Raw genomic sequence first — 136,711 nt, 5'->3', positions numbered from 1 at the left:
ATAGATTTAAGGAATTAGATCTGATAGACAGAGTGCCTGAAGAACTATGGATGGAAGTTCGCAACATTGTACAAGAGGTAGCAACTAAAACCATCCCAAAGAAAAAGAAATGCAAGAAAGCAAAATGGCTGTCTGAGGAAGCTTTGCAAATAGCTGAGGAAAGAAGGGAAGCGAAAGGCAAAGGAGAAAGAGAAAGATACACCCAATTGAATGCAGAATTCCAGAGAGTAGCTAGAAGAGATAAGAATGCCTTCTTAAATGAACAGTGCAAAGAAATAGAAGAAAACAACAGAATAGGGAGGACCAGAGATCTCTTCAAGAAAATTGGAGATATGAAGGGAACGTTTCATGCAAAGATGGGCATGATAAAGGATCAAAATGGCAGGGACCTAACAGAGGCAGAAGAGATTAAGAAAAGATGGCAAAACTACACAGAAGAACTATACAAGAATGAGCTTAATGTCCCAGTAACCACAATGAGATGGTCACTGACCTCGAACCAGACATCCTAGAATGTGAAGTGAAATGGGCCTTAGAAAATCTGAGCAACAACAAAGCTAGTGGAGGTGACAGTATTCCAGCTGAGCTATTCAAAATCTTAAGAGACAATGCAGTAAAAGTGCTACACTCAATTTGCCAACAAATTTGGAAAACTCAACAGTGGCCACAGGATTGGAAAAGGTTAACATACGCTGGATCATGGAGAAAGCTAGGGAGTTCCAGAAAAACATCTACTTCTGCTTCATTGGCTATGCAAAAGCCTTTGACTGTGTGGATCACAACAAATTGTGGCAAGTTCTTAAAGAGATGGGAGTACCAGACCATCTCATTTGTCTCTTGAGAAACCTATATGCGGGTCAAGAAGCAACAGTGAGAACTGGACACGGAACCACTGATTGGTTCAAAATTGGAAAAGGAGTCCGACAAGGCTGTATACTGTCGCCCTGCCTATTTAACTTATATGCAGAGCACATCATGAGAAAGGCAGGGCTAGATGAATCAAAAGTTGGAATTAAGATTGCCGGGAGAAATATCAAAAACCTAAGATATGCAGATGATACCACTCTAATGGCAGAAAGTGAAGAGGAACTAAAGAGCCTCTTGATGCGGGTGAAGAAGGAGAGTGCAAAAGTTGGCTTGAAACTCAGCATTAAGAAAACCAAAATCATGGCATCCGGCCCTCTCAATTCCTGGCAAATAAATGGGGAAGAAATGGAGGTAGTGACAGATTTTATTTTTCTGGGCTCCAAGATCATCTCAGATGGGGACTGCAGCCAAGAAATTAAAAGACGCTTGCTCCTGGGGAGGAAAGCTATGGCAAATCTAGACAGCATACTAAAAAGCAGAGACATCACCCTGCCAACAAAAGTGTGTATAGTCCAGGCCATGGTTTTCCCAGTTGCTATGTATGGCTGTGAAAGTTGGACCATAAGAAAGGCTTAGCGCCAAAGAATTGAGGCCTTTGAACTATGGTGCTGAAGAAGACTCCTGCGAGTCCCTTGGACTGCAAGGCGTTCAAACCGGTCAGTCCTAGAAGAGATCAACCCCGACTGCTCTTTAGAAGGCCAGATCCTGAAGTTGAAACTCAAGTACTTTGGCCACCTAATGAGAAGGAAGGACTCCTGGAGAAGGGCCTAATGCTGGGAAAGATTGAGGGCAATAGAAGAAGGGGACGACAGAGAATGAGATGGCTGGATGGAGTCACTGAAGCAGTAGGTGTGAACTTAAATGGACTCCAGAAGATGGTAGAGGACAGGAAGACCTGGAGGAACATTGTCCATGGGGTCGCGATGGGTCGGACATGACTTCGCAATTAACAACAACAACAACAACAACGTATAGTATACACTCTGTAATGCCCATCACAGAAAAAATATTTGTGATATCCCTTTAGATGCTTAGTTGCTTTGTGGCCCAGTTAAGGCTATATTTGCTAGCTGAGCAGAAATTAGATATTCTATGTCTTTATCAGCATCTTGATACCTTCCCACCCATCCACCCACCCCCCCAAAAAGCCAAACTTTCCCCACTGTTTAGTCTTTTCCAAACAAAGATTACCATTACCTAATAGTGATTACAATACACATGACACTGCTAAAGGCATAGTTGTTACTGACAGTGAAATATTTGTCAACAATAATCAAATACCGTACAACCCATCACCTTGAGTTATCATTTAAGAATTATTTACTTAACAAATTCCTCAATGTTTTCAACAATGACAGAGCTTTCAATGTACTGCCTTTACTGCAAAAGTTCTTAAAAATTCAGGGAGATATTCAGAGATGTATCTACCTTGGAAACAGCCTACCTTGAACTATAAATCACAATCAAACACCAAGAATTGATCACAGGAAATGTTTTATGCTATTTTGTATTCTGTCAGAAAATGTTTTATGATAATTTTTATCGTAAAATATTTTATAATGTTTGGCAAATTTCAATTCCACAGGGGTCATGGGTCCCAGATTTTGGACACATCTGTAAGTTAACCCATTTGGGGTATCTTGATTCAAAAACTGTTGTCCTGTGAGACATTTTCACCAATTAAAGGTTACAGGAACAAGAACTTTAGTACTATATGGATGAGTTTAGCCAGAGAGCCATTATATTGGAAAATACTTGATTGTTCTGATCTGCCATCTCCTGGTAAGATTAAAATACTACATTATTTTCACACAGGAGAAAAATTATCTACTTATTGTATATCATAAAGTAATGGCCTGATTTTTCTATATTCAAAAAATCTGGCATTTTAACAAAGGTGCATAGACTTTTTATATCCACTCTAAAATGATCTGCCCCTCACTGCTTCTAAGATATTTTGTTAACTTTCCAATTTAGCCACTACACTTGGGATTTCCTGATAAACTCTCATGGAACTACTAACTAATCTTTTTCAAGATTATCCAAATCAAGAGCCATTTTAAATAATCTATAAAAATGATTAAAACTGAAACATTAATAGGAGAGAGACTTCACTTTCTTTTCAGATAGACATCAATCTTTTTCAAGAATTGACTTTTTTTTTATCACAACTGACTTATATTTTAGGGTAAAGAATGTTAAAATTTTTCCTAGGACACTGACGGATCATAGTCCAGTTTGGATGGAGTTGGTTGATGAAAAAGAGGAGAGTAGATCGTGGAGGATGAATGAAAACTTATTTAGACAAGAAAAGAATGTCCAAAAATTAAAGGAGCATTTAAAGGATTATTTTGTTTTAAATATGCATAAGGGAACTTCAATGTCTATGGTATGGGATGCAGGTAAAGCCTTCATGCGAGGGATTTTGATACAAATGAATAATGCTCACAGACAGAAGCAGATTCAGAAACGCAAGGAATTGGAAAATGAGATTAAATTAAAAGAAAAAACTTTGATTTTAAATCCTACAGATGAGAAGGTTAAAGAATCTATAAAATTGCTTAAATCACAATTTAATATGTTGATGGCTGATCAAACTGCAACTAATTTATTGTATATGAAACAAAATACATTTTGTAATGCTAACAAACCAGGGAGATGGTTGGCATATCAATTGAGAAAGAAACAGAGACAGAGAATTATAGATAAAATAAATTATAGTGGTAAATTGGTATATCAGAAGGAGTTGATTAAGAAATCTTTTTTAGATTATTACCAAAAATTATATGAGTACTAAAGTACAGGTTTTAGATATAGATAATTATTTAAATGAAGCCAACTTCCCTAAATTAACAGAAGATCAGAAACAAGAAATTAATGGTTTGATTACTAATGAGGAAATTGAGATGGTGATTAAAGAATTAAAATTAGGTAAAGCACCGGGTACAGATGGCCTGACATCTATTTATTATAAAACTTTGATACAAGAGATGGTTCAACCTTTAAGAGAACTTTTTAATAATATATTACAGGGCTCAGAGATTCCCCCATCATGGGGTAAAGCCTTTATATCTTTAATTCCAAAAGAAGATCAAGACCTTACTTTACCAAAGAATTATAGACCTATATCTCTTTTAAATGTAGATTATAAGATTTTTGCGAAAATTTTAGCCAATAGGCTCATGAGGGTTTTGCATTATGTCATACACACAGACCAAACAGGTTTTATAACTGGAAGGTATATGAAGAATAATGTCAGACAAATCATTAATTTATTAGAATATTTAGATAAAAATAATCAAATTTCCACAGGATTGATATTTTTAGATGCTGAAAAAGCTTTTGATCAATTGAACTGGCAATTTATGTTAAGATTAATTGAGAAAATGAATTTGGAGGAAAAATTTTACAAGCTCTTGGTGTTATTTATCAAAAACAAACGGCACAACTTATAGTTAATGGGGGTTTGTCAGAGGTTTTTACAATAGAAAAAGGGACTAGACAGGGATGTCCATTGTCACCACTGCTGTTTGTTTTAACTTTGGAAATATTGCTGATTAAAATTCGAGAATCACAGCAAATAAAAGGAATAGAAGTCAATAAAAAGAATATAAATTAAGAGCCTTTGCAGATGACTTGGTGGTTACCTTATCACAACCTATTCATTCTGTAGTAGAGTTACTACAATTGATACATCAATATGGACGGGTTTCGGGTTTTAAAATTAACAATAATAAGACTAAAATATTACCCAAAAATATGACCAATCTTGATAAGCAGACTTTGGTTAACTTGACAGATTTCGAGGTCGTTGATAAGGTAAAATATTTGGGGGTTATTTTATCTGTCTCTAATGCAAAACTGTATAAAAACAATTATGAAAAGCTGTGGGTCAAGATACAAAAAGAGTTGAAAAATTGGGAGAAGTTGCAATTATCTCTTCTGGGAAGAATTGTGGCGATTAAAATGAATGTTCTGCCAAAGTTTCTTTTTTTATTTCAAATGATACCTATTTTAAAGAATGAGGTTAATTTAAATGAATGGCAGAAAGGCATCAACAAATTTATCTGGGCAGGGAAAAAACCAAGAGTAAAACTTAAAATTATACAAGATACTCGTGAGAGAGGTGGACTCAAGGTACCGAACTTGAAATTGTATTATGATGCTGTGGTTTTAACATTAATTAGTGATTGGATTAACTTAACAAATGTAGAAATACTCCTCTTGGAGGGTTGGGATTTACTTTTGGGATGGCATGCTTATTTAATTTTTAATAAAAAGGTTGACAGGGTTTTTAAATCTCATATTATAAGGATTTCTTTACTTCGGGTCTGGAGGAAATATTATAGAACTGATTCTAAAATTCCATTATGGGCCATACCATGGCAGGCGATAGAGGGGATAAGGAGAGGAGTTAAGATGGATAGTATTTCTTATGCACAATTACTCAGATGGGATGGTAAAAATTGGCAGTTAAAATCTTTGGAAGATTTAGCACAAGAAAATATTATATATTCATGGTTTCAGTACAGACAAATGGTGGATAGATGGAAGGTAGATTGTAATGTGGGTTTGCTTAGAGAAGATGAGAATTTTTTTAAACAAGTAAAAGATCAAAGACGAACTCACATTAAGAGAATTTATGGGGTGGTAGTAGAATTGGATTCAGAAGCAGAATTAGTTAAAGAATGTATGATTAAATGGGCACAAAATTTTGGTGAACCAGTTTTATTAGATACTTGGGAAACTATCTGGGTGAGAAATGTTAAATTTACACAAGCCCAGAATTTAAGGGAGAATTTTTATAAAATGTTTTATAGATGGCACCTTGATCCACAAAAAATGTCTCGTATGTATCCTGACTTACAGCCTAAATGTTGGAGATGTGGATGTTTGGATGCTACTTACTATCATATCTGGTGTTCGTGTAAAAATATAAAAGCCTTTTGGATTAAGATATGGTGGAATATTCAAAGAATTTTTAGAAGGAGGGTAAAATTTACCGCACAATTGTTTTTGTTAGGTATCGTTATTGATTGTGATACTAAGGAGATTACATTGATGTTAAATTTAATTACAGCCGCAAGGTTGTTAGTAGGGCAATGTTGGAAGAAGGAATCTTTGCCTACTTTGCAAGAGTGGTTTCTCAAAGTTTCTTATTTGGCGAAAATGGCAAAGATTTCGGCTTTCTTGAAGGATCAATCGCAAGAGAAGTATGTTGCGGTATGGAAAAAATGGATAGATTTTATACAACATAAGTTGGATATAAAAAAATATTATTTAGTTTTTTAACAATTTATATTTAAAATGGAATATTTTGTTGTTGTTTTTCTCTTCTTTTTTTGTTCTTTTTTCCTTTTTTTCTTTTTTTTCTTTCTTTATTCTTTTCCTTTTTAAACATTTATTTTTTGTATTCATGTTTTATATATATATATATTATTGTTAATTATTTTATAATTTTTCTAATTAATGTATTTAGATTTTTAACTAATGTTAGATTCATTTATGGTTTATATCTTTTTTAAGACTTTTTGGTGAAATTTTAATTAAGCCTATATTCAGCTCTGGGAAGGCCGGGGGAGGGAATGGGAGGCTTGGGGAGGTTGGGGGGAAGATTGTTTTGATTTTGTAAAATTTTAAAAATTTAATAAAAATTATCTTTGAAAAAAAAAACTGAAACATTAATATGCCAAATTTGAAGACAAAGTTTATCATAAAATAACAGTATTTTAATCCTAACAGTATAAAAGAATTTCAGTGAATCAATGCAGAGGCTTTTTATGACATTAAAAAATTAAAATATTAATAATATTTAAGGTAACCAACCGTCCTCCTTTAAGGAGGACAGTCCTCCTTTTGTGAGTTCTGTCCTCCCTCGAAAAGTGTCCTCCTACATGTCCTCCTTCTCGATATTTAACGACTAATCTGCAGGGCCTTTTTTTCTCATAGAATGCTCAGAATGGCGTTCCGGCACCTTTTTTGATGGGTTTTTTTTTTTCAACTTTTGCATGAGCTGTGCTACTCCCCCTATTGGCTTTCAAAAGCCAATAAGAATTGCTGCTGAGCACGCCAAAACACCCAACCGGCAAACTTTGCACATGTAAGTTGTCTGCAGCGAAGGCGAATTGGCAGGAACTTTGCACTCCTCCCTGCTACCCAACAACACCATCTCCTAGTTAGTCCCGAAGATACCTAGACGAGACTGGAGTGGCGATGCCATGGTAACTTTCTCTTGATCTTTGGCCCTGCTAGGGCAATAATGGCTACAGGCGCAAGAGGCAGGGGCGGCAGAGCTGCTGCGGGTGGGGGTGTGAGGAGTGACGGTGGCTGGCTGCCCCCTGTGCTATGGGAGCCATGGGGCCTCCTCTACATGGGGCTGTGCGGGGTGGGTGGTGGTGCTGGCGAGGCGGCTGCAGGCGGGGCGACTGCAGGCGGGGTGTGTTGACGGCAGGCTGCCCCCCGGGGCCAGAGCTGGCGCAGCTGGTGCTTTAGGTGCTGCGGAGCCCGCTCTACACGGTGGGGCAGCAATGCTGGTGGGGCAGCTGTGGGTGGAGGTGCGGCATGTAAGCATAATTACAATATAAAATGTTATTGTTACAAATGTTTTTTATTATGCGTTTATCATATTATAGTGTATTCTGTATTATTGTTGCAATGAATAAAATGTTTCTTTTATTTACAATATTTTTTTCTTCAATTTATTTGTGTCCTTCTAATTGTAAAAAAGTTGGTCACCTTAATAATATATTACATGGAGGAAAATATATTTTGAAATCTAATGAAAACAAGTATTGAAGGAGCCAATTATATTTTCTTTATCAGAGAGTTCTTTAAATCTGGCCCATTCCTAAAAAGGCTCTGCCACTTTTAACCAAATTTGATGAAGTTGCTTCAAGGTAATTATAACTTTGAGATCAATCCTAGAGATAAAAATGGTCTTTATGTAACTTAATCCTCAATACATCCACTTTCAATTGATCCCAGAAACAAATCAGGAACCAATTCTTCTGATATAAAATTGGAATAATATTATGTGAATATATCCATGCCTTTACATGCTGTACCAATTGAGATTTACAACCTGCCTTCAAAAACTGTAGATGGAATACTGCAATACAATAGTTGAATCCGCATGTAACCAAAGCCTAACCAAAGCAAGGCTGTTGCCTAAACTGATAAAAACATTCACTCCTCCGCCATTTTGTTTGGATTAACTTTTAAGTCTACCCTCATTCATTAAAAATTGTCTCCAAGTTCCCATTCAATAACTACACATTATATTTAAGATTTACATAGAGAAATGAGTGGGAGATTATTATACTATCTTCATATTGGGGATATGATCATTTAAGCCACATGAAATCTTTCATGATCATAATCATTACTATGAGCCACCAAACATCTCTGGAGTTTTATGTACAGGTTAAACTACATGAAAAACCAACACACAAACAATACCACTAACTGGATTCATCAGTTTAGGACAAACTAGTTAACCTTCCTCAACTTGGTAGATACCAGAAATACTATGCTGCAAGTCCCAGAATTCCCAAACTATTATAGCCAAGTTCTGGAACATTAATACTGAGTATCCTTCCTGTTGGTGTCATGATGGCACGGACAAAAGAAACCGGAGTTCTGGTTGCCTATTCCAATTTCGCTACGTCCAGATACCCCAAAGGGTTGGAAGGTTGCCCTGGAGAGGTGACGAGGAGGAAGGGAAGCCTTGGGAGCTTGGAGCCGACAGCGGTCAGCCCGATCGAACCGAGGAAACTCTTCAAAGAGACAGGAAAAAAGCTGCTGGTAAACGTACAGACAGCCCAAGTCATAGACCAGGGCTTTTCAACCTTTTCACCAATTGTACCACTTTTAGGATATGGCATATTCAAGTACCACCTAGTAAGGTGTCAAAAACTTGATGACCAAAAAAAAAAAAAAAAAAAACCCTGTTCAAAGTTACAATTGCACTGAAATGACTTATGACCATTTTTCACACTTATGACCATTGCAGCATGCCCAGGGTCATATGATTTATATTTGGATGCTTGGCAAATGATTCATATTTATGATGGTCACAGTGTCCCAGGGTCATGTGATCCCCTTTTGCAACCTTTTGACAAACAAAATCAATGGCAGGGCTGCTGGTGGCCAAGTTCCCTCCCTCCTTCTTTCCTGCCTCCCTCTTTCTCATGCCCACCTCCTTCTGAAGGAAGAATTTGACCCCCCCCCCATATTTTCTCTCTTCCATATATTCTTCAAACAAGAAAAAGTCTCCAGAGACAGAAAAGATAAACTGCTGAATGAACTAGCTTAAAAAGGCACATTCCCCTTTAAGAATTAGCTACTGATTAGAAAGGAAAATTAAAGAGCTCAGCCGGCATTTAAAGAAGAAAAAAAATGTAGTAAGTATTGGCTGCTGGCTAAGGCAGCCTCCCCAAATGGCTCCATTCATAAGTAAAGGAATGCTACAGGCAAAATCCATTCAGCAGAAAAATACTTCAAAATCCCTTGCAGCAAAACTTACAGCTAACAATAGCAGAACAATAGAAGCTAACAGGAGACATCAGCCATTAGCCAAATAGAAATTGCCAAACACTCCTTAAGAACACAAAGCCCACGTTGCACAAATCCCAGAACTTCAAAGTCACAAAAGCACATAAGAATCCTTCCACTCTCCATCTCTCCCTCCCTCCGTGTCTTACCTCCAGCTGATGCTATCTTTCTTCATTCCTCATGGAGGGCAACCCCTCCCCTGCTGCATTTCTTGCCTGTTTGTTGCTGCCAGCACAGGTGACTGCCACAGAAGTTGTAGATCGGCTCATGGCCGGCCTGCTTGATCTCCTCTCCTCCCCACCCTCCTCCTCCTTCCCCTTCGGTGCAGCTAGAGCTGACTCCACCTCCTCCCAAGGCTGCTGCTTTTTTTCTCTCTCCCTCTCCCACCCAAACTGACTCCTTTTATAGCCTCTCCTGTCTCCGCCCCCCTCCTCCTCCTTTCTCATGGGGGAGGGTGAGCCAGAAGTGAGCCTGGACCCTTTGTCTCGCCCCAGCCACTCTGTAGCTCCAGAGGACTCTCACAGTAAGTCCTTTCCTATGATGGCTCTTTCCATCCCCTATTATACTTGGCTAGGCAGGGCTGTGTACCACCTGCCACTCGTTAATGTACCACAAGTGGTATACACGTACCACTGGTTGAAAAGCCCTGTCATAGACAACTGGGAAAGAAAGCAAAGAATGTGGCAAGCTGCGACATGCCACTGAACAGCTGATTGTTAACAACATGTTGAGATCTGGGTGAGACTATTTTTTATTTCCTTTTCCCTATGGATTTAGAAATATAAATCCCTGGATTGGACAATTTCCAAAAATAAAGACCCCAGGAAGACTTGGGAAGAAGGGAGTTAAAAGCGGCAAAAAAAATCTTAAATGGGGGAATGAAATTAAGGAATACAAAAGAATATACAGAAAATGAAATTGGGACTGATTTAAAGAAAACTTTGCTAACTTTATGATGTAGGAAAATTTCTGTTTATTTTTTGTGAGAAAGTATTTTTAAAAAACTTTTAAACCTGGATACAGACATTAGCTAAATGAGGACATCTAGTGGTGAGAAGAAGACACTACAATAATACAAAAAGAATCAGAGAAATTGCTGACCTTGGATTAATACCTGTTGTAAATAAAAAGAACTTTATGTGACTCTAAGCCAGAAAAGGCTTTCTACAATTATATCTTCTGACCCTGGACATAACTATTCTAGAAACTGTTTGGAGATAGAGGGCTTTTTATATTTTTGAACTGACTGGAACATCTGTGTTAGCCTAAAGCAGTTGACCTTTTTCAAAATTGGATTGTAGCCTAAAGCAGTTGGCCTTTTTTCTTTTTTTCTTTTCTTCCTGTGGATTTATAAAACTTACTTAATTGAAAAAAATGAGTGTTCCAAACCATATTAAAATTATGGGGGAGGGGACTTCTTCTGTACCCTCTTCTGGAACATCTAGCCCAGCAAGCCAGGGATCCATTGAAACAATGTTACAATGAGAAAAGACAAAAAACTTTCAAAAAGAAATGCAAGCTATGAACTTCTGAACTCTGTAAAAATAAATCAATAAAACTTTATAAAAAAGAAAAAAATGCAAGCTATATTACAATTAATTCAAGAAACAATTCAGAGACAAAAAACAACCTATAGAAGCTAAATGAGCAAATGCTTGACATAAAGACACAATTTGATGCCCATCAACAAATGGTTGTTAAAAATGAACAAAGAATTCAGAAAATAGAAGATAAATCAGAAGAAACTGATAAAAATGGAGGCAATAATGGAAGAAAATGAAAGGCTAGAACCGTGGTGGCGAACCAATGGCACGTGTGCCACAGGTGGCATGCAGAGCTCTCTCTGTGGGCACATGCGCCATCGCCCCAGTCCTAGGGCTTCAGCTCGGTTTTATAAATCCTTTTCGCTTTAGGCCTCCACCACCATGTGCAAAAAAAAAAGGTTCAATCAATCAATCAATTTCAACTTCTCGCGGGGGAAAAAAGATCTTGCAAAGTTGGAATTGATTGATTGAACTTTTTAGTCCTACCCAGTCTGCTGTTACCACTACAGCCACGCCCACCCAATGGGCCACACCCACCCAATGGGCCACGCCCACGGGGCACCCAACGATACATAAGTGGGTTTTGGATTGCAGTTTGGGCACTCGGTCTCTAAAGAGTTCGCCATCACTGGTCTATAGTTTCCTGGGTCTGTTTTTTTCTCTTTCTTGAAGATGGGAACCACATCAGCCCTTTTCCAATCCTCAGCTACTTCTCCAGTGCTCCAGGGTTTTTGAAAGATATGGTGCAATGGTTCTGAGATAACATCTTCCAGTTCCTTCAGAACTCTGGGATATAATCTGTCAAATCCCAGTGATTTATATTTGTCAAGGTCGGATAGATGTTCTCTTACCATTTTCTTATTTATTTTAATTTTTGTTTCTAGTTTGTCTTTTGCAGTAGGTTTTTTTGGTATGTTGGGCTATAATTTCATTTTGTGTGAAGACTGATGCAAAGAATGAGGTAAGCAGCTTTGCTTTCTCCCTACTGTCTGTTATTTCCTTGCCATCTTCTCTCTTCATTGGACTTTTTTCTTGTTATTACATTTCAAAAAGTTGAAATAAACTTTTTTATTGTCCTTGATTTCTGTTGCAAGTCTTTGTTCATTCTGAGCCTTTGCTTTCCTGACCTCATCTTTGCATGTTCTGGCTCTTTGCTGATAATCAGCCTTAGTTATGTGTCCCAATTTCCATTTTTTGTACTTGTCCTTTTTGTCATTCAGTTTGTCAGAGAGATCTTTGTGCAGCCATGCTGGTTTCTTTTTGAATTTCTTGTTTTTCTTTTTCAGTGGTATTGTGCTAGACTGGGCTTTTTCAGAGTTTCCTATGCTTCTTGAGTTATTTTCCCCTTTAGGATTTTCATCCATGGAATCTTTCCTAGGTTCTCTCTGAGTTTGTTAAAATCAGCTCTTTTGAAGTTTAAGACACTGGTTGGATTATTTTCTTTTACCTGTATTTGCATTACATTGAATTCCAGTATGACATGGTCACTTTCACCCAGGTTCCGGCAACTTCAACTCTATCATTTCTTCTCTATTACTAAGAATTAGGTTCAGTATAGCTGTACTTCTAGTTCCCTTCTCCACCTTTTGGATGACAAAGTTGTCGGCTAGGATGGTTAGGAATCTGTTTGATCTCCCACTCACTGCAGTTTGTCTCCCAGTTGATACCTGGATAGTTGAAGTCTCCCATTACTACTGTGGTATGGTCTCTATGCACATTTGTTAACTGGTTGGCAAAGAGTTCATCTATTTCTTCTGATTACTTGGGTGGCCTTTAATACACACCTATGGCCTTTTTATTATAAATTAAATACGCATGCCATCCAAATAATAAATCCCATCCCTCCAAAAAAAGTGTATTTGAATTTGTTAAGTTAACCCAATCTCTAATCAACGTTAAGACCACCGCATCATAATACAATTTCAGGTTCGGCACCTTGAGTCCTCCTCTCTCTCGAACATCTTGTATAATTTTAAGCTTAACTCTTGGTTTTTTCCCAGCCCAAATGAATCTATTAATACCCTTCTGCCATTCTTCTAAATTTACCTCTTTCTTTAAGATAGGTATCATTTGAAACAAAAAAAGAAATTTTGGTAGAACATTCATTTTAACTGCAGCAATTCTCCCTAACAAAGATAATTGCAATTTTTTCCAGTCATTCAAATCCTTCTGCATTTTAAGCCATAACATTTCATAATTGTTTTTATACAGTTTTACATTAGAAGCAGTTATAAACCCCCAAGTATTTTACCTTTTTTACAATTTCAAAACCTGTCAAATTAACTAAAATCTCCATATCCGAATTAGACATATTTTTAGATAATATTTTAGTCTTATTATTATTAACTTTAAAACCAGAAACTTGCCCATACTGATTTATAATCTGTAACAACTCCAATACTGAATAGGTTGGTTGAGACAAAGTAACAACCAAATCATCAGCAAAAGCTTTTAATTTGTAATCTTTCTTATTAATCATTATTCCCTTTATTTTAGCTGATTCACGAATTTTAATCAACAAAATTTCTAATGTTAAAACAAACAACAAAGGGGACAATGGACATCCCTGTCTTGTACCCTTTCCGATTTGAAAAACCTCAGCTAAACCTCCATTAATTATAAGTTGTGCCAATTGTTTTTGATAAATACCTCTAAGAGCTTGCAAAATTTTATCCCCAAAATTCATCTCTTCAACCAACCTTAACATAAATTGCCAATTTAACTGATCAAAGGCTTTCTCAGCATCTAAACAAATCAAACCTGCAGGAATCTGATTATTTTTATCCAAATATTCTATTAAATTAATGATTTGTCTAACATTATTCTTCATATATCTCCCGGTTATAAAACCTGTTTGATCAGTATGTATCACTTGATTCAATACAATCATAAGTCTATTCGCTAAAATTTTTGAAAAATTTTTATAATCTATATTCAAAAGAGATATAGGTCTATAATTTTTAGGTAGAGTAAGATCTTGATCCTCTTTTGGAATCAAGGATATAAAAGCCCTTCTCCAAGATGGAGGTATCTCTAAACCCAATAATATACCACTAAAAAGTTCCTTTAAAGGTTCTATCATCTCCTCACTTAAAGTTTTATAATAAATTGATGTCAATCCATCAGTACCAGGTGATTTACCAACTTTTAATTGTTTAATTGCCATAATAATTTCCTGTGAAGTAATCAATCCATTGATCTCATCTCTTCGATCATTTGTTAATTTAGGAAAATGAGCATCTTGTAAATATTTATCTATATCCAAACTCTGTACCTTCTGACCCATATATAATTTTGTGTAAAAATCTAAAAAAGATTTTTTAATCAATTCTTTCTGAAAAACCACTTTACCATTATAATTTATTTTATCTATAATTCTCAACCTCTGTTTCTTCCTTAATTGATAAGCCAACCACCTGCCCGGTTTATTTGCATTACAAAATGTATTATGTTTCATATAACGTAAATTAGTTGCAACCTGATCAGCCATTAACATATTAAATTGTGTTTTAAGCAAATTTATGGAAGCCTTTACATTCTTATCCAAAGGGTTCATAATTAATGCTTTTTCTTTTATTTTAATCTCATCCTCCAATTCTTTACGTTTTTGCATTTGTTTTCGCCTATAAACATTATTCATTTGAATCAAAACCCCACGCATATAAGCCTTACTGGCATCCCAAACCATTGCCATTGAAGTTCCCTTAGACATATTTAAAATAAAAAATTCCTTTAAATATTCTCTAAGTTTCTGTACATTCACCTCATATCTAAATAAATTCTCATTCAACCTCCAAGATCTTCTCTCCTCCTTCTCAGCAATTCCAACCATACAGGACTATGATCAGTCAATGTCCTTGGGAAAATTTTTACATTTTTAACACTAAAATATAAATCCATAGTAATAAAAAAAATCAATTCTTGAAAACGATTGGTGCCTGTCAGAAAAAAATGTAAAATCAAACTCTTCCGTATTACGTTCCCGCCAAATATCTCTCAGTTCCAAGTCATCTTTCAAATCAAAAAAGGCCTTAGGTAGTTTAGCTTGATTGAAGAAAGTAGAGAGTCCTTTCTTATCTTTATGTATATCCAAAACTCCATTCCAATCCCCCATCAAAATAATAGATTTATAATCCAATAAAGTCAATTTTTGATGTAAAAACTTATAATGGATGTATATACAGTTGATTGATGTTCATTTAATTTGTATGTTTTTTTTGTTTTTGTTTTTTTTAACCCTGTATTCAGCTCTGGGAAGGAGGGGGGAGGGTTAAGGGGTGGGAGGGGGGAGGTATTTTATTGTAAAAAGTTTATAAAATTTTCAATAAAAAAAAATACACACCTATGGCAATGTCATTTTTTCCCCTGTTATATTGACCCATATATATTCTAGAGGGATTTTATCTTAGATTATGTGCATTTCTGTAGATATGTGGTGTTCTCTTACATAGAATACAACTCTCTCTCCTCTTTTTGTAGACCTGTTTCTTTTGAACAGTTTTGTATCCATCCATCAGTACAGTCATAGGTTTTGTCCCACCAGGTTTCTATAATGCCAACTATGTCATACCTCCCCTCATGTACTATTGCTTCTAGTTCACCCTGTTTGTTCCCCAAGCTTTGAGCATTTATATATAAGCATTTAAGACATTTATGCCTGTCCATGGATATATTTCCTGCATCTCCTGATTGTTGTTTGAGTTTTTCTTTTTTCTCATCACTCCCTACTTCATTGTTTGATTTGTTTTCTTGGGATTTATGATTGGTTTTGTGTTCTAGAGATTTTAAAGATTGGTCACTCTTCCCCCTCAATTTTAATTTAAAGCCCTCCTGATGAGTTGGGCCAGTCTTTTTCCAAGTACATTTTTCTCTGTTTTCGTGAGGTGCAGCCCATCCCTTGCCAAGAGTCTTTTGCATAGGAAATGTAGACCATGGTCCAAGAAACCAACCTTTTCTTGGTGACACCAACTCTTTAGTCAGTGGTTTATTTCTAGAATTCTTTTTCCCCCTCAATGGGTATTGGCCTTTTGTTGGAAGTACTGATAACACTACTTGTGCTCCTAACTCCTTAACTTTATTGCCTATAATCTCTCAATATTGTACTCAGGTTTTTTGTTGTGTCATTTGTCCCAATGTGAAGGAGGAGGAAAGGGTAGTAATCTGTGGGCCTAATTATTTTGGTTAGGTTCCTGGCCACATCTTTGATTTTTGCTCCAGCGATTGTTTGTCCGGTCTGCTGATGGCTGATTCTGTTTCTTTGAGAATAGAATCTCCTATTACCAACATTCACCTTCCTTTTTTGGGAGGTGTAGTCTGGGGTGCTTTTCTGTTTATCTCAAGTGTGTTTATTGATGTGACTTTTTTAGGGATATTTGGTGTTGTTTCTTTGCTAGGTGTTTGCATGTTTTCTTTAAAGGGGAGATTGTGGGTCTGTGTATTTTCATCTAGGGGGAGAAATCAGTTGCTCAGTTTTAATGGGGCTGCTTCTGGTTGGATTAGATTGGGCAACAGGGGTTTGTTAGATGTATGCTGCTTCTTTCTTTGATTATTTTGTTTCATTCTATGTGTGACATACCTCTATTTTAACCCCAAGGGTTTACCTCTGAGAGTTATTTGTTCTTTATTTGGTTCAATATGGATATAGCTTTCTTGCGTAGGATGGAGTTTGTCTAGAGTTGCCTTTAAATCCCTTACTTTTTCCTCTAATAGTTCGTACAGTTTACATTTAATGCATGTATAATTTGGGTGTTCTTTGGGTATAAGCACATACATGGAACATGTATTGCATACCACAATAGTATCAGTCATTTGTTCCATGAGTTTGTTGTTTGAAAATCCCTCTTTTTTGGGTTGGTGGATGTGCTTTGCTGTTAGTCTTGTTTCTACCTTCTCTGTTTAGGTAATTACACCTATTTTTGTTATCTTTTTTTCTTTTTCAATTTTTTAATTAATTTTCTATTATTAAATTTGATTAGTGCTTAATAAACATTGTGTTGTCTAGGTTAATTTGTTTGCTTAATAATAAAAGTTACATTCTTAGTCTCTACCCCTTTTTTCCAACCATTGATAAAATAAATTCCATTTTTGAAAATATTCTGTATCTTCTTTCTCTTTGATCCTCAATGTAAGTCTGTCCATTTCAGCCCAGTCCAATATCTTTTAACCCTTTTTTCTGCCTGTGTGTGCTTGTTTTTTTACCTTGTTATTTATTTAATTTTCTTACTATTATGTTAGTTTTATTTATCCTTTTCTTCCCTGTTTTTTTTAAGTTTTTGAGCTCCAATTCTTCCCTACCTTATTAAGATTTGCCTTGTTAAGATTTGCCTCTTTATTAATCCTATTCTTCCTTGATTTCTAATGTTCCACTCTTGTCCTTATTATTTGCCTATTTATTAGCTTTTATTTTCTGTCCTGTGTTTATTTTTATTCTCTACTGGGATCTAATAAATATCTTTCATGTAATGCATTTCATTTGAATAAAATTATTATTGTTACAAAGTAATAATACATTTCCTACAATATAAAGAGAAAATACGATGTGGAACGCCTGGATAATTTTCATTAAATCCTAGAATACTGTTTGAATACCACTGATATAAGCCAACACACATATCAGGAGTAAATAATACAGAACAGGTCCTATTGTTTCCCCAGACATCATTGTCCTTGCCTAATTTAAAAAAAAAATATTAAAAAGTTAAATTGGAAGATAGCATGCTGTAAAGCAAAACACTTGTGCCTAGAAGAGCTTTTTCTAATCTGATGCATTCCAAATGGTTTCGATTGTGAGAATTAAATTTTTTAGCCAAACGTTTGGTGATGAATTCTGGGAATTAAAAATCCTAAACTACAGTATTTGAAATGGTATAAACAGTTTCTAAATATCTAAAGATAGCATTGTTTATGAAAATAACTACCATATTTAAGGTGACCAACTGTCCTCCTTTAGGGAGGACAGTCCTTCTTTTGTGAGTTCTGTCCTCCCTCGAAAAGTGTCCTCCTACATGTCCTCCTTTTCGATATTTGAAGACTAATCTGCAGGGCTTTTTTTTTCTCATAGAATGCTCAGAATGGCGTTCCGGCATCTTTTTTGATTTTTTTTTTTCAACTTTTGCATGAGCTGTGCTACTCCCCCTATTGGCTTTTGAAAGCCAATAGGAATTGCTACTGAGTGCGCCAAAACACCGAACCGGCAAACTTTGCATCTGTAAGTTGTCTGCAGCGAAGGCGAATTGGCAGGAACTTTGCACCCCCCCCCTGCTACCCAACTACCCCATCTCCTAGTTAGTCCCGAAGATACCTGGATGAGACTGGAGTGGCGACGCCATGGTAACTTTCTCTTGATCTTCGGCCCTGCTAGGGCAATAATGACTGCGGGCACAAGAGGCAGGGGTGGCAGAGCTGCTGCGGGCGGGGGTGTGAGGGGCGACGGTGGCTGGCTGCCCCCTGTGCTATGGGAGCCACGGGGCCTGCTCTACATGGGGCTGTGCAAGGTGGGTGGTGGTGCTGGCGGGGCGGCTGCTGGCGGGGCGACTGCAGGCGGGGTGTGTTGATGGCAGGCTGCCCCCCCGGGGCCAGAGCTGGTGCAGCTGGTGCTTTAGGAGCCACGGAGCCCGCTCTACACGGCGGAGCAGCAGTGCTGGCAGGGCGGCTGCAGGTGGGGGTGCAGCATGTAAGCATAATCACAATATAAAATGTTATTTTTACAAATGTTTTTTATTATGCATTTATCATATTGTTGTGTATTCTGTATTATTGTTGCAATGAATAAAATGTTTCTTTTATTTACAATATTTTTTTCTTCAATTTATTTGTGTCCTCTTTTTCATTGTAAAAAAGTTGGTCACCTTACCATACTGCATCTGGGAAAAGTGATTAATGATTGTTTCACTAAGAAACCCAGTTTAATGAGTTTGAGTTCACAAAACACATTGAACCACAAAATAACAATATAAACTAAATTTATACAATATCATAGAGTAAATGTATTGGGTATTTTGTGGTTCTGCTTCCCATGAAGCTTAAAGTGGTTAATATAGGCACTTATTCTGACCTGCAAATATCCAGATGAATACTAAATGGCAACAAAGAGACATAGTAAGATATATTTTGCCATCTAATGGTTCAGACTTTTGCAGCTCAGATCTGATAACAGTACAGTACTTAAATACTTCTAGATCAGCGGTTCTCAACCTATGGGTCGCGACCCCATTTGGGGTCAATCGACCATTTTTCGGGGGTCGCCAAAGAAGGCGATCTGCCATTTTCTCCCCTCAGGGGGCAGCGCCGCGCATGTGCACCGCGCATGGGGGCGGCGGCGCCCCCATGCGCGCAGCACCGCGCATGCGCAGAACGTTTGTGTGATGGGGGTCGCCGTCACACAAACGTTGAGAACCACTGTTCTAGATGGACTACATCTGGATCTCACATTTTGGGAAAAGACCTTTAACCAGATTCCTTTCTAGTTTAAATTCTGAAGTGAACTACATACTGTTGAAAAATCTTCATCAGGGTCCAGTCCAAGCAGGGAATAAACAAAATGGAGGCTGCTTTAGAAAGAAGGTTGTAATTTATTGAAGAGCAAAGCATGGCTCTGAGAAAGCTGACCACATGTAATAAAGAGTGGTGGGTTTTTATACCTTCTTGAGCTTTTGTTTGGAGTTGTTCCTGTGGCATGAAGTTTGACCTGAGTCTGAGTGGTCTTTCTGGTATTCTGATGGTCAGTTAATCCCATTATGTCCCAAAGGTCATATACTGCTTCCTTGGGGCTGTGGCTGATGACTATATCCTATGTTGGGTTTTTTGGGGTGTGTGTGTGTGAAGGATTGTTGATTCTAGGGATCTTTTGTCTTTCTACTCCCAGCTTCCTGGCTCCAATCTTTCTGACAAAATTATCACATCTGCATTTCTGCAGACCTGGTTTCTGTTTGGTGCAGAAAGACTTGGGGGGGGGGTCTGCCTTTAAGATCCTTTGGGGAGATATAATATTCTGCCTTTTAATATTCCCCAAAATATTTCTTTCTCAGGGAGGTGGGGGCTGACTTCGCACAATATCTTATATTCCTTTGATTTGAATGAGCCTGTAATTCTATTGTTTTTTTCAATATGTATGTACTCTAGATTCCCATTAGGTGCCAATTCCTATTCAGTCTCAAAAATCTAAGCAATCTAATTTGTTTAATACTTGCTAGTATTGTATTTGTACAGGACACACCAGTTATAAGAAGCATCAAGTTTAAACTCTTTAGAAAATATAAAAGCTCCGGACATCTTTATATTGGGGAGGATAAAACTAATGTGTATAACTTCATATGTTTTTTGGATCCTGATAAGCTGAGGATCAAAAGGATCTTGACAGACTTGAAAAAAGGACCCTATCCAACAAAATTTAATGTAGAGAAAAGGTTTTACACTTAGGCAGGAAAAACCCAAGGTACAACTACAGATTAGATGAAACCTGGCTCAAAAACAGGAAGGGACTTTGGAGTCCTAATGGACGATCACTTAAATATGAGTCACCAATGTGCGGCAGCAACCCAAAAAGCTAATGCAATCAAACAATGGATGGAAACTAATCAAGGAGAGATGCAACCTAGAACTAAGAAGAAATTTCCTAACCGTGAGAACAATTAACCAGTGGAACAGCTTGCCTTCAGAAATTGTGGGTACTTCATTACTAGAGATTTTTAAGAGACTGGACAGCCACTGTCTGAAATGGTATAGGGCCTTCTGCTTGAGCAAGGGGTTGGACTAGAAGACCTCTAAGGTCCCTTCGAACTCTATTCTGTATGTATATGTATGTACATGCAATATAGCTGAACACTGGTGACTATGTTTGCAAGTCAAGCTAAACACTTGAGCTACGATTCGTGATTTATTTTTAAGTCCAAGTGTAAAGCCTGACAGTAGGTTAAATTGAAATTTTAAAAAAAAAAATCCCTAAGAATGCAACAGTAAAACACTCCCAAGTTAGAAAAAAACAGTAAATCCTACTGCTTGTTGCTCCTTCCTTTGAAAACAAGACTTTTTCAGACCCAATTACCGCTAAATTAAAAGCTTGCACTCATACTATTTTCTGTCGAGTTACCAAACGACAAATCTTATTTTTTCCGAAGCGTACTCTCCAATCCGAACACTTTGTTCGAACTTCCGCCGCCGGAGCACTGCGCATGTGTATTAATTCGCGGCTGCTACTTCGGGCAGGTTATGACCCAATATGGCGGCGCCCTGCGCTTTTGAGCATTGGCTTGAGAGTCGTCTCGAGGCCCTGGGATTAGATGGAGATGTGTATTGTGGATATATACGAGGCGTACTGCGGGAAGCGGAGTGCGATGCAGAGCGGCTAGAAGGGCTAGCAGGGGCCTTGGCTGCGGGGGAACAGGTGAGAATGACGGCTAATTGGTCCTGACCGGCTTCCGTAGCTATTTTTTTTCCTTCCTCCCTCCCTCCCACCTTTTCTTCCTTCCCTCTCCTATGACACTATCAAAATGGATTTCGTATCTCTCCTGTCTTTTGGGATACATTTTATCCGTATGTGTAAAATATATCCAAAGTGCGCATGATGAATTCCAGGAACAACTATTATTTAGGTGGATTGCACCGAGTGTAGTTTTAATTTTTATCTCTACTTATTATTCACGTGACAAGTTATATTTTCAAATTTAGGTTCAAATTTTGTTTATTCCTAATGTTTACTGAATGGGTTTAGGCAAGAGTCTGGGTTTCTTATCAAACATCCTCATTCCTTACATTACAAATAGGAGGTTCTATTCTTCTGTCCTTGATTTCGTCAAGATTGTATTAAGTGTTTTGAAAAGTCTTAATGTAAGTAAGTTTATCGTTGCAACCACAGATCAAACCATATAGTGTGCCATAAACTACAGTAGCAGTAAAATACTAAGATTGTAACAATAATAAAAGAAGTATTAGATGTAAAAAGGGTACAGAAATAAAGCCAAGCCTACAGCTAAGAATGTATGCATTTCTTTTTGAGTTCTAAGGGATAAGAGAACAAAAATAGCAACTTGGTTGCTGGTAGTTGGAAACATATCTGCAAGAAAATAGTTCAATTTTTTGAGATTGGAACTGTGTGAAAGTTACTTATTTATCAATCAAATTTAGAAACCACCCATCTTACTTTCAAAATCTTTTTGATTGCCTCAAACATTTTGAGTCTCTTCTGTCTCAGGACTACAGTTCAAGAATGTTTTCTTTTGATTTCCATTTTTTTTAAAAAGCCTAATAACATACCAGTCTGTTTGTGGCAATGCTGCAATCCTGTATCAAAGTACCATTGAATAAGTGGTACTTGCATTCATAGCCTATCATCTGCTTTTATGTAACTGTTTCAAAATACTTTCTTATGAGTCACAAAATTCTAAGTTACCTCTCTCTTATTCTGTAATCATATATTTATTTGTTCTATTTTTCTCTTGCTACAATTCAAGCGATCCAGTTTTTATTAGGAAGCAGTCCATAAATTAGTCCATAGTCTAAAATATAATTCTGTTTATGAGCTGTTCCTTCACTAAATGATTAGGCTCTGTGATAAATTTGGCATCAACTAGCATTAAGGCCTTCCCTATTAAGACACACTTGCAACCATTGATAACATAATAATTACACACATAATTATAAAAAGGTATAGATTTGCATCTTTAATGGATTTCAGATTACAGAACATATAGAATTATATTTTTGTTTTAGATAAGATTTTGATTCAACAGTAATTTCTCTGATCTTGATCAGGATGAAGATGTATTACAAGAAGTTTGTAAAGAAATAATCGAAAAGTGGTCAGAGGCCCAAGATGTTGAAATCAGTGAGAAGAAAGAAGGTATTAAATGGCACTCTATGGTATTCAAGGTGTTGCTTGGATGTAGATTCTTTTGCATGATTTTCATTGCGAAAATTACTTTTTATCACCTTTGTAATTTTTTTACTATTTTGATTTCATGACACTGGCTCCTGTACTCAACTGTGCAGTCTCTTATTTTATTTTTATTCTATTTCATTTCATTTTTCATTGTTTTTATTTTTCTGAATAGTATTATCTTTCTGGAATTACTGTATTTCACCTCAGGCTGTAAATAAATTTATTGTTATAATTCTGACTTTTTAAACATTACATTCAAATTGGAGGAAATAACTGACTTCTGGAAAGCATCATGTTCACATGTAAGGAAAACAAAGACTTCTTGGATGGACTTGATAATTACTTATTCTTGCTTTCCTCCCCAGATGAGATCCAAGCCATTACGAACATAATTGAAAAGCAGGCACAGATTGTCGTGAAACCTAAAGAGGTCTTGAAGGAGGATACACTTCAGAAAGCTGCTCTCCTGGCACAATATGCTGAAGTGACAGATGATGAGGAATATCTTTTCTGTGCTTCAAGTTCTGAAAGTGTCTATTCTTTAGCTGGCTGATTCAGTGACTCAGGGCTGGGGTGAATTGTATTCTTTGATTAGCTAGGTTTTTGTCATAACCTATAAATTTAGAGTAGAATGTATGCAAGAATTTTAAATGTGGGTCAGAGCAAAGATACTCCATAATGATTGGACAAGGATAACTAATAACCAACTGTGGTTTAATCAGAAAAGAATGGAATCTCATTATTCTATCTATCATCTATTTAACAGATGTTATCTTTATGATTATGTCAAAAATAATAAGGGTTGTATACCCATATGATAAGTACTATTGAAGGTACACCATTAAGTAGTAAGCTACTTCAAAATAATTTAAATGACTTTAGCATGGACTAAACACACTCGTGTTGATAAGTTCTTTATTTTAGCCATGGTAGTTTGGGATAGAATTTCCTGTATTCCTAAGAAATCTGTAGTTAATAGATACCAAGAACAAGTGGAGGTTGAAGATATCTATAGTGCCATCCTTGATGGAGGAAAAACTACAGGCAACTATTTCTGAATATGTCAGTAGGAGGATGAAATATTATTTCTGGTCTCTTCATTATTCTTCATAAGCATTTAGCCCATTTTTCCATATTCCAAATATTTTATTATCCTTAACTCAGTACACTGAAGTAAATGTACATGAAGATTTGGGAGCAGCAGCAATGCCTATTGCTTCTAACAAATGTATCCTTTGTAGGATAGTTCTTGAAGTTAAATTTAGTCATTCTTGGAATAATAATGGGGAAGCATATTGGGATAAAATTTTAAAGAGTGTTCGGTTCCTAGCGGAGAATCTTGGGTAAAGAAGAATGGAATTTCCTTTTATTTCAATTATTATAGGAAATATTTTCTTGTAAGATATTCCAGTTTTCCTCAATGTCTTCCTGATGGGTTAATTGATTAGGTGCAGATCATGCTGCAGCAGCAGCAATTTTCTTGATAATTTCTGTTGCATCTTCTACTTTGTTAAATGCTCTTATTTTTCTTTATTTCTCTTCAGAATAAGCTTAGTAGATTGAGGGATAGTTATATTTTTCTCACTGAGAAATGCAAGTCTGAATTGAGATTTGAATGCTAAATTTAGTTTTCCAAAGAACCACGTGAAATTGGTTTTCCAAGTTATACTCTGTTTCTATGGCTTAAGTAGAAGTTGCATGTTGCAAGTATGTTTAGTCAAAGTCTTTATATGCTCAGAAACTTTGTTCTCCTCAACTCTGTGCTTGTTAGCTTTGTTCAAAAATACAAACCTGGAAGATGTTATGAATGCTCGTAAGCTGGAAAGAGAACATCTACGTGATGAATCCCAGCGAAAGAAAGAGCGGGACAAACTCCAGCGGGAGAAAGACAAGTTGACCAAGCAAGAACGCAAGGAGAAAGAGAAGAAGAGGACACAAAAAGGCGAGAGGAAGCGGTAGCCAAGAACAGCTGCTGGACTTTCTTCCCCTCCATTATGTAAAAGATGGCACAGCATGCATGTTCAGCCAGAGTGATCAGCAGACAGAAGCTTTTTGAACATTTTGTTTTTGTTTTTCCAAAGCAGCAGCATGCACTTGGCAAGATTTGCAGGGAGAGGGGATGGTTTCTCTCTCATGATAAAAACTTTGATTTAAAATTTTGTGTATGCAATTTTGCTGTCCAAGCATTTGGCTGAATTGTCATAGCCAAGATGTATAACCAAAGAACTGGTGACTTTTTGTTTTTACTCCTTGTCATTTTCTGTTCTTATAAGTATTTTCATGTAAACTGTAAAGTTAAGGAACTTCTATAATATTCAGTTTACCCAAAGATTACTTATAGGTGGTGGAATTGTTGAGGAAAAATCTGGTTTTGCTACATGTATTTGTCAAGAAGAGATAATACACCATGATGAGCATATAAGATTGGATTTAGATCAATGTAGTAAACATCTGACATCAAATGTGAGACAACGTATTTCATTTGTTGAGGATTGGCCTAATGAATTTTTGTGTGACTTCAGCAAAGCTGTATTGTTCCTACCTTAGGTAAAGTTCTGTGAATTTAACTAGTATGCTTATTTGCCTGCTCCATGCATTCTTTGTAATCTACCATATTTATCCCAAACAAAGACTACTAAATTCAATATGATTTCTATCTCTCTGCAAAGATCCTTAATGTTTATAAATAATAATTTTAACAAATCTCAGATGACTTCCATTTTAGAGGGAAAGTATTTTGGAACAAGAAGAATTTTTCTTTCATAGAAATACAATGTTTTGTATTTGTATGTGTACACATTGTGTTTGTAGCAGTGAAGTCTCTGCTTAAGTTTTGCTATAATGCAGAAGCATGGTCATCTTAATTACATGGGGCCTAAAGTTATTGCTTTGCTTTCCTCTTTATTATAATAGGTGCTCCCAAAGCATCTTTTTTTTTATCCTGCTACTTACCCTATTATTGTTTTATAGTGCTAGTACAGCATCAACATTTCAGCATCCAGGATTCTGGCTACTTGATTCCAGACTTGATACAATTAATACTACCCTTGTTTGATGCAGTCACTCTCTTAAATGTTTTAGAGTAATTGCTGTACCTTCCTGTTTATCATCTCGCTGATACATTAACTGATGATTTATTGAAAGTTAAAGGCCAAGAACAGGAGAACATCAAGTAAAGGGAGGCTATATTAATTTGCCCCATTTTTTATTTATTACAATAGATTTTAGTATTAATTGCAACATTTAATCATTTTGAGATATTAGCAAAGACATACTTAAAGTGACAATAAAGTTATTCTAATAACTTTGAGCCGAGGTGGCGCAGCAGTTAGAGTGCAGTACTGCAGGCCACTTTAGCTGACCGTGTTCAGCAGGTCAGCGGTTCAAATCTCACCGGCTCAAGGTTGACTCAGCCTTCCATCCTTCCGGGGTAGGTAAAATGAGGACCCAGATTGTTGGGGGCAATGTAAATATATATATACATTGCTTACTGGTGTACACCGCTTAGAGAGTGCTTGCACTTAAAGCGGTATATAAGTCTCATAAATAAGTCTCATAAATAAAAACTATCTGATCACAGTAAGAAAATATTTCTAACATTTTGTTGAAAGAACTCATTACTTGATCTCTTACTTGATTAATACTGTGTTTCAATAACTTCATGTCTTGAGATTTTTTAAGGATACCGCTGTTGTGATATATACTGTTGGCATTGCTATCAAATCATGTTTTCTTCACATTTGCAGTACTAAATAATTTATTTTAAAAATAAATTCCTTGTCAATGCTCATAGGGCACTATTACTTATTCTTTATACGTATATTCTCTCCAACTTGTTAACTGTGCCATTACTGTACTAAATGTAGCTATATTAACTTTCACATAACTTTTCCAAATGTCAACTTGGAGTTTTATGTAGTATGTTTCATTCATGGACAAAGAAGGAATTTGTCTCCAGTGCAAAAGCTCTCGGTGTACATACAAACAAAGTAATATAATCTTAAGATACCATTAGGAGAAGGTCATTGATATGGAGAGGGGGCGCCTGTGCTAATTGAATGGGTATTCAATGTGATTTTATGGCTTTACCTGCCAGAAAGCTTATAATTCACATATAAGTGGACAGGTATAGCTAGCTGAGTCAGTCAGAAGTTCTGGGATGATGATATTAAATGCCCTGCTAAAGTCTTCAAAAAGGACCCTTGCATAGGTCCTTGGGGATTCAAGATGTGTGTGTGTGTGTGTGTGTGTGTGAGAGAGAGAGAGAGAGAGAGAGAGAGAGAGAGAGAGAGAGAGAGAGAGATGAAAAATATATCCTCAGGAAGTCAGTAAAAATAGGAACTCTGTCAGAATGTAAATAGAACACTGGAAATCACAAGACACACCACTCAGGAGGGGTATCCCATTGATGAGAAAATTCAAGCTCCGAGCCACTTCCCAGCTGATGTCACACTGATTTTATCCAGGAGGCAAGCTTGGAACTAATTGGTCCCACTGACAAGTATCCAAGAATTCCATAGAAATAATTTTTACTAAAGAAAATTAGGAGAAATAATTTTTATTGAAGAAAATTAAACTATAATGAAATAATTAAAGTAACTACTGTATTTCAAGAGCAAGCCATCTATATAGAAATGATACTCAAACCTGTTTGTGCCTCTCTCTTTCCCATTCTTTGCAATGGACTATCCTGCCTTCCCTTTGGCGTGGGAAGGCTGGTTTTTATTTGTCCCTTGTTTTAGCAATTGCTAGATTTCCTGTTACAATATTTTTTTTTTTTACTGACAGAACTAATTCTAACAGTTTAGGTAGTGGAGAGCAGGTGGCTAAAAAGGAGAGTCACATTGCTATCTTACCTATCATTTTCACAGCAGCAGGATTGAGTTAGAGCCGTCCCTTTATTTCAATCACTACAATGTCTCTTCCCCAACCAAGGAGAGGTACCAAGGAAAAAAGTTGCCTTTTGGAAAAAAGCACCTGAGAGGCTGGCAATGGTGCTGGCAATGCTGTTGAATGGGGTAAGGAGCTGCAGCATCAAAGGTAATGTAATAATGATGGTGGCCCCTCCCTCCTACACCTCTCCACTACTGTTTCTATTGAAAGGGGAATTTCCAGGACAAAATGACAAACAAACACACTTTGAATCTGTGATTATGGTCTTTATGGTATGTGACACAGCATACAGGTTTGAAATAAGGAAGCTTAGATATTTGACATAAGAGAATTTGGTTGATGTACTCCAAGGAAATGTGGTATGATTAATAGCCAGCTTGTTGGCTTGGATGCATCAAAGCAATTGGTATACCAGTTGTTTAAAAAGTGTCCCCTGGTAATTAGCCAAGGCCCAAAATCCTAGAAATAGGAACAGGTTGGATTATATTTGATCTATTCTTATGCAGCAGGTTGTGGTCTTTAATTTTTGAATTCCAAGTTCAGAGTTGAGAGTTGTACAGCTACATAGTTCATTGCCATCAAAAAGATTTCTAATCTTTGTCGAAATCTTTTATATAAATTCACTAACCTCGGTCATGAACAATGCTGCTAGATGATCGCCACCAGTTGTATGGGACTGAAATAAAAATCATATTTAAGAATGGCTTTTTGGTATTTAGCATTGTAAAGACCTCAGAAATGTATTGGATGATTTTTCTTGACTAAAAGCAAGTAATGAGAAATGCTATCCTTAAGAAATGTTAGTATATCATACTGTATATAGCTAATGCAACAGCTGAATAAGTTTGGCAATTTGCTGAGTTTAATTTTCTGTTCTCTTTAATTACCAGAACAATGTGTATTTTGCTCCTGGTTATGTTTTGCTGTTATGGAATGTTGATAGTGATGCTGGAAGAAGAAATTGCATTTATCTTTTAGTCTATGTGCACTTCAATTTCCTGGAGTAGGAAATAAGTGGACAGACAATTCCAAGCATCATTAGCTCCTTTGAGCAAAACTGAATATAGGCAACTAGAGTTTAATTAGAATGAAAAGCAGAAGCTAAAGTGTCAGGATAATGATTTAAAGGCTAAATAGCTTATGTAATGATGTAATGTAATGTAAGGTGGATGATGCAATGATAAGAATGACTCAGCAGGTGTGTGTATCCCTTTAAGAGTCTGGATATAAAAGGGAAGGCTCTGCCGGAGTCTTTCTTATTCGTTTATTGCTGTGTGTTGGAGTTTGCTGTATTACCACGTGTATGTATTTTATTCCTAGTGTATATTGTAGATAGTATAATATAAACAACCATTTAATACAAACCACTGTTTACTGTATTTACTCCTGGATTACCTCAGCACAATAAGACTGGGTTGCTCTGACATAAGGAATTAAGTACTGTTAAGTTGGCTTTGTTGAACATCAAATCTAGAGTTCTGGCAATGTAGATCTAGTGATTACGAAGTTCAGACATTAGATGCAAACAAAAATCAGAATTAGAATCCTCCCTATCAGAAATGAAAAAATGCATAACACTGATGTTAATATGAGAAGTACACATGAGACTGATGGCAAGACTTCCAGGAGATTCAATAATACAATATAGGAGAAATCAATAACATGGACAGTGAAGCATCCTCAGGAAACAATTGAAGGATTTTTACTGGAAATTTAGAGGAAGAGTCTTTTTTTGGCAGCTAGAATTTCATTGTAGAATCTGACCACAAGATGATCAGGGAGACAGTTTTCCGAGGGTATAATAGGAGGATACCAGGCATAATAATATTATTATGAGGAACCAGAATTCTTCCATTTAAGGTTTGTTGAAAACTAGAATCTGTTCCATGATGACAACTGAGAGTACAGCTGTATTGATTAATATATTAATCATGGCTTCATCACTAATTACTGATCCTCTGATCTTCCACTCTAATGCAGAGTTCTGTGAATTGAAAACTGGCTTTCTGGCTGGACTCAGCTGAACTGTTTAGGCTTGATACCAATTGATAGACAGATAAGAACATGACCAATGTAGGAAACAAAAGTCCATACCCAAGGAAAAAAAAGTTGCAAGATAGCAACTGAGATGACTAGTTTGGTATCTTTTTTCAAAGTTCTTAGATGATTCTAGCTTTTTTCTTAATGCTTGGAAGCTAACAAAAATTTGTAGAGTGAGATGTTTGTTTGTTGGATGGAAATTGTTTTAAACTAATTGTAATGAATTCAAAAGGCGCTAGAGAATGTTGATAATTTAATCTTCAGGGGTCTTTTTCAAAGAAGGATCTGAAACTAAGCATTCTTTTATAAACTATTGGCATTTTTTACAACTGCCAATGATACAAGATTCATTCAGGAATATTAGACACTGAGTGGCTCTCAGAGGCAGAAGTTTGTTGCAACAACCCAAACATTGGAAACTAATCAAGGAGAGAAGCAACCTAGAACTAAGAAGAAACTTTCTGACAGTTAGAACAATTAACTAGTGGAACAACCTGCCTCCAGAAGTGATGAATGCTCCAACACTGGAAGTTTTTAAGAAAAGACTGGACAACCATTTGTCTGAAATGGGGGTTGGACTAGATGACCTCCAAGGTCCCTTCCAACTTTATTATTATTATTATTATCATCATCATCATTTCAGAAATAGGATCTAAATAGCATAAATACATGTGCTCTACAGGATAGCAAGCAAAGGCCAATGGAAGCATCAAACCAAAAAAAAGTCCTGTTTACAATTATTTGAAAAAGCAAGCTTAAAAGACAAAAAAGGTAGCACTGCATCTTAATGTAGAAAAAAACCCTTTTCGTTGCTGCAGTGATCAAGAGACTGAGGAAAAAGATGGGAACCATGCTGAAGTGGGTGTAGCAAGGATTAGTTCTTTAAAATTATGATATTGGAAAGATTCAACTATGTGTTTATTTCCAAGCAACATCAAGCAAGAACAACAGTAGTTCCATTACAGAGGTGATTTTGAAGTGATCACAGCATCTAAAAATACTGTTAACATTTGCTAATCATTCTCTCAGCACAACTCACTTCACAGTTTTTGATATGGGAAAAATAGGAGAATTGAATATTGGGTGTGTTCATTACCTTGAGATAATAATAATAATAATAATAATAATAATAATAATAATAATAATAATAATAATAATAATAATTAATAATTAATAATAATAATAATAATAATAAAGTTGGAAGGGATCTTGGAGGTCATCTAGTCCAACCCCCTGCTCAGGCAGGAAACCCTATACCATTTCAGACAAATGGCTGTCCAGTCTCTTCGTAAAAACTTCCAGTGTTGGAGCATTCACCACTTCTGGAGGCAGGTTGTTCCACTGGTTAATTGTTCTAACTGTCAGGAAGTTTCTCCTTAGTTCTAGGTTGCTTCTCTCCTTAGTTTCCATCCGTTGCTTCTTGTCCTGCCTTCAGGCGCCTTGGAAAATAGCTTGACTCCCTCTTCTTTCTTCATTAAACTAGACATACCTAATTCCAGCAGCCTTTCCTTATATGCTTTGGCCTCCAGTCCCCTAATCATTTTTGTTGCTCTTCTCTGTACTCTTTCTAGAGTCTCAACATCTTTTTTACATTGTGGTGACCAAAACTGGATGCAGTATTCCAAGTGTGGCCTTACCAAGGCATTGTAAAGTGGTATTAATACTTCACATGATCTTGATTCTATCCCTCTGTTAATGCAGCCCAGCACTGTTGGCCTTTTTGGCAGCTGCAGCACACTGCTGGCTCATATTTAAGTGATTGTCCACTAGGACTCTGAGGTTCCTCTCACAGTTACTACTATTGAGCAAGGTACCCCCTATACTATACCTGTACATTTGGTTTTTCTTGCCTAAATGTAGAACCTTACTTTTTTCACCATTGAATTTCATTTTGTTAGATGAAGTGTTCAAGTTTATCCAGATCCTCCTGTATCCTAAGTCTGTCTTCTGGAGTGTTGGCTATTCCTGCCAGCTTGGTGTCATCTGCAAATTTGATGATTTCCCCATCTATCCCCTCGTCCAAACCATTGATGAAGGTGGGGTATAAACAAAACATCTATTTTCAAGGAAAGGTAGATTACCCAATTCATTAAATAGGAAATAATCTCTCTTAAATGTTGTATTGACCTATCCAATAAGAACTGGAAGTTTACATTTTGTGTTAAGCTATTTCCAAATATTGGCCAGATCAAATTTTGTCATTTTTACTGAACAAGTAGTACTATAGTTCGCCATACGAATGTGCAAAGTGGGAAAAGTGCATTGGATCTGATATTTATATGCTCAAGCTACCTTTTCCTGGGCTTGCAGTTCCAGGACATTCATGGTTTGTTGAAGGAACCAATCATAGATACAGGAAACACATTATGCTGGGTCCAAAACGCCTCTCCCACCTATACTGAATAGAAGGCATCTCTAGTTTTCAGACCTGTTTAGAAAGTACAGCTAAAAGCTTGTAAAAATCTGGAAAAGTGAAACATGGGAGCCTAACATTTTTAATTTATAAAAGTCTATTTGCCACTATCTTGTCTCTGAAAGACAAGGCAAAGACATAAGAAAAATTTATTGCAACAAAATCCAGTTTATTAATTGAGAGACAGAAATCAGTACAATATTTGTTTTCGTAACATGAAACATTTCAATGTCAAAACTCAACCCATCTTTTGCAGTGGCTACTATAGCATAGTGGTATGAATTTGCTGCCATCTGCAGTTTATTTTGGCAGCATGGAATGTCATATCAATGATCAAAATTGTTCCCTATATTTTCTCTTGCAATCTCAATCAATTCCTCTCATCATCTAAAAGGCAATTTATGTGGTTTGATTATACTTTTTAGCACACCAAGATTTCTAAACGCTGGAAGAACACAAATATTTAAAATATCTGTGTGCCTAGCGAAGGGCAGATTAATAAATTTTATCCAGACATTATACAGTTTATGTTCATGCTATATTGTTAAAACCCAAGATCTCCTGAGCCACATAATAACATGCTAATTTAATAAGTTACTCACATTCAATAAAAAGATATTAAAAGATATTAAGACAAAAGCAATTGTTCAACAGTGCTAAAGTATGCAGAAGCAAACGAAGGAAACAAAATATACATTAAACAATTTCAAACCAAACTGGCTAAAGTGTAACTGTAAAGAAAGTGCATTTCAGAACTTCTTGATACCCTTCTTAAAATAAACCAAGGGTATTAAAAATAATACTCATTATTTTAGTTGCAGCACAACTGTAAGGATACAGATTACATAAATGTAATTTTTGCTTATATTTAAATACTTTAAAACAGGCAATGTTTTATTGGTATTATTAAAATAATAGGTACAAATGATTTCAGAACTTATTTTTATGTTCCCTAACATGCATGGTTGGATAATAACTTTATGATAGTATCACTAATTTGAGAAAATCAGGTTAATTTTGGTACTTAAGCTTAGAATAAGATTTCAAATTCATAAATATGTCTTCCTTTAAATATTTTCATTTTTTAATTTTCATACTGGGTATGTTTAGCTTTGTTTTCTTTCTGTTTCCAAGTACTCATTGTCTAAATGAAATTTTTTCTTTTCACAATCAAAGCTTGTCTTACTAGACTGCGCACACGATAATATGTGACAGTAATTCAGTTCATTATTTGAAAGTAATATTGTAATCTAAAAGAATTTTTATTATACAACCAAACTCTCACTGTGTGTACTTACACTGTAAAATGGATTTAGTTTAAAATGTACTGATTTATTGAACCTAATACAGTAGTTCAGCCTCATTAATATACTGATTCCTACAGCTCTTAACATAGACATCATGGCTTATGTTAACTGATACTTATCAGCTGCTGGATTCACATAAGCCAACATTAGTTCTTGTATTTATTTTTAATTTGGACAGAATGTTTAAACATATATTTACCATTTTTAGTATACTGATATATATATATATATATATATATATATATATATATATATATATATATATATATATATATTTGTGTTTTGCCTTTGCTTTTCAGTGCTTTTTTGTATCTCCCCTTTGAATCATAGGATTGCCACTATTTATCTGATCATACAATTTATCTTGAGACGTTACAAGCTCTTGTAGAACCTTTTCCATTTCAGCCGGTACAGATGTATAGGTTGTTTTAGGCAATGTCATCTGAAGAGCACACCACAGTGTAGTACGAGCTTTACGTGTTGCTATGCACATCTCTTTAATAGCCAATGCAAGAGCAAAGACATCTACAAAATGAGAAAAAATAGAAAATATAAATTCTTATGAACTACTCAAAATCATTATTAAGACACAAACCCATACCAATATCTGCTATTCATTTCAGCAATACTGCATTATTTTTACATCACCGTGGGAGAAAAATATTATATCTGAATAAGATCTTGTAAATATAAATAGGTAAATATAATATTACCTATTCCTATCAAAAAGGAACATGAAAGAAATTCCCATTTAAGAAATCCTGATATTGCTTTGACTTAATGTAATAAACAAGAGTAAAAATTATCTATATAGTTTTCCCATTTTAATGGAGTATATTTCTAACTAAAGTGTACAATAATTAATCTGAAGTGGGCAAGAGTGCTTTGAATTTGAGGCGGCCAGTCTCTTTATATCTGTTGGCACCAACAGGTACAGAGCGCATCCATGCCAGATATGAAGTATTCTGTCCTGCTTTCAATCCAGTGCTGCACACATTCATTTCTAAGTTTAATAATTATGCAGGCTAGAGAGAAGCCCCCTGAGAGGATAGGGGCTCCAGCACGAGTCGGAAAGCTCGGAAGAAAAAAACATCTAGTCCCGGCGATCAACCTGGATTGGATCCTGCAACATTATCCTGAAACATATATATTTGCTTTCATTCATTTAATAACTATCTTCCATTTTATTAACCAATACAGAATCTGCCAATAACCATAGTTTCAAAGGAAGAGTAAGAAAATACAAAAATTGTAATTCTATCTTTAAAAAGATACATAATGTAATATCTCACCCTTTTTTATTATTACGGCAAGTGTACGCACTCTAATTTTGATCTTTTTAAATATTTTTATAAATCTTATAAAATGAACTTAGTTTCATGTAATGATGCATCAATCAACAGCAACTGTCAATACATGGTTTTGGAAATATTAAATAAATAGTTTATTTTGTGCTAAGTTGGAAAGTTGCAAATTATTATTAAATAAACTTTTTCCTTTGAGTAACAAATATTAAGAGCTAATATGTTTTCGTTAAAAAAGATGCAAAGATAGAATACTTTAATAAGGGTAACTTTTTTGCTCAGTCAGTTAATAATATTGGGCGATTTTTCTCCTAATATCAATTGGAAGGCAAACTGTCCCTAGTTAGAGATCAAATAGATTCTAGACAAAACTTTGTCTCCCAAAATGTAGAGAAAGGAATTAGAGCAGGGGTCCCCAATCTGTGGGCTGTGGGACGATAGTGGGCCGTGGCCTCCTGGACACCGGGCCACGGGGCAGGCTGGCCAGTATGTGCGCATGTGCACGCAAACCCTTAGGCTAGCGTCATGGCTGTGTAGCGCAAAAACAGGACGCCATGCTATGGGACACAAAAATGGGTCGCCGCTGCACCACGGGGTGCGAAAATAGGGCGCTGCCACACCGTGGGGTACAAAAACAGTCTGACATGCACTTCAAGGTGCAAAAATGGACGACGCACCATGGGGTGTGGAAACAAGGCGCTGTTTCCCGCAAGAACGGGGCATGGCTAGTGAGTATCATACAAGCGTTAGCCCCGCCCCATTTGTGGCACGCGTGTGCTTACGGCCCCATCCGCATGCACACATATAAAATGCTTCCCCCTCCCTTTTCATCTGATCCGCCAAATGACAAAGGTTGGTGACCTCTGAACTAGAAAATCAGCTACACTGGACTTAATTCTTACCAACAGTTGAAAAGATAGAAGAGATTGAAGTTGTGGGAACTTTGGAGGAAAGTACCATGTCATTTTGGAATTCAGTATAATATAATAGGGGTGACATGATAGCAGTGTTCCAATATTTCAGGGGTTGCCACAAAGAAGAGGGAGTCAAGCTATTCTCCAAAGCACCTGAAGGCAGGACAAGAAGGAACAGATGGAAACTAATCAAAGAGAGAAGCAACCTAGAACCAAGGAGAAGTTTCCTGACAGTTAGAACAATTAATCAGTGGAACAGCCTGCCTCCAGAAGTTTTTAAGAAGAGACTGGACAGCCATTTGTCTGAAATGGTATAGGGTTTCCTGTCTGAGTAGGGGGTTGGACTATATGACCTCCAAGGTCCCTTCCAATTTTATTATTATTATTATAAACTCAAGCAATAGAACAAAATCAAACTAGTATCTTAGACTTTAAGAGAGCAGATTTCAAGCAACTTAGAATTTGGGAAGAATTCCATGGATGAAAATCTTAAAGGAAAAAAACAACTCAAGAAGCTTGAGAAATTCAGAAAAAAATGAGATTATAAAACCCAGTCCAGCATAAACAGCACTGAAAAAAAAAATAAGAAATCCAAGAAGAAATTAACATAGTTGCATAAAGAACTCTCTGTTAAACTGGAAGGCAAAAAGGACAAGTATAAAAAAATGGAAAGAGGGACCCATAACTAAGACAGAATATCAGGATATGGCCTGAATCTGCAAAAGTAAAATCAGAAAAGCTGAGGCTCAGAATGAGCTAAGACTTGCAACAAATGTCAAAAATAATTTTTAAAAATTCTTTCAACAGGCAAGGAAACAGCGGTCCACTAATAGAACATTGGAGAAGTATCAGAGGACTAGAAAAGAACTTAGGAAAGATATCAAACAACAAATCTAGAAGCAAACAAAACTATTACTAGAAACCAATAGGTTTTGTCAAAACAGATCATGCCCAGATTTTATTGCATTCTTAGAAAAAATGACTAAATTAGTGGACCAGTGAAATGTTATGGACATAATACTTGGACTTCAGTAAGGTATCTGACAAAGTAGACCACAACCTACATCTTGGGAAGATAGAAAAATGTGGAGTGGACAGCATCGCTACCAGATGGTTATGTAACTGGCTGACAAACTGTATTCAACATGTAGCACTTAATGGAACTAGATCTATATGGAGAAAAATATGCAGTGAGGTACCCCAAGGTTCTGTCCTAGGCCTAATACTCTTCAACATCTTCACAGTTGATTTAAATGAGGGAATAGAAGAACTCATAAAATTTGCAGACAACACCAAACAAGGGGGAATAGAAAAACATTTTAGAAGATAAGCTCAAGATCCAGGAAGATCTTGAACAGTGGGCGCTATCCAACAAAATGCAATTTGGTGATAAGAAAACTAAGGTTTTAGACTTAGGTAAGAAAACTCAAATACAGAGGTGCAGAATAAGTGGTACCTGACTCAACAACAGTAATTATGAGATGGGGCGTCGTCTTACCTGAACGCCTTTTCTCAGCACGGAGATGGAGAATCCACCAATGGGTTTAAGCTGTGTTCCTGCCCAATCAGATCAAGTCAGCCAAAGTTGCCACGCCTCTCCTGGATCAGAAGGTCCCAGTCTTGACGAAGGCGAAGCCATGACTGACAGCAAGATGTGTTGGTTCATAAATGTAAAGCTAGGCCCAATAACCTGCTAGGGTGGGAGTGGATTCTCCATCTCCGTGCTGAGAAAAGGCGTTCAGGTAAGACAACGCCCCTTCTCCAGCACTGGAGATGGAGAATCCACCAATGGACATACCAAAGCTAAATTGTCCCTAAGGGAGGGAATCAGACCTGCCCAGCAAGGCACTTTGGGATAGTACCTGTTGCAGAACCCTCTTGCCAAAGGACGCCTCCGCTGAGGCGAACCTATTGATTTTGTAATGCCTAATGAAGGGTGATGGAGAGGACCATGTGGCCACTCTGCAAACGTCTTCAGTGGACGCTTGAGTAGCCCAGGCTGCAGAAGTTGCCGCACTATGGGTGGAATGGGCCGTGATGCACCCTGGAACTGGCACTGAATCCACCCTATACGCCTCTGCAATACAAGCCCTGATCCACCTGCCAACCGTGGAGGACGACACTTTCCTACCCTTGGAAGGAGGATGATATGAAATCAAAAGGGCTTCAGCAGAGCGGAAGACAGCTGTCCGTGAGATATAATAACGAAGTGCTCTGCGGATGTCCAGCAGATGCCACTGCCATTCCAGATCATGTGAGGGATTAGGACAGAAATCTGGTAACACAATTTCTTCAGTCCTGTGAAATAAGGAATTTACCTTTGGAACAAAGGTTGGATCAAGATGAAGGACCACTCGGTCACAGTGAAAGATACACAAATCATCTCTAGTGGAGAGAGCGGCTAGTTCGGAAATCCGCCGTGCGGAGGTGATAGCCACCAAAAAGGCTACCTTGAGTGATAAGAATCTCAACTCACATGTTTTGAGGGGTTCAAAGGGCGGATTGGTAAGAGCCCGCAATGCCCTCATTAATTCCCAGGAGGGATATCTGTGGACTACAGGAGGCTTGGTGTTGGTAGCACCCTTGATGAATGATCGGATCAAGGGATGGTGACCCAGGGAAGTTGCAGATTCACATGTAAGGATGGTGAACAAAGCAGCAATCTGTCTGCGTAGTGTGTTTGGAGCCAGATCCCTCTCCAGACCCTCCAGGAGGTAGTCCAATATGTGAGGAATTGTCAGATCTGACAATGTCAGGTGGTGCTTTGAGCACCATGAACAGAAATTTCTCCACGTGGCCTCATAAATCTGATTGGTAGAGGCCCAACGGGAGGTCTGGATTATAGAAATGACTCCAGACGAGCAGTGCTCCTGAGCTAAAACTGAGTGCTCAAGTGCCATATGGCTAACTGTAGCCATTGTGGGTCTGAATGAAGTAGTGTCCCTTGACTGAGCGAGACCCTGTCCGGAGGAATCCTCCATGGATCCGCTAATGAGAGGTTCACTAAGTCGGCGAACCACGGTCTCCGAGGCCAGTACGGTGCCACTAGGAGAACTTCCGCCCTTTCCCTGAGGATCTTGTGTATGACCGCCGGGAGAAGGGGGAGAGGAGGGAAGGCGTAAAGTAAACCCTCCGGCCATGGATTCCGTAGAGCGTCCTTGCACTCTGCCCGCGGGCATGGGAAACGGGAGAAGAACCTTGGTACCTGAGTGTTTGACGGGGAGGCGAAGAGGTCTAGAATCGGAAGTCTGAATCTGTGGGATATTTCCCTGAAAATCCTCGGGTGCAGGCGCCACTCTGAGTGGTTCACCGTCGTTCTGCTGAGGAGATCCGCTTGCGTGTTTGCCTCCCCTGAAATGTGATCTGCCTTGATGGATGCCAGATGTGCCTCCGCCCAAGAACCCAGAAGGAGAGCCTCGGTAAGGAGGGCACGGGATCGAGTGCCCCCTTGTCGATTCACATGGGCCTTGGCCGCAACGGTGTCCGTGAGGACCAGTACGTGACGTTTTGCTACCGAGTTGCGAAAGTGTCAAAGGGCCAGATGTATGACCCTGAGCTCCAACCAGTTTATATTGTGTCGAAGGTCAGACCAGGACGAACGGCCTTGGGCCCACTGTGATTGTAGGTGCGCACCCCAACCGAATAGACTGGCATCAGTTGTCAGAGTAATTCGGTCCGGTTCCTTGAATGAGGACCCTCTGAGTATGGCCGACGAGAGCCACCACCTGAGGGAGTGCAACACTCTAAGTGGAATTCGCACTTTCCAAATTGATGAGCTGAGGTTCCATCTCTGGAAAGGGAGCAGAAACCACGGAAGTGTCCTGGAATGAAGCCTGGCCCAAGGAACGATGGCAATGGCTGATATCAATTTCCCCAATAATTGGGAGAGACTTGCTATTGTTGCCATGCCACTCCCGCAAAGTTGTAGGACCAACTGACGTATGCTGTCCCGACGTTCTTGGGATAGAAAGACACGGCAGTCCACCATGTCTATGATGTAATAGCCTTGTGGTAGCGAACAAGTGACTCTTTGAAAAATTCACTGAAAACCCATGGTTTTGGAGAAGGTTGATCACCCTTTCTAGATCCGTCAGAGCGGCTTGTCTTGATGACTGAATCAGAATGTTGTCCAGGTAACACTGGATCCTGACAGGCACCATCTGGAGGTGAGCTGCTAATACAGCGAGGACTTTGGTAAAAACTCTCGGGGCCGAGGATAGACCGAAAGGTAATGTCCTGTATTGGTAGTGTCTGCCCCGTAAGCAAACCATAGAAACCGGCGGTGGCTGAGAGAGATGGGGATGTGAAAATAAGCTTCCATGAGGTCTACGGACGTCAGGAAGTCTCCTCTTCTTATGCTTCCGAGAATTGACTGGAGCGTTTGCATCTTGCATTTTCTGTAAACAAGATGCCGGTTCAGTCTTTTTAGATCTAGGATTGCTCTCCATCCTCCTGAGGCCTTGGGAACGACAAAGAGGATGGAGTAGAATCCCCGACCTCTCTGATCCAACGGTACCGGTTCTATGGCCCTTATGTTTACGAGATGCTGAATGGCCTGTTGCATCAACCTTTTCTTTGTGGGATTCCTTGATAGGGGACAAGAGAGGAAGTGATTTGGAGGGTAGGTGAGGAATTCTAGGGAGAGCCCATGACGAACCGTGTTAAACACCCATGCATCTGTGGTGGTGACCTCCCACTGGCTGGCAAAGAGAGAAAGTCTGCCATCTATGGGAGGGACCATCGGAGAGTCATCTGGAACGATGGAAGGGCCGACCGCTCCCACGAAAGGGTCGTTTGCCCTGAAATTGTTGTCTGGGCTTAGAGCCCGTTCTGTCTGATTGTCTGTCCTGTCTGTCCTGTCTAACAGGAAAGGAGCGGGGCAGATAGGAATAAGTGGACCTAGTCCCTGAACGAAAGGACTGCCTCCGTGAGTATGTGTTGGATCTTTTGTCCGGACATTTAATAAGGTGATTGAGGACCTTACGCTTATCCTTATTCTCTGTAAGGTAAGAATCTAAAGCTTCCCCAAACAGCTTCCCCCCCCCCCCGGTAAGGGGCTGCTGACAGGCGCCATTTGGACCTGGCGTCTGCATGCCAGTGTTTCAGCCAAAGCATACAATGATCAGTAACGTTGAAAGCCATAGCCCTGACTGAAAATCTGGCCGCCTGCAGTGTTGCATCGGAAGCATATTCCGTTGCTGCCACCATCTTGCTCAAATCCTGGTGGGTTCGGATATCTTCCACCATAATTCTGGCCTGGAGCTGTCTCAGCCAGCGGAGAGCAGACCTATTGAAGAAAGAGGCCGATGTAGCTGCCCTAATAGCCCAAGCTGTAGCTTGGTATGTCTTGCGAAAGGTGAGCTCCTTTTTACGGTCTTCTGCCTTTAGGGCATCAGATACGTCCCCAGGAGTGGCAGTGGGAGATACCAGGGGTCCCAAGGGTTCATCCACCTTGGGGACCTCTAGGGCATCTGCCAAGTCCTGGGCTACGTTATAGAGTCTTTTATCACTGTCATTCGGGATGGGAAGGATACCCAGGGATTCCCACTATTTCCTGATCGCATTCAGAAACATAGAAAGACATGGTATGCGGTGTTGTGTGGTTACCGGTTCAATGAAGTTCGAATCCGCCTCCGAGTCCCGAGCCGCAGTTGAAGTTGATGTAGAAGGCTCGGGACCAAGATGGGCCATGGAAGTGGCCTTTCGGAGCATGGGAACAAAATGAGATGGATTAAAGAGACCCATAAAGGATGGCATTTCAGGAGGGTCTTCCTCCTGGTCCGACATCGGAATCCCCACGTCCGCATCATACTCACGAAAGGATGAACCCTCAGAGTAAGAAGATTGTGAAGGTAAAGTAGGTGCACCATATGCTTCCGTCGTTGGCTGGTGAATTGGTAGGGGAGAAACCGAGGTAGCCCTGGGTACCTGAGATCTAGCCTGAAAGACGCGCTCTACCGCCTGAGCAATCAACTCATTTAGACGGTCCTCTGTGGGCAGAGGAACCGGCTCTGGTAGTCTGAGTCCAGCCGCTGTGGGGGTAAAAGTGGCTTCTGGGGCGGACTTCAGAGCCCACTGAGCCACTGGCTGCAAGATGTGTTCTCGATGAGATGAATCACCCGGTAGAGTGGTAGAGACTATGTCTCCTATGGACCAGATTCCCAGAGGGGAAGTGGAGGAGCCCAGTGGTAAATCAAATGAAGGAACTTCAGCCTGAGTTGCTTCAGTCCTAGTCTGTTCTTGGGCTTTAGACAATACTCCCTCTAATGCCCGGTGTCTCCTACTGGCCTGTTTTTCCTCCTTTTTAGATGTTTTTCCTGCAGATCTAGCCTTGGCTTTAGCCTTGGCCGAAATCTTACCTGCCACCTCTTGGTTGGAAGATTTCTGTCGTTTTGAGGCTGATGAGAAAGGTGAAAGTCCCTTCTTGGAAGAGCCAATTCTTCCATCCTCGTGAATTATCACAGAAGCACGACTGGGTACTCCTGGTATCCAGAGGCAGCTGTTTGTCTACTCTGGATAAGCACAGGAGCACGATAAGGTACCGCTGGAATCCAGAGACAGCTGTTATTGTCTACTTGGATAATCACAAATGCACAATAGGGTACACCTGGTATCCAAGGACAATTTATTTGTGGATAGTACAGGTGCACGATAGGGTACACCTGGTATCCAAAGATTGCCAATTAGTGCATAACACAGGTGCACGATGGGGTACACCTGGTATCCAGAGACTACTAACTTATGGATAACACAGGTACACGATAGGGTACACCTGGTATCCAAGGACTGCTGATATATGGTTAACACAGGTGCACGATAGGGTACACCTGGTAACCAATGACTATTAATTTGTAGATAACACAGGTGCACGATGGGGTACACCTGGTATCCAAGGACTGCTGATTTATGGCTAACACAAGTGCACGATAGGGTACACCTGGAATCCAGAAACTGCTATTTTGTGGGTAAACCCAGATGCACGAAAAGGTACACCTGGAATTCAATGCTGCTATACAGGGAGAATCAAGGACTTACTGTGTATCTAAATAATATTTTAAGTGTATATGAGGAGAAACCAGTACAAATTCTGCTAGAAGAAGAGTGTTACTAAGAATAACTGTTTTGAAAAAGGATTCAGTGCAGGCTCCAAACAAAAAAACCAGATAATCATGAAAAAGAACTGTTAGTTCTCAAAATGGCAGATTCAAGATGGCGGCCGATGCGAAAATGAAACTCACTGAGACTGTTCAACAACAGAGAATGGTGTTCAGATCCACAAAATGGCGGACACAATTCTTAACAATTATTTGGCCACCACCACTAGGCGTCCCAACTCTTGCGATCTTTGGATGAAACTAATTATCTGGACCCTTTTCAATCTGGTTTCAGGCCCGGCTACAGCACTGAGACTGCTTTGGTCGCACTGACCGATGACCTCTGGCGAGCCCGGGATAGGGGTCATTCCTCTATCTTGGTGCTTCTTGACCTCTCAGCGGCTTTCGATATCATCGACCATGGTATCCTTCTGCGTCGTCTCGGAGAGGTGGGGGTGGGCGGCACCGTATTGCGGTGGTTCTCCTTCTACCTCTCTGACAGGTCGCAGTCGGTGTTGGCGGGCGGACAGAGATCGACCCCTAGGCGCCTCGATCATGGGATGCCTCAGGGCTCGGTCCTGTCCCCCCCTCCTTTTTAACATCTACATGAAACCGCTGGGTGAGATCATTCGGCAACACGGGGTGAGGTATCATCAGTACGCGGATGATACCCAATTGTATATCTCCACCCCGTGTCCTTTCAGTGAAGCAGTCGACGTGATGTGCCGGTGCCTGGAAGATGTGAGGGTCTGGATGGGGGTGAACAGGCTTAGATTCAACCTTGACAAGACCGAGTGGCTCTGGGTCTTGCCTCTCAAAGGTCAACTGGATGGTCCATCATTAGTCCGGGGGGGGGCAAATTTACCTCCCTCAGTGCAGGCACGCAACTTGGGTGTCCTCCTGGACTCACAGCTAAATTTGGAACAACATCTATCGGCTGTGGCCAGGGGGACCTTTGCCCAGGTTCGCCTGGTGCACCAGTTGCGGCCTTATTTGGATCGGGAGGCTTTACTCACGGTCACTCATGCCCTTGTCACCTCAAGACTGGATTACTGTAATGCGCTCTACATGGGGCTGCAGTTGGTTCAGAATGCAGCCGCGAGAGTGATTGTGGGCGCGCCAAGGTACGCCCATGTGTCACCTATCCTCCGTGAGCTGCACTGGCTTCCTATGGGTCTCCGGACGCAATTCAAGGTGTTGGTTATCACCTTTAAAGCCCTTCATGGCATAGGCTCAGGTTACTTACAGGACCGCATACTGCCGCACAGTTCCCAGAGACTGGTGAGGTCCCATAGATTGGGCCTCCTTCAGGTCCCGTCGGCCAGACAATGTCGGCTGGCGGGCCCTCGGGGAAGGGCCTTTTCTGTGGTGGTTCCGACCTGGTGGAATCAACTTCCCCCCGAGGTTCGAACTACTCCCACCCTGCCAGCCTTTAAGAAAGCCATTAAAACTCTCCTGTTCCGGCAGGCCTGGGGTTGATGTCCCCGGGGAGGGGCAGGATATGATCGGACACGCTGTATGAATGTATTTATTTTATTGTTTTATTGTCAGATTATTGTTTTAATTTTGTACGCCACCCTGAGTCCCTTGGGATTGGGCGGCATATAAATTTTAGAAATAAATAAAATAAATAAATAAATCTCTGAGCCTCCCTATAGGATCCAGAGAACTCCCCCAATGAGGAAATCACTAAAGAGCTTCAACGGAGCAGTCGAAGCCTCCAAAAAGCAAAAGCAGCTCGCCTGCCTCTGCTGCCCTGCTTAGCTGCTTAATTGAACCGCCAGCCAGCTGATTCGACAAAAAAAAAAAACCGTTCGGAGCAGCATGTGCTTAGTCGGCAACAGGGGCTGCAATAGGGAAGCAGCGATCCCTCAGCCCCCCAGAACAGCAAGGACAGCCCATAAATAACAAGAAAAGGCAAAAAAACCAGTGTTTTAAACTGCTGATAAGCCTGCCTGCTGATTAGCACTTCCACCCCCCCCCCCTTGAATCGTAACTCTTGGAGCTGCATTCCAGACCCCAATCAGGGAAGGAAACTAAAGCAAAATAGAAAAGACAACTATAGTTGTTCCTGGAGAATTATTAAATGGAATTGAACTTAATAGGAATCCAACAGAGAAGGTTAGGGAAGATAGAAGAAAACGAAACTGAAAGACAACAAAACGCAGAAAGAGAAGCTGATCCCAGCCTCACTTTAAGGTTAAGAGGGGAAGGAAGAGGTTGAAATAAACAGCAATCTGACTCCAGTGCTGAGCCCAGCACTGATCAGAAAACTATTTAAAGTCAAGGAAAGATGGAAAATCCACCAATGGAGACTATACCTGCCTAAGAGCCAAACTTGCACGTCTGTTCATGGGCAAGATCAAGTCAAGACTGGGACCTTCTGGCCCAGGAGAGGCGTGGCAACTTTGGCTGACTTGATCTGATTGGACAGGAACACAGTCTAAACCCATTGGTGGATTCTCCATCTCCAGTGCTGGAGAAGTATCTAGGAGTCCTAGTGGACAACCATTTAAGTATGAGCTAGCAGTATGCTGCTGCCAAAAAACCAATGTAGTCCTAGATTGCATCAACAAAGAATACTTCAAGTTCACAGGAAGTATTAGTATCGCCATATACTGCCTTAGTAAGATCACAGTTGGAATACTATGCCCAGTTCTAGTCACCACAATACAAAAAAGATATTGAGACTGTAGAAAAAGTGCAGAGAAAAGCAACCAAGATGATTAGGGATCTGAAGACTAAAACATATGATGAACAGATAGGATTGACATCATAGCAGTCTTCCAATATTTGAGGGACTGTTACAAAGAGGGGGACATGCTATTCTCCGAAGCACCCGAGAGCAAGACAAGAAATAATATACTGGAACTTGTCAAAGAGAGATTCAACCAGAAAATAATTTCCGGACAGTTAGAAAAATTATCCAGTGGAATAGCTTGCCTTCAAAAGTTATAGGTGTTTCATCACTGGATGTTTTTAAGAAGGGATTGGAAGCTACTTCTCCAAAATGATATAGGGTCTCCTATTTCAGCAGAGATTGAACTAGAAAGTATTCAAGATCCCTTCCAACTCTATTATTTTGTATTACCTCTGTCATCTTGACACCGGGGGCCTCCTTGTCTTTGCCGATGTGAAGCATTGACAATTTCATCCTTTCTGCGGGACTGTACAACATGTATTGCTTCCAAGTGCTTATCAAGAGCAGTACAGATATTAGCATGAAGGGGAGAACTTCGAAGACGTTCCATCTTTCCCAGCAGAGTCACAACCTATGAATATTAATAGAGAAAAGTTTAAACTCCATCCTAATTGACTTCTGTCAAGAGAAATTTAGCCCTTTTCTCAAAAGTATTGAAAAGAAAAATTATTACTGAAGGCCTCACTATAAAACCATGAGATTTCTTTTTAAATATTTCAAAGAATTACATTTCTGTGAATCCAAGGCAACTGTCCTATTTGTGTTTGTTAAAGTATCCCCATGCCATTTCAAAATATTATGAATTTAAGCGTTTCAAAACATTTTGTTTTTGAAAATTATATTTATGGAATAATATTTCAGGGTTTTTTTAATTGATAACTACAATAATTGGATCATGATAAAGTTACCTGTACCTGCGGAACCATTTACTCCAGCCAGTATCAGCCCAACCAGTTAGATTTATTAAGAATAATTGTTACAAATTCTTCACTTCTGGGAGGTTGGGGGAGGAACAAGCTGAAGCAAGATGTCACTGCTCTATAGCAGCATAGAAATTGTGGAATAGCTTTCACAAAATAATTACCTACCCTTTTGATTTTTAAAAATAAAAACAGTGAAAATCAAACTGATTCAGAAGCCTTTGCTCAATTTGATGTTGCCATTTTTTATTTTTATTGTCTATTTTTATGGTATTGCTGTGGTTATTGCTTAATGTATTTATTGCTATTGTTTTTACTTATCACTGTCAGGTTTTTAGATTTTTTTCGTGAATGTTCTAAAAGTATTTTTTATTCTATGTCCTTTGCCAAGACAAGTCATATTTTAGAGTATTGGAAATATATTAAATAAATAACTAGTATAACTTGTTTCACTTATTTATCTCCTTGAACTGTTCTAATCTTAATAAACTTCAGATTCATGATATGAAGATAACTGTAGAATTAAAATATGTAAGCAAATACTTTTTCTCAGTGTTTGAAGGTACTTACTCCTTTTTTTACATGGTGATGTTCCCTTCCCAACACATGCCTGCTTCTACTTTCATCACTAACCCAAGAGCACAAGCAGGAGAAAAACCAGTAAGAGGGAGCAGGAATGCCAGCTTATAGCAAGAAAAGTTGATGGAAACTGCATTCAGTCCTCCTTCCTTAGAACTGACAGGACTGAAGATGGAGCAAACTGTGTCCAACATCAAATGATTTATATAAAATTGTTTTGTGCAGCCATGTCTATTAGGAGTGAGGTGGAAGAGCAAGGCATAAAAAGTTAAAGAAACATTTCACTGCATGTAAAAGGTCAATCTTTCTGTTTGGCAGAATGTTTGCGCTTATTTGGGGAAAGTAACAAAGCTGATAAAATATGAGATTTGAAATTTAAATAACTCACTCTGGCTTGCTCTCGTAACTGATCCACAATTAAACGGTCAACTCTGGATGGATTTGATGTCAGTCTTGGGATAGGAGTGTTATTGGTGCTAGATACCTTCTTTCCAGGGTAATTCTTAGCAAGAGCAGATTCAGTCTAAAAAGCAGAATAACTAATGTCACATTAAGACTATAAAATAGTTATTTGCATCCACTTCAGGAATGCATATAGTGTTATCAGTTCCAAACATAGCTGATGGATTCCAACTGTTAAATCTCGTGTTCTCTCTCTCTCTCTCTCTCTCTCTCTCTCTCTGTGTGTGTGTGTGTGTGTGTGTGTGTCTAATACATATTCCCTAAAAGAAGTTTACAGTTCAAAATTTCAGTCATACAATCTTAGAAGACAATAACTTGTTAAATTTAATAATACAATAGAAAACACTGAAATTTTGATATTGGTCAGACATAAAGTTTCTTTCTGGTTGGCATGGAGGAAGTACAAAATTATGTAACTTGTAATTATATAACCATGTATGTTGACTCAGCCTTCCTTCCTTTCGAGATATAAAATGAGAACCCAGATTGTTGGGGGCAATATGCTGACTCTGTAAAACCACTTAAGAGAGGATTGTAAAGCACTGTGGAGTGGTATATAAGTCTAAGTGCTGTAGCTGTTGCTCTATCTTCTACTTTTCTACAGCCAAACCTAAGTTAAAAATTTATATGAGGATAGCATTAGGAAGAGAAAAAGTTATTATTTTATCATTAGTAGCTGATAAACCTAGTTGAAGCTGAAATAGTGCTTAACCTTAGATAGCTCCTTTACATCAAATTAGAAGGAACCTTCAGAATAAATGTGATATCAGACTGACATGTAAGAATAGATCTATGGCAAACTGTATCTACTAAAAGTTGTTTTTAAATAAATTACTATGAAATAATAACTTATAATATTTAATGAAAGTATATCCAGAAAGTTGCCCTGCATATTTCCAATAAGGAGACATAAGAAGAAAATATAGTTAAGGTGACAGTCTTGTCAAAGTGCATGGGCAACAAGTGAAAGTTTAGAAAATTTGCTATCATAGGACTTGCAATTTAAATTATTTTTAAACTACTTAGCCAGAAAAGGGCTAGCAGCTTTCTTGCCTAGACAACTGGAATTAAATGGCACAAAAATGGAATCAGTAAGACAAAATAAGGATATATATTTAATATTCATTTTAATGTTTTGCTAAAATGTGTAAGAATTTATAAACAGAAAGGGAATCAGTTTGGAGATTCTTTTGGTCAAATTAATGACTATTTACCTGTACTAAAGACATGGGCCTGGAAGATATCAGAGGTTCAGTGGGAGGTCTTGAGAATAATATTTACTTGTTTGTTTGTTAAATTTATTTGCTGCTTATCTTGCCATTAGGATACTCTAGCAATCTGTAAAATTCCTGATCAAAATACCGTCTGTGCATCACAAGAGGATAAGAAGTACATTTCCCTTCAGGAAGCACTTGTGGATGGTATGGATCTGACACCTTATCAATATTTTTTCTAGAGATTAAAAAAAACCTAATGTATTCTAGATATTTTTTTATGATAGACATAGTGGAGATCACATACAGCATACATTGGAATATTTAACCTTAGTTCAAACCTGGACTCGAACTAAGAAGGATGATTAATGGATTCTCCAGATATGAGTAAAGTCTTTTAGAGACTTAGTTACAATGGGTTATCCAGATCTCAATCTGGTATCTCCCGTGAGAGATCCAGATGGCCCAGATGCTGTTAAGATTTTGTAAGGATCTGAAGACTTTTTTTTTTTCCAGGCTTTGAAACAAAATAGCTAGATGAGCAACATTGGTGTAGTGATGTGCTTTCGTTTTGGGGATTATTGTTTAATTGGGACATCATGAGTTTGCACTTTTGTGATATTTTTAAAATTTTGTATAACATTCATTGTTTGAGATGGACAGCTATACAAATTGTTTAAACAAACAGGTATATAAATAAAATATAGAAAACACCTTTTGGGCCTACAGCAAATAAAAAAATAACTTATAATGATTGTTTTGATAAGAAAATCGAGAAATACTTCTGCTACTACTATGGGAAAGTATCTTAAATTTCTGACAGATCAAAGGAAGATACGAAGTCCCCAGTTGAAGTCCTTATTTGATTGTAAACTCATTTCATCCAGAATGGACTCCTCCCTTTGGAGGATAACAAAGAAAAGAGGCTCTAGAAATATTAAGTATCTTAAAATTCAATTGACAAATTATTCAATTTCTTGAAAACAAGAAAAGGATTGGAGTCCACACCTCGACTTACGACCACAATTGAGCCCATAATTTCTGTCGCTAAGTGAGACATTTGTTGAGTCAATTATGCTTCATTTTATGACTTTTCTTGCCACATTTGTTAAGCGAATCGTGGCAGTTGTTAAGTTAGTCACAAAGTTGTTAAGTGAATCTGGCTTCCTCATTGACTTTGCTTGTCAAAGACATGACCCCAAGACACTGCCATAAATATAAGTCAATTACTAAGCATCTGAATTTTGTCCATATGACCATAGGGATGCTGTTATGGTCTTAAGTGTAAAAAATGGTCATAAATCACTTTTTTCAGTGCCATTGTAACTTTGAACGGTCACTAAACAAACTGTTGTAAGACGAGGACTATCTCTATATATGTATTCTGATATCAAATACCATGGGTATCATGACATACTCAGCAACAGAACATGTTTACATAGAAATAAGCATATTATGGAGATTAGTTCTATCTTGATCTTTACAAGAAAGAAATCTAGAAGAGGATGTTATTGAAGCCAAAACTGCTGTTTTATGGATTGTCTTAGAATTTAATATATTTGAAAAGGTGCACTTATGTAATATAATATTCAGATAGTGTTTGACTTATGACAACAATTGGGACCAGAATTTCAGCCATTAGGCAATACAGTCATTAAGCAATTCAATCATCATGTAACTGGACTCAATTTTACAACCATTTTTACCATGGTTGTTAATCAAATCACCATGATTGGATCAAAGCTATGTCATTATGTCAATCAAATGGTCATTATATGAATCTGGCTTCACCCACTGATTTTACTTGTTAGATGGTGGCTGGGAAGATCGTAAATCATTACCATAAAACTGCAGGGTGCTGCAACTATTGTATAGTCCTCATGACCAGTCACTTAGAAATTGTTCATAGTTACACTGACCTCCCAAAAGATATTTATGACCTGATTCCAAAGTTCCAATAACTGTCCTCCCCCAATCATGTGACCACGTTTCAGATGCTCAGCAACTGGTCCACATTTACCACTATTTGCAGCATCCAAATGTCACATGATTGTGATTTATGTTTTTGCCAGGATATACTTCTGGTTTTCAGCAAAATCACAACAAAGTGAACAAGTGCCATTGTAATTTCAGTCACTAAATGAATTGTTATAAGTCAAAGACTACCTGTAGAAGGAGGGTAAATTGATAGTGCATCTTTGCCATCTGTAGGTAATCCTCAACTGACAACAATTTGTTTAGTAAGCATTCAAAGTTACAACCGCACTGAAAAACTGACTTAAAACCATTTTTCACACTTACGACCATTGCAGCATTCCCGTGATTCCTTGATTTGGACGCTTGGCAATTGGCATGTATTTATGACTGTTGCAGTATCACGTAGTCATGTGATCACTTTTTGTGACTTTCTAACAAGCAAAGTCAACGGGGAAGCCAGATTTACTTAATAATCGTGTTAACTTAACAAATGCAGTGATTCACTTAACAACTGTAACAAGAAAGGTCATAAAATGGGGGAAAACTCACTTAACAACTATTTCACTTAGCAACAGAAATTTTAGGCTCAATTGTTGTTGTAAGTCAAAAACTACCTGTATTGTATTTTTGTTCTCCTCTATGGGATTCCTTTAGTGATGGCCTGATGGCTTACAGGTAGTCCTCAGTTTACAACAGTTCATTTAGTGACCACTCAGTTACAACCACACTGAAAAAACTGACTTACAACAGTTTTTGACACTTATGACCATTGCAGAATCCCCATGGTGACATCATCAAAATTCAGATACTTGGCAACTGACTTACTCTTATAACAGTTGCAGTGACCTAGGATCATATGATCACCTTTTGTGACCTTCTAACAAGCAAAGTCAATGGAGAAGCCAGATTCACTTAGCAACCATGTTACTAACTTAACAACTACAGTATACACTTAAGAACTGTGGCAAGAAAGGTTTAAAATCGGGCAAAATTCACTTAACAAATGTCTCGTTTAGCAACATCATGAGTCAAGAACTATCTGTATTCAATTTTTGGATGAAGGCAGTATTTGTGTTCTCAAGAGTAATACTTTATTCTTCCATATAAAAATAAGAAGCTACTTTCATTTTATGAGGAAGAGAGATAAATTTTAGAGTACCACTGTTGGGAAATCTAACACATGACCAAAAATAAGCCTACTGAATTTAATTGGATTAATACTAGAGAAAACGTATACATGACTGCTGCTCCTTTTCTTCTTTTAAGGTAGCTATTAACAATTAAATTTTTCCATTGTTTTATATCTTGGGATCTGGTTTTTTTTAGTACAGTAGAATATGGATATTTGGAACTTCTATTTCTTGTAGAAGAAGTAGTTCTTCTACAAGATAATAACTTTTATTTCTTGTAGAAGAAGTAGTTCTTCTACAAGATAATAACTATCTTGTAGAAGAATAACTATTCTACTTTGCTAAGTTTCTTACCTTTTTCCTTTCTTTCTCTAGAGCTCTCCACTGTTCATAACATTCTTCCAATCTAATATGAAGCTCACTGGCTGATCCACTTCGAGTTTTCACTGGTCTTTGAAATCCAAATGTTGGCATGAAGCCAGTGAAAGAATTGTCTCCATACATCATATCATTAAAATATGGGTAAAAATGGCTTAAATCCTCATAGGAAAACAAATCATAGGAATCCATCAAAGGAATAACTGACGGTCCAAAAGCATGGTTGGATTTCAAAGGAAATCTATTTGAATTTAGCTGTTGGGCATTTGGGCTATGTCTCAAATCACCCATCATAAAATTATTTGAGAAACAAGAAACCTGGTTGCGATTTATACGGTTACTAACAATATTACTATCTCCACTTCCTTGTCTATGACTGTTTAAGTGGCCTTGAGACTCCAATATATCTTGATAAGAATTTTGAGACAATCCATCTAAATGTTTTTGGCCTTCCTCAACCTCATAATGTCCAGTCTGTGGTTTAACTTGAAAATTGTGCTTGTTCACATTTTCAATGATCCCATATTGCTGTGAATAGTTATCACAAAAACCATTTGGTGGCTTAATTTTTTTGTCAATAATGCATTCAAAAAGGCTTTCTTCTACTTTACTTAATCCTTCTGTATGACTGGAAGAAGAAACTCTGTCTGCAGCGCCACCATCTTTGAAATCAAAATTGGAAAATGCTGTAGGTGCTTCTTGGCGGTATTTCTGAAGCAACAAATTATTATTTAAAGTTACATTGGTCGATGATAGCTGAGAAAAATCATAAGAATGATTGGAACCTTTTGAACCTGTAGATAAATTACTCAATTTTATCAAGGTGCTTTGATTCCGAATAGGGAGAGATGAATTGTTTTTAGCTTGTATATTTATCCATGTTGGCCTCAGATTTGTGCTTGGTGAAGTAGTTACTGGGTTTGTTGCTAAAATATTCAGTGATTTGAAATAATCTGAATTTTCTGTAACGTTTGCAAAATCACCACTACCTGGAACAGCTATATGAGATTTCAGGGTAAAATCCGACTTTAAACCAAAATCAGGGGTAAATGAATTTTCATTCACAAACTGTTTTTCTGATATGGGTCCTGTAGTCTTTTGAAATGAAAAACTTTGCTGTTCTGAAGATACATCTTCCATTTTCTTTTGAACAATTTGTTTGTTTTGAAAAATTTTACTATAATTATCTGTATCTAACATTGGTAGCTCAGGTGTTCCACTTGGTAATTTTTTACTTTCTTGAACACCATAATTTATGTTTTTATTTTGTTTTACTTTATTAAGATGAGAATAATCCAGGTATCTATAATAATCAGCACTTTCTCCATACCTATTAAATTGTGAAAGAAACATTTCAGCTTTCTTTTGATGTTGTGAATCATGTCCCTTAGGACCCATTTTATCTCTTCCATAAGTGTAGGTATCAGCTCCTGATTCTTTTATAGTTTCTAAAAGATTAGTTTGTGGGGTAAAACACGTTTTCACATATGAATAGTCTTGAAATTGTGATGGCTTTGCATTTTCATTGGACTGAACATTGTAACAGCTGAGATTATCATTCCTGGAAGGAAACAGCCATTGCTCATCAAGATCTATATTAGTAAGTTCATGGTAAAGGTCATCTACCTTCTGCTGCAAAATTACATTACCAGTGTGCAGATACTGTTTTTCAGAAACTGGTAAAGATTCTCCACCATAAAAGGCCTGTTGAGGAATGACTCCATCTATTGCTCTTTTTGTTTCAGACAACAAATTAGGGTGGTCTGTAAATCGAGTAGTGCTCACAGGCCATACAGATTTTAAACTGGAGGCACATGCTCTAGAAGAATGAAACATAAATAGTTGTGGCAATTTCTTACTAGGTTTTAAACTTTATGCTTTTAGTTTTGATGTGTTCTATAATTAATGTATCCAGAGAGCTATTAAAGGCTATTACAATTATAGTCTTAGAACAACATATATATTAAAGTAAAAATAAATATTAAAAAGGTAGGTATGCTGCTAATATGAGGAGGTTGCAAGTAACCTGCATATATCTTATTTAATGAATAAATTCAAGAACATAGATTTTTGAAATAGATCCAATATACTGTTTAAGACACTTACTAAAAGCTGAAAAAATACTTAACAATTTTAATTTTCAAGTATGTATGCATCAAAGCTTTGCTAAAATAGGAACAGAAATTGCAACCTTTTACTATTAGAAGTAGGTTAACTACTGAAAAAGTGGCTATATATGATGAATGCTGATTACATCTATGTTATAGTGAGCATCTATGTCAAATACAGTACTAACCCTTCAGTAAAATATGGCTGTGATTTATCTTGTTCTTCCAAGATGTTAGACACAAGTCCATATAGGTCTGTTTCACTGCCATAGTCATTTCTTTCTGTTTGAATCCTGAGGACAAATAAAGTATGGTGAATTGTTGCTTATCATCTAAATTCTATTATGTTTAGGCTTTTTAATTGTATAGTCTATACCTGTGGTGGCGAACCTATGGCACGCATGCCACAGGTGGCACACAGAGCCCTCTCTGTGGGTACATGTGCCGTTGCCCCAGTCCTAAGCTATCAACTGGGTTTTATAAAACCTTTTCACTTTAGGCCTCCGCCGCCGTGTGCAAAAAAAAAAAAAAAAAAAGAATCAATCAATCAGTTTCAACTTCTCAGGGAAAAAAAAGATCTTACAAAGTTGGAATTGATTAATTGAACTTTTTAGTCCCATCCAGTCTGCCATTACCACTGCAGCCACACCCACCCAATGGGCCATGCCCACCCAATGGGCCACGCCCACACGGTACCCGACGATACATAAGTGGGTTTTGGTTGAAGTTTGTGCACTCGGTCTCTAAAAGGTTCGCCATCACTGGTCTATACCTATGATATAATGAATAATCCAGAACTACAACTTATTTCTCCAAGTTCCTTCTTACATAGCATAACTTAATTTTTTATATATTTTATTCTGCTAGCTTCCTATCAGGCAACAGCTGATAAAAATGAATTTCACAACCAAACATAATCTAAATGACACATAATTGTACATTAATTCACATTTTAATACCGTACAAGAACTTCTATAATTCAAATATATACAAACTGTTATTGGAGGAAATCTCAAATGATTTAACAATTTGTCAGCCTTGCATTCATCTGATAATATGTAAGCTTTGTATTGATTTGTATTGTAAAAGCCTGCTAAGATGACAGTTGCTCAGCAGTGCAACTTGTGAAATAACAGAGTACTGTATAGTATCTCCATGTTTTATTTCTGCACTTACTTTAATACAGTGGTTCTCAACCTTTTTAATGCCGCAACCCCCAACCGGTCGTAAGTCGAGGACTACTCAACTGGTGCAGCACCATTTGCAGAATGGGACTTTTGGTGGGCTCAGCAGGGCAGAGACAGCCTGGATAATTCCTATTGGCTTTTGAAAGCCAATAGAATTAGACTCTATTCAAGAGAGTCTATTCTATTGGCTTTCAAAACCCAATAGAATAAAAGGGAGTAGCACAGCTAAGGAAAAGGGGAAAAAAATGGTGGACTGCGTTGTTTGGCGACCCCCGTGAAATGGTCGTTCGACCCCAAATGGGGTCCCGACCCACAGGTTGAGAACCACTGCTTTAATAGTTATTCAGAGCAAATACATCCACATTAAAAATATAAAACTGATGTAATTTTCAAAGGCAAAAACAAGTGTCAGAGTTAAATAAAAAAAGCTCCAAGATTCCATGGGTTGGAAAGGCCAAAACCACACCTTTTTATTAATCCCTTTTTATAAGTACAAATAGTAATGCCAGGAAATTTTCCCAAATTCCAAAATTCAGGCCCAGATGATTTTATACACCTCAGACCATCAAAATCATTCCTTAAAGATTTTGCTGCCCTCATTCCCTAAACATTCTCACTAACATCTTTTATAAGTATAAAATGCAAGAGGAGACTTTTTTTTCATCTTCAGCTGACTTCTCAGACTCTGTCATTTAGACTAACAAAATGGTCAGCCACAGTAGAATACAATACAACATAAGGGGATATGGTGAAATATACAGTTCTAATTGTTAAATTTTTCTCTTGCTATTAGAAGAGGAGAGACATTTGGTTTTTATATCTATCACTGTATTTCTGTAAAAGAAAGGGTAGATCAAAGGCAAATATGTTTACAGAATGGAAGAGGATGACATAACATTATTCGGAGCCTTTTAGTTTCTTTTTTGCCGGGTTTCTTTTTTCCTTATCATTCTTTAAAAAACAAAAAACAAAACCCAGAGTTAGTAACAGGAGAGTATTTGAAATTTCATCCATTCTATAAAAGTTAAATATGTGCTATAAATTAGGGGCAAAAATTAAAGTGCTCTGTGTAGATTGTTGCACATTAGAAAAAAATTAGAAAATCCCCAACATAATTCTTTCTTATGCCAGAAAGCAAAACAAATTTCAAAGTTCATTTAATTCTTAAATCATATACCTGCTCTTTACACTAATTTGAGAATTTGAAGGTTGTTTATTATCATCTGCATAAGTGGACCATGGGACATAGAAAAGAGAAGAGTCATTATGGTTTGAATATTCAGAGGTTGTAGAAAATGAAGTACTGTAAGTCTGTCGTAAGTCTACATTCTCTTCATTCTGTATTTTAAAGAAGAAAAAAATATACAAAGCAATATACAAAGCAGTACTTTTCTTCACTTACAATATAAATTTTATAGTTACTTTCCATTATTGAGGTTAAACAGGTTGTAAAAGGGAAAAGAACCATACGGATTGTTTGCCTAATGCTAGGAAGTAATAGATAGATTTCTATAAATGAATGAAGCTATACATTGTTATTCAATTCAATTAACTAATTTCAAGGCAAAATTATTTCATGATCTTACCACGCTATAACTATTCATATTTCAATAGATATTCAATATTTTTTAATTTTATGTTTTTAACAAATGATGTAAAATTAAATTAGTTTTCAAATTAAGCATTGGTAGAAAAAAATTCTCAGAATTGTTCTTATAGTAATTAATATAAGCAAGAAAGAGAAAGTGAAGTACAACTTCCAGAAAATCCAGAGCATATAAAAAATTAAAAAGGCAGTTTATTTGGATTTCACTTGTCAATAAAGCACCAAAAATATAATTAATTCTTTATAATTTATTCTCACAACTAAAAATGAGTTTTATATCATCATATAATGTAAATCCATCCTCAAGCAAAAGTAGTAAACTGGATGTCCAAAGTCTCTTAATATAGGAGTAATAAATATACCAAACATTGGAATAATATATAAGGCACTGCTGCCAGTTAAAAAGGAACACTAACTGCCAGTTAAAAAGGAACACTGCGGTACAGCTACCTATTACTTTTGTGATTAAATCATATGTAACACTGTAGGACTATTTTTTGAAAGTCTAAGCATTTATGTAATTTATTGTATTTTCCAAGATCAGTAAAAAACCAAGGTACCAGCCTTCCTTCAATTGCTGCCTTCAGTGGTAACCAGCCCATTAGACTACTTGATTTCCATCCCAATCATCCCCTCCAGTTTCTCCCAGGTTCTTTCCCTGAAGTCTCATGTCATTTAAATTAGCATACTAAAACTACTATTTTCAAGCACAGTATGTATTTTCTCCTATGTCTGTAGGGTCAGCAGATTCTATAATAAAATAGATAAACAAAAGTAAAACAAATTAAGTCAAGGTGATAGAGAACATCTGTATCTGTATATTTTCCTCTTATTTATTCAGCCTCTATGTTGAGTATATACTGAGGAATGCTGGATTTGAAGGTGAGCATGGTTTTAAAGCTGGAAGAAGAAACATCATTTATTTGCTATGGTGATGACACTATTCTGACAATTAAAAAATGCAAATAATCTGCAGCATCTAATCATGAAAGTCAATGAATATGGTAAAAAAAATCAGATTAAGATTATATGTAAAGAAAATAAAAATTGTAACAACAAATATAGCTACCAGCCTTAGAATTGGCAAGATTCTAAAGTATTGAATATTTTTTTCCTGTTATAAGGAATAGCCCCATAGTGACAGGTGGCAAATAAATTAAACAAACAAACAAATTCTGCATCTTAGGGTGAACCATCAATAGTAACCAAATTAGTAATCAAGAAATATTCTGCAGACAAGCACTTGGTAAAGTAATAATAAAGTTCTTGGCAAAGCTATTTGGATGCCATTTCTGACTATATTCACAAAAATCAAAATGGTGCAGGCAATGGTTTTCCATATGACATTCTATGGAAATGAAAACTGGTATTTGGAGAGGCAAGATAGAAAGGGTACTGGTGTTATTGAATTTAAATGTCAAACAAGTCTGTCCAGTTTTCATTTGAGGAACAAATAAGGCTCAAATTATTATATAAAATGAAGTCCTAGCTTTCTGGAGAATGCTGGAAAAAGTAGAGTAAAAGAGAAGAGGGTGACCAAAAACAAGGTGAGTGGATTCAATTAAACAGTGACAGGTGCACCACAAGAAGGTCAAAGGACCAGGTTGAGAACAGATCAGAAAGAAAATTGTTAAAAATAAAGAGCTAGTCATTAATAGTCAGCATTGACTTAACAAGACATAATGATCATAGTCAGTAGTGAGGGCTGGAAATATTTGGTTTACTCCTGGTAAATAAATACTTGATTACATGCACAATTGTGTTCATTCTGTGAGTGTGTCTAAAGCATGCTCTCAAAATTTCAAAAGTATATAGGTTTAATGATTTAAGCCAGAAGTCCCCAACCTACTGGGCACCAGGGACCAGTTCCGTGGAGAGAGGTTTTTACGCAACCAGAGGGTGCGTGGTTTTGTGTGCTGCCTGCATCATGTGGATGGGGCTTTGCTTGTTTGTGCAGACCTGTTGCTGTCATGCCGCAGCCAGGTACTGGTCCATGGACCAGAGGTTGGGGACCCCTGATTTAAGCTATATTCAGTTTTGGTCAAAAAGCAGAAAAAAACATTAAACTTCCTTAATTTTAAATTTATGTTATACAAGTAAGAAGGCCCAAGAATGATACACCAAAATCAAATAGCTAAATAAAAGCATGAGTATTAGGAATGTACTTGTCCTGAACTTTATTTTTAAAGGGCTTAATTAACTGTAATATCTAACATTTAATAGAAAATGACCATAAAACTTACAAAATTCTTCAATCTCATATTGCTTGGCAAGGCTATTATTGTGAGGGCAATTCAGAAAAAAAACTGTTTATCAATGACAGATACTCGCAGATACAGAACTTTTATTACACAGATTAGAAAACTACAACATTCCGTTACTTTTTGACATAATTGCCATTCAAATTGAGGCTCTTGTCATAACATCTTACAAGTTTTGAAATTCCTTAGTAGTAGTTGCTTGGCACCAAATCTGGACTATGGGGGTATGATCAAAAGCATCCCAACGGAACTGCTTCAAAGGTTCTTGGGTGTGTCTAGCGGTGTGCAGGCAAGAATTATTGTGAAGCAACACATCGGAAATGGTGCCATAGAAAATCCCACCAAATGTAAAGATGCCAAAGGATTATTGCTAGTGAAGTTCATGGAGCGTGGCTCGACTATCAATTCAGAAGTCTATTGTGAAACTTTATGAAAACTCAGATGAGCCATCCATAACAAGCACCAGAGCATGCTGACTTCAGGTGTGGTGTTGGTTCACGATAATGCTCGCCCGCATACCACTAGACACACTCAAGAACTTTTGAAGCAATTCTGTTGGGATGTTTTTGATCACCCCTCCCCATAGCCCAGATTTGGCACCAAGCGACTATTAGGGAATTTCAAACCTTGTAAGACATTATGGCAAGTGCCTCAATTTGAATGGCGATGTCAAAAAGTAATGTAATGTTGTAGTTTTCTAATGTGTATAATAAAAGTTCTGTATCTGCGAGTGTCTGTCATTGATAACCAAACGGAGGTTTATTTCCGAATTGCCCTTGTATATGCAACTATCCCATAGCTATGGTTTTTATAATTGCCCAATGCATAATGCAGCCTTTGACAATGTTGCAGCGTTTTAAAAATCCCCTTTTAGATCTAAATGAATCTCTAGCCCAGTGGTTCTCAACCTTTTTAATGCCACGATCCCCAACCGGTTGTAAGTCGAGCACTACTCAACCGGTCGTAAGTCGAGGACTACTCAATTGGTGCAGCACCGTTTGCAGAATGGGACTTTTGGCGTGCTCAGCAGGGCAGAGACAGCCTGGACAATTCCTATTGGCTTTTGAAGAGAGTCTATTCTATTGGCTTTCAATAGAATAAAAGGGAGTAGCACAGCTAAGGAAAAGGGGGAAAAAATGGCGGACTGCGTTGTTTGGCGACCCCCGTGAAATGGTTGTTCCATCCCAAATGGGGTCCCGACCCACAGGTTGAGAACCCCTGCTCTAGCCAGTTGCTTTAAGAAAATTTAAATCTTGACATGAAATCAATGGACATAAATGGCCCTCCAGATGTAGCTGAATTAGAATTTTCAACAACCTTAATTTGCATGACACTTCATACATTATAATCAGATTTGAAGTTCAGAAATATCTGGCTTCACAGTAGCCAGTTTGCAATTGACTTCCCCTTGATCAACTGATACTCATTCACAGATATATCACTGTAAACAGTCCTCGACCGGAATGGGCCTACTTACCATGGCCAACCCTCTAGGAACAATTCAACAATTCAATTATTTAAAATAATTTAAAAAATTATTTTATTTTTTGTCATTCACATTTTCATTTCCCCTCTTTGACATCCTTTCTTTAATGATTCTATTCCACCATTTCTTTGATATTAGTGTAACTCTTGCAGCAAGTTGTCCCATGGTGAGTTGGCTATGATGAACTGTCCCACAGTGAGTTGCTTAGACCCATCCTCAACTTTGAACAATCACTAAATGAATTGTATAAGTCACAACATACTATTTTTCACAGTTAGAACTGTTGCAGCAGCCTCATGGTCCCATGTTCAAAATTGGGATACCTGGAAACTCGTATGTATTTATGACAGTTGCTGTATCCTAGGGTCATGTGATCACTGTTTACAACCTTCTGACAAGTAAAATCAATGGGAAAGCCAGATTTACTTAACAGCCCTGTTACTAACTTAACAACTGTGGCAAGAAAGGTCATAAAGTGGGGCAAAACTCAATTAACAACTGTCTTGCTTAGCAATGGAAATGCTGGGCTTAATTGTGGTCCTAAATTGAGGACTACCTGTAATACAGTAAATTAATTGTATTATTATGGCCAAAGATCAGAAACATAAAATACAACCAAAAACTGCAATTTCAAACACATCTGAGCTTGAAGTATCAGCTTTCATGGGTCCACTGGATCCTGTGATCTCTTCATCATGCTAAAATATAACAGAACACAATGTGTCCTTAATACATTTTTACTGTTATAACAATGTATTGGAAAGCAGCATATCTATGAATTATGAAGATGAAAGAATAAAAAATTATTCATTGAAAATATTAATTTTGATATAAATACCATACTGGTTTGAAACCAATTTAATCAGGGCTTCAACAAGACTAGATGAGCAATCATTTTGCAAGTCCCAACACTTCACTCTGAGTTCCTGGAACACGTAGTGCAGTGGTATTTTCCATTCAAATGCAGAAACCAATATACTGGGACATACTTGTTCAAGTAGTAAAAATTTGGAGGCTTTTGTTACATTTGTTTTTATTCATAACTATCAAATATATTGCACTGAATTCTCATTTAGTTTTTTTAGAATAACCACACAGAACAAAATATAGAATTAAAAAAGCAAATTAAAATATGTCCTTTGATCCATTCTTCCCTTTATCTCCTGAATCTCACAAGAGACTATATAAATAGACAATCCTTTTTTCTGATACAGAAGTATTGCAAGGATAGCCGGGTAAAAAGAAGTATAACCATATTAAAATATTAACTTATTTGGGGGTATGGGCTGTACATCTATTTTCACTGACCAAGAATCACAGGATGTTGAAATGAATCTTTAGAAACAGTATAGTAGAATATTCAAACCATTACCTTTGCTTAAAGTTTTGAGATAAGATTTTTTAAAGGCATTTGTGTATTAAGCTTAAGAAAATCTTGCTTTTTATTTCTCCCTGAAAATAATAGGAAGTCTATATTTACACTTTACTGCAAAAAATGGCATTGTTTTGCTAAAAAACCCCTGTAAAAACAAGGTATCGGTGTCATGTATGACTGATGAGCTACCCATACATTTTATGAGATTATTCTGATATTACTCCAATACTGAACTCACTCATGAACTATTTCATAATGTATTTTAAATACAAAGTTTATTTTGAAGTCAATATAGTAGAACTATCATACAATGCTTCAATGTGATTACTTCCTAAAATGTTTTTGAAGTAAAATTATCTATTAAAAAAAACTGATTGAACCTGCAATTTGTAGCAATCATAGAAGGAGCTGCAACCTGTCATGATAACGTTATTGAACACATCCGTCAGTCTTCCACTGGATTCTGTACTATTCAAATAACGGCTGGTGCCTCTGAAAGCTAATTTAGGCTGGGATAAAACAATGAAAATAAAAAGACAAACAATTAACTCACATCTAAATTGTTTGCTTTACACTTAAAAAAATGGTCAGTACATTTTTATGTGCTGACTTTCTGAGAATCAGCCTATTAAAAATATTGCTCTCCATTTTTTTTACATTAAAGAATTATGTACACAAAACATTTGGAAAGAATTGCACAAGAGTATCTGCATTTCCAATATGGATGAATTCTGAGTCAAAATTTTTCTGAGTTTTAAAACCCACAGATTTGATTAGTTAGCAAAATGAATAGCTAAAGTCCAGATTTTTATTCAGATACCCACATATAACTGTAAATATAAATGAGCCAAACCAAAGGAACATTTTAGATTCCTCCATTGAGAACAGTTGGCCCATGTGGAAAAATGTGACTGGAAAACACTTCATTCCATTTGCTAAATGCAGGATTATATTGATGTGTAATTAAGGATCACACCCTTGCTTCATAGTGATGGTTGGTTTTACAACTTCTGACTGTCAATTTCCAAGTTCCTATGTTTCCCCTTGCACATCCCGTTTATTTTCCTTAGCTACATTTCCAATCCTTAAAAATCTGCTAGCCTCCACTTTAAAACTCTTCTAAATCCTCTAGTTTGTATTTTTCCTCTTGCCCTTCATCAATTCCTCTTCATTATACTGCCTTTCAATTCCACAGACGTCCCTTCTCCCGCCTGCCCTTTACCTGACCCCTCCGCTTCTGCTTCATACCTCAGCGTACCATTCTATTGTTCACCATTCTTCCCCTGCTGCTCACCCCCATTCCCCCCACCCCCTCACCTCCATCCCTTTCCCTACACAGCTTTAAGAATGCCTCTCACTCCCTTCCTTCAGGGAAACCTGGGGACAAAGAGAGACGTCGTGGAATCCCCGCCATGCCCAAGGAAGCCGAGAGCGTCTCTCACAGCAGCCGGGGGAATGAAAACAACCGTTACCACACCTGACAGACTGGGGGCAGGGAGGGGGCGGGGAAGAGAAGGAAGCGACTTCCCAAGGGATCACCCCCCCACACACACACACATACACACACACCTCGCTCAGGCCTCCCCACAATTGGATGCCGCAGAGAAAAAGACGACCAATAAGAAGCGGCAATTCCCCCTCCCCCTCTCATATCCTTCCTTCCCTAGCAGCTTCCTCGGCGGACAGCCACAGGGATAGGAAGCTCAGGGATGTCACTGGAGGGCCCCTCTAAGTTTTATCTTCTCTTCTGTTGAGCTCATGCCTGTAAGAGGGGGCTATTATCGTCAGTGCTCCTCCAGAGAACCAATCAGATAGCTGGACACCACATCAACTTTGCCCAAATTTGGCCCCCTGGAACATTGCGCTTCTTTTATTATCGGTAGTGGTATTCCCGTTCTTTCTCCCCGCCCACTAATCTTAGTGGGCAGGAACTTCTGGCATGCAGTTGGATGAACTTCCTCCTACCCAATGAGAAGCCGGTAAATGATATTAATTACCCGGAGATAAGCCAAGGCAGTTGAAATAAATTTTAACTTTTTTTTCTTCTCACACAAATTCAACTTAAAGCAAAACAAAACGCGAGGGCTAGAAAGGAATAAAAATCAGATGTTAATATGTTGCATTTAAAACTGGAGGGGGGGGAAGGCATTCCTCTCGCTCAGGCATGCTTAATTTCTCTATTTCCCCTGAGGGGGAAAAGAACTTGGAAAAGGGGAAGAGGGAATAGACCAGTGGTGGGATTCAGCTAGTTCGCATCAGATCGGCAGAACCGGTTTCTAAGTGGCATTCACACAGAGAAGCGGTTGTTCACATATTTGAATCCCACCACTGGAATAAACCATGATTTATAGTGGGAAATGTAGTATTCTGGTCTCAACTGATACTAATTATCAGTCATGGAAAGCAAATCATAATTAAGGGTATAGTGGGGTCCCAGTGAGACCCAAAATGTTACAATTTAAATAGAAAGATTGGATTCCAACATTCCATTAAGTTATGGTTTGCTTAACCAAAACTTACTAACATTTGGCTATGTTCACACGTACTTAGCCATGATTTGTACATTCAATAACTGGGTTCCTAAAACAGACTAAGCGTAAACCAAACACTCAGAAGCTATATTTGCAATATAGAAAGTAGTAATAATGGAAAGTATTTGATGAAAATTTAAAATACAGAATTTTTCATTTTGCTTTATTCTGAAATAATATTACTTAAATATTCATATATCATATTCATATATCATATTTCTAGCCATATTTCAGTCAAAATATTTTTTTAAAAAAAGTTTGGACATAAAAATGGCTATTATTCTGATTCTGCTTAGCATTTGAAATCATCCCAAAGTTATCTAGGTGCTCCCTTATGATTTGTGGAACCCAGTTTTAAAACTTGGGGAAATTCACATTATGAATCCAGATGGATCAAAATGGTCCTAGAAGCAAAAACATATCCTTAGGCTTTTCTTTTAATTTTTTGTCCATTTTTTCTCAAGTAGTTCTAGCCTTCATTAGGAGCTGGCTAATTGTATCTATTTTTGTTATATAAAAAAACCTTGTGCAGTTCTAAAGTTGGATTTTAAATGAGACTCAATGTTAGGGTTAGCTAACTGCCCCAAATCCTTTCTTCTTCACAGAATTTTGCAGAATATTTTGCATAAGATTAAACATTACACTAACCTGAACTGCACACTCGTGTGACAACAAAATGATTTTACAACAAAAAAATAGTTAAAATCTGAATTCAAAAATTAAACATACATTAAATATTTTAAAAATAGGAATCTTGATCAGCAATAATTCCTAAGAATACAGTTGAACTTTCCAGAGAAGTATTTTCCTTAGGGCCACAAAAGAATAGATTGTATCTTTTCCCAATTTTATCTCATTCCCCCCAAGTCTGCTACATGGAATGATTTTCTAATTTTTATTTTCCCAGCAATTTTATCCAGAGTATCAACTTGCTCTGCAAAGTAAGGCATTGCATAGCAAGCAACAGATTTAAAACCTAGGATGTGGAGGAATATACTTTATGCAGGGCTTTTCAACCTTTTCACCCACTGTACCACTTTTAGGATATGGCAACATCCAAGTACCACCAGTCACCTAGCAAGGTGTCAAAAACTTGATGATACCCCCCCCAAAAGGAAAAAAGTGATAAAGTACAGGTAGTCCTCGACTTATAACAGTTCGCTTAGTGACTGTTCGAAGTTACAATGGCACTGAAAAAAGTACCCCCCCAAGCCACAACCGAGCAAGACGCCTGCCCGCCTGATGGCGCTCTTCTTCCTGTCCGAGGTTTTCATTGTTGTGAGCATTTCTGTTGAGGATTGGCAGCGGGGATGGGGTAGGGGGGTGTTTGGTTTTTATTCCCCCTGTCTGCTGGGTGATTGCAGCAGGTTTTGGTCACTTCACATGACCCTGGAAGACTGACCGTCATAAATATGAATCAGTTGCCAAGTATCTGAATGTAAATCACAAGACCCTGGAGATGCTGCAACATTCCAGCTGATTGGCACTTCTTCTGGGCTCAGCAGATGCGCCAGGAGCAGTGCCGAGCTCAGCTGGAGCCTGGCGCTGATCTTGGCATATCCACTGAGCCCTGACAGCCCCAAAGAAGTGCTGATCCAGGTGCTTCCACTGAGCCCTGACAGTCCCGAAGAAGCGCTGATCCTGGCACTTCCGCTGAGCCCTGACAGCCCTGCAGCTCCAGCCGTCTCTCGCTCAGGCTTGTGCGGTGCTGCCATCAGTTTAGCTCATTCCCCTTCCCCGCTACCACTTTTCTAGGATGGTCACGTACCACCTGCCAGGTGCCAATGCACCACAGGTGGTACCCGTACCACTGGTTGAAAAGCCCTGCTTTACTGGATCAACTGGGATTGCTTAGGATCAGTTGTATATAAGCATGAGTTTGGAAGTAAATTACCATATGTTGAAAACATGTATAATAGCAATGATTCATCATTACAAAAGGAAATGGGTGTCATAATATGAGTGAAGTGGGATGGGATGGTAGGTCAAAAGCTCTGTGAAGAGTTCATTATGCCACTGTAATTTCTGTCTTGGCATTTTACTGTCAGTAGATCAAGAGAGCCAGTTTGGTGTAGTGGTTAAAGCAGCTGCTAGAAACCAGGTGACTGTGAAGTCTAATCCCACTTTGAGCACAAAGCCAGCTGAGAGACCTGGGGTGAGTTACTGAGCTCTAGGAAGGAGGCAGTGGCAAACCACTTCTGAAAAACCTTGTCAAGTAAACAGCAGGGACTTGTTTAGGCAATCTTGGAGAATTGCATATAATTCAACAGAAAGGAAAAAAGGTTGACTGATCCAATTGATCTTGAAAAAATTAAGCAAGGTCTGTTGATCCTGAGATGGGAAACTAAAAAAAAAAGAGATGCTCTGAATCTCAAACATAATCCCTTTTCTCTCAATTCCAGTAATAGCAGATGGTTTAATTCTCTTTCTCCTTACTCTTACTCTCCAGAATTTTTGCTTTGCTGTGAATTTGTTTTATAGCTCCAGATACTTGTTTTACAGAGTTTTCCATCTTCTTAATCTCTTCTTTCATCCGGTGTTTCATCTTTACAAGTTTTTCATCCATTCAGCTGTTCCAGTTTTAAAGTAGCTTTTTTTTTTTTTTGCCTTCTCCCAACACAATTGCTATATGAATGAACTCCAATGCTTCACTGATGATATTGGTGCTAATAAGATCCACCCAATTCCAAATGACTATTTGATGCTGTTATAGTCTGCTTCTCGTCCTGTACTCTCCCCTTCTGGACCTTATAGCCTTGATTGCCAGAAAGACCAGTCTCTGGCTTCTGCAGAGGCATCTGCCTGCATATTGCCTATTTGCTGCTTAGAAAAACCACCATGTTGGTATCTTATATAGTACTGGACTCTAAAACAAAAAAACATGTTTAGTGTTCTTTTGAAAGAGTACCAAATCTGGGGGGTGGGAATATTGGCAGCTTCATCAATTTAAACCTGATAAGGGAGGTGGGTTCTGCTAGTTGTATGTTGCTGATTCAATCCCAAATGAATGCGTTACAACTTTCCATTGGTTCTGGGAACTGATTTCTTACAGCTGCCAATTTTACTGTTTTGGAAAATACCACTTTGCCCACTTTATCAGGTATTTCTTATTATGCCATTCATTCATTCATTCATTCATTCATTCATTCATTCGGATAATTTAGATAACTGCCTATCTACAGAACACCATGTGATGAACAAAATATAAACCCAATATAGTAAAAATAATAATACTAATGTTGACGCCCCAATAAAACTCATATTCACTGACCAACTACCCCATTTAACTGTATCAACATCCTGACCCGTGCCATAGGAAAAAGCCAGGTCTATGATGCTTTCTTGAAGACCAACCATATGTCTGTTCTATAAAGCAGGTACCATGGCAGAAAAGTCACATTTCTAAACCCTACTAGAGACATTCCTTCACTGAAGAAACAGAGAAAATGCTCACCTTTCTGGATCTAATAGGATGAGCAGAAACTATCTAAGTAAGTGGTCTCACAAGTAACCTAACTCCATGCCATTTAAGGATAACTAACATTTTGAACTGCACCTGAAAACATACTTGGACTTTATTTAGCAGTGGTGTTACGTTAGTGGGTACATCCTTGTGTACCGACTAATGCCCATGCTATTGTACTCTAGACCTGCTGCAGCTTCTGAATGCTCTTCAAGAGCAGCCCCATGTAGAATGCATTGCAATACTCCAACTAGGAAGTACTAAAGTATAAGCAATATCCCCCAGTCCAGGAAAGGATACATCTTCTTGTGCTCCATCGGCTGCCAGCAGAGCTAGCAGCAGAATCAGATAAGGGGGAGGGGGAGGGGAAGCCTGGGTCAACTTGGGAGCCTTTGGAAGGCTCTGATGAGAAATCAGAGGCATATGCAGAGCCGGGGCCATCTGTCTGCGCCAGGCAGAGAGGCAGCTGTCTTCGGGGCCTGAGATGAGTGAGGAGGAGGAACAGATGGGGCCTGTCCCAGATGCATGTATGCGCAGAGTGGAGAGGAAAGCAATGGTAGGCAATAAGCCAGCACTCAGGGAAAAGAAGACGTAGACAGTAGCCAGCCCCTCCATGGCTGGGAAGTAAATAGTAGTGAATTTGCCTTAGCCGGTGTGAACAGAGACTGTTTCTGCTTGGCTTAATTCTTGAAAGATTTTCTATCTGGAGGGCTCAAGTGAACAGAGACTGTTCTTTCCCTGTGTCAGACTTTCCTTTGTGACTCTTTATTTTTGATTTCATCTAACCAACGTGAACCAAGATTGTTCCTGCCCTGTTTTAATAAAAGGGGTTTGTTTTACTCATGAGTAAGTGGTTTCTCATTACTTGTGAAGGCTGGGTCAGAACAATTTTTCTGTGACCCTCTACTAATATGGAGTAGCTACATGTAGAGAATGCCCAGCTCACCCAACAGGTGGCATTACTGTCAGCGTAGGTTGCTAAGCTTCAAGCTAATGCTGCTCCACAACCCCATCAGAAATGCCCAGTAGTGGTGCCAGATAAATTGGATGGTAATCAATCCCTTCCCTACTGACCTGGATAAAATGGGGTTTATGATCAGCCTTCTCTCAGGTGCGGCAGCTTGGTGGGCCACACCCCTGCTTGTCCGGCCTAGTCTGTTGTTGGATGATTTGTGACCTTCTTCAGCTCATGTATAAGGACCCAATCAAAATGCAGACTGCTACTTGACAGCTGAAAGCTCTGATGCAGGCTGACACCCCTTACAGGAATACATCAGCAAGTTTAGCTGCTGAGTCAAGATTTGGCCTGGAATGAAGCTGCTATCATGGATGCTTTCCAGGATGGCTTGTTGAAAGAAATGTTGAATGAGTTGGTCCACGTCAATGTCGCCCTGACCCTCAATGCATTGGTCCATCTCTGCTTATGGATTGATGCTTGACTGCAGTGGTGGAGTCACTGTGCCTGCCCAGAGTCCCAGGTAGTTCCAGCCATACACGAGAACCAGGCTACGCAGGAAAAGCCAATGGAAATAGGTGCTGCCAGACCCCACCTTTCAGTGGTGGAGAAGAATAGATGATGTTCAGGAGGGTTGTGTCTATAATGTGGGGAACCTGGGCATACGGCTGCCTCTTGCGCCAAGAAGTGACGAGGAGTATTGTCTAATGGTTCTGCCCCACTAAAACTAAATAATCTGTCAGGGAATGCCCCGAGCCCGACCTGGGTCAGGTCTCCACCAACAGAGATCGATACCCATCAGACACTTCACTCGGACCCCCATGGCACTTGATTCTGGCAGCATATTTGATTCTACCTGGTAGGCCAGAGAGGATCCTGGTATACAGTTTGGTCGATTCCGGGGCAACCACTAACTTTATGGATGCTGTATGGGTGGCCAAATGAGCTGTTCCTCAGTGCCCAGTGGCCCCACCTGTGCTAGTGGACACCACTGGTGGCTGGTTGCTTGTCAGGGCTGATAAGGCTGCCACACAACCATTGCGTATGGCCATCAGCTCTCATAAAGAAGCCATTCAATTTTATATCACCTCTGACCTGCATTTCCCAGTGGTCTTGGCTTAGCTCCAGACACATAATCCTCAGATTTGCTGGTCCCAGAACTTTGTCATCGTCCCGAGTTTACAATGTGTGAACCACGCCTTACAAGTCTGTTCAGGACAGTTCTGAGTCCCCCGGGGTTTCTCTGCCATCTGAACTGGCAGATTTCGCAGATGTCTTCAGTGAGAAAGAGGCAGATCAATTGCTCCCACACAGGCCATACAACTGCCCCATAGGACTTGATCCCTGACATGCCTCTCCCAGTGGGGTGTTTGTACTCCATGTCTGACCCCAAGTAGGCCATGTTATGGGACTTCCTGGAAAAAAATCTGGCTCAGGGCTTTATCTGGCCCTCATCTTCGCCATTGGCCATGCCGGTGCTGTTCGTGAAAAAGAAATTAGGGAAACTGAAGCTCTGTTGTGACTATCGCAAACTGAATGCCATTACCATGTGCAACAGATATCCTCTGTCCCTCATTTCCGAACTTCTGGAACTGCTCCAGGAGGCCAAAGTCTTTACCAAATTGGACTTGAGGAGAGCCTACAATCTAGTCAGAATCCGGCCCGGTGATGTGGATGGAAGACAGTGTTTGGTATCTGGTATGGCCACTTCGAGTACATTGTCATGCCATTTGGACTGACCAATGCCCCCACTATCTTACAGCATTTCATGAACAATATATTCCGAGACCTGTTGGATCAGTTTGTCATGATCTATCTGATTGACATTCTAATCTACTCCCCTTCATGGAAGAGTCATCATCAGCATCTATGCCTGGTCTTGCAATGGCTCTGGGAGTATCAATTGTATGCCAAACTAGAGAAATGCCAATTTTATCAATCAACCATTGACTTCCTGGGACATCACATTTCTCCTGTGGGCATTGCTATGAAACCAAGCAAGGTCAAATCCCTGCATAGTTTGCAACCCCCACATTGAGCGACTCCTTGGGTTTGCCAACTACTATAGGACTTTCATCCCCGGCTTTGCTTCCCTGACTGCGCCCCTCACTCAGCTTCTTCAGAAGAAGACCCCATTTCAATGGAGCACCCCAGAGCAACAAGGCCTTGAAGCAAGCCTTTATACAGGAATTACTTTGAATAAATGATTGAGGTCTTGATCTAAGTCCTTTTCAGAATCTGGATTCCTGACTGCATAATATTTGGAAATCAGCCATGTAGCCCTACCACAGACAGTAGATGTGTCTAATATCCATTACTTTACTTTAAACCTAGAAATAGAGTTCTTCTACTGAAGATTACTAGAAATTTTGCTTCCTTCCTTTAAAGCCTTTATTTGCCACTCCAGATGTACATATACAAGTTAGTTACAATTGCACAATATACCATATTTCTCCATGTATAAGATGCTATTTTTTCCTGCAAACACCCTGTTCAAAAATCAGGTGAGTCTTATACAAGTTCAGTGTCTTATACACAAAAAAATAATGGTAACTTCCGCAGCCCAGGACATGCCTGTGTGGTTCTTTACATGCTGCTGCCATGCCACCTGGTGCAGGAGGATATCGCTGGCCCAAGATGCCGCCTGGATGGGGAGAAAGCCGGCCCAAGATGCCGCCTGGTGCTGCAGTGTCGCGTTGCCCCAAGGATGCCACTGGTCCTACTAAAGCCACCTTCTATGACCCATTTTTCATCGGCACAGCTTGGGCTGAAGCCACAAGAGGCCCCAGGAAGCCGCCTCAGTACAGTGATTGATGGCCGAGGGGGTGGGTGAGACTAAGCCAGCAGAGCGCCATCTGATTGGAGGAAGTCGCCTCCCTTATGTGATGACATGCCATTTGTTTTACTGCCACTAAAGATGTGGTTTGTTTAATTAAAATGTTGATTTCTGAATTTTTGTTTAGAAAATTGGGGGCCGTCTTATACAAGAATGCATCTTATAGACAGAAAAAAACACTATATTAATTTTTGTCTTCCAGGCCTCTCTTTCCCAAGATACAGATGTCTTGGGAGCAACAAAGATGATTAGGGGACTGGAAACTAAAACATATGAAGAATGATTGCAGGAATTGGGTATGTCTGTCTAATGAAAAGAAGGCCTAGTGGTGACATGATAGCAAGTCTTTCAATAACTAAGGGGCTGTTACAAAGAAGCACTTCTCCAAAGCACTTGAAGGCAGGACAAGAAGCAATGGATGGAAATTAATCAAGGAGATATCCAACCCAGAAATAAAGGAAAATTTCCTGACAGTTTGAAAAATTAATTAGTGGAATGGCTTGCCTTCAAAAGTTATCAGTGTTCCATTATTGGAGACTTAAGAAGAGACTGGACAGCCATTGGGTTGGACTAAAAGACCTCAAAGTTTCCTTCCAATTCATTTATCCTATTTTTCTATTAAGATTGAGCATTGGGTTTAAAAATGTATCCCAGTAGCGAGTTCTAATTCATATAACCACTATCTGAAATATGGACATCTGCAATAAATATTCTCCTTCTTTTCTGTCACAGAATTGCACTTTAATGAAAGGTTATTTCACAACTTTGTCTGACCACTTTTCTGATCCAGGTGTCAAAAAGTCTGCAACATATTGCTTTCTGTCCTTTTTTTTCCATTACAAATGTTCTTCACATCATTTTCTGCTCCTTCCAGTGGCTATTAGTGTCCCAAACCCAGACACCACATATGTAATAAATTATAATTTTCATGCACCATTGAAAATAACACTGTTAACGCATGTGAACAAGTATTATAACAAAACTGGGAGTTCAGGTCAGAAGAAGCAATGCTTGGTTACATGTAAAATAAGAAATGATATCTCATAGTTCTAGTATAGTGTTTTTCTCAACTTCAGCAATTTTACGATGCTGGCTGGGGACTTTTGGGAGTTAAAATCCATATATTTAACATTGCTGAGGTTGAAAAACACTGCATTTGAAAATCACCATTTTTGTGGTAGGCCTATGAAGATTGAACAGAATGTACTCCACATATAGAGAAGCAATGCACCTGCAGAAGCTGGAACTGGATATGTTAAGCTATATTGTGCTAGGCCAGTGGCCCCCAACCTTTTGGAAACCAAGGACTGGTTCCATAGAGAGAGATGTCTCTATGGACTGGAGGGGTGTGGTTTCATATGCTGCTTGCATCCCGCAAATGGAGCTTTGCTTCTTTGCGCAGCCCAGTTTCTGGCATGCCATGGACCGGTGCTAGTCCACAGACCGGGGGTTAGGGACCCCTGTGTTAAGCCACTTAATCACTAGCTCCTGGCAATCCAGAATTACAGAAGCACATAAATCAGAATGAATAACAAATTCAAACTAATTTATCTGATTATTCAATCATTAAATAATTGTGTTTTAAATGACATCTTATCTATCTGTATGGGCTTCCTTCACATTTGTGTGATATTTTAATTAATAAGACTTTCTTGATGAAGATTTATCATGCTTCCACAACATTTTTAGTTGTTGTTCTTTTAGCAATTCTGTAATTCCTTGCATCAGGGTGGATTCGGGGTAACTGAATGGAGCTCAAGAGGTTATTGGCTGGATATCCTTCCTGATACCTATTGATGATGATGATGATGATGATGATGATGATGATGATGACGATAATAGTAGTAATAGTAGTAAAGTTGGAAGGTCATCTTCCACAACATACTACCTTTCATAAATATGTTCTCGCTATCTAGGAATCATGAAAGCTGAAACTGCTTAATTTTTTCTTAGTAGCAGGAATTAATCCTAGCATAGAAGAGTTGTTCTGTTTGCGGCTAAGCTCTAAGAATTCTAGTTCAGACTTTATATTCAGAAGTAGTTTCATTCTCCCTAGTGGAAAGACTGATCTTGAAAGCACAACATAAACAGCTTTCCACAAGGCAGAATAAATCTGCTCCTGCCACGAACATTTAAATGCCTTAGGCTAGCCTGAGTAGTATGTATATTCAGGACCACAGGATAGGGGAGAGTTTATATGTTTGTTTTTATTAATGGGCTACTGGACTTCATTCCAATTCTGGGCAGTGTACATCATGAGACAAATTAAAATAGAATATTGCAGAAATTATACAAAACAAACGTTCATAAGAAAACCACTTAATCCACCAAAGTAAGAAGTTTGCCAATTACTCTAGCCCAGTGATGGCGAACCTATGGCATGAGTGCCAAAGGCGGCACTCAGAGCGCTCTCTGTGGGTACGCGTGCCGTTGTCCCAGTCCTAGGTCTTCATCTGGGTTTTATAAAATCTTTTCGCTTTAGGCCTCAGCCGCCGGTTGCGAAAAAAAAAAGGTTCAATCAGTCAATTTCAACTTCTCACGGGGAAAAAAAAGATCTTGCAAAGTTGGAATTGATTGATTGCACTTTTTAGTCCCACCCAGCCTGCTGTTACCACCACAGCTACACCCACCCAATGAGCCACGCCCATCTGGCACCCAACAATACATAAATGGGTTTTGGATTGCAGTTTGGGCACTCGGTCTCTAAAAGGTTCGCCATCACTGCTCTAGTCCAAGGACTGGACAAAAAAGTCAGATTTTAAGGACACATTTAAACAGGGTCAGGATGGACACCATAGGAATCTTTGGGAAAACATCATTCTGGCATAACTAAGTGTTGTAGCAGAAAAGTCTTGCTTCCGGGTCCCATTAGGTGACACTATTTAATCAATGGGATCCAAATAATGTTGATTCATCCTGATTGTATAGGACAGGGAGGAAAAAGAGAGAAGGAAGAAGAGGCTGAATCTAATCAGTAACATCCAAAGTCCCCCCCCCTTTTTTTTTTAGTCATCAAGTTTTTGACACTTTGCTACCTGGTGGTACTTGAATATTGTCATGTCCTAAAAGTGGTACAGTCTGTGAAAAAGGTTGAAAAGATGATTTCACCCAGAAGCTGACTGGTAACCCCTGGAGCTCACAAAGCAATAACATTATATTAGCATTATTAATATGCTAATATGGGAGTGATGGCGAATGAAGAATACTCATGTTTCTGGAACAGCTCTTTATTGTGCTTATTTCAAACTCCAACAACAACAAGCAAGGGCGGCTTCCGGTGGATTTGCGCTGGCGATGGCGGCTACTTTGTAGCCATCCTCCTGAGAAAGTGTTAAAACCGCTAAGAACAGCAGGCATCAGCTGTTCTGCGGTTCAGAACCTCCTTCCCGGGCAAAGGGAGGGAGGGGAGTATCATCTGAATAGTGGTAGAGCCTCTGAAACCCCCCAAGGAATTTTTTTTGGGGGGTGAAAAGAGTGCTCCCACGGAGTTCAGATTGCCTCTGCTTCTCAGCTGTCTTTGTCTCTAGGGACAAAGCGAGACGCCGCTCCCACCTCCGCGATTATAGAGATCTGGTGAGTTATTTTAAAAGCGGACAGAGCTGAATAAAGGATTTTATTTTTTTTATTTTATTTGGACTTTTAGTTTAAAGATTTATTTTTATTCCCTTTTTTTTTTTTTTGCTGAAAGGGAAAGTAAAATGGCGATCGGCAGGGTTTTTTTTTTTTAAGTGACCGGAATGGAACGGAACAGATTTGATTACTTATAATGATTTTTTGAAAGTGGATTTGGGTTTTAAGAGGACTATTTTCCCTTTTTGTTTAACCCCCTTTTTTCTTTACTTTTTTAAGGGATTTTTTTTTGTATCTTTTGTATTTTTTTCTTAAGAAGGAGGAAAGGAGAAATAAATTTTTGAAAATGGCTTCAAAGCGTCAAGCAACTTCTACAGTACCGAAGGTGGCTTCTTCTCCTGCGATACTACCAGCACAACAACCTAAACCTATACCACCATCTTCTCCCCCTCTGCAACCAATAACGGTAAAAGATATGCAAGATATAATGGGAAATGTTATATCTCAAATCAGAGGTGAAATGAAAGAGCTTTTAGTGGAGAATAATAGTATTTTGAGACAAGATATAGTTTTGGCTTTAAAAGGACTTACTTCTGTGGTTGAAAAATTGGATTCTCGACTTGAAGAAGTCGCAGACAAGGTGGAGGTTTTGGAGGAAAAGTTTGAAGGAATGGAGAAAAAGGTGGAAATTTCACAAGATGAAATTGTTATGTCCCAATATAGAGAGATGGAGTTTGCTTTAAGAATCAGGGGCTTGAGAGAGGACATGCAACAAGACCTGAGAGAGATGGTAGTGAATGATTTTGCTGTGATCTTGGACAGAGAAAAAGAGGAAATATCTAGAGAAACTGAAAAAATATTTAGAGTTAATTCCTGGGTTGCAAAGCAAAGAAACCTGCCAAGAGATGTGGTAATTTACTTTGGGAAAAGATCTCTGCGCAATGAAATTATACAAGCTTTTTATAACAAGAGGTTTCAGATTGCTGCACAAGATGTTATAATTTTAAAGAAGATCCCATCTAAAATTTTAAGAAGAAGAAAAGAGTTTGCTTTTCTGGCTGATGAACTTAAAAAAAGGCAAATGCCATTCAGATGGGATATTCCAACTGGAATAGTGGTGAGCCTTGCGGGGACACGTTATAGACTTAATACTCTTTTTAAAGCAAATGAGTTTTATACTTCGGTCCTAGGAGCATGCTCATCACCACCTATAATGCTTAAAGTCTTTGACGGGAAGGAGGTTGAACAGCAGTCTGAAGAAGCTGTGTTGATGAAAGCTGGAAAATCACAGGCTGAGTGGTTTCAACAAGTTGAGATGAAATAGCAAAGAATGACTCAGGCAGCGCATAGACGTAAGGAAAAGGAACAACAGAAGAAAGATATCAAAGAAGTTTTACAAGAATCTGCTTCTGAGCCTGTGGGAGGAGCAAGACCTAAGAGATCTTCGGTACAATCTTCAATGGCAGATCTTCAAGCAGTCTTCTCCAGGCTTTTGGATGAGGGAGATGGTAAAGCTCCTGACATGGAATGCTAATGGCCTTAATTCCCCTCAAAAGAGAAAGAAAATATTTCACTATTTGAAGCAACATAATAATGACATTATTTGTCTGCAGGAAATGCATATTATCTCTAAGGATCAAAAATATTTAGTTAATGCTCGATTGGGATCTCATTTTGTATCTTCTGCTCTTGGGAAGAAAGGGGGTGTAGTTATTTATGTTAAGCAAAATTTATCAGCTTGTTTAGTAGATTCTGATCCTCAAGGGAGATATGTTATGATTGAAGTGGGATTGTATGGTAAGAAAATACTTATAGTAGGTTTGTATGCACCAAACCAACAACAGGAACAATTTTATAGGTTGTTGCATCAAAAATTGATTTTATTGGATTACAGATCTGTTATATTGATGGGAGATTGGAATGGAGTTTTAGACACATGTAGAGACAAAAAAGGACTTTCTACTTCTTTTAAACAGGCTAAATTACCTAAGGCTTTTTTTGATTTGAAAGAGAACTGGGAGTTGCGAGACTATTGGCGAGAACACAATCTGGAAGAGAGAGACTTCACTTTCTTTTCGGATAGACATCAATCTTTTTCAAGAATTGACTTTTTTTTATTACAACGGATTTATACTTTAGAGTAAAGAATGTAAAGATATTCCCAAGGACATTGACAGATCATAGTCCAGTATGGATGGAATTGGTTATTGAAAAAGAGGAGAGAAGATCTTGGAGGTTGAATGAAAATTTGTTTAGGCAAGAAATGAATGTTCAGAAACTTAAAGAGCATTTAAAGGAATATTTTGTTTTAAATATGCATAAGGGTACTTCAATGTCAATGGTATGGGATGCAGGTAAAGCTTATATGCATGGGGTTTTGATGCAAATGAATAAGATTCATAGACAGAAACAGGTGCAGAAATGTAAGGAGTTGGAAGATAAGATTAAATTAAAAGAAAAGGTTTTAATTTTGAACCCTACAGATGAGAAGATTAAGGAATCTATAAAATTGCTTAAATCACAATTTAATATGTTAATGGCAGATCAGACTGCAATTAACTTACTGTACATGAAACATAACACATTTTGTAATGCTAATAAGCCAGGGAGATGGCTAGCCTATCAATTGCGAAAGAAACAGAAGTTGAGAATTATAGACAAAATAAATTATAAAGGTAAATTGGTATTTCAGAAGGACTTGATTAAGAAATCTTTTTTAGATTATTATAAAAAATTATATATGGGTAGGAAAGTACAGGCTTTAGATATAGGTAAATATTTACAAGATGCTCATTTTCCTAAACTAACAGAAGATCAGAAACAAGAAATCAATAGATTAATTACTACGGAGGAAATTGTGACAGCAATTAAAGAATTAAAGTTAGGTACTGGTACTGATGGACTAACATCAATTTATTACAAGACTTTGATAGATGAGCTGATAGAACCTCTAAGGGAACTTTTTAATAATATATTACAGGGTTTAGAGAGTCCCTTGTCTTGGGGCAGAGCTTTTATATCTTTGATTCCAAAAGAAGACCAAGATCTTACGTTACCAAAGAATTATAGACCTATATCTCTCTTGAATGTAGATTATAAGATTTTTTTGAAAATTTTAGCTAACAGATTTATGGTTGTGTTGAACCAATTAATACATATGGACCAAACTGGTTTTATAACTGGAAGGTATATGAAAAATAATGTCAGACAAATTATTAATTTAATAGAATATTTAGATAAGAACAATCAAACTTCTGCAGGATTGATATTTTTAGATGCTGAAAAAGCTTTTGATCAATTAAATTGGCAATTTATGCTAAGACTGGTTGAGGAAATGAATTTTGGAGATAAAATTTTACAGGCCCTTCGAGCTATTTATCAAAAACAAACGGCACAACTTATAGTTAATGGAGGTTTATCAGAGGTATTCCCAATTGAAAAGGGAACTAGACAGGGTTGTCCATTGTCTCCATTGCTGTTTGTGTTAACTTTGGAAATTTTATTGATTAAAATTCGGGAATCATCGAAGATAAAAGGAATAGAAATTAACAAAAAAGAATATAAATTAAGGGCTTTTGCAGATGATCTAGTTGTTACATTATCTTAACCAACTTATTCTGTAATGGAGTTATTACAATTGATAAATCAATATGGACAAGTTTCAGGTTTTAAAATTAATAACAATAAGACTAAAATATTGCCTAAGAACATGACCAATTTGGATACGGAGACATTGGTTAGATTGACAGGCTTTAAGGTTGTTAATAAGGTAAAATATTTGGGTGTTATTTTATCTGCTTCCAACTCAAAATTGTATAAAAATAATTATGAAACGCTGTGGGTTAGAATACAAAAAGATTTGGATAATTGGAAAAAACTGCAATTGTCCCTTTTGGGGAGAATAGCAGCGATTAAAATGAATGTTCTGCCAAAATTTCTCTTTTTATTTCAAATGATACCTATTTTAAAGAAAGAAGCAAATTTAGATGAGTGGCAGAAAGGTATCAATAAATTTATCTGGGCAGGGAAAAAAACAAGAGTAAAACTTAAAATTTTACAAGATATACGAGAGAGAGGTGGACTTAAGGTACCGAATTTGAAATTGTATTATGCTGTGGTCTTAACATTAATTAGTGATTGGGTAATCTAACAAATGTAGATATACTCCTTTTGGAGGGATGGGATTTACTTTTTGGATGGCATGCCTATTTAATTTATAATAAAAAGGTTGAGAGGGTCTTTAGATCTCATATCTTAAGAATTTCTTTACTTCGGGTTTGGAAGAAATACTATAGAAGTGATTCAAGAATTCCATTATGGGCTATTCCATGGCATGTAATAGAAGGAATAAGGAGAGGAGTTAAGATGGATATTACTTCTTATACACAATTACTTAAGCGGGATGGTAAAAATTGGCAATTAAAATCTATGGACGAATTAGCACAAGAAAATATTATTTATTCATGGTTTCAGTATAGACAACTATTGGAAAGGTGGAAGATAGATTATAAGGTGGGCTTGCTTAGAGAGGATGAGAATTTGTTAAAACAAATTAGAGATCAAAGTCGAACCCACATTAAAAGAATTTATGGTGTCTTGGTGGAATTGGACTCAGAAGCAGAATTAGTTAAAGATTGTATGGTTAAGTGGGCACAAAATTTTGATGAACCAATTTTATTAGATACTTGGGAGATTATTTGGGTGAGGAATGTTAAATTCACGCAAGCCCAAAACTTATGGGAAAACTTTTATAAAATGTTTTATAGATGGCACCTTGATCCACAAAAAATGTCTTGTATGTATCCAAACCTGCAGCCTAAATGTTGGAGATGTGGTTGCTCGGATGCTACTTATTATTATATTTGGTGGTCATGTAAAAATATTAAAGCTTTTTGGATTAAGATATGGTGGAATATTCAAAAAATTTTTTAAAGAAGGATAAAATTTACTCCACAATTGTTTTTGTTGGGTATTGTTTCTGATTGTGATGATAAAGAGATTATTTTAATGTTAAATTTAATTACTGCGGCTAGGTTGTTAATAGGGCAATATTGGAAGAAGGAATTTTTGCCTACTTTGCAAGAATGGTTTTTTAAAGTTTCCTACTTAGCGGAAATGGCAAAAATTTCGGTTTTCTTGAAAGATCAATCACAAGAGAAGTATCTTTCGGTGTGGAAAAGATGGATAAATTTTATACAATATAAGTATGATATAAGAAAATATTATTTAGCTTTTGAATAATTTATATGAGTTTAAGATATTATTTAGAAGTGTAATTGTTATTATTCTTTAATTTTTTATTTTTTTTATTATTTCTTTTTTATTTTCTCTTTTGTTTTTCCTCTTTTTGTTTTTTTATATATAATGGAGTTAAAGTATTTTACAATTTGTTTATTGAGTGTAATTATATTTGCTTAAGGTTTATTTGGGTTTAAAACTTTTTTTTCTTTTAAGATCTAGTTAAGCCTGTATTCAGCTCTGGGAAGAACGGGGGAGGGTTTTGGGGTGGGTTGGGAGGGATTGGGGAAGGGGTTTTTATTGTAAAATTTAAAAAAAAATTAATAAATAAAAAAAACAACAACGAGCAAGGGCACGCAGGCCTCCTTTTATACTTCCCCACTCCCCGGACAAGATGGCAACATCACTAGGCACTTTTCGCGCCTTGCGCATGCGCGCTCGGCCGGCGCCACTCAGTCTGGTCCCGGGCAGCTTTTGCAATTGCCCGGAAACCTTGCAATGTCCTTGCAACACCCCTCCCCTCTTAGCTAGAACACACACGGTACTTGTTCTTACAATCCATACAAAATATAAAATAATAATAAATTTCTTTCCATCCTACAGACACTTCATTCTGATATAACTTGTTGCCACTCTTTAATGTGTGCTTTGCGGGTTCTGTTGCTACCCACATAGGTTCCATCTCCTCACCATAGACTTGTACTGTTCTTATGCTGACAAGAACCTTACATACTCATCTAGGTGTTTAGGAGGGGCCTTAACCCGTTGGGACCTTCGCAGGATGAGGGAGGGTGCCTGGCCTGACAGCTCCCCTGCTCGGCTGGACAGACCAGGACTTTTACGCACAGGTTTTGCAGGTGACCCCTGATAGGGCGTACCAGCAGAAATGCCAGAGTTTTCCCCAGACTTTGTGAGAGCAATTGCATTCTCCCAACCTTTTGAGTTGGCTGAGGATTCCAGAACTACTCTGGATAGTTCCTGAGAACCTATGTCCTCTCGCTAGTGACTGTTTTTGGACGTACCCTGTGAAACAGGTGTGTGTAAGGGGCCCCAGTATTCAGCGGACCCCAAGGTCATGCCTGAGGTGCCAGAGTCAGGACAGGCCTCTCTGCTTGACCACCTTACATAGGACCTCCTTTTGGAAGCAGTTGCAGAATTGAACCCGCTTCCTAGCTGGGTTGCCAGTTCTTGCGTGTTCTGTGAGTTCTGTGGATACCCCTGGTTATCTTCCCTGTCTGGAGTGTTACAGTTTCTATGTGGAATATGTGTGTGCCCCCAGGGTGACTCCCTGGCTGGAGTGCGTCTTGGTTTGTAGGGTAGTTCTCTGCCCCATGAATTCTTGTTTGGAGCACTTGCGGAATCTCGGGATGGAGGATCAACGATCTCCTCAGCTGCCGGTACTGGCTGCTGACATTGATCCGCAAAATGTATTCTGTAACCTTCCTCCCCCCCCCCCCAGAGCAGAGCCAGGAGCAGAAGAGTGAGACTCTAGCCTCGCATGCAGCTGATCTATGTGCCGCCGAAGAACGTGGCCGTCTTCCAGGAAAACGTCATAGGAAAGAGGCCCAGAGACATTGCAGATGACAGCAGGTACCCACAGGTGACCAGGCCCATAGTTTCTGATCCAAACAGGAGCACCCACTTGCAGACACCTTGGTGGCCATTGATGCGACCCTTGAGACGCCACCCGGTCAGGGTGCAGCCTGTCCAGCTTGATAATGAGCCGGTGACCCCAACGAAGTTCAGCTGGGCTCTTTCCAGTGGCAGTGCAAGGGGCGGTGTGATGTGCAAGAAGAAAGTCTGCTAACCTATGATGTCAGTCTCTTAAGGGCATCCTTGGTGGTGCGCACCATATGTTCAGCCAATCCGTTGGTGGATGGGTGGAAAGGAACAGAAGTTGCATGGTGGATCATGTTGGCCTGAAGGAAAACCTGGAACTCAGAAGAGGTGAATTGAGGACCATTGTCTGAAACGAGAACATCTGGAAGGCCATGAGTCGCAAAAATACTTCTCAGCACCTGGATAGTCTTGGCAGCAGTAGTGGAGGACACAGGAATAACCTCTAGCCACTTAGAATGGCTATCAACAACAACCAAAAAGAATTGCCCCTGAAAGGGCCCAGCGTAATCTATATGTACCTAGACCATGGGGTGTGAGTTTCCTCCCATCTATGAACTGGGGCCTGAGGCATTTCAGGCCGGGACCATTGGCACACATGGCACCCATGCACTTGAGCCTCAATGGCTTTATTGAGGCCAGGCCACCACAAATGGCTGCGCGCAAGCACCTTCATCCTGACTATGCCAGGGTGTCCCTCATGTAAAGAATGCAGCACTCCAGTCCTCAGTGAGGTAGGGATTACTACCCTACTTCCCCATAGCAGACAACCCTTGAAAGTGGACAACTCATGTCTTCTTTGCCAGAAACTCTGAAACTCAGTATCAGGGCATCTGTCAGGCTATCCTGACAACACCCATGACAGAACCCGTGTGAATGTGTGGTCAATGGCAGTTTCAGCAGCCACATCCCTTGCATTGAGGGGAGACTCAGGCAGCTCTTGAATGGACAGAATATTAATGGCTGGAGCAGGATCAGGCTCCAGTGTTGGAAGGGATAATATACTCAGAGCATCAGCATGATACATTTCCTTTCCAGGCTTGTGAATTAAAGAGTAGTCATATGCTGACAGGAAAATGGACCAACGCAGCATACGAGGAGAAAGAATATGTGGGGTCTGTTTGGTTGTGGTGAACAACCCTAGCAGAGGCTTATGGTCAGTGTAGACCGTGAAATGGCAGCCATATATGAAATCATGAAACTTTTTAATGCCAGCCACAATGGCTAGCGCCTCCCTGTCAATCTGAGTGTAGTTCCGTTCAGCAGAAGACAAGGTTCTGGAGTAATACACTACAGTGACCTGTGTCCCATCAGCCAACAGGTGGCTAAGAACTGCCCCCACTCCATTTGGAGAAGCATCGCAGGCAATGCAAACAGGCAACTGCTCATTGAAGTGAGCCAGTACAGCATTGGAAGTAAGCAAGGCCTTAACCTCATTGAAACTTTTTTCATGGACCTTAGTCCGCTGCCAACAGGCTTGTTTGTCTAAGAGCCTGTGCAATGGCTCAGCTATAGCAGCTTTGTTTGGCAGAAAGGCATGGTAAAAATTTAGTAGCCCCAAAAAGGCTTGCAGTTCCCCTTTAGACTTAAGGTTTGGGGCCTCCTGAATGGCCTTTAATTTAGCTTCAGAAGGGTGGATAACTTGAGCATCTATCCTGAATCCCCAAAAGTCAGTAAAATTGACTCCTATCTTACACTTGTCCTTTTTTAACTTGAGACCTGCTTCCCTAAAACGAAACAAGACAGCCCTTAACCTCTCAGCCAAGATTTGAGGTGATTCTCCTGCAATGAGGACATCATGAAAATATGGACAGATTCCTGGAATATCCCTCAGTGTGTTCTCCATAATACTCTGGAAAGTGCCAGGGGCTACATTTACCCCAAATTGCAATCTCTTCACTTTAAAAGCTCCTCTATGAGTCACAATCGTCTGAGCCTCAGCAGCTGCCTCATCAACAGGCAACTGTTGATATGCCTGTGCCAGGTCAAGCTTCACAAAAATCCGCGCCCCCCCCCCCTTTAGGGAAGCCAGAATGTGACTTACTACAGGTACTGGATAAGCATGTTGCTGTAGTGCCTTGTTTAGTGTGCACTTGTAATCCGCACAAATACGAATGTCCCCATTAGTCTTTAAAGGCGTTACTATGGGGGTTTCCCAAGGACTAGAATCTACAGGCTCTAGAATGCCCTGCTGGAGCAATTTGTCCAGTTCAGCATCAATCTTGTTTTTAAGGGCAAACGGAGCTCTCCTAGGCTTGACCCTAATGGGTGCTATGGATGGATCTAATCGTAGTGAAACTGGAGGCCCCTTTTAGGTTCCAAGCTCAGAGCTGAACACATCTGCAAATTCCCTGCAGAGTTCTGCAAAGCTAGACATTTGCAAATGGTGTAGCCCCATGACCTGGATTCCCAGAGCCTCAAACCAATCGAGTCCAATAAGATTCGCACATTCACCCCCAACAACCAATACATCTAGAAAACCCTCAAAATCCTTGTACTGTACCTTAAGGGTGGCCTCCCCCTTAACACACACCTTAGAATTCTGAAAGTCTGTAAGTATCACAGTGGATAGCCTGAGTTTCACTCGACGGCCAGTGCTACTGCAAATCTTCCTGAATGTGTTGAGGGAAATAATGGAGAGAGCGGAACCAGTGTCCAATTCCATGGATAAGGGAACCCCTTGCAACTTTACTTTAAGGGACAACTTCTTTTTTAGGAGTCTATGTGTGCCTGTCCTCAGAATACTTCTCTGTGTTGCGCAGAAACCCACCCTATTTTGGCTGGGGACCCTGGTACCTTTCAGATGCAATTTTTCTTTAGGTTATACCTTCTGACAACTCTGACATATGGCTGCAATGTGGCCTTGCCTTCCACAGGCCCTGCAAATGGTGAACCAGAACTAGCAATCTGCTCTTCTGTGGCGTCCTCCGCATCCGAAGCATTGTGAAGTTATTGAAGCCTTCTCTGTGCGACCTCTTTGTCTCCTTCTGGCTGCCTGGTAGAGCTTATTCACCTCATCTTCAGGAATCTCTTCCGAATCTTCTTGCATGTTCTCCTGGTGGACAGCAACAGTCTCTGGAGGGCTTCTGGTGGGCCACATGTTTTTTACTGCTCCGCCTGCTGCTTCCTCTGCTATAACTTCTTGTAGAGCATCTTGGAATGAAATGTCTTCTTTCGCGAAGATCTTTTGCTGTAAGTCTCTATTTCTCAGTCCACACACAAAACGATCACACAGTCTTTCCTCTAAGTCTTTAAATTAACACGGTCTAGCTGCTCGCCTCAATGCTGCAATAAAGTCCTTAGCAGATTCTCCTGCTCTCTGATCCCTTTGTTCAAATGTGTGTCTCCATGCAATGACGGACAGCTTGGGCTGAAAATGTTCTTTTAGAAGTTTCTTTAAATCTGTGTATGTTACGCCTTCCAGTGAAGCAGGAGCCATTAGGTTTTCAGCAATTTCAAAAGTCTCTTGGCTGCATACACACAACAACATGGCAGCCTTCAGCCCATCTTCACGAACTTGGTTAACCCTAAAATAGTTCTCTACTCTTGCAACGTATGATTACCATTGTTCCGGGTGTGCGACGTCGAATTCTGACAAGCGGCCGATTTTCACCATTGTAGATCATGTTGCACCACTTGCTTCTGCAGGGAAAGGGTCTCTCAGCCAAACTCACCCTCCAGTGATGCTGTACTGGCAGGATAGCTGCTGAATTTAACATCATTTCCCTTCCAGGACTTCTTTTTGGGTAAGTCTTAAAGCTTTCTTCTAGCTTTCCTTGTTAAGAATCCCATCTTCGTCGCCAGTGTTAAGTCCTGAGAGCGATGGCGAATGAAGAATACACATGTTTCTGGAACAGCTCTTTATTGTGCTTATTTCAAACTCCAGCAACAACAAGCAAGGGCACGCAGGCCTCCTTTTATACTTCTCCACTCCCCGGACAAGATGGCAACATCACTAGGCACTTTTCGCGCCTTGCGCATGCGCACCGGCGCCACTCAGTCTGGTTCCAGGCAGCTTTTGCAATTGCCCGGGAACCTTGCAATGTCCCGGAGCCTGCATTTGCAGGCTCAGGACACAACAAGCATATTATGATATGCACTTAACTACCCATATTTTATGGATTCTGGACCAGATACAGGTTCCAAGTGGATTTCAAGAATAAATATATAAAAAGTACATTATAATAGTCTGTACATGAGGAGAAAAATAGAATGACTAATTATCATATAGGCTTCCTGGTCCAGGTATGGGTAAAACTGGCACACTGTATGAATTTGGGCAAAGGCTTTTCTGATCACAACTGCAACCTACTTTTTGAGCAGGAACTGTAAGTCCAGGATGATCCCCAAATTGCAGAATACCTCCAGACAGCGAAGTGCAAACTCATTCAGAACTAAAAGTGGAATATTTTCAAATCCACGTGGTTCAAATACTTGTAATTGCTTTGTCTTGTCAAGGTTGAGTTTGAGCCTGTTCCTCCCCACCTAGAGTTGCACAGCTTCCAGATACCAGGACAACACCTGGACAGCATCTTCTAGTCACTAAGGGTTGAGGTGTACCATAGGAGATCATCAACATACTAATGGTATCTTACTCCAAACTAATAGATGATCTCACCCAAGTCTCACTTAAATGTTAAATAGGAAGAATAAGAGGGTCAAGCCCTGAAGCACTCCCCATGTCAAGAGTCTCTGGCTTGATCTCTAATTATCAGTGCTCTGCCAACAGCAACTCTATCTGACCATTGAAAAAGAAGAACCATCACATTATGATACCACCTATTACTAATCCCCATAAGCAGGGAATTGAATGATAGCATGATTCATGGCATCAAACCCCTATTTAATTCTCGGCAGTATTCTCAGCTATAAAATAGTTGTTGTTGTTGTTAATTGCGAAGTCGTGTCCGACCCATCGCGACCCCATTAACAACGTTCCTCCAGGTCTTCCTGTCCTCTACCATCTTCTGGAGTCCATTTAAGTTCACACCTACTGCTTCAGTGACTCCATCCAGCCATCTCATTCTCTGTCGTCCCTTTCTTCTATTGCCCTCAATCTTTCCCAGCATTAGGCCCTTCTCCAGTGAGTCCTTCCTTCTCATTAGGTGGCCAAAGTATTTTGAGTTTCAACTTCAGGATCTGGCCTTCTAAAGAGCAGTCAGGGTTGATCTCTTCTAGGACTGACCGGTTTGAACGCCTTGCAGTCCAAGGGACTCGCAGGAATCTTCTCCAGCACCATAGTTCAAAGGCTTCAATTCTTTGGCGCTCAGCCTTTCTTATGGTCCAACTTTCACAGCCATACATTGCAACTGGGAAAACCATGGCCTGGACTATACGCACTTTTGTTGGCAGGGTGATGTCTCTGCTTTTTAGTATGCTGTCTAGATTTGCCATAGCTTTCCTCCCCAGGAACAAGCGTCTTTTAATTTCTTGGCTGCAGTCCCCATCTGAGGTGATCTTGGAGCCCAGAAAAATAAAATCTGTCACTACCACCATTTCTTCCCCATCTATTTGCCAGGAATTGAGAGGGACGGATGCCATGATTTTGGTTTTCTTAATGCTGAGTTTCAAGCCAACTTTTGCACTCTCCTTCTTCACCCGCATCAAGAGGCTCTTTAATTCCTTTTCACTTTCTGCCGTTAGAGTGGTATCATCTGCATATTTTAGGTTGTTGATATTTCTCCCGGCAATCTTAATTCCAACTTTTGTTTCATCTAGCCCTGCCTTTCTCATGATGTGCTCTGCATATAAGTTAAATAGGCAGGGCGACAGTATACAGCCTTGCCGAACTCCTTTTCCAATTTTGAACCAATCAGTGGTTCCGTGTCGGTTCTCACTGTTGCTTCTTGACCCGCATATAGGTTTCTCAAGAGACAAATGAGATGGTCTGGTACTCCCATCTCTTTAAGAACTTGCCACAATTTGTTGTGATCCACACAATCAAAGGCTTTAGCATAGTCAATGAAGCAGAAGTAGATGTTTTTCTGGAACTCCCTAGCTTTCTCCATGATCCAGCGTATGTTGGCAATTTGATCTCTAGTTCCTCTGCCTCTTCGAAATCCTGCCTGTACTTCTGGTAGTTCTCGATCCACATACTGCTGGAGTCTAGCTTGTAGGATTTTAAGCATAACTTTACTAGCATGTGAAATGAGTGCAATGGTGCGATAGTTTGAACATTCTTTGGCATTGCCTTTCTTTGGAATTGGAATGTAAACTGACCTTTTCCAATCCCGTGGCCACTGTTGAGTTTTCCAAATTTGCTGGCAAATTGAGTGTAGCACTTTTACTGCATCGTCTTTTAAGATTTTGAATAGCTCAGCTGGAATACTGTCACCTCCACTAGCTTTGTTGTTGCTCAGATTTTCTAAGGCCCATTTCACTTCACATTCTAGGATGTCTGGTTCGAGGTCAGTGACCATCTCATTGTGGTTATCTGGGATGTTAAGCTCATTCTTGTATAGTTCTTCTGTGTAGTTTTGCCATCTCTTCTTAATCTCTTCTGCCTCTGTTAGGTCCCTGCCATTTTGATCCTTTATCATGCCCATCTTTGCATGAAACGTTCCCTTCATATCTTTTCTTGAAGAGATCTCTGGTCCTCCCTATTCTGTTGTTTTCTTCTATTTCTTTGCACTGTTCATTTAAGAAGGCATTCTTATCTCTTCTAGCTATTCTCTGGAATTCTGCATTCAATTGTGTGTATCTTTCTCTTTCTCCTTTGCCTTTCGCTTCCCTTCTTTCCTCAGCTATTTGCAAAGCTTCCTCAGACAGCCATTTTGCTTTCTTGCATTTCTTTTTCTTTGGGATGGTTTTAGTTGCTACCTCTTGTACAATGTTGCGAACTTCCATCCATAGTTCTTCAGGCACTCTGTCTATCAGATCTAATTCCTTAAATCTATTTGTCACCTCTACTGTATATTCATCAGGGAATATGATTTAGTTCATACCTGAGTGGCCTAGTGCTTTTCCCTACTTTTTTCAATTTAAGCCTAAATTTTGCAACAAGAAGCTCATGATCTGAGCCACAGTCAGCTCCTGGTCTTGTTTTTACTGACTGTATACAGCTTCTCCATCTTTGGCTGCAGAGCACATAATCAATCTGATTTCTATGTTGACCGTCTGGTGATGTCCATGTGTAGAGCCGTCTCTTGGGTTGTTGGAAAAGAGTGTTTGTTATGACCCATCGTATTCTCTTGACAAAATTCTATTAGCCTGTGCCCTGCTTCATTTTGTACTCCAAGGCCAAACTTGCCTGTTATTCCGGTTATCTTTTGGCTTCCTACCTTAGCATTCCAATCCCCCATGATGATAAGGACATCATTTTTTGGTGTTAATTCTATAAGGTGCTGTAGGGCTTCATAGAACCGGTCAATTTCATCCTCTTCAGCACCAGTGGTTGGAGCATAGATTTGGACTATTGTGATATTGAATGGTTTGCCTTGGATTCGAATTGAGATCATTCTGTCATTTTGGGGATTGTGTCCCAGTATTGCTTTTCCTATTCTTTTATTGACTATGAAGGCTACTCCATTTCTTCTGAGGGATTCTTGCCCACAGTAGTATACCTGATGGTCATCTGAGTTAAATTCACCCATTCCTGTCCATTTTAGTTCGCTGATTCCTAAGATGTCGATGTTCAGTCTTGTCATCTCTTTTTTGACTATGTCTAGCTTGCCTTGATTCATGGATCTTACATTCCAGGTTCCTATGGAGAAAAAATCTTTACAGCATTGGACTTTCCTTTCACCACCAGATATATCCACAGCTGAGCGTCCTTTCAGCTTTGGCCCAGTCACTTCATTCTTTCTGGTGCTACTAGTATTAGCCCTCTGCTCTTCTCCAGTAACATTTTGGACACCTTCCGACCTGAGGGGCTCATCTTCCAGTGTCATATCTTTTTGCCTTTTAGTAATGTCCATAGGGTTTTCATGGCAAAGATACTGGAGTGGTTTGCCATTTCCTTCTCCAGTGGATCACACTTTGTCAGAACTCTCTGCTATGACCTGTCCGTCTTGGGTGGCCCTGCACAGCATAGCTTATAGCTTCATTGAGTTACACAAGCCCCTTCGCCACGACAAGGCAGTAATCCATAAAGGGGATTACAGTAATTCATAAAATAGTAATAGCCAGCAAAAAGTTCATTTAGGAATCAGAAATTGTATGTGGAAGCAATGAGCCAGCATTATTTGTACTTTCTTGCAGCTAAGTTCAGGCTGCCAGTTTATCTGCACCTCTGCCTTTTGTCCATTGCTATTGACATCTGCATTTGCAAAAGTAATCATTTACACCAGTTGTGAACTTCTCTGTGTTTGATGCCCCCAGAGTGTGGCCATGGAGAGAATTTAGAATAATGCTCTCAATAAAGGAAAAAGGAGGAACTAAAAAAGAAGAATTTATGAACAGCTATCGATAGAACAAAGACTCAGTTCATGCTGTGAACTGGGAAGTAAGGGCAGGGCCCTTGAGACAAGCAGATGAAAGAAATTTTTTCTGGTGTGCCTTTAAAAGGCTTCTCTTGACATCTCAGTTTCTGAGAAATTCTTAAGTCAGGAAGGCAAAGGGGAAAGGGGATGCCCTTATTATCAAGAAAGTAAACAGAGCTGGTTTGATTAATGTCTAGCAAGCACTGTTAGGTTATGACGTCTGTTTTCTTTTTTTTAACTTTCTGCCAAAATAACCTTTGCTTTATTTGTTTTTTCTAAAACATGTGCACCCTTCTTTCAAGCTGGAAAGACTTGTATTAATAAATATTTTCCTTAAAACCTCTTGCTCAGTTGCTGCTATGTCAGACCTCATAAATATGTGAGAAAGGTGAAGCAAATATAAATTGTGTGTGTGTGTGTGTGTGTGTGTGTTTGTAGAACATAATATGCTGGTAAAGGATCACTCTATACCTTTCAATCTAACTTAATTAGTCTTGCAAAACAGGCTACAACTATTTTTCAGCCCTAGCCAATAACATGTTAGCATTGGTTTTTAAGAGTTGGAGTCTATCCCTTTCTTAATGGAGTCTTCATGTTGAGGGGCAAAGTGCTTTTGAGGAGCAGATACAGGGAACAAAAAACAAATGAAGATGGATGCATCTCCTTTTGAGATTTCCAGAGGCATTCAGGTTATGCTGATAGAGTGATACACAGAACGCACACATACGCACAGACATGCATAATGTGGTTCACTTAGTATGTAGAGCCTTGCTACAATGCTTTGTAAACCATGGTTACTGTATGATTAGAAGGTGATACTTGTCATTTATGGTTAATATTACAGAACTATTTAATCAAACTACAATTTAGTGTTGTGAATGCTATCAAGTGTTGGAAGTCAGATACAAGACAAGACAAAACTTTTCGTTTCCTCTAGCAGAGCATGGTTAATCCCTTCACCCTATACTCCCATCAGTACTTAGCTCCAGATTAGGTAATCAGTTGCAGAACTCATTTTTAAACCAATGGATTTCTATTAATGAATATCAGTGAGCATATACAGAGCGTCTCCAGTTATTACTAATAATAGTTTATTTATAAAAATATTTGGAAAGCAAAAAATATTGGGAAGGGAAGTGGCTGGGATCACATTTTATATATCTAGTATATATGTTTGGCTTGTTGTATTGCATAACATAACTAGTCTATTATCATTTATTCCACAACCACGATTAAGACATATTATAACTTTGCCATCCAGAGTTACCCTATGGGAGATGGGTGACAAATAAATTTAATAAAATAAATAAATAAATTTTGAAAACGTAGCACTACTTACAAACCCAGGCATTTCCAGTGGCCACTCTACCGATATGTATAAGACCAGTATGGTCTTATTTTCACCAGAATGACACTGATAGACTCGTACAAATAATGCAGCCTAAAGGGATGAGGAAATTCAACAGAAGTGTTAACTCTAAGCAAATCTGCATCAAAGTCTGTCTTGGTAAAATCCAATATCACTGGGGTTAAGCCATTATGCTAAAATATCTTCTATTTAGATATGATTGGTTTGACTAAATGGTAGCTGGTTAGATTTACATATTGTACTAGGCTATCATAAAACGTGGCTACAAACCATAGTGACAGGATTTACATACAGGTAATCCTCGACTTACAACCATTATTGAGCACAAAGTTTTATTGCTAAACGAGACAGTTAAGTGAGTTTTGCCCCATTTTTATGACCTTCCTTGCCACAATTGTTAAATGAATCACTGCAGTTGTTAATAGCACAATTGTTAAGTGAATCTGGCTTCCCCATTGACTTTGCTTGTCAGGAGGTCGCAAAAGGTGATCACATGACCCAGGGACACTGCAACGGTCATAAGTATGAACCATCTGCCAAGTATCTGAATTTTGATCACGTGGCTATGGGGATGCTGCAACAGTCGTAAATGTGAAAAACGTACATAAGTCACTTTTTTTCAATGCCGTTGCAATTTTGAACAGTCACTAAACGAACTACAGTAAGTTAGGGACTATCTGTACTGCCTTGAACCATAGCATAATTTGATTGGTTCCAGTTTAGCACAATGTGTACACCAAACTATTGAATTCTATTTCAGCCCAGGCTTAATCCTGAATGCACAATAGTTAAAAATTCAGTATAATATAATACAATTTGTGAGCTTGACACTATATATTTAGAAATAAAGGAACATTTCTACATTTCTTTTAGTTAGTATTTCAGTTCTTTATATATATATATATATATTTTAAAAAAGGTTGCTCAATAGTTGCTTGAAACCTCCAAGGAAGTTGATTCATCCACCTGGTTAGTTTTTTAACTCAAATATAGTTGCTCTTCCTAAAAAGCTTTCAAATATGAATAATAGGATTGCCTTCTGAATTCCTCCATTGAAGCATTTTGCTTTTTTAATTCTTCCACAGAGCACTTTTCAGCATTATAATTTTAATTGGTCTATAAATTTGTCCTGAATATATTCATGACCTACCTTAGGATTAAGTAATGGTGCAAGTCTGCATATATCACTATGGTCATATGTGTTTTCTTTCCAGTTTATTCTGTCATCTTGCAGTGTTCATGACTGAGTGGCAGATAGTAACAGACAATTGTTCAAAATTACTGCAAGTGGAAATGGGGATGGAGAGAAGAAAGGGAGAAAATAAATTTATTATTGATGGTACCAGATAGTATCTAAAGCTTGGTTATTTTGAACATCATTGGGGGTGTCACAGAGTCAAAGTCTCAGTCACTTATATTTATGAAATATTTGTTACTAACTTTTGGGACACCTGGCACATGCTCCCCCCACACACAGAGACTAAAAATCATTATGATCCTTCATCAAAAATTTTCCTGTAGTTTCAGTGGACTGCCTTATCTATTCCTGACCCTTATGCATAGAAGTGGCAAAAATCAGCTGCTGGCTGCTGCAATGGTTCAGTCAAGAGATGGTTGCAATTGAGAAGTAAGCAGTGTAATTGTGGTGGAATGAGGAGAACCAGAAATTGAAAGGGAAAAAAAACAGAAAAAAAGGTTTTCTGAGAGCAGCATATTGTGTTACAGGTGGGGAGGGAGGACTGTTATATTGTGCCAAAAACTAGGGTCTCAGCAGGTGGCAGCATTTAGCCAACTTTGTGCACCAAAACTAAACAGGATTGGGCTTCATCTAAGGAATATAAAATTACAGGTTAGACTAGGAAATTAAAAAATAAATATAGAGGAAGGTAGTAGCAAACCATTTCTACATTGCCACTAAAAAAAACTATTGCTCCACTCATTTGCTTGAATTGTCACTTCCCAGCTCTCCAATAGCCCTTTAGAAATATGGTAATCAGCACTGTGCTGATTACATCTACAGATTATATACAGAGATCTGTTGTTTGGTTATGTTTTCCAGGATCTTCCCAGGTATTGATGTCAAGCTGATTGGTCTGTAGTTTCCTGGATAGCGCTCTCTCTCTCTCTCTCTCTCTCTCTCTCTCTCTCTCTCTCTCTCTCTCTCTCTCTCTCTCTCTCTCTCTCTCTCTCTCTCTCTCTCTCTCTCCCTCTCCCTCTCCCTCTCCCTCTCCCTCTCCCTCCCTCCCTCCCTCCCTCCCTCTCCCTCCTTTGTTGAAGATGGGAACCACATCAACTCTTTTCCAGTTCTCAGGTACTTCCCCAGTGTTCTTTGAAGTTGTGGCACAATAGTTCATAGATCATGTCAGCTTCAGACCTCTGGAATATAATCCATCAGGTCCTGGTGATTTGAACTCTTCTATTGCAGATAGGCATTCTCTTACTATTTTCTTGCATATTTTAATTTGTATTCCTAGTCTGTCCTCCTTCCATGGAGGATTTGTGCCTTCCATGAATTCATTGCTTATGACCTGCTTATGACTTTCGGATTCAACCAGAGACATCTGGCCCACAACATGCCTGACATCACTATTGTGGAAAAGTCTAGTTCGTTGGTATTGTAATATCAGATGATACATGAATTGAAGAGAAACAACTAGAAAAAATAATGAAATACCATGATCTGAAAATAGAAGTTGAGCTATTATGGAGGAAGAAATCAATGGTTGTACCAATAGTAATAGGAGCCCTTGGAGCAATACCCAAAGGGTTGTCTAGATACATGGAAATTGTGAACTTATTAGACCTGAATAATCTGAATTTGCAAAACCCCACTTTACTCAGAACTACTTATATACACAGACATTAAGTCTTGGTTGGTCCTTGGTTAGGACCTGAACAGTTAAGTTTTTACCTGTCCCAGACTATGAATCAAATAATAATAAGTTGGTAAGCATATGCAGAGCTTACCCTTCACAAGATATCATTTGGTAAACAGAGTATTAGTTACATTTCCTGTCATATCTGGATAGAGGCCACACTTGATTTAGAATTGTTTAAATTCTAAGGGCTTTTGAAAAGAAAAGCTACAAGTTTGAAGATGATGTTATCTCAGAACCATTGTACCATATTGTTGGAAGTAAAGTCTTCATCCTGGTTCATCCAAGCTGGGAATAAATAAGCAACATGGCGACTGCTTTGGGAAGATGGTTACAGTTTATTGAAGAGGCAGAAAGATGGTTCTTGCAGGAAAGACCAGAGGAAAGAAGGACCTGAGCACATGGGCAGTAGGTTTTTATACCCTCTGAAAGCCTTTGTTTGGAATAGTTTCCTGTTCCTGTGGCATGAACTAAGTCTGAGTGTTTTTCTAGGCCTTGGTATCTATGGTTTAATCCTATTATCATATCCTGCTTCCCTGGTGATGGGGCTAATGACTCCTAGAGTTTGGGTGGGGTATGCAGATTTTAGGTCTTTGTCTTCTTGAGATTTCTGGCTCCAACTTTCTGATGGTTTTATATTTGCATTTATATAGGGCTGGCCCCTGCTTGGGGCAAAGAGAAAGACTTGGGGGATGGCTTGGTTTCTGCTTTTAAAAATCCTTTTGAGGGAAAATATATTTTCCTGCCCTTTTAATATTTCCTTCTCTGGGGGGCTCTGACTTCCCACAATTTATTTCAAAAAATCACCCAGCACTGGGGAACTACCTGAGGATTGAAAAAGAACTGATATGGTTTCCATCTTCAAAAAGGGAGAGAAAAACAGACCGTGGAAACTACAGACCAATCGGCTTACATCGATATCTGGGAAGTTATTGGAAAAGATAATCAAAAAGCTGATCTGAGAACATTTAGAAACAAATAAAGTTGTAACTAGAAGCCATCACAAGTTTGTAAACAACACACCAATGGCAAGGAACTGGAAAAAAGGTGCCATGGGGATGGGGGGAGCGGTGGGAACAGGGCGCTCCATGCAGGTGGGTGGGGGAGAGCAGCAGGAGCAGGGTGCTCTGTGCAGGGGGTGGGGCAGGGCCTGTGCATGGGGTGAAGCAATGCAGCAGTGCTAGCATGGTGGTAGACCAGTTGCTTCCTTCCTCCTTCCAAACACCTGCAGAAGCTGCACAGGATAAGGTTGCCTCGCCTGCCCCTGCCCAGATGCCCTCACCTCCCAGTCCTGTACTGTTTCTCCTTCGCGATCCTCAGCGTGCAAGGAAACAAATTTTTTTTGGGGGGGGAGAAAAAGATCAATCAATTCCCACTTCTCATGAAAGATCACAAAATTGGAATTGATTGATTGACCTTTCCCCCCCCCCAAAAAAAACTTCCTTTGTTTCCATGCACGCAGCAGCAGATCGCAAAGGAGAAACGGCACGGGACTGGCAGTCAGGTAAGGAAAGAAAGGCAATTTCTGGGGGGAGTGAGGATTTCTTTCCTTACCTGCCCCGCTTGTTCTGAGGCTGCTTTCCGCTCAACCATGTTGCTCTTGCCGCATTGCTCTTGCTTCTCTGTCAGAGAAGAGAACTTTGCAGCTCTGCCTAAAGAGCCACCAAAGCTGTAACTGAATGGGCAGGTGAGGGGGGAACCTGCCCCACTTATTCCACAGCCACTTTCGCCCGAGCTGCATTGCAGCGGCATGGGGCACAATACGCAAGGCGGCAAACAGCCGCGTCATGCTGAAACTGGCCATTTGCCGCATCCTGCCCAATGCCGCTGCCATGAGGCCCCGGAACAAGCCAGGTGGCAGTAAGAAACCAGTATACCGATTCCTTACCTCCACCTGGCTTGTTCCGTAGCCTCATGGCAGCAGCATTGGGTACAACATGCAAGGCGGCAAATGGCCACGGCCAGCAGCAAACAGCCACGTCGCGTCAAAACTGGCCGTTTGCCGCCTCCTGCCACATGCTGCTTCCATGAGGCCATGGAACAAGCTGGGCGGTGGTAAGAAACCAGTATAGCGGTTCCTTACCTCTGCCCGGCTTGTTCCGCGGTCTCATGGCAGCTGCATTGGATGTGACGCCCGAGGCGGCAAATGGCCGTGGCCAGCAGCAAACAGCCACGTCACGCTGAAATCGGCCATTTGCCACCTCGCACGGCGCGCCCAATGCTGTTGTCATGAGGCTGTGGAACAAGCCGGGTGGAGGTAAGGAACCGGTATACCAGCTCCCCCCTTCCCTACTCTGCCTGCTGCTGGAGGGCTGGTCCAGTATTCGCAGTGGGCTGTGGAGCCCCAGAGTGTGCCGATCAAGGGGCCAGCAGACTGTGGCTGCTGACGGACACAGTTGGCCCCCATACGCTTGCTGGCTGCCGGGGCCAATGGTGTCAGACAGCAGCTGCCCCAGCCCCTGCCTCGCCTTGCCTTGCCCTGCGACAATGGCACCCCTGCCCTGCCCCTTGCCTCACCTTGCCTCGCCTCACCCCGCAGGACGTCTCCTGCCCACTTTCCCACCTGCCAGAGACCCCCTGGATCTCCCCCAACTCTGCCTGGCCCCCACAGACATCCCTCCCCATAAGCAACATCGAGGTGGCCACACCCACTCTGGCCACACCTACCTAGTCTGCCATGACCGTTGCAGCCACGCCCTCCCAGTGGGCCACGCCCACCAGGCATCCAACGATAAATAAGTGGAGTTTGGGTTGCAGTTTGGGCATTGGTCTCTAAAAGATTCGCCATCACTGGTATAGGCACTGATGATAAACTACAGTAAAATCTCTGTCAGAGTTGTGGAGTGGAGTGGAGTGGAGTGGAGTGGAGCAGGCGGTGCGGGGCGGGATGGAACAGAACAGAGCAGAACAGAATAGCTTTATTTAGCTAAGTGTGTTTAGATCTACAAGGAATTTGTCTCCAGTGCATAAACTCTCTGTGCAGATGTAAAACAACAGAGTAATACTGATCATAATAATGATACCAATAAAAGAAGATAATAGAAAAGATGAGAAAGATAATAGAGTAAATATAGCTAAACATAAGTCAGTACTGTGGTAATTAGGTGTTCAGCAGAGTGATGGCACGAGGAAAAAAACCTGTCTTCGTGTCTGGTTTTCTTTGGCATCCAATGCCCTATAGCAGCATCCCAAAGGGAGGACTTGAAACAGTTTATGTCCAGGATATGAGATTTAATGAAGAAAATTGTTTCTTCAGATCGATCTTATTTGGTTATTATTAGCAGTGCTGCAATTCTTTTGAAACTAAGCAGAGGAAAATTGAGATAATATCATGCAATACCTATTGGGTAATATCCCACCCTTTAGATAACCAACAAGGACATAAATAATTGTTTTTAAATTTCTTGTTATGTAAATACAAGCTGCTGGACATCATCTTAAAGGATTTGATTTATGTTTTACAATTTTTGAATCAACATCACCTATCAGTTTGAGGCCCTGTTTACATTACTGTGGTGACTCCCACTATAACAAATTTTCTGGGGGTTTTCCTGATTTTTCTGATTTGGTAGATGACTATGACTCCACAATAGAAAGGCCATACTAGGGGGCCATACTGTCATTCCAGCAAAAATTAGCTTGATTGTGGCTGCAACTTCCATTCATTTCATTCATAGACCAGCCAGAAAAGTATACATTTTATAAAACAGCGTGATACAAAACTTGTTCTTCTAAAGATATTGATGACATCCAGTGATGTAGAAATGCCCGCTTTATGCTCTGTATATTTAAATATGATTTTAAGTTGACCTGCAATCATTTCTCCAAATCCTTTAAAATGTTTGAATATGAAAAAAAAATTGAGGAGCATTTATTATATACTTGGTCATGTACAGAGTTACGGGATGTGAATTCCCTTTAGGGCAAAAGGCTTATATATCTACATAAAACCTACAAAATTTCCCAAAGAAATCATGGAAAAAGCTTGTCTTGTCATTGACAGACGTACTGTTCTAAATATGGCCAAGCCAATTCTTTTTCTGACAAGGAGAGAGGTAGCTGTTGCCTTTCAGAACATCTTCCAAATGCACTCTGAAAATGACAAACAGATGCAGGTAAAGAACTTTTAAATACCCTCTGGAGAAACTTTTAGGAATATTACCGTGTTTATCACTTGGTCACTCAGAGTGAAATTAAAATAGCTGTAATGGAGATACTTCATTGCACCTTGAAAAGTAAACTATGGAGATATTTCACTGCTAGAAAAGTCCACCAGTTCATGGACATTTTAACAAATTTCTTCAGTACTACAATATCACTTATCACCATAAAATCTGGGCTGCTTATGACATTGTAAACCTAGCTAATGAATGGGATCTGAGGGTAAGACTATACAAGGAAAATTTTATAGGCAAAAAGAAAGAAATAGAACAGGCACATCAGAGTATCCATACTGAAAAGATAATTAGGAAAAAGTAGACAGATGAAATATATATTATCAAAGGAATAGGGGCACCATGGGAAATAGAAGTAGCAGTTCTTTGATACCACACAGGTAGGTCACATTACACTCAAGTGCATATTTTGAAATTGCTAGTGAGATGGAAGCAGGAAGAAGCAGGCCAGTATCCAAGCATTTCTGGAATGCATGAACAATCTTATATTAGATGCCAAGGATGGCCCTAAAATGACGTTGCAGGATTATCTGATGGTCCCAAAAAATTACCTTTAAAGGAAATGATATAATTGCCTTTATAGCTAGTGAACAACTTTACTAATACGGGTAGTCCTTAATTTACAACAATTCATTTAGTGACCATTCAAAGTTACAACAGCACTGAAAAAAGTAACTTATGACCGTTTTTCTCACTTAACAACTGTTGCAGCATCCTCACAGTCACACGATAAAAATTCAGATGTTTGGTAACTGATCATATTTATGTCCCAGGGTCATGTGATCATCGTTTGCAATCTTCTGACAAGCAAAAATTCAATACAGAAGTCAGATTCACTTAACAACCGTGTTACTAACTTAACAACTGCAATGATTCATCATGTAACAACTGCGTCAATAAAGATAGTAAAATGGGGCAAAATTCACTTAAAAAATATCTTGCTTATCAGCAGAAATTTTCAGCTCAATTGTTATTGTAAGTCAAGGACTACCTGTACATACATGAATTAGGTCTGTTCTTAAAACTATTGTTTCAAAATATTCCTATTTGCAGCAGACATTACTGAAGGCTTCAACATGTTACAGGTAGTCCTCGACTTACGACAGTTACTGAGCCCAGAATTACAATCATAAGTTGTGGCAGTTGTTAAGTGAGTCACCACACAACCACTCCCAATTATATGACCTTTTTGCAGCAATCATAAATATCTGCAGCAGTTGTCAAATGAGTCCACTTTCTCCAATGGGTGTTTACTGCTGAAAACTGGGATTAAAGCCAGAAACTGGCAAAAACCACTGAAAATCATAATCACATGATTGCAGGATGCTGCAAACATAAATATAAGCCAGTTGCCATGTGCCCCAAATGCAAATACATACCATGGTGTGTGTGCAGTTGCCCAAACTTCAAAAATGGGTCATAAGTAGCTCTAGAGAGGTTAGTCGTAACTTCAAATGATCTTTAAGCAAGGATTATCTGTATTTGTTTATACAGGCATTGTGACTTTTGTGTCTTATTACTGTGTATCTATATATCGTATAAAGTTTTCATCATGGTAACACATGAAAAGCAGTGAGCAAACATTATAACAATATTCTTACGGTGGAAATTAAAACTGATCCAGAACAACAATAATAATTTTTAATCATAGAAAGTGGTTGCTAAACTTTATTTTAAGCTGCAGAAATGTGAAGCATGGTTTTGATCAAGGATCATAGAAGTCCTCAAATGTCACTGCTTACTACAGAGCATAAGCTAGTGGAGATCTTGCAGGCTTCTGAGGATCTTTCATCATATATTGGGTAAGTTTAGAAAGAGTGTGGACTTTTTTAAAAAAAAGAAAAGAAAAGCCCTAACTTTGTTAAACAGCACATGTACCCTGCAGCCGGAAATATGAGTAGAGATTTGGGTGAGCTCATTTTGTTGAGGGAAGGCAGAAGATCAGATATGGCTATAATCTGGAAGAGTTATGTACCAAGTTAAAAAGAAGAACATCATGAAATAACTCTACTATACAAAGAGGAGAAGTTGATGGAAGAAGAAGCACTGTGACAAGCAGGACACATTCTAATTCAAAATGACCTTTATCCATGAGGTCTCTGAAGAATGTGCTTAATCTGAGCTGGATCTTTTTCAAGTGACATTCATACAAACCAGATCTGAAAATGGTATGTATCTTGAAATCCCTGCATCATCCACCCTCCCTCTGGAATGGCTCCTGGAATGAATATATATATATATCTTTGTGCAACATTGTAAAGGCTGATAGTACAGAATTTGAAAATGATCCATGAGTGGCCCTGATGACTACTCCAGCTATATGTTACTATGGGAGACTATTTTCTCACATCGAGATACCAGTGGTATTCTTTTATATATATATATATATATATATATATGTTCAGTATTGGAAAAATGAAGAAATGTATATATATATATACAATGTGTTGTCAGGGTCCATTTATTTTACTTAATAATACACATTAAATTCCTAATCTCTACCCCATTTTTCCAGCCACTGATAAAATACATCCCATATTTGAAAATATTTCTTTAATCTTCATTGTTAGTATATTCATTTCTGCACAGTCCAATATTTTTTTGATTATCTCTTCTTCAGATGGTGTTTCTTCATTTTTCCAATACTGAACAAATACAATTCTTGCTGATGTTAATACATGCAACATTAAATATACACTTTCTTTATCATATTTTCCTGATAATATACCTAATAAAAAAAGTTCCCTTTAAAATCTACATGTTTTTTTAACATCTTTTCTAGCCGGGTATGTATTTTTATTCAAAAAAAAAAATTGCTTTAGGGCACATCCACCAAAGATGGTAGTGCGTGCCTGGTTTTTGATTATACTTCCAACAGTTGCTAGACACGTTTTTAAACATTTTTGCTAATCTCATAGATAGTAAGTGCCATCTATAAAATATTTTATATAAATTTTCTTTATAAGCAGTTGCCATTGTCAATACCATTTGTATTCTTACTGGGCTATGGCTGAACTGATCCTAAACTTTGGTAGTGATGTATTGGGGACTCAGTTTACAGCTGGAGCATTTCAAAAAGAATTCACACAGAATGCCCTGTTGCTGCCTGAAAGAAACCCCAACTTTAGGGCTACAGCAAAATATACAACTTTGAATCATCAATAAAATCTGCTGGGCTCTTTGTTGTTTCCCCCCCCCCTCCCGAGACAAACTGCTGATTAATTGTGTTAATATGAAAGCCAAAATCAAACTTGATACAAGATACCAATGAGAATTAAAAATGCAACTTCTGGCAGTCTCTCTTATTGTAAAGCTTATAAAAGTAACACCTGGGATGCATTTGGGCTATGCAGAAGTCTTGCTAATAGATATCCTATTGATCAAACATGTATGAAGATTTACAGTATTCTGGTGGGCAGCCTTACAGTATATGCAATCAGGAAAATCTTTTTCTAGAGCAGTTGTCTAAGCAAGTATTGATCAGCCTTCTGGACTATATAGTCTTCAGTGGTGATTATAGAGCAAACATGTTCAATCCCCAGCAAAGCTTTGTGTAAAGCAGTGGTCCCCAATCTTTCCAGCTCCAGGGACTGGCAGTGGTGGTGGCAGTGTGGGGGGGGGGGAGAGATGATTTTCTGTGCATGCCTGCCACTTCCACAAATGGAACTTCACACACTCATCCACCACTTTTGTAGGCTAGTTCTCAATGGGCCGCAGACCAGTAACAGGCCATGGACGAGGGGTTGGGGATCACTGGTGTGGAATATATTTGCCTTTTCAAGTAACAATTTGCATTTGGTCATGGGTGCAATCAGAGATTTGAAATCTGGAATGATTATTTTCATTTTTTTATTTTGGAAAAACAGGTTTTGAAGAATGAGAATATAGCTCAGGTTTCTTGATATATGGTCTATACCAGTGATGGCAAACTTTTTAGAGACCAAGTGCCCAAACTGTAACCCAAAACCCACTTATTTATCACAAAGTGCCAGGGCTGCATCAGCATTGTGGTGCCCTCAGGGGGGGCGGGGGGGCATGGCCCACTGGGTGGGCATGGCTTCAGTGGTCACAGTAGATTGGGTGAGCGTGGTGGGGCCAGGGCAGCGGGGCCCAGTCCCTTGCCATCTCTGGGGCATCCCCGGGGGGCCAATGCCGCTTGCTCGTTCGCTTCCTGCCTTGTCACTTCCAAACACCACATGCTCGCTACTCTGGCAAACTCTGCTGGGATAATGGCATGCGTGCCCACAGAGAGAGCTCTGAGTGCCACCTCTGGCATGCATGCCATAGGTTCGCCACCACTGGTCTATATAAAGGCCTTTCTATTTGATTATGGACACCAGTTATACAGTCATGTACTATTGCTAAATGATGTTACCTAGTTTGGATAATGAAACATCTTCAAGAAAACAACAACACTCAGAGAGCACCAATTTTATACTTAGTAAAGGCTAGTATAAAATAATTATTTAGGGCAATTGACAAGCAAGATGCTACCAAATACCACAATCACTGAAGTTGTGTCAGCAAGCCTCAAAATGTACAGGTAGTTTTTACTAAGGGGTCCTTGGTGCTCTCTGAGCTTTGTTGTTTTCTTGCAGATGTTTCATTATCTGCATTAAACTAATAGTGCCTGACAGTGGAGCTGACCGACCAGAGAGCAGAGAGAAAGGAGCCAACTGGAGAGCTGAATGGTGGGCTGACCACAGAGCAGAGTGGACTGAACAAAGAGTGGAGCCAACTGGAGAACTGAAAAGCAGACTGAGCAGAGCTGAGCAGAGAACAGTGACATACAGTGGAAAAGACCTCAGCACCAAAAGACAGAATGGAGCTTGCAGAGAAAGCGGCAAGCGGCAGATTAACTGGAGCAGGGAATGATGGAAGTGAAGACAACACATAACACCCGATATCCCATTAGGCGGCGGGGGGGAGAGAGACTCCAACAGAGAATAAAAATAAGTACTGAAATAAAAATAAATACAGGATACAAAACAGAAAACAAAAGATAAATAAATAGGCAAATAATAATGAGAAGGGTGAAACATAAGAAACTAGCAAAGAAAAGGATTAATAAGCCAACACAGTCCTAGGCTGCATTAACAGAGAGATAGACTCAAGATCACGTGAAGTATTAATACCACTTTATAATTGCCTTAGTAAGACCACACTTGGAATACTGCATCCAGTTTTGGTTGCCACTATATAAAAAAAGATGTTGAGACTATAGAAAGAGTGCAGAGAAAAGCAACAAAGATGATTAGCAGACTGGAGGCTAAAACATAGAAATAATGGTTGCTGGGATTGGATACGTATAGTCTAGTGATAAGAAGGTATAGGGGTGAATGATAGCAGTGTTCCACTATCTAAGGGGTTGCCACAAAGAAGAGGGACTCAACCTATTCTCTAAAGCATCCGAAGACAAGAAGCAACGGATGGAAACTAATCAAGGAGAGAAGCAATCTAGAACTAAAATTCCTGACAATTAGAACAATTAATCAGTGGAACAACCTGCCTCCAGAAATTGTGGGTGCTCCAACCCTGGAAGTTTTAAAGAAGAGATTGGACAACCATTTGTCTGAAATGGAATAGGGTTTCCTGAGCAAGACTCCAAGGTCCCTTTCAACTGTGTTAATCTGTTATTCTCTTAAATAAATAAGGCAAATTTAAATTTAAATAAATAATAAAGTATGGAGAAACAGTAGTTCAAGAACACAAGAAAAGGATAAATAAGATTACTTAAACAAAGTAGTACTCAAAGATAAATTAAGTAAATAGCAAGATAGAAAAGGGGAAAAGGACAAGAAAGGACAAGAAAAAAAATGATGATTATAAACCACTCAGAACAGAGAAGATAAAAATGAGGCTAAGAGCAAAGCACTATACCTCCATCAACAAAAAAAGAGGGAGTTTCAAATTTTAAAATTTTGAAAGTTTTAAATTTTGAAAACTTTAAAAACTATTACATTTTTAAAAATTTAACATAATTTTTTTCTCTTGAAAAATTGTGGCAAATTCTTCCACATCCTTAAATAAACTACCAAAATGAAATATTTTTAAACTATTTATTTCTTTTTAAAAATATATATATCTTCTACTTTTACATAATTTTTAAAAATCCTTAAATGAATCAGCAAACAGAAATAAAGTCATAAAACAGGTGACTGACACTGTTCCATATATGTGCTTCTGCCCAAAGAATTACACATGTATCAAATGTAAACTATATGAACCACTAGAAGAAAAAAATAAAGAATCTAGAGGCAACATTAGCCAAACTCATGCAAGAAGGCTATACCAAAATCTAATCAAATAATGAATAAACAACTCCCAGAGGAACTGACCTTTTGGATGAACTTTCAGAGGAAGACAGAAGCATGTCACACATAGAAGGAAATAGGACAACCAAAGAAAGAAGCAGTGTACATCTAACAAACCCCTACTGCCCAATCCAACCTATCCCAATATAGTCCCACTACAACTGAGCAATCAATTTCTACCCCTAAAAGAAAACACACAGACTTAAAGCCTCCCCCTTGAAGAAAACATGCAGACACCTAGAAAAGAGACATCAAATGTGCCTAAAAAGCCACATCATCAAACACACCTGTGATAAACAGAAAAGCACCCCAGACTGCCCCCCTCCTAAAAAAGAAGGCAAGTGTTCATGATAGGAAATTCAATTTTCAGGGAAACAGAATCAGACAGGACTTTCAATCTAGGGAGGTATGTTGTCTCCCTGGAACAAAAATCAAAGATTTACTTGAGAATCTTACTAAAATAATTAAATCTACAGATTACTACTTTTATGTATTGGGGATTCAGGCATCACACGAAGGCACATTGTGTACAACAAGCTTCTTTATTGATCTTCTCCTTACAACCAGTGACAGCCAAAAGGCACGCAGGCCTTTTATAGAGTCCTGAACCCGAACAGTGTCAGCCAATAGGAAGCTGGCTGTTTTCGTGCCTTGCGCATGCACACAAGGCTGACGACAGCCAGTCTGGTCCTGGGCAGCTATTGGTCTGCCCGGGACTGTTTGCAACATTTCTGAGCCTGCTGAATGCTTCAGCAGGCTCAGGACACAACAACTACCTTTTCCCCTTCCTTCACATAGAGATGAATGACACAACAAGGAACCTGAGTACAATACTGAGAGATTATGAGCAACTAGGCAAAAAAAATTAAGGAGCTAGCAGCGCAAGTGGTGTTCTCATCAGTATTCCCAACGAAAGGTCAGTACCCATTGAGAGAAAAAAGCATTCTAGAAATAAACCGCTGGCTAAAGGGTTGGTGGCACCAAGAGAACTTTGGATTCCTGGACCATGGCCTGCAATACCTACATGAAGGACTCTTGGCAAGGGATGGGCTGCACCTCACAAAAACAGGGAAGAATGTACTTGGAAAGCAATTGGCTTAATTCATCAGAAGGGCTTTAAACTAAAGCCAAGGGAGGAAGGTGCCAATCTTCAGAATCTTTAGAACACAAAACCAATCATAAACCCAAAGAAAATAAATCAAACAATGAGGTAGGAGTGATGAGGAAAAAAAGGAAAACTCAAACACAGGTGGGAGATGTAGGAAATATACCCATGGACAGGCATAAAGCTCTCAAATACTGATATACAAATGCTCAAAGTTTGGGGAACAAATAGGTGAACTAGAAGCATTGGTTGAGAAGGGTAGATACAATATAGTTGGTGGGATGAAAATCATGAATGGAATGTACTGATAAAAAGACACAAACTATTCAAAAGAAACAGACCTAACAAAAGAGGAGATGGAGTTGCATTATATATAAAATATCACTACATATCTACAGAAATATCCAAGACCAAAGATGAAAACCCCCTAGAACAGTGGTTCTCAACCTTCCCAATGCCGTGACTGTTTAATACAGTTCCTCATGTTGTGGTGACCCCCAACCATAAAATTATTTTCGTTCCTACTTCATAACTGTAATTTTGCTACTGTTATGAATCGTGATGTAAATATCTGATATGCAGGATGTATTTTCATTGTTACAAATTGAACATAATTAAAGCATAGTGATTAATCACAAAAACAATATGTAATTATATATTGTGAACTATTTATTTCTAATTACAAATAAATGAAATTTTGTCTTGAAACATGGTGCGGCATGGGTAACAGTCTTAATATAACAACAGTAAACTACATTGCTACATTTTGTGACAGTATGCGTAAAAAGCCAACCCACAGGTTGAGAACCGCTGGTTTAATGCATCCAGCAGTAAACTAAAGCAGGGGAGGGGGCTGGCTTTGCACAGCATCTAATCCCCTCCCTGCAAAAGAAAAAAAAACTGAAGCCTAAAATGATGGCCAATAACTTTAGCAAATATACACAAATATAGAGTCAGCAGGATCCTGTCCCGGACGGAGACCAACTGGGTTAATGTGAAAGACAGTTTTTACCAGGGAATCCTCAAGGATAAAGAGATTCTGCCTTAGGTATAGGTCTCCAGGTGGGATAGATTTGGCTGGGGGGGGGGTGGAGAGGGAATTTCAACAAAAGCCTCCCAATCTTAAACCCTCAGAACTCTCCAAAGGGTTTTTTTCCTGAAACTTGTGAAATCTTTTTCTCATTTTACATTCTCTTCCTGATAGAAAGAAACTATATTCTAAAATAAGTAGGCTTGATTTTTCTCTGCAGGAAAAGTAAGGCGGGGAAAAGGCTGGACTGGAAAAAACGAGGGGATCACACAGTCTGAATCTGGCAGACGTCTGGGTATGCCGCCTTCTTTTGACACACCCTCCTCTCTTTTGCATATTGGAGTCTTTGAAAAGCATTTTGAGCAAATAAAACAAGCCGCTCTCCAACTTTTCTCCCCCACCTTCGGTTAGGGTGCATCAAATTCACCCGATCTTCTCCTCTTGAATATTATTTCTCTTGCGTTCCTAAACGGGCTCTTCCTATGATCTACTTCTTTCTTTTTTTTTAATATGTCATTTATTCATTGATATTTGAAGGTAATAAGTCCGGGAGGTTAAAAAGTTTGAGCAAACTATTAAAGGGCCAAGCCTTTGCCTATTTAATAAGGGATTGAAAAACCTGGACACCCAACCCTCCGGGGCTTTTTCCTTGCCGGCTGCTTGAGCAGAAAAGCAGCCGAACCTCTCCGATGGGTCTTTCCCTTCTTCCTAGGACCCCCCCTCAATCAGCTCTCCCCTCCCCCGGCTCAGAAAAGCTGAAGAAGCGCAGGATTCCCCGCCTCGGAAGGACTTTTTTTTTAAAAAAAAAAAATGCCCCAGCAACGACTCTTGGCTTGAAGATCCCCCAGCTGCTATTTTTAAAAAGCCAAGAAGAGGGAAAGAAAAGGGAAAAAAAGAGACTGGGACTGTTATGTCCCGAGCCTTTGCAAACGGCTCGGGCGTTTGCAGGCAGTCCCGGGCAGGTGCAAAGCTGCCCGGGACCAGACAGGCTGTCGCCAGCGCCGTGCGCATGCGCGGGTGCTGGCGCGGGAAAAGTAACCCATTACCCGGGAGTTGCCTATATAAGAGGCTGCGAGGCGTTTGGGCGAGGCTGAAGCCATCTTCCTGTAAGCTGAACGCTGAATAAAAGAAACTGAGAACTCCAGCTGCTTCTCGTGTCTGTTTTCCCGCCAAGGACGCAACACTGGCGACGAGGGTGGGATGCCTTGCACTACCTGGAAAGGAAAAAGTGTAAGCTTACCCAAGGAGTCCTGAGCGGCGGAAGAGGAACGGCGTCGACTCGGCAGCTGCCCGCCAATCCGGTGCGCATTCGGGGGTAGGCTGGCTGATAGACCCGTCTCCTGAAGATCCGAAGATGGCGAAAATCGGAAGGCTTTCGGAATTCGACGTCTCACATCCAGAGCGGTGGGAGTCCTACGTATCCAGAATGGAGAACTACTTCAAGGCAAACCAAGTGAGGGAAGATAGCTTGAAGGCGGCCACCCTGCTTTGCGTTTGCGGCCAAGACGCCTTCGAAATCGCAGAAAACCTTGCAGCACCTGTCCCAGTAGAGTCTGTAAGCTACGCAGACCTGAAGAAGCTGCTGAAGGAACATTTCCATCCCAAGGTGTCCGTTATCTCATGGCGCCACACCTTCGAACAAAGGGATCAACGGTCCGGTGAGTCAGCCAAGGAATACATCGCCGAGTTACGGAAGGCCGCCAAGCCCTGCGAGTTCAAGGACCTCGAGGAACGACTGAGGGACCGATTCGTGTGTGGGTTAAGGCATCGCGAGCTACAACAGAGACTTTTCGCAAAGGAAGAATTATCCTTCCAAGACGCCTTAAGGGAAGTCACCGCAGAAGAAGCAGCAGGCGGCGCCGTCCAAAAACATGCGGCCGATCAGAAACAGTGCAGAGGGTGCGTCCGTGCACCAGGAAGACGTCCGACGAAACTCCGAGGAGGATCCGGACGAGGAAGTCGACCGTCTACACCCCGCGAAGGAAGAGAACCAGAAGGGAAGCTCTTCGGCTCCGCTCAAGTGCATCGCTGTGGAGGTCGCCACAGGAGAACCGACTGCAAGTTCCGCTCCGCTACCTGCCGGCATGCGGTAAACAAGGGCATATTGCAGCTGTGTGCCTGGGCCGACGAAAGGCACAACCCCAAGAAGAACGCCTGAAGGGTACCAGATTCCCCAGCCAGAATAGGGTAGGGTTTTGCGCTTCGCGAAGAAGCATCTGTAGAACAGGCACACACAAGCCCATGAAGAAAAAGCTGTCACTCAACGTGAAGCTACAAGGGGTTCCATTATCTATGGAACTAGACACAGGGTCTGCCCTGTCCATCATTTCATTGCATACATTTAGGAAGATTTGTTCCAGAAGTGGGTCTAAGGCCAAGTTAAGGCCTTCTGATATTGTATTAACAGATTTTCAGAACTCAAGAGTGTGTGTTAAGGGGGAGGCCACCCTTAACGTGCAATACAAGAGTTTTGAAGGTCCACTAGACTTATTAGTAGTAGGGGGTGAACGAACGAGTCTCATAGGACTCGATTGGTTTGAGGCCCTGGGGATACACGTCACGGACTCAACAGGGACTTTTTTTTTTTTTGCACTAAAAAAAAGAGGGAGCGGGAAGGGGGGGAAAGGGACATTCTCCCCAGCAGCTGGCTGGTCTGGCGGTGGTGCTGGTGGTGGAGCAAAGAGGAATCGAGACCCCATGCAAAGCTCTCCAGCCTTCCCGGGCTGCAGTCTGGGGCTCCCTTTCCTTTGCAAGTTGCAAAGGAAAGGAGGGGAGGGAGAAAAAGTCGGGGTCCAGGAGGCCCCACCTGTTTCTTTTCAGCCTGGCTGGCTGGCTCGGCTTACTCGCTGGCTGGGGCTTGCTGACTCTTCCTCTCCCGCCCCCCCCGCCCCCCCGCCTTTGCTTTTGTGACTTCGCCACCTTTGATTTGAGTGCATTTCAAAAATTGGGTTCGAGCCGCGCCAATCAGTTCCTAAGACCAATGCAAATATGTGTTTTCCGCAATGGAAATATGTGTTTTCCGATGGTCTTAGGCGACCCCTGTGAAAGGGTCGTTGGACCCCCAAAGGGGTCGCGACTCACAGGTTGAGAACTGCTGCCCTAGAATGTATATAGTTCAATAATGTCATTGCTATAATATATACTACAGGCCACCCAATTAAGCAGAACTTTTTGCTAACCAGTCAACAAATATATGTGGGAAACACAGCACAATAGTAATTGTATGTTTAACTATGCTGACACATCAACTGGGAAACAAACTGCATCAAGGAGATTGAACAGAAATTATATTATGATGCGGCCACTTTAACTTTAGTAAGTGATTGGCTTAATTTAACAAATAGAGATATTCTTGTTCTTGAAGGGTGGGATTTATTATATGGTTGGCGTGCATATTTAATTTTTGATAAGAAAGTAGATTCAGTCTTTAAGTCACATATTTTAAGATATGCTTTACTTTGAGTTTGGAAAAAATATTATTATAAGTTAAATTATAAAATACCTATTTGGGGGATCCCTGGACAAGCAATCCAGGGGGTTTCTAAGGGGGTGAATTTTGACAACATTTCGTATAAAGAGTTACTTACTTGGTTGGGCACTGATTGGCAATTAAAGTTTTCTGATGTGTTAAGGAAAGAAAACATTTTACAATTGTGGTTTCAATATTTGCAAATCGTGCAGAGATGGACTTTGGATAAGAAAGTGGGAATTACTTTAGTAGATGAAAATTTGGTAATTCAGATCAAGGATCAGAAATGTGCCCATATTAAAAGAATCTATAATGAGTTAATAAAATTGGATTCAGAAACAGAGTTAGTTAAAGATTGTATGATTAAATGGGCCCAGAATATTCAAGAACCGATCTCGTTGGACCTATGGGAGGTAATTTGGACTAGAAATGTTAAATTTATGCAGGCCCAGAATTTGAGGGAAAATTTTTATAAAGTGTTTTATAGATGACATCTGGATCCTAAAAAGCTGTCCTGTATGTACCCGAACCTACAACCTAAATGTTGGAGATGTGGTTGCTTGGATGCAACTTATTTTCATGTTTGGTGGACTTGTAAAGTTATTAAAGCCTTCTGGATTATGATTTGGTGGAACATTCAAAAGGTTTTTAAAAGGAAGATTAAGTTTACTCCCCAACTGTTTCTTTTGGGAATTTTCGTGGACTTTAATGTTAAAGAAACTATCTTAATGTTGAATTTAATAACAGCAGCAAGATTACTGGTGGGTCAATATTGGAAGAAGGATACTCTGCCTTCTTTAGAAGAATGGGTATTTAAGGTTTCTAATTTAGCAGAAATGGCTAAAATTTCTGCTTATTTAAAGGACCATTCACAAGAGAGATATTTTAACGTATGGAGAAGATGGATAGAATATGTTCAGAAGAAATATGGAACTAGAAAGTTTCACTTATTCTATGAGTAATGATTTTGTTTATAAACTTATGATGTTAAAGTTTGAAGAGAGTTAAGGGTTTTTATGATTTTGTTCTTTGTATAATTAGTAAACTTAAATAGATTATGTTTAATATGTTTGCATAATCCTGTATTTTGCTTTGGGAAGTCGGGGGGGGGGGAAGGTGGGGGGTGGATGGGTTGAAATTTAAGTAGTTCAGATAAAGTAGAAATAGTCTTATTGTATATAATATTAATGTTTTAATTTTGAGAGAGGAACTGCTCGGCATTTCCCCTGGACCGCATCACGAGGGAAGAGAAGAAGGTGAGAAGTAAGTAGGAAGGTTGAGGTGAAGGAGGAGAGGGGGTGAGTGAAGAAAAAGAGGGAAAGAAGTAAGTTGGTTTGAGGTGGGATGCGGTTTGGGGGGAAATGGGCGGGCAAGACCGAATGTGGTGTGTATCAATTTGTTTTATTTTTTATCTGAAGTATTTGTAAGATTGTTATGTATTGTAAAATTGAAAATAAAAATTTTTACAAAAAAAAAGGAGATTGAACAGGTTTCTAACCATCCCAGCTAACAACTTTGTAATCCAAAAGGTAGAGGAAGGAACTAGAGGGAAAGCTTCATTAAAGTTAATTCTTACTAACAGAGAGAAAGTGATAGGAGGGGATTGAAGTCACTGGAACTTTGGCTGATAATGACCATGCCATATTGGAATTCAATATAATGCATACATAAACAACAGAGAATAACCAAACCAGTGTCCCAGACTTTAAAAGAGCTGATTTTTTTACAAACTTAGAGAGAACTTGGGAAGCATTCCATGGACAAAAATCTTAAAGGGGATCCAAGAAACTTGGTAATATTCTGAAAAATATTATCAAAAAATCTCAGTCCAGCACAATACTGCTGAAAAAGAAAAAAAAAAGGGAAATCCAAAAGGAAACCAGCATGGTTAAACAAAGATCCCCCTGATAAATTAAAAGACAAAAAGGATACGTACAGAAAATGGAAAGGACACATAATTAAGACAGAATACCAACAAATAGCGCGAACTTGCAAAGATATCAGGAAAGCTAAGTCTCAGAATGAAATAAAATTTGCAACAAATGTCAAAAATAATAAAAAATGTTTTTTAAACATAAAAATAGCAAAAAAATAGTCAAGGAAACAATTGGCTCACTAATAGGAGAAAATGGTAAGAAAGCAATAGAGAAAGCAGAACTGCTCAATTCGCTCTTTTCATCTATCTTCATACAAAAAGAAAATACCAATAACACAACTATAAAAGACAGACTAGAAATGCAAATTAAAATAGGCAAAGAAACAGTAAAATAACACCTGTCTGCATTACACATGTTCAAATCACATCCGGAGTATTGAAGGAACTAGCGGAAGAGATATCAGAACTATTAAACCATATCTTTCAAAGATTCTGCAGAACTGGAAAAACATAGCCAATGTGGTTCCCATCTTTAAGAAAGGGAAAAAAACAGATCCAGAAAATTATAGACCAATTAGTCTGACATCAATACCTTGGAAGATCCTGGAAAAGGTAATCAAACAACAGATCTATCAACATCTAGAAGCAAACAACGCTGTTACTAGAAGCTAATACGTTTTGTCAAAAACAGATCATGTCAAACAAATCTTTTTTCATTCTTTGACAACATGAAAATTAGTGAATCAATAAGGCATTTGACAAAGTTGATTACAACCTATTTCTTGGTAAGTTAGAAAAATGTGGGATAGATGGATTTGTAACTGGCTGATAAATTGTATTCAACATGTAGTCCTTAATGGAATTACATCTACATGGAAAGAAGTAAGCAGTGGGATAGCACAAGGTTCTGTCTTAGGCCCAGTACTCTTCAACATCTTCATAAACAATTTAGAGAATAGAATAGAAAGGGAACTCATCAAATTTGCAGATTATACCGAGCTGGCAAGAATAGCCAAAACTCAGGATCCAGACGGATCTCAATAGACTTGTTCACTGAGCCCTATCCAACAAAATGAAATTTAATGTAGAGAAAAGCAAGGTTTTACACTTAGGCAAGAAAAATCAAAAGTACAGGTACAGACTAGGTGAAACAAGACTCAATACTAGTAACTGCAAGAAGGTTCCTGGAGTCCTAATGGACAACCATCTAATTATGAGCCAACTGCATAAGACTGACACTGCAAATCCTAGGTTGCATTAATAGAGGGATAGAATCAAGATCATGTGAAGTGCCAGTACCCCTCTACAAAATCTTGGTAAAACCACACTTAGAATATTGCATTGAGTTTTGGTCAACCCAATACAAAAAAAGATGTTGAGACTTTGGAAAGAGCTCAGAGAAGAGCAACAAAAATTATTATGGGCTTAAAAGCTAAAACATATGAAGCATGATTGCAGGAACTGGCTATACCTAGTCTAGTGAAAAAAAGGACCAGGGATGACATAATAATAGTCTTCCAAGACCTCAGGAGCTGCCACAAGGAAGAGAAGGCCAGCTTATTTACCAAAGCACTTCTAGGCAGGATAAGAAAAAATGGATGAAAATAACCAAGGAGAGAAGAAACCTAGAACTAAGGAGAAAATTCCTAATAATAAGTACAATTAATATATGGAACAAATTGCCTTCGGAAGTTGTGGGTGCCCCATCACTGGAGGCTTTTAAGAAGAGACTGGACAGCCATTTATCAGAAATAGTAGAGGTCTCCTGCAAGAGCAGGGCATTGGACTAGACCAGGTCTTTTCAACCTTTTCACAGATTGTACCACTTTTAGGATATGACAATATTCAAGTACCACCAGTCACCTAGCAAGGTGTCAAAAACTTGATGACCAAAAAAAAAGGAAAAAGTAATAAAATACTGGTAGTCCTCAACTTACAACAGTTTGCTTAGTGACTGTTCAAAGTTACAAAGGCATTGAAAAAAGTAACTTATGACCATTTTTCACAGTTATGACCATTGCAGTATTCCAAGGGTCAATCTACATTTGGAGGCTTGGCAACTGATCTGTATTTATGATGGTCACAGTGTCCCAGGAGCATGTGATCCCCTTTTGCAACCTTCTGACAAAGTCAATGGAGAAACCAGATTCACTCCTCCTTTTATATCGTCTCTTCTCTCATCCCTCTTTTATATCCTCTCTTCTCTCCTTCTTTTATATCCTCTCTTCTCTCCCCCTTCTTCTTTTATATCCTTTCTTCTCTCTCCCTTTTCTATCCTCTTTTCCCTCTTCTTTTATATCTTTTCTCTCCCCTACTTCTTTTCTATCCTCTCTTCTTTTCCCCCTTCTTATATCCTCTTTCCCCTTTTATATCCTTTTCTCTTCCCTTTTTTATATCCTCTTCTCTTCCCTCTCTTCTCTTCTCTTTTATATTCTCTCTTCTCTTCCCTTCTTTTATAGCCTCTCCTCTTCCCCCCCCCCTTTTCCGTGCACCTCCAGCTGATTCCTTTCAAGACTGCACTTCTCTGTCTCTCTTTTGCAGTCACCTTCTGCCCAGCTCCACAGAAGCGATGATCAGCTGTAGCTGCTCATGGTGATCCTGGGCTTTGCTCAGCCCTGCCAGCCCTCCTTCAAACTGGGGCATTTCCAACTAAATTGCCTTTCCAACCAAGTTCCTTCCCTCCCTCTTTCCCTGACTCCTTCCTTCCTTCCTTCCTTCCTTCCTTCCTTCCTTCCTTCCTTCCTTCCTTCCTTCCTTCCCTCCCTCCCTCCCTCCCTCCCTCCCTCCTTCCTTCCTTCCTTCCTTCCTTCCTTCCTTCCTTCCTTCCTTCCTCTCTTACCTGCTATTTTTTTTAAAACTGCCAGAGGTTCCAGCTTCCTCTCCCCCACCATTGCCTCTCCCAGACCCATGCACATGTTTGTGTGTGTGTGTGTGTGTGTGTGTGTGTGTGTGTGAGAGAGAGAGAGAGAGAGAGAGAGAGAGAGAGAGAGAGAGAACTCATGTGCGGTCGGTGTGTGTGTGTGTGTGTGTCTCACTCCTTGCAGCCCCCCGCCCTCAACAGAGACCTTCTGCAATAGCAGCTGCAAACTAATAAAAACTGGTTTTTTTGGAGTACTTGTTTCTTTCTCTCAATGTGCCACTGATCATATCGCACCCTGCGCCCCTCAGCTCCTACTCCCAGCCCCCTGGAAGGCTGCAAAAAGTTCCCATCGCAGTTTCTCCTACCTTTCCTGTTCTTTTCCTCCCCAATGTCACAGTATGGGGCTGTAAGGAGTGAGACACCCCCCCCACGCATGCTTATATATACACACACACACAAACACAAACATGTGCGCGGGTCTGGGACAGGTGAGCTGAGAGCCACGCAGAGACCCTTCAGGCAGAGGCAACGACAGGGGGAGGGGTCAAAATGGGAATCCTCCTGCCCGGAGCCTCTGGCAGCTTAAAAAAATGAACTTGTGAAGCATTCTGAAGGTAGTCCCTTTCCCAGCTCCTTCCTTCCTTCCTTCCTTCCTTCCTTCCTTCCTTCCTTCCTTCCTTCCTTCCTTCCTTCCTTCCTTCTTCCCCTGCTTCTCTTTCCTTCCTCCGCATTCAGGAAAGGATAATGGGAGGGGGAGATATTGCCAGTGCTGCTGGTGGCTATGCTGTCACTGGCCCTAGCTCTCCCATGCAGGCAGGGGCACTCCTGGCGAAAGGGAAGCCTGGTAGCTGCGAGGCTTGTTCAGTGAGCAGGCGTGGTGCTGATCTACCAATGGGGGCCATCAAAGCCAGAACACACTCAGCCTTAGATCCACAGGGCAGCCCTGGAGCCAGTGAGGGCTCCCCTGCCGTCTCTGCCCTGCCCCCTGGGGGTGCACGGAGAAGGTGGCAAATGCATGAATGTTGGCATCCTGGAGGAAAGGAAAGTGCTTCTCCTACCTTTTTCCTTTCTCAGTGATCAGCAGAGATGGTCAGCAGTGATGCTGGGCGCTCACCACCTCCTCTTTGCATGCCCAGGGGGCTGGGCAGGGCAGCCCCTCGCTGGCCCTTTATCGCCAAAACCTCCTTTTATATGCTCTCCTCTCTCCCCCTCCCCCTCCTTTTCTCTACAATGCACCTCCAGCTCCCGGAAGCCCCAATCAGCTGGAGCCCGGCGCTGATCCTGGCGCTTCTGCTGAGCTCCGACAGCCCTGCAGCTCCAGTTCTCTCTCCCTCAGGCTTGTGCGGTGCTGCTACCACTTCAGCTCATTCCTCTCCCCCTCCACTACCACTTCTCTAGGACGGTCGTGTACCACCTGCCAGGTGCCAAAGTACCACTGGTTGAAAAGCCCTGGACTAGACAACCTCCAAGGTCCCTTCCAACTCGGTTACTGTTATTTGGTGTCCATGCCACTTCCTTGCTGGTAAAGATATCTGTATCTTGATACAAAGAATTCTCACCTAAACCACCCAGAGAAGTGTGCAATTCCAATCAGACATAAGTTATGGTAAAACAGGCAATGAATATGTTAATGCACATGGATTTGATGGGGTGTTTTTTGACAATGTATTGGTAAATTAACATAATGAAACTTCACAAATTTCACACATAAAACATAAAACTTTGAAGAACCTCTGTGGATTTGTTACTGGGATATTGCTCCTATTTACCACATTTTGAAATTATTTTAAAAAGACCTTAGAAATCTATATTTTGAAAAGATTCAGCAATATGACCTAAACATATTGCAGAAGAGAGTCTAGCAGAGAAAACCACCTACATGCCGAAGATAAGACTGTTCAAGTACTCTGCACAATCAGCTGTTTGGAAGCAACAACAGTGGTCCGGCAGATTGCTTCTAGGTGCTGCCTATCCAAAGAATGGAAGTGAAAAGAGGTTGGCAGCTGTAGTGATGGTGGGTTAGACCCATTTGATAGGAACATGGATTCCTTGTTTCCAATTCCAATCCCAAAAAATTAAAACAGATCTTGTTTTACATGAAAATAACTTTTATTATAAAAAGCCAAAGAGGTTCAGCTCTTAAAGCCCAAGCAAAAGGTTTTAATTAATTATGTTTCAGCACAGCCATCAACTTGTTCATCTTAGTCACATAGACAAGCATTCAGACAACAATGATTTTTTTTCTTAATGACACAGGCTTTCAGAATCTGAGTCATGCTAATATCCTAAGTGTTATGGGCTTGTGATTGACAGAGCAGGTGCAGGAAGCTGCAGAGAGACCCGGGCAGACCACATGGCTTGCCTGGGCCAGACAGGCTGTCTCCAGCCTATTGCGCATGCTCAAAGTGGGAAAATACGTTGCATTTATTGGCTGACGCTGTTCCCTGCAAACGGGTATAAAAGGGATCAGTGCCATTTTTGTGTTGTTCTGTTGGAGTTTAATAAAGAAGCATCTGTTGTTACTCCTGCCTCATTTCAATGCCTTACCAATGCACAGAACAGAACATTGGCAATGAAGGTGGGTTTGTGCTATAAGAAAAAAACAAAAGAATACTAGGCGGACTCACCACAGGAGGCCGAAGTGCTTGGAAGTTCAGCGTTCCAACTTGTGTGGCTCTGCCTGCCAGTATGAAGATGCTGGAGGAGAGCTCGTCAAGATTCGTCCTGGAATCTCTTCGCAAGCCTGAGCAGCACGAGGCATTGGAAGAGGCCGCCAAGAAGAAACTATGGCTAAGATTGGGCATCTGTCTGAATTTGATACAACGCACCCTGAATGTTGGAGCTCCTATGTTGCCAGAGTGGAGAACTACTTTAGGGTAAACCAAGTTTGGGAGGACGGGCTCAAAACCCGCAACGTTACTTTGTGTCTGTGGGCAAGAGACTTTTGACATTGCTGAAAATTTGTTTGGCCCAGCACCTTTGGAATCCATCACTTATGCAGAACTAAAGAAAATATTAAAGGAACATTTTGAACCAAAGCTATCGGTGATTGCATGGCGTCATGCACTTGAACAGTGGGACCAATGTCCCAGAGAGTCTGCTGCAGACTTTATTGCTGCTCTGCATCAAGCTGCAAGGCCTTGTGAGTTCAAAGACTTGGAGATCGGCTACAAGATCGGCTAGTTTGTGGTTTGAGGAGCCGAGAACTAAAGCAAAAGATTTTCGCAAAAGAAGACATTTCCTTCCAAGATGTGCAAAGGGAGATCACGGCTGAAGAAGCAATGGGAGGAACTGTTAAAGGCCTTGCAGTTTTCCAAGAACCCTACATGTTTGGGCTCAGTTCATCAAGAGGTTGCTCGAGATATATCCAAACTGGATTCCGAAAATGAGGACGATCGTCTGCAGCAGCCATCGGAGAGAAGGCCCCAAGAGCAAGCTGACAAGAGGTCTGACAAGGCAGTTCCATTCCCTCGGTGTTTCGGATTTGGAGGCCGCCACAAGCGCTCCGAATGCCGTCTCCTGGCATTTTCCAAAGCATGATGGAGCAAACGCTCCGTAACATTCCGGGAGTTTGCCCATATTTCGATAATGTCCTCATCACAGGGGAATCAATCAAAAACCTGTCCGAAAGGCTTCAGTCCATTTTGCTGCGGTTCCATGAAGCGGGGCTGAAGCTTAAGCAGGAAAAATGCAAAATTGGAGTAACTTCCACTGAATTCCTGGGGTTTCATATAGATGCTGAGGGCGTGCATCCTGCTGAATCTAAGCTCAAAGCGATTCAGCAGGCCCCAAGTCCCAAGTTGAAGAGTGAGCTTCAAGCCTTCCTTGGACTTCTAAATTTTTACCATTCATTTCTTCCCCACAAGGCTGCAGTGGCAGAGCCGTTACACAGGAAGTGGACAAAAGTCCACAAAAGGAGTTTTGCTGAGGTCAAAGCATTATTGTCTTCAAATGCTTTTCTAGCTCATTTCAATGAGCAGCTGCCAATGTGTACAGCTTGCAATGCATCCCCTTATGGGATCAGGGCTGTCTTAAGTCACCTCAAGGCTGATGGGACACAAGTTCCTGTAGCCTATTATTCAAGGACTCTGTCTTCTGTTGAGCATAATTACACACAGATAGACAGAGAAGCCTTGGCCATTGTGGCTGGCATAAAAAAGTTCCATGACTTTTTGTATGGTCGCCACTTCACAGTCTTTACAGACCACAAGCCACTGTTGGGGTTGTTCACAACGAACAAGCAAACCCCACACATAATTTCTCCTAGAATGTTGAGGTGGTCAATATTCCTCTCTGCCTATGACTATTCCCTGGTTCACAAACCAGGCAAAGAAATGGGCCACGCAGATGGCCTTAGTAGGTTGCCTCTACAGCTCTTAGAATCAGATCCTGCTCCAGCTAACCTCATCCTGGCTATCCAGGATTTGCCTGAGTCTCCCCTCAATGCAGGGGATGTGGCTTCAGAAACAGCCACTGATAACATGCTAACACGCATATTGAACTGGGTACTGTCAGGATGGCCTGACACGTGTCCTGGCACCAATTTCCAGAGTTTCTGGAAAAGGAAGCATGAGCTATCCACCTTTAAGAGTTGTGTCCTGTGGGGTAGCAGGTAGTCCTCATTGAGGACTAGAGTCTTTCAGTCTCTGCATGAGGGACATCTGGGAATAGTCCGGATGAAGGCGCTTGCACGCAGCTATCTCTGGTGGCCTGGGCCTGATAAAGAGATTGAGATCCAGGCCAACAGTCCAGGCCTGAAATGCCACAGGCTCCCGTGCATAGATGGGAGGACACACATGCTTCTTGGTCGAGGGTTCATATTGACTACCCTGGCCCCTTTCAGGAGCAATTCTTCCTCATTGTTGTGGACAGTCACTCTAAATGGCTAGAGGTTGTTTCAGTGTCCACCACGACTACTGCCAGGACCATCCAGTTGCTGAGGGGGATCTTCGCCTCTCACAAGCTCCCAGATGTTCTTGTCTCCGACAAAGGACCTCAATTCACCTCTTTGGAGCTCCAGTCCTTCCTGAAAGCCAACATGATTCATCATGCTACTTTGGCACCCTTTCACCCGGCTTCCAACGACCAAGCTAAGCGCACAGTGTGCACCACCAAAGATGCCTTGAAGAGGCTTACTCATGGGAGCTGGCACCACAGGTTACCTGATTTTCTTCTTTGCCATCGCACCACACCTTGCACAGCTACAGGCAAGAGCCCAGCTGAACTCCGCTTGGGTCACCATCTTATTACCAAATTAGACAGATTGCACCCAGACTGGGTAGCTTTACAGGTGTCACAACTGCGGGCACTGAGGAGACTACAAGTGGGCGATCCAGTTTGGGCAAGGAACTATGGACCTGGACATCTTTGGGTGACAGCAGTGGTCTGCAAAATCACTGGGCCATTGTCATACGAAGTGGCCTTGGAAGATGGTCGCGTGCTGTGTCGGCACATTGACCAGCTGCAATGGAGGCTACTTAGTCACCTTCCACTCCTGACTCAGCTCTCAGGGGGAGGAAGACCACGATCATGATCGTGTATCTCAGTATCTCTGCAAAAGGGGGGTTTGCACTCTCCAAATAGGGGTTTTGCCAACAAGGTGGCTCCTGACTCTGGCACTGGGTCCATGGGACATTGCACGCAATCAGCTTTTCATGCCATACCTACCTCAGGCCTTGCGCCTACGGGACAGTGTTCCCAACCAGGGTCTCTTGCTGATCTGGGGAATTCCACCCAACCAAGGAACTCTGGTTTGGGCTTACTGGAAAGAGCCAGCCGAAAGGGACAAAGGGTTGGACCTACTGGACTAGGCCAGCCAGCAAGATCCGGGTTCGCCCGCATCAAATGGGTCTCAAAGTCCTGGTCTGCCAAGCCTGGCAGGTGAGCTTGCAGACCGGGTGGTTACAGCAGCTCCGAGATGGTCGGAGCGGGCCAGAGGCCCTCCAAAGTTCTTACAAGATTATGTAAGGTTCATGTCAGTAAGCGGGCAGGCCTAGTGTTCCCTAGAAATAAGAACATGCTCAAAAGAGTACTGTGATATTATAAAGTATTAAGATTGTTGTGGAGAGTGACTTGTAGTAGTTGAAATAGTAGTATCTATTTTTTTTAACCAAGAGGGGAGGGGTATTATGTCCTGGACCTGTGATTGACAGAGCAGGTGCAGGAAGCTGCAGAGAGACCTGGACAGACCACATGGTCTGCCCAGGCCAGACAGGCTGTCTCCAGCCTATTGCGCATGCGCAAAGCGGGAAAATATGTTGCATTTATTGGCTGACGCTGTTCCTTGCAAAAAGGTATAAAAGGGATCAGCACCATTTTTGTGTTGTTCTGTTGGAGTTTAATAAAGAAGCATCTGTTGTTACTCCTGCCTCATTTCAATGCCTTACCAACGTACAGAACAGAACACTGAGACCTTACAGTTTCTAAAAATAACACAAAAAATAAAATTAGGGTATTGGGATTAGAACTAACTTGAAATATTATTTTTGTTACTGTTTATACTTAATCATTGCTGTGTTGCAGAGCCTAAATAACAAGATGGTATAACTCCAACTTATACATTCTCTTCCAAAAAAAGACTGTGCAGTTCAATAATGCAGACTCTCCTACCCTTTGCTTTGAAGTTTCAGAAATTAACTTCACATCAAACAAATCAGCTTCAACCTGACTTGAAAAAATGCCCATGCATCTCCCCAAGTGTACCAGGATTTGTAACCAACACCCCCTTTACTAAGTGACAAACAATTTCACAATATCTGCTGTAAATGTTTAAAACAGTTAATATGGGCAGCCTAGGCATATAAATCGCCTCCTCTTGCATGATATATTTTGCATACCTATGCAGCCATTGTGAAAATATTTTTACTCAGTTGCAGATCTGCAGCTAGATCTTTATTCATAGAAATTTAGAGGGGATTTTTTTTACTAGCTTTTATTTTCCTTCAGAAAGGCTCAAAATAAGCTATGCTTGTTGTGTTTATTTTTTTTTCATTGCTTGCTGAAGAAAGGAAAGTATGTGTATATATGTGTTTTCAGTTCCATTTTGCAAACTTATGTGCATGTATGTTTGCAAAGTTTCAGAGAAGACAAAAAAGTAGGCTGTATTTTTAAAAGTTATTTTTCCATTTATTTAAAATGTTGGCTTTAATATCAGAAACAAAACTTTATTAGAGCTTTGTTTATTTCAAAAACAATCAAAATAGATTTTGCTTCAAAATATAGATTTTCAGTACAACCAAGCCTTAGGGAGACAGGAGGTCAATGCAGTCAAATGGAAGGTTATGTTAATCATTAACTTTAGGGCCAACAAGCAGCCTTTCCTGATGGATTGGATGACTCATCATACCCATCTGGGTTTGTCACCTGCTGATGTCTGCACTATATGGGTTCTGATTATTTCCTTTGATGATATCACTGCTTAAAACTATGGATAGGCTCCTACTGTAAATTGCATGTAGAAGCATCCTACTATATCTGTTCTCACATTCAGAGTTCATTCAAGAGAAGCCAGTTGGAGAATGATCATCTTTGCTTTCTGCTCAATAGTTCCTTCTTTGCTGTTGCTTTTGTACTTAGCATTATCTTAGTTATTCTGCTCAGGGGTGTCAAACTGCCAGCCCACAGGCCGGATGCGTCATCCGGAAGCCGCGCCCACGCCATTGCTGGCAATGGCAAAACCATCCTGATACATTGCGCGATGTCACATGACATCATGAGTTTGATATGTCTGTGCTATATGGTAGATTTTAAAAATTTCCCATTTCTTAAAGATGTTATCCCTGTAATAATATCATTCCAGAAGTGATGGGTCATATTTTATTGTACTGTGAATTTTGTGAATCTTTAATAGGAAGTTATCTGGCCTATTTTAAAATCTAAACAAGAAGACAAAACTTCTGAGTATGTAAAAAAATTATTAGCCAATGAAAATCTTAATGCTACAGTGGCAACAGCCAAATTTTAAATATGGCTATAAAAATAAGACTTTTAATAACAAATCAGTGAGCTGGGGTTTCGAATCTATTATGTAATTTATTAAAATTTTCTTTATTAAACTGTTTTATTCAATGTCAGATTTAGATTATATAAGGGATGGTCAATTTTCCCAAGGGCCATATGAGAAACTGGGACTGTGATGCAGGCACACTGCTACCGCCCCCCTCCCACCATCCCTTCTGCCCCCCATCACCTGCCACCATTCTACCCCCATTGCTGCAGCAATGGACTTGACAGGAACAGTTAAAGGGGTGGATGTGACCCCTGGGCAGTAAAATCTCCAGGTTTGGATAGTGTAACTGGCATTTGAGCCATAGGGCTGGAAATAAAATTGATTGATTGGGAAATAAAGATTAGACTAGCTGTTGCAGATAAAATAACAGTGAGTTGAACTTACTTTCCTAACAACCTTCATAAAAGTCCTGACTAGTTTTTGGAGTTATGTCTTTGGATGAAAAATATATTTCCATACCTTTCTTTGGAAAATAAAGGTTAAATTCCATGTATTCTAGCCATTCAATATTGACCCAGCTTAATAGATATTTTAGGGGACATTATTATGTCTTGGCAAAAACTGGGGTCTTGTCTCAGCCTCATGCTCCCTGAGTTATATAGCCCTTATGAAGAACCCATGGTTTCTGTGGCAAACTCAGTTTTTTTTTAAGATACTCAGAGAACAGTACTTGCTGTGAGAAAGGCTTGAAGGGAAATGCATATTCAAATGATGCAATTATGCAATTTTCCACTGAACCTATAGCAGACCTGGTACAAGATTGGGAGAGATGTAGAATGCTAAAAAGGACAAATTGGAGAAACCATTGACATAAAGTGAGTGTGCAGGGTTCTTCTTATTGCTGTGGATGGTGTCCTGCTGTGCCATTACTGCTGTTGCTTCATGTGGTTTTTGGCTGCTTCTCATCACAATTTCTGTTGCTGCAGGTGATGTTGGCAGTTCCTTCCCTCCCACCCAGGATATAGCACAGAAGCGTTGTTTGAGCAGGGTCCACAAAATTATCTGGGACACCACACATCCTCTTCACGACCTGTTTTCCTTGTTACCTTCTGGGAGGAGGGGGCTTCCTGGTATCGTAGCAGAACATCCAGATTCAGCCATAGTTTCATCCCATACAGCATTAACCCTGTGAACTCTCAAGTTTCCTCCTTCCATTATGTATTCAAGATGGACAGTATTTAATATTTATTTGCTGCATATATGTAGGGATGTGGGTCTGTACATATGTTGTTCATAGTATGTTTAGGTGTGTGTCATGTATGTGTTTCACTTTGAAAGTGGGCAACTAAATTTCATTTTTGATGTGTACCGTTGTGCCCACAGTAAAAATGACAATAAAGGTTATCTTATGTTATGTTATCTATATCCTGGCACATAGCATCCCAATGGCTGCCTGGAGCATTCTATCGCAATTATGTTGTGCATGTCATATTGTTTTCAACTGTCAAATTCTGTATGATGTGCTCCCTTGTGTTTGTGCCAGTCTGTTAATCTGTGTACTTGGACATGTCTGCCAGAGAGAGAGAAAGCAGTGCCATGTAGACTGGATTTTATATTTGCCCAGAGCAAAATGCCTATTCATTAAGAGGTCTTCGTTCAAATCACTTTGAAGCTGTAGAGCTTTGCTTTTGACTGCAGAGGGGAGGTTACATGGTTGAATACTTTTGCACTAAGATAAGACTGCAAGGAGATGTACACAAGGCAATGCTACCAAGTGACTAATGCGTCAGCCTTTGTTTCCGCTGCAAAGAGTAGTGAGGCATGAGGCAACTGATACCAACAAGTTCTAGTTTGCACGGTGAGTAGCAAATAAATGACATGCACTGGCACAAAATTTTCTCATCAAAATACATTGAGTATCAAATTTGATGAATTTCAATGCAGTTCAGTGTTAAGGTACCAATGTGTTTCTCCACTTTGAACTGCCATATTTTGAATCTTAGGGTTACATGTATCTCTCCAAAACTTTGAACACAGCTATCTCTATAAAAAGTTGCCACCAAACTGTAAAATTTAATGTGCATTTAATTCAATCCAAATATAAATTGAATTTAATTTTCATAGTGACTCAATCCCTTTTTTTATCATCCCACCTATTTAGAGAGTAGCCCCAGCAAGGCACTTAAAACAGAATATAGTCCTTGTTCAAAGCCATTTTACATTCCTCCTCTTGTGCCGCAGCATCTACATACTGCTGTTTGTCAAGTACTTGGACACATTTCTTAGGACCTATTGAAATCAGTTGTGATATTTTAGGCTGCAGTCCCAAGCCCACATATGGAATTTAGTTCAGTTCATTGAAGTGGAACTTAACATTATGCAAGAGAAAATCCCATTGAATATACTAAATTTAATTTTTTCATAGGGATTAAAAAAACACACATAAAATATTTATCTAGAATTAAATAGGACTTAATTTCATATAAGTATATTTAGGATTGCAGCCTAAATTATAGTTATCACTAGGATAAAAATAACAAATCTTCTTAAACATTCTCAAATAAAATTTCAATTGCACAGAAAATATTCAGTAAAATTACATGAAGTTTCGCCTCAATGAAAATTGTAAGAGTTACTTCTGAGTCAGCATGCATTGATCAACAATAAGGCATTTTCAAATACCACCATTTTCACTCCTCAATACCTCACAAAGCAATTTAAAGCTAACATCTATTTTTTTTCAGATCTGTTGACCTCAAAACACTATAAACCCATCAATCCTCATTCCATTGTCTATCAGGAGAATGCAAAAAACAAAAAGGGTGAATGCAATGCTCATTATCCATCACCCTCTACATCCTGCTCTCTCCTCTGTACCTGTGGCCTATCAACTGGGCTAGGTTGGAGAGCTTACAGAAGAGCTCTCAACCCAACTGCAAAACCAAAACAATTGAAGATTATAGGCACTGAGCACCTCCGATTCTGCAACCTGTTTGATGGGGCAAATTGCTTTTCTTGCTTTGTCTGACAATAAAATAGCAAAGGCAACACAATTTGCTGGCCTCTTTACTAAGGCAAAGTATGGCTCAGCCGTAAGGGTAATGCATTAGAAGAACACTTTAAATGAAGTAATCCAGCTGCTTCCTAAATCACATTAGGATCAAGAAGCTTTAGATGGGGAAAGAGACTGGTTTTGTTTAGCAATCAATTCTAGAATATCAATTTTTTTAAAAAAGCCAACCATAAGCAAGTTCCTGCCAGGGGGTCTGGGAACAAGGCATCCTGGCAGAACACAAATCAAGATGGATTCTGCTTTGATGGTAGATATGTCTTTCCTAATTCTGCATGTGCTGCTTCTAGACAGTTTGACCTGTATAAAACTCCACATAGCTGAAACTCTTTTGTAAGTGTTGGGAAGTGATTATGGCTAGAACAAGAGACCCTGGGACTCAGAACTTGGTGCAAAAACTTGGATTTTCAAAATTATAGTGTACATGCATAATTCGTTGCCATTATTTCGAACTTTTGTAAGGGGTGTGAGAATATACCAGAAGTGTTCTAGGGCTGCAGGGTATAAAAAAGGTTTGGAACCACTGTACTACAGAGTACCAGCCAGCTGCAGATCAAACTGGAAATATGAGGAATTAAACTGCAAGCCCCAGAGATAGACCTGAAGTCAAAATGCACCTATTTGCACACATGGGTGAGCAAGCGAGTATACACATGCCTGCCTGTAGGAAACTCCAGCTCCTTTTGAGCTTTAAGGCTGGGATTAATAAAAGGAAAGGATCCTTCCTCTTTAATAGACTGCAGCTGCATAAACATTCCCAGCATTCATAGCCAGACCCATTGCTGACAGCCTCCTCCCTTCACAACTCTCAGACCAAGGCTAATTCCATCCTCCTCCTCCCCCCCCCCCCCAGACTCAGGGACAGCTGTTCCGGAACTTCTCTCCCTAAAGTCTGCAAGCCTGGGGAGGTTTGCTTTCCATTAGGACATTGTTTTGCTGAAGGTGAGAGCCCTTGGGAGGAAGAACTGCATGTTGGGAAAGTTAATCTGGGGCTGATGCTCGCCAAACCACTGTCTGCGAAGCCACCTCGTCTTAGAGGAAGGCTTGGAAAGGAAGCAAAGCTACTCTTTCAGGTCCTGAGGACTGTTCCCAATTGTGGGCAAGGAAGTTTGCATGAAGTCCCTACCCAGGCAGGACAAGCAGCAGCCCAAGTATTTGTGCTGTTCCAGTTCTTTTCTAGTGGGATAAGGGCAGGAAGTGAAGCTACTAGTGTCAGCATGACCAGGATGCTAGGCGATGTATAGCGTGTGAGCACAGGACCTCTGTCTCTCCTGAAGGATAAATAATCTCCACCTGGGTGATAAGTCTGGAATGGAAAGAAGGCCACAAATTATCGAGAGTCAACAAAGTGTGATCATAATACAGGAAGAGAACTGAATAATACCAGAAGATTACAAACTAAGCTAAGATTTAAATATAATAGGAAATGGACACTCCTTGCCCCTTTGATTCTTTATTAATTGCATAGTTGAGTTGATCTATTAAATAATCAAAGATAGATAATTGGGAATGAGGTTTAAAACTTTCATTTAAATCCTTCAGTCCCAAGGCAGATATGATATTTCGCCATTACGGAAACTTGTTGGGATGAAACCCACAAATGGAACACACAGACTAAATAAAAGAGAAGGTTGAGTTGTTCTATATATAATAAATAACTACATCTCTATAAAAATAGAGCACAATATTGATGAAAACTGTCTTGAGTGCAATATAAAAGGTGAAAAAATGACATTGGCATAGGTCTTATACTATAGGCCACCCAGCCAAACAGAGGAAATAGATGAACTTTTTGCTAGTCAGTTAACTAAGGTGTGTAGGAAGCACATCACATCACAATAGTAATTACTCTGACATCAATTTGGAGACAAACTCTGCACCAAGTGGAAGATCAAATAGGTTCCTGACAAACCTAGCAGACAACTTTGTCTCCCAAAAAGTAGAGAAGAGAACTGGGGGATCAATCATATGGGACTTAATTCTCACTAACAGAAATGAAATGATAGAAGGTGTTGAAGCCACAGGAACTTTGGAGAGGAGTGATCATGCAGTATGGAAATTCAACATTATACAAGCACAAGCAATAGAACAAAGTCAAACTAGAGTCTTGGACTTTAAGAAAGCTAATTTCAGTAAACTTGAGAGAGCTTGGGCAGGATTCCATGGATGAGAATCCTCAAGGGGAAAACAACCCAAAAAGCTTGGGAAACTTTAAAAGTGAGATTATAAAAGTCCAGTCTAGCATAATATCAATGAAGAAGAAAAATAACAGCTCTCAAAAAAAAATCCAGCATGGCTGCATAAAGAACTCTCTGAAAATTGAAAGACAAAAAGGACAAAAATAAAAAGTGGAAGGAGGGGCATATAACTAAGACATAATATCAGCAAATAGCCGGAGCCTGTAAAACTGAGGAAAGCTAAGGTTCAAATTGAACTAAGACTTGCAACAAAAGTAAAAAATAGCAAAAATTCTTTAAACATGTAAAAAAAAGAAAAAAAGTTAAGGAAATGATTGGTCCATTAGTGGGAGAAAGTGGCAAGAAGGTGACAAGCAACAGGGGGAAAACAGAAGTACTTAACTTGTTTTTTGCATCCATCTTTACACAAAGGGGAAAAACAGTCCAACCTATCAAAAACAGTACCGTAAAAAAAACAGATTAGAAACACAAATTAAGATAGGCAATGTAATATATTGAGTTAAATTTAAGAAATTGGTTGCTGAGATCTGTGCAGTAGCAGTTAACAGGCCACGAGGCCAGCAAGCCTTCTATCTGCAGCCTACTTAATATGCATTTCTGTCTTCAGCCTACTTAGAATGCTGTGTTTCTATTGGTTGCCGCCTACTAGGCTGAATGTATAAAAAGGGGCAGAACATGTGCTTGTTAGTTTCTGTTTTGACCTTCAATAAAGAAAGTAGTTTTTCACCTGCTGCCTCTTCAATGCCGCATCGAACAGAAAACATAACATTGGTGACGAAGGTGGGATCGTGCTGCCTTGAACCTGAAGAGCTGAGTCACTACTGGGGTTAGGTCTAGCAGACACTTGGTTGGAATGGCATTCTCCACCCCCTCACTCTATCCTGCCACTATGGAAACGCTGGAGGAGAGTTCTTCCAAGGATCCACCCTGGAAGTCCCACGGAAGTCTGCACAGCATGAGGCATTGAAAGGCCCACGTAAAACTCACCATGGCGATGATAGGAAAACTCTCCAAATTCGACGTCACTCATCTGGAGAGGTGGAGCTCCTATGTCATGAGAGTTGAAAACTACCTGCGGGTTAACCAAGTTCGAAACGGAGTGTTGGCTTACCTGAACACCTGTTCTCAGCATGATGATGAAGAATCCACCAATGGGTTATTTCAGTCCTCCTGCCCAATCAGACCAAGTTGTCAAGTTGTCACGCCTCCTTATTATCTGGGACTTCCCAGTTTTCATCGACGGCGTAGCCAATGATAACAATTCGACGTGATGACTCTCAAGCAGGTATTAGGAAAAAAAACCTACAATAACAAGTGCCCAACCCAGACCTGACTGACTTCTAAAAGGGAGGGCATGGATTCTTCATCATCATGCTGAGAACAGGCATTCAGGTAAGCCAACGCTCCTTCTCCAGCATGATGACTGAAGAATCCACCAATGGGATGTACCAAAGCTTCCAGAGTCCCTAAGGGTGGGAGTCAGTTAGGGCAGGACTCCCAGATGGTGTGACTAGTTGTTGTAAAATACGCCTACCAAAAGCGGCCTCAGCCGACGCAAATTTGTCTAAACGGTAATATCTAATGAAAGGTGATGGCGAAGACCATGTTGCCACCCTGCAAATATCCTCAATGGTCACCTGGGTTGCCCACGCCACAGTTGTGGCAGCACTGTGGGTGGAGTGGGCCGTCACATGAGGAGGAACAGGCAAGGCAAGAAAAACGTAGGCGCCTGCGATACAGGCCCTGATCCACCTACCTATGGTGGAAGCTGACACCTTCTGACCCATCGAAGAAGGCTGAAAGGACACAAACAGGGCTTCAGATTTACGGAAAGGCGCCGTGCACTTGATATAATGATGCAAGGCTCTCCTTACATCAAGGGTGTGCCATTGCCATTCCAATTCATGTGATGGATGAGGACAGAAATCTGGAAGAATGACCTCCTGTGCTGTATGGAATACTGTATTTATTTTTGGAATAAAGGAAGGGTCTAACTGGAGAACCACCCTGTCTTCATGAAACGTGCACAGGTCCTTCCTGACTGACAAGGCTGCCAATTCCGAAATGCGCCTAGCCGAGGTAATTGCAATAAGGAAGGAGACTTTGAGCGACAAGTGTCATAATGAACATGATTTAAGTGGTTCAAAGGGAGGTGAGGTTAGTGCCTGAAGAACCCGAGGTAAGTTCCAAGAAGGATATCTATGAACCACGGGAGGCCTACTATTAGTGACTCCCTTGAGAAAGGACCGTACGGTCGGGTGCCTTGATAAGGACTTGGAGGAGTCCCATGAGAGCACAGAGGAAAGTGCCGCTAACTGTCTGTGGATAGTGTTGGGCGCCAACCCCTTTTTGACGCCCTTCATCAAATATTCTAGTACCCTAGGAATGGTTACCTGTGACAGACTCACGTGATTCCTGTCACACCAGCGGCAGAAGCTCTTCCACATATGGTCGTAAATATGGTTAGTCGCTGGTCTCCTGGCCGCCTGGATCATATCGATCACCTCTGCTGAATATGAACCCCTGGTCAGGGTGCGGCGTTCAAGTGACAGGCGGTCAATTGAAGCCATTGGGGGTCTGGATGCTAAAGATCCCCCTACGTCAGAAGTACCCGGTCGTCTGGAATTCTCCAAGGGGCTGAGAATGAGAGACTCACCAGATCTGCAAACCACGGTCTCCTGGGCCAGTGAGGAGCTATAAAGATCACTTTCGCCTGCTCCTCCAGGATCTTCCTGATAACTGCTGGAAGTAGAGGCAGTGGGGGAAAGGCGTACAACAGGCCTCGCGGCCACCGGCTGCACAGGGCATCCGCCCCCTCTGCTCCCTGGGAAGGGAACTGAGAAAAGACTCTTGGCAGTTGGGTGTTCCCCAGCGAGGCGAACAGGTCCACTATCGGACAATCATATCTGTCCGAGATCTCCTTGAAGATATCTGGATGTAACGTCCACTCCGAATGGTCCACTATCGACCTGCTGAGGAAGTCTGCCTGCCAATTTACCTCTCCCGAGATGTGCTCGGCCCTGATAGAGAGCAGATGTTTCTCTGCCCAGGAGCTCAATGCTCGAGCCTCTGTCATGAGGGACTTGGACCGGGTGCCCCCTTGCCGATTTATATGAGCTTTTGCAGCCACGTTGTCTGTCAGGACAGCACATATTGCCCCCTGACTACTGTGTGGAAATGTTTGAGGGCTAGGTGGATCGCTCTGAGCTCCAACCAATTTATGCTGTGCCTGATATCTGTCTGTGATCACTGACCCTGAGCCATCTGGGATTGGAGATGTGCACCCCAACCAAAGAGACTTGCATCAGTGGTCACCCTGACTCGATCAGGCTCTTTGAATAGAGTCCCCTTGTGAATGGCCGATCACGTCCACCAGCCGAGAGAGTGATGTACCTGATGAGGAACGCGCACCAATTGGTTGGATGTACTGGTACGCTGTCTCTGGTACAGGAGCAGGAACCACTGAAAGTCCCATGCATGTAACTGGGCCCACGGTATTATGGCTATACATGATATTAACTTCCCCAGGAGTTGGGAAAATGTGGCCAATGATACAGTCCTGCTTCTGCGCATGCTGAGTGCCAGGTCTTTGATGCTCCTGCGCCGCTCCTCTGATAGGTACATGTGACAAGCTTCCGTGTTTATCACCGCACCCAGATATAACAGGCGGGTAGAAGGAGTCAGTTGGCTCTTTTTGAAATTTATCAAGAACCCATGGTTCTGTAGGGTTCTTATTGTGAGGGCCAAATCCACTGGGTGGTTGAAACTGACAGGGACTGGATCATGATGTCATCCAGATAGCACTGGATCCAAACAAGGACTAACCTTAAATGAGCTGCCAACACTGCCAGGATCTTGGTAAAGACTCTGGGTGCTGAGGATAGGCCGAATGGTAGAGCCCTGTATTGAAAGTGGCGGTTGAGGTAGCAGAATCGCAGATACTTGCGATGATCCAGAAGGATGGGGATGTGCAGGTAAGCCTCCTTTAGATCTATTGAAGTCAATAGATCCCCCCGCCTTATGCTGGATAAGATGGAGTGTAACGTCTGCATTTTGAACCTCCGGTATTGCAGGTGGAGGTTCAGGCCCTTGAGATCGAGGATTGCCCTCCATCCCCCTGAAGATTTTGGGACCACAAATACAATGGAATAATACCCCCGTCCCGCCTGATTCAGGGGGACCTCTCTATAGCCTTGATGGTGAGTATGTGTTGGATGGTGTCTTCCATGAGCCCCCTTTTTACAGGGTTTCTCATGGCTGGACAAGACATGAAATGATCTACTGGCCTGGATTTGAACTCCAGGGACAGACCCTCTCTTATGGTGCATAGAACCCAGGAGTCTGTGGTCGTGTTTTCCCATTGGCGGATAAAAAGAGTAAGTCTGCCGCCAATGGGGGGAGTCCCCTCTGAGTCACTTGGAGCGACGGAAGGGACGACCCCCTCTGCCACGAAAGGACTGTTTGTTTTGGGGTTGGTACCGGGTTCTGTCCCTATAGTTTGTCCTGTCAAAGGAGCACTCAATCTTAGAGGCTGGGGGTCAGTATGGTTGTGCAGAATCTGTCATGGTCCCAGTCCAAAAGGACTGACGGCAACTGTAAGGGAGGAAGCGTCTGTTAGTTCTCCTTGCCAAATGAGAAATAACCTTTTGTTTTTGTTTATTTTCTATGAGATATGGCATTATGGCCTCCCCAAATAATCTGCCACCATGAAGGGGGCAGTGGCTGCACACCACTTATGTTTGCTCTCAGCCCTCCAGTTTTTTGAGCCAAAGGAGCCTCCTAGCGACTACACTGGAAGCCATTGCTCAGGCTGAGTGCTTAGCTGAATACAGGGAGACATCCGCCACATACTCAGATGTGACTATTAATTTAGTTAAATCCTGATGGATTCTGACCTCTTCCAATGGAACCCTGTTCTGCAACTGGCGGAGCCAGGTAATTGAAATCTGGCAAAGAAAGAAGTGGCCGTTGCCGCCTTAGCAGCCTATGCAGATGCCAAGTGGACCTTACGTAAGGCCATCTCAGATTTTTTTATCTTCCGCCTTAAGGACGTCCGAGACATCTGCCGGGAGACTGGCAGTCGAAAAAAGTGGAGCTAATGACTTATCTACTTTTGGTACCTCCAATAAATCTGCCAAATTCTTAGCCACGTCCACTATTTTGCGCTCAGCCATTCCCTGGGTCGGTTGAGCGGCCGGTGATTCCCACTGTCCCTGAATATTTTTGAGGAATAATAGGGGACAGGGAATTTGTAGGTGTTTGTCTACAGGCATGGCAAACAGGGGATTAGTGTCTTTATCAGAGGAAGGTTGAGGGGTTGGGACCGGATTGGAGGAAAGCTTGCCTGCAGTACAGGCTCTGCGCAGCAAAGAAGGAAACAGCGAAGCGTTGAAGAGCTCCGCCATGGGCTGAGATTCATGGGTAGGTTCCTCACAATCTGACCAACTGTCCCTACCTTCCTCATAATCCGAAGCATTTGAAGAGTCGGATTCAGGGGAATGGGATGGGGAGACCATACCTGACCAATCCAGTGGAGGTCGTACGGAGGTGGACGGTGCTGAAGAAGACCCTGGAATGGGAGAAGCCTGCTGTTGCCCCACAGACGCCATGGCTTGGAACACAGCCTGCGATATCCACACTTGGAGCTGGTCAGAGGACTGCTCTAGCGGAGGCCGTAACCCCGCAGCAGATGGTATGATGGCAGCAATGGGTGCAGTTGATGGGCTGGGCAATTCAAGGTCCTCCCAAACAGAGGTGGTCCTCCCTGACCAAAGGTCTGGGTCAAGACCTGCTGAAGCACATTCTCAAGTGACAAGCTCTCGATGTGGATGGTAAGGGCGCTCCCATGTCAGGTGATGTGGAGGTTGACAGTGTATGACCTCGTTCAGCAGACAAGCATTGGGCCCGGGAGAATTGCTTCTCCAGGACTCTGTGTTCGGTCGGCCTGCTTATCACTTGCCTTGCCAGCCTTCCTGCCATACTTTGATTTGGCTTTGGCCTTACCTCCAGGCGCCTCGGGTGCCAGCTCAACTTGGACGGGGTTGTTGTCAGTGTCCAAAGGTTGTGACTCAGTGGTTTCTGCCATATCAGTCGAGATGCAACCCAGAGGTAACTCTGGGACTGACTCATTCTGCAAGGGACATCAGGAACCCCCCTGAAGAGGGACTGGATTAGCGTGAGTCGGCCCACTGGCTAACCTGAACTCACGCTTGGCGCAGCAGCACTCCTCACCTGGCAATGGACCTGAGATCAAGTTAGTGACGAAATCACACGTGTCCCACAATAGTGGTGATGGTCAGGATCTTGAAGCAACCACTAGATGCAGAGGGGCAGATATAGGCAATATGGCGAGCAGGGCCTGAAGGAACATTGCTCCTGCTAATTCCACACTCTGGTTGATAATAGATTTCCTCAATAGGAATGATGAAATCTGAAACACTTAAGCTCAAAGGCAAGATTAGTGCAAATGATGCTAAGACAATGTAAAATCTATGCAGTTATACCAGTGAAATTATGTAGAATTTATATATAAGTGAAACAAGTTGTTGAACAATCACAAAATGGCATCTGGGCCAGGATGTGAATGGGAGTTTCCCTGTGGGAATAGCCTTAAAATGGCAGATGCCCAAAGCTCCGAGAGGCAGGAAGGGGGGGGGAGAAGGAGGAGGAGAATTTAGGCTCCTAAGATAATCAAAATGTACCCAAAAGGTAAAGAATCAAGTTTCCAGGCTCTTCTGTAATGAATAGATCAGTTTGGGAAATCGCGCCTAACAGCTGTTAGGCGCGAAAATAGATCGCTGCTGAAGTGAGGCTTCCTCCTCTTCAGATTCAGCCAGAAAGCAAACAAAACAAAAAACCAGACAAATTCCCCCTGGCGCTTGCTCCAAACAGCCAAACAGCTGTGCTTCGGCCAAAATAACTTCGGCAAAGCTGTACTACATGAAAATCAAAATGGCGGCCGCCATAGAAATCCCTGACTGAGCCCGGACAGAGAAGAAGCCACGAGGCTTCAAAATGACGGCCGCCAGCTAGAAACACACATGCTTGCCAGAGGAGTGTGAATATTCAACCCCCACACAAACCACAATGAATGAAAAACTCCCCCTACTTCTATCAGAAAGTTTTTGGAGAGTTCAGTAAAAGTTGAACTCAGGGAAAGGAACCCCCCCCTCCCCAGTCCTGAAGAGAAGTGCTACTCTAGCCCTGCAGGGAAAGGGAAGGGATTCAGATTTTCAAGAGAGGTAATAATCTCCACTAATTTTTTCAATCTCAAAAGAGAGAATCCACCAATGGATCAATAAAATCTAGTCTGACCTGCTCCAAATGACTGAGAGTCAAGAAATCACATCCTCATGGGCGAAAGACCAAGATGAAAACTGGGAAGTCCCAGATAATGAGGAAGCATGACAACTTGACAACTTGGTCTGATTGGGCAGGAGGACTGAAATAACCCATTGGTGAATTCTTCAGTTATCATGCTGGAGAAGACGGTTTGAAGGCCGCAACACTGCTGTGTGTGTGCAGCCAGGCAACTTTTGATATTGCTGAGAACTTGGTTGCATCAGCCCCACTTGAGTCCATTGCATACTAAAAACTTAAGAAG

General features: G+C 40.1%; 2 protein-coding genes across 12 annotated transcripts; one reads left to right on the top strand and one right to left on the bottom strand.

Moving 5' to 3' along the window:
• The first annotated feature begins 21,150 nt into the window (after window positions 1-21,150).
• Window positions 21,151-25,542, top strand: CCDC43 (coiled-coil domain containing 43). 3 transcript variants are annotated; one of them, XM_039331614.1, is made up of 5 exons: window positions 21,151-21,345; window positions 22,713-22,800; window positions 23,205-23,340; window positions 24,009-24,067; window positions 24,611-25,542. In XM_039331614.1, exons 1-5 carry the CDS (start codon window positions 21,181-21,183, stop codon window positions 24,796-24,798), a joined length of 636 nt encoding a protein of 211 aa, XP_039187548.1. In that variant the 5' UTR covers window positions 21,151-21,180; the 3' UTR covers window positions 24,799-25,542. The 3 variants fall into 3 exon arrangements, with proteins under 3 accessions (XP_039187548.1, XP_039187551.1, XP_039187549.1); XM_039331617.1 differs by lacking the exon at window positions 21,151-21,345 and adding an exon at window positions 21,423-21,494; XM_039331615.1 differs by lacking the exon at window positions 21,151-21,345 and adding an exon at window positions 21,503-21,788.
• An 8,233-nt stretch (window positions 25,543-33,775) lies between these two features.
• Window positions 33,776-64,090, bottom strand: MEIOC (meiosis specific with coiled-coil domain). 9 transcript variants are annotated; one of them, XM_039331557.1, is made up of 8 exons: window positions 63,758-64,090; window positions 62,569-62,697; window positions 56,638-56,798; window positions 54,462-54,566; window positions 52,142-53,984; window positions 47,393-47,527; window positions 45,896-46,076; window positions 33,776-34,017 (listed from the first exon to the last, which is right to left on the bottom strand). In XM_039331557.1, the coding sequence occupies exons 2-8, from the start codon at window positions 62,608-62,610 to the stop codon at window positions 33,788-33,790; spliced, it is 2,697 nt and encodes an 898-aa protein (XP_039187491.1). In that variant the 5' UTR covers window positions 62,611-62,697; window positions 63,758-64,090; the 3' UTR covers window positions 33,776-33,787. The 9 variants fall into 9 exon arrangements, with proteins under 9 accessions (XP_039187491.1, XP_039187489.1, XP_039187488.1 ...); XM_039331555.1 differs by lacking the exon at window positions 63,758-64,090 and adding an exon at window positions 63,524-63,682; XM_039331554.1 differs by lacking the exon at window positions 63,758-64,090 and adding an exon at window positions 63,506-63,680.
• Between the last annotated feature and the right edge of the window lie 72,621 nt (window positions 64,091-136,711).

The sequence above is a fragment of the Crotalus tigris genome, unplaced genomic scaffold, assembly GCF_016545835.1.
Source record: "Crotalus tigris isolate CLP2741 ecotype Arizona unplaced genomic scaffold, ASM1654583v1 scf7180000024437.13266115, whole genome shotgun sequence".
NCBI lineage: Eukaryota > Metazoa > Chordata > Lepidosauria > Squamata > Viperidae > Crotalus > Crotalus tigris.
The sequence above is the reverse complement of the archived record's forward strand: the minus strand, read 5'-3'. Positions and strand labels throughout refer to the sequence as shown.

Coding starts and splice junctions, on each gene's coding strand:
- CCDC43 (XM_039331614.1), top strand. CDS start 21,181: ATGGCGGCGCCCTGCGCTTTTGAGCATTGGCTTGAGAGTCGTCTCGAG. Junction 21,346..22,712: donor CCTTGGCTGCGGGGGAACAG/GTGAGAATGACG, acceptor GATCTTGATCAG/GATGAAGATGTATTACAAGA. Junction 23,341..24,008: donor GAAGTGACAGATGATGAGGA/ATATCTTTTCTG, acceptor AACTCAGTACAC/TGAAGTAAATGTACATGAAG.
- MEIOC (XM_039331554.1), bottom strand. Junction 54,567..56,637: donor CAAATTAGTGTAAAGAGCAG/GTATATGATTTA, acceptor ATTTGTCCTCAG/GATTCAAACAGAAAGAAATG. Junction 34,018..45,895: donor CCGGTGTCAAGATGACAGAG/GTAATACAAAAT, acceptor CTCATTTTGTAG/ATGTCTTTGCTCTTGCATTG.